This window comes from Onychostoma macrolepis, chromosome 10 (assembly GCF_012432095.1).
Source record: "Onychostoma macrolepis isolate SWU-2019 chromosome 10, ASM1243209v1, whole genome shotgun sequence".
NCBI lineage: Eukaryota > Metazoa > Chordata > Actinopteri > Cypriniformes > Cyprinidae > Onychostoma > Onychostoma macrolepis.
The window spans coordinates 128798-272976 of NC_081164.1; the positions used below are offsets into that span (position 1 = coordinate 128798).

General features: G+C 40.0%; 4 protein-coding genes across 6 annotated transcripts in view; 2 read left to right on the top strand and 2 right to left on the bottom strand.

Moving 5' to 3' along the window:
• Positions 1 to 58040: 58040 nt before the first annotated feature.
• On the top strand, positions 58041 to 64358 carry LOC131547801 (uncharacterized). Of its 3 annotated transcripts, none has more exons than XM_058788477.1 (2): positions 58041 to 59389; positions 61761 to 64358. In XM_058788477.1, the coding sequence occupies exon 2, from the start codon at positions 62180 to 62182 to the stop codon at positions 62819 to 62821; it is 642 nt and encodes a 213-aa protein (XP_058644460.1). In that variant the 5' UTR covers positions 58041 to 59389; positions 61761 to 62179; the 3' UTR covers positions 62822 to 64358. The 3 variants fall into 2 exon arrangements, with proteins under 3 accessions (XP_058644459.1, XP_058644460.1, XP_058644461.1); XM_058788476.1 differs by having other exon boundaries at positions 58041 to 59401.
• A 781-nt stretch (positions 64359 to 65139) lies between these two features.
• Positions 65140 to 84738, bottom strand: LOC131547799 (uncharacterized). The gene is made up of 2 exons (XM_058788475.1): positions 74500 to 84738; positions 65140 to 68026 (listed from the first exon to the last, which is right to left on the bottom strand). Exon 1 carries the CDS (start codon positions 78260 to 78262, stop codon positions 77291 to 77293), a length of 972 nt encoding a protein of 323 aa, XP_058644458.1. The 5' UTR covers positions 78263 to 84738; the 3' UTR covers positions 65140 to 68026; positions 74500 to 77290.
• A 133-nt stretch (positions 84739 to 84871) lies between these two features.
• On the bottom strand, positions 84872 to 112108 carry LOC131547798 (gastrula zinc finger protein XlCGF8.2DB-like). Its single transcript, XM_058788474.1, has 3 exons — positions 112072 to 112108; positions 108732 to 108877; positions 84872 to 87979 (listed from the first exon to the last, which is right to left on the bottom strand). Exons 2-3 carry the CDS (start codon positions 108814 to 108816, stop codon positions 87054 to 87056), a joined length of 1011 nt encoding a protein of 336 aa, XP_058644457.1. The 5' UTR covers positions 108817 to 108877; positions 112072 to 112108; the 3' UTR covers positions 84872 to 87053.
• Positions 112109 to 121131: 9023 nt separating this feature from the next.
• The window catches only part of LOC131548100 (uncharacterized), a 60960-nt gene continuing 37912 nt past the window's right edge, over positions 121132 to 144179 (top strand). The window contains exons 1-2 of the mRNA XM_058789075.1: positions 121132 to 121292; positions 132783 to 132874. Of these exons, the coding sequence (XP_058645058.1) occupies positions 121251 to 121292; positions 132783 to 132874 (134 nt within the window). The 5' untranslated portion in view covers positions 121132 to 121250. The remainder of the gene's footprint in view (positions 121293 to 132782; positions 132875 to 144179) is intronic.

Genomic DNA, 144179 nt, shown 5'->3' on the forward strand with positions numbered 1-144179 from the left:
GTGTAGAAGCAGTCAGCTGCCACTGCTATTTAAGTTTAGAGGTGACAGCAAGACTGAGACAATGTGATGACTAAAAGTTTTTACTTTTGATAAAAGGTAATATACAACTTATGTTTTGGCCAACTATCTATTACATAACGATTGATATTGCTAAATCACATGATTTCATTTACCATTCTTACCTTTGTTTTACCAGATAAATTCCTGTGTTCAGGAAGTTCTAACATTTGTTTTTGGACATTTAGCATCCGTATTATTTCCTCTTCAATTGCAAATACAGTCAAGTAACAGTGTTTGCATATAATGTCAACTTTTGGACATATATTTAAATCTTTTACAAAATCACAAAGACCTTACTGTATGTAATTTCTAGTTCGATCACAGGAATGTGAGAAAAGATTTTCCTCTTGACCAATTTGAGAAGTTTGGCAAGCAGGGCATTAAAACCTAGATGAATTACCAGAGATGGACCGTAACAGTCCTTCCAAATGAAAAAAATAATATCTCTGGCAGATTTTTATTGGGCAATTAAGCCTCAGTGGTCACTGCACATACGAATCTTATTTCATGGTGTTATAATGTCAAAGTTATAAACAGCATGTTCATATATGGACAAATCATAAATATAGCACAGTGAGAGCTCATGCTTGTATTATGAAGTTTAGGTTACTCATCCAGGCCACGGTGAACCTATCATGACATTACTGTAAGATTTCTCAGTAAGTACACTGCTTTTTTCCAATTTACTGTACCTTTGAAATAAATGAATAAAAAAAAGTAATAAACAATGTTTATAACTTGCTCTAGAGTCTAGACTATCTAGATTTATGTTATGTTAACATTTATTAGCTGCTGCAGTATACTATTGTTGTAGATTGTTACCAGCTATTAACTGATTTTGTGTTAGTCACAAGCCTAAGAATTGTTCTTGATTTAAATATAAATTTGCAGACAACAGTCAACATGTGGTGTAGTACTTATTCATCTTTGGGCCAAATGGTTCTGAGCATGGTGAGTTACATTTCCAGATACATTTCTACATGAATACGGTACGGTTTGTAATCATACCACATCTGTTTTAAGTGCATGAAGTCAAATATGAAGCATCAATCCACAAAATCATTTACTTGTCTTGAATGTAGTTTTTGCATTGTTGATCCAGTATGTAGGAATACAATTTAGAATACAATTGTGAAAGACTGTCTTCATGCAAGTAAAACAGTCAAGTCAGAATACAAGCAACTAAAAAAATGTTTTGGTAGGCTGTGAAATTTGCAGAGAGGACAATAGTCTGGAGGGATTTCAGAAAATAGTGTCAAAACATCCAGTCAGCAGTCTGAACCGACCACCGGTACCAACCAGGTATACACAGATTCCAAGGAACGGTGAGAAACAAAGCAGTAACCCGCATCATATTCCGCCAGTAGACCACGGAGATCAGCATAGGGGAATCGTACTAGATGAGCCTTAATTTTTACCAGCAGGCCACCACGTTTACCCCGTCGTCTCTGTCGCTTTCTCCGAAGAGATGGATACGGCGTTCGACAGAGGTAAGCAGGTAATCCATGTAGAAGTGGAGGAGGGGGCAAAGTTTTCTATCTACCTAAATCGTGGATTACATTATTTTCCATGGCAGATCTAATGTTGAGAAGCGCTTGGCGATCATACACCAGTAGAGAGTCTTTTTAAAAACAGTCGATAAAAACAACACAAACACAAATAAAACTGAAAGCAGCAGATGGCCGGCCAAACATACTGACGCAATCTTTCAATGATGGTGGATGTGTGGAATGAGTGGATGAGTGGAAAGTGGCAGTAAATGATTTTATTTGTTATTGCAGTGTAGTTCACTCAGTGAACCTTGATGGTTGTGGGCTACACCAGCTGGAGAGCACAGCAGGTTCAGTCCCATCAGCTCAGAGCAGGGGTCTCATTTATAAAACTCTGTAGATTCCATCCTAAAAGTTTACGTAGGCACAAAAGCTCGATTTTGCATACGCACAAAAGTTTTCAGATTCATAAAACCATGCGTACGCCGGAACCTGCGCCCTTTATAAATCCCAGTCAGGGGAAGATTGTGCGTGCGTGCATCTCCACCCCGACTCCTCCCAGAAAACACCATATATGGAGCTTACACCACCTAGTTTTACTATGCATAACCTCATCTGCATAACATTTCAATGCACTGTTCCCATCCACGTGACGCCGTGTTTAACACTGTCAAAGGTACAAGACATTAAGGAAAAATGAGATACGGACTATAAATGCCATATTGCTAAAAGTCATCCAATATATTCTTGTTATGTTTTAGAATAAATATATCAAAATATTCATAAAAAACAAAAAACAAAACTGTTTAAATTAGTTATCAAATAAATATTTTAGAATAAAGTTTTAAAATTATAAAGAATAAAGTCAATCTCATTCTTTTACACTGGCTATTTTTAGTGGAAACAGATAGGCCTATATTTATTGCAGTGTAAATACAATTGTCTGACTGACGTATTTTTAAAATTAAATGTGCAAATCTCCCTGATGGAAAAAACAATAGAGCCCTGCCCAAAACACAATAGAAAATGTAATGCATTTAATGGTTATATTGGGAATTGTATTGGTTTTAATGGAAACTATAATGGTGTCTATTGGTATGTGATGGATTCTATTGGTGGGATATTAAATCCTATTGGAAAAATGCCCAAAACACACTACAAAAAGGAATTTTGTAATGGTTTTACTGGAAAAAGCTAATGGTTTATAATGGTATTTTAATGGAAACCATTGGAATTTCTGTGATGGTTTCTATTGGGCTTCTATTGTTTTTTTGTTTTTAGCGGGGCTTACCGTTTACTTCCAGTTGTATTCAAATACAGTGGCATTTTTCATAATGTTTTGGAGATGCCTTCACATGACATTAACACCTCCGTGCAGCTGTGGTTGTACAGCAGGGGCGGATTGTGCCACAGACGCAGAGGTAAGAAGAAAACAGAAAATACAGCTAACACAAGTCATTTTCACACTACTTCTGCCAGTCCTGTGTTTTTGTGTGTGTGTGTGTGTGTGTGTGTGTTTGACAGTAGCCTACATTGTATTAAATAGTTGTAAGCTTAGTGTAGAATCCCAGTATATTTTAAAGTGTCATTGCTTCGTGGTAATTGGTTACAAGTGTTAGCTAGCATGTTACTGAATTGCATAATTGAAATATAAGCAGATAAGGTGGGATTTAGGATAACCACTGATATAGGCTACTTGCAGTAACACATCAAAAACTATAGCAATAGCCATAGTACTACTGTAGACATTTGTAGTGAACTTTACTTTGAATATGTAGATGGTCATATATTAAAATAAAACATTGAATACATGCATATAGTACATATGTTTACATTATGCATTTAATCCTTAGGTAGGGTGGAACATAGGCTTCTATTACAGGCACTCATGTGCAATAGTTAGATGAGATATTATAAGCCATTGGCTTACTTATGTTCTCCCTTGTCTGAATCGTGTTCATCTATTCAAAACTAGAATGTTGCTGGACCCAGTACAGCTCAGCTGCTGCAGCAGAGTCAAGTGTCATGGAGGTAGGAAGACGCACCCTGGTACAGATGCTGCCAGTTTCTTAATAATGTGGCTCTAATTAACTATTAATTAACTCTTAGGATAGGAGGAACCTGTGCATGTATGTCACACACACACACACACACACACACACACACACAAATGCACATACTAGCAACACTTCAGCATACTTTAATTCACAAATAATTGTATATCAAAAAGGATTTAAAAATGCAAAAAATCTGTTGGTACACACACACACACAACTATTACTGCTGTTACTATTTATTGTTTTTGCTATATATTCTATTCCCTTTTGTGCAATTATTACTTGTTTGCATTCATGTGTATTCCAACGTCAGATTTTTTCTTTTGTTTTTACTGTGTAAATTTGTTATAAATGTGTGCTCTTTAAAAAGTAGCAAGCATTGTTTGCCAGACACATACATTAAATGTTTAAATATCTGTTACTTATACGGTACTGCTTATGTTATTTCACCATCTGTACACAAATGTAAGTAGTGAATGCACGTGTCCGTGGGTGGGGCTGTGTCGGTGTGGTAATGTGGGCCAGTGTGGCTACAGTGCCAGGGCTGAATTTTTGTCCCAGTCCGCCCCTGTTGTACAGTAAGTTATTATCATTGGAGCTATTCAAACCAGACAATGGAGCGTTCGACCACAGAGTATCCAGCAGTGTCCGCCATAATATCGAAGTAAGTGCGCATCATTGATCATTGTTCTAGCTAAAAATATTTTCTCATAACATGAGATCTGCAGTTTAAAGATAAATAGTGTGCACCTATAGCACTCCTCGCTGTCATTAAAACATAGTATGCCACAGGAAAAGTGATCAAACGCATCCACTACAAATATGTCTAAATTCATATAACCTAAATTTTGTTCAACTTCTGCATAATGACTTTATGTAATTTCAGTGCTTATTTACATTGTTTTCATGTCGATTTACACATTTACATTAAATATTCCACTCTCAAAGAGTTTAAAAGAGTTGTTTACTTAATTAATTTTCTCACTCCTGGAAAAAAGTTTGTACGCATGGGTCAGAGTTTGCGTGCAGGTGCGTAAATTTTCCCGTCAAGTTTGTTTTTATAAATCCCACCTTTTGTGTAGGAAGCGGCGTATGCCTCTTTCAGGGTAGGTTTTGTGTGTACGCAACGGTTATAAATGAGGCCCCAGGAGACTGATACTACAGACTCACCAAAACTGTACAGTGGATTTCTGCGAGCAGCGATATGGTTCAGTGGCACAATGTGCAGCCAATACTTCTGCAGCAATTGCATTGGGGGTCTTTAACATTGGGGGATTTAAGTATTGTTGCCAAACTTTGCTGACATGCCTCAAATAATTCAGGCTGTTATTGAGATAAGTGTGAGAGGGGGAGGGATCATGTGATGTGTTTAAAGACACACCTCTTCTGCAAGCTCTAATCCACGACCATCCAAACACCAGAAAATCAATAAAATCTCAATAAATTAGAATGTCGTGGAAAAGTTTTTATTTCATTTATTTCAGTAATTCAACTCAAATTGTGAATGTGATGCAGGGTCGGAAACGTCTGGATCCATTTGTGATAACACTTTAATAGTGTTAAACAGGCAGGGTCAATACAACAGCGTAGAGAACCACAAACAGAATCCAAAATCAGAAACAGATACCGGGCAATGGTCGGGGCAGGCAGCAGAGAATCAAAGATGGTGAAGCAGGCTCAAAAGGCAACAGGCAGGCAATCAGAGATCAGAAAACAGTCCTAGGTCAATACACGGGGAATCAAAGAATCAGTAGAAACGCTCAGAAATTGTTGCCGGGGCTAACAATACTTCGTGATAGCTGAGGAGAAGAGCACAGATTAAATAGGGATAGGAAATGACAAACACCTGGGGCAGGTAATCAGGCCAAGGCACGGGGCATGTGGGTAATGTAGTCCAAATGAGATTAGTACTCTGGTGAAGGTGCCCTCCGGTGGCGATCGGAGAGAGCCACAGAGGTGCGATTTGTGACAATGAAACTTGTGTATTAAATAAATTCAAAGTCTTTGGTTGGCTCACATTTAACAAAAAAACACTAATTCACTATCTCAACAAATTAGAATACTTCATAAGACCAATAAAAAAAACATTTTTAATGAATTGTTGGCCTTCTGGAAAGTATGTTCATTTACTGTATATGTACTCAATACTTGGTAGGGGCTCCTTTTGCTTTAATTACTGCCTCAATTCGGCATGGCATGGAGGTGATCAGTTTGTGGCACTGCTGAGGTGTTATGGAAGCCGAGGTTTCTTTGACAGTGGCTTTCAGCTCATCTGCATTTTTTGGTCTCTTGTTTCTCATTTTCCTCTTGACAATACCCCATAGATTCATATGCATACATACATACATACATACATGCAGATAGATAGATATATAGATAGATAGATCTATAGATAGATCGCGCCCACACACACACACACCCCTATTCAGATCGACGAATCCGTTACAACTACAGATGTTTCTGTGTCTGTAAATGTCTGTAAATCTCTCTCACGGACTACTTCATCCCGATCAGATTCAAAATGGTCAAAACATGATCTACATATGCTATATGATCTATATATGATCTACATTTTTTCTGATCCTTCTTTTTATGCCGATCGTCTTCTATTCGCACCCTAAAGACCCGGAAGTCCCGTAACTCATTCAGGACATGCATTAGGGCTTTCCTTACCATAATACACCTAGAACACGGATTGCCGTAAAAACTCGTCAATGGCGGGGAAGCGTTGTCTCTTAATTGACGAGATATCTCGTCAATGGCGGGGAAAGAGTTAACTAACTTTTGGTGCTTTTGGCAGTGCGGGCAGGTGCCAAATCCTGCTGGAAAATGAAATCAGCATCTTCAAAAAGCTGGTCAGCAGAAGGAAGCATGAAGTGCTCCAAAATTTCTTGGTAAACAGGTGCAGTGACTTTGGTTTTCAAAAAACACAATGGACCAACACCAGCAGATGACATTGCACCCCAAATCATCACAGACTGTGGAAACACTGGACATCAAGCAACTTGGGCTATGAGCTTCTCCACCCTTCCTCCAGACTCTAGGACCTTGGTTTCCAAATGAAATACAAAACTTGCTCTCATCTGAAAAGAGGACTTTGGACCACTGGGCAACAGTCCAGTTCTTCTTCTCCTTAGCCCAGGTAAGACGCCTCTGACACTGTCTGTGGTTCAGGAGTGGCTTAACAAGAGGAATACGACAACTGTAGCCAAATTCCTTGACATTGTTGTTATTCATCCTGCTATTGTTGTTTGCACTGTTTGCCACATGTATAGTTTATCTGTCTCTGTCAGCAGCGAGGGATTCACATGTGATAAATGCAGGGAAATAGTTAGGCTGACAGAGAAGGTTTTAGAACTAGAGACACGCATCCAAACTTTAGTTGAGGACAGTAAGAATGTGAGGGCTGTAGATACTGCTTTGGATGCGACTAGCTCAGGGAGTCCTGTACATTGTTCGGTTTCGGTTGAGCCCGTGCAGCAGGGCAACCGGGTGACAGTGAGGCGGCATAGTCGCGGGGCAAAACACCACTCTTCCGTTCCGATCAGAACATCAAACAGGTTCTCCCCACTCAGTGAAGCACCCACTGAGAAACCTGACGAAAGTGCTCTAGTTATTGGCGATTCTATTGTACGGAACGTGAAAATAGAGACACCAGCCACCATAGTCCATTGTTTACCCGGAGCCAGAGCGCCTGACATCTTGGCAAATTTAAAAGTGCTGACTAATGCTAAACGTAAATTCAGTAAGATTGTTATCCACGTCGGCGCTAATGATGTTCGACTTCGCCAGTCGGAGATCACCAAAAATAATGTTAAAGAGGTGTGTGAACTTGCAAGTACGATGTCAGACACTGTAATATGCTCTGGTCCGCTCCCTGCTTACCGGGGTGATGAGATTCATAGAAGACTGTCGTCACTTAATGGCTGGATGTCTAAGTGGTGCCCGCAAAATAACATAGGCTTTATAGACAATTGGAAGAATTTTTGGGGCAGACCTGACCTGTTGAAAAGAGATGGTGTTCATCCCTCCTGGGGTGGTGCCGCTCTTCTCTCTAGAAATATGGCACATAGTCTTAGAGTTCGTACTTGACTAACTGGAGCCCAGGTCAGGAAGCAGACAGACTGGCTAAACCGATCGTCTGCTAGCCACCTCACGTCACCAAAGTCAGTTAACCCTCTGGGGTACGAGGTCATTTTGGGGCCCTTGAGATGTTTTGACATGCCCTGATATTTGTGCTTATTTCAGCTACTTAAAACATACTATTGACCAACATGTAATTTTTTTTGTATTCAGCACAAACTGTGCTACAATAATATGTGACCAAGATGGATGTACATGTTTGCATTTTTTAGAAAAAAAATATTATGCGTGGTTAGTAAGTTTTGGGAAAAAAATGTAGCTGAAATAAAGCCTTAAAACCCATACTAAATAGTCCTGACCAAGACTTTTGAGTAATCAGTCTTGTAGCCTAGAATATTTACTTCAAAATTATGTGAAAATCATTCTGCTTACTCATTCACAGAAAACAATATATTGATTTAAAATTTTCAAGACATGTTTTGTGATCGAGGGTCTATATGCGAGGGAGTGGCAATGGCCATGAATATTAAGTGATTTTCACCTGAGAGACAAAGGGCCCGCCCCTATGGGCCCCTAATGGCCCATCAGTGTGACTGTGACTTTGAGGCAGGTAAGAGAGAATGTGAGGAGATTGAAAAAAAGGTTTTTTTTAAATTATTTGTATTTTATTTACAACACAGTATAATCAAAACATACATAATGAAGGTCAAAGACACATTATTGTGCACACTGATCTAACCACAGAGATGTGAACAGACTTTGAGTCATTCCTGCAACAGATTCTGTTCAACAAGTGAAACAAGTAAATCATACCTGATATTTACGTGTGTTATTTAAGTGTTTCTACTTCTTTCCATGGATTCAAGAAGAACAAAACATAATCAGTAGAGAAGGAGCTTGTTTTGACATAGAATATCAGTGTAGTTGAACATCTGATGTTGGTACAGCGCTCTCAGAGGAAAACAGTTTGAAGAGACATCAGGATACATCTGGTGCTGGTATCTGATTCAATAAAATACAAACAAAAAAACATTTGTGAGCATGTTAATATCAGGAACATCTGTATATATATCATAAATATCATATATATCACTATCATAAAAAAGAGAAAGAAATCTTATATCTGAGAAACTAATTATTATTGTTTAGCACGTTATTAAAATCTATTTCTGAACAGAGTAGGCTATTAATAATAAACATGTACTAAACATACTTAGACTCGTAGCATTCATCATGTTGCAGTGTACACTCATATTACTTTTATTGTTTTATATAGAGCATGAAAACATCATAGCGCTGTAAGAAATTTAAATACAATGAATTGCCTATCATATTCAAAATGTTTTACACGATTTCAAACATTGTAGTCAGGAATTATAGTTTGGGAAAAACCCAACTATGATTTTGTAGTCATATAGTCTAGTATGTATGATTTTATAGTAGCCTATGATATGATTCTGTAGCCACAGACTCAAGCATGCTTTGTACAATAAAAGGATGTACTTTGTACTACAAAAAAATGATATTTTATATCTGAGAAACTAATTATTATTGTTTAGCACGCTATTAAAATCTATTTGTGAACAGAGTATTAATAATAAACATGGTCTAAACATTCTTAGACGCGTAGCATTCATCATGTTGTCGTTTGGGGGAAAACCCAGCTAACTGTTAGTAAATCTGTTCAGGTTTATGTCACAATAAAACGTTAACTAATGTAAAAAAGAAACATTACTTACTCATCTCCTCTGCTGGGTGAAATCGTGTTCTTCTTTCGAAGGAAATCCTGCCTTTACTCAGCGCGTCTTCCAGAAACGAACAGTAGCCGCGATGAAGGACCTCCTCTTTGTTTGTGTTGTTGGGCGTTTGCACGCGCGCACTTACCACGTGGCTATTTACATATGAACAGCGCGAGCCGCGCGGGGGCGGGGTCACATTAGCGATGAGGACACAGACTGGAACATGTTTAAAGAGGCGGCCACCTACAACAACCACACAGACCTGCAGGAGTACACTGAAACTGTGACTGCTTACATCCAAAAGTGCACTGATGATGTGACAGTCACCAAGACCATCACCACACGCGCCAACCAGAAGCCATGGATGACAGCAGAGGTTCGTGGGCTGCTAAAGACCAGAGATGAAGCATTCAGATCAGGAGATAAAGCAGCCCTCAAAACAGCAAGAGCCAATCTGTCCCGCAGCATCAAAAATGCAAAACGGTCATATGCTCAAAAAATCAACAATCACTTCACAGACAGCAGTGACACACGGAGCCTGTGGCAAGCTATTCAGACCATCACAGACTACAAGCCCCCGCCACAGGCCTGTGATGACGACACATCCCTCCCAGATACACTCAACCACTTTTACTCACGGTTTGAAATGCAGAATGACACACCTGCACAAAACTGCCCACACCTCCCAACGACCAGGCGCTCTGTCTGTCTCCAGCCGACGTAAGGAAGTCCCTATCTAGGATCAACCCACGCAAGGCTGCGGGTCCCGACAACATACCTGGCCGTGTACTGAAAGACTGTGCTGCACAGCTGACAGATGTCCTAACAGATATCTTCAACACCTCGCTGAGCCAGGCAGTCGTCCCCACATGTCTCAAATCCACAACAATCATACCGGTACCAAAGAAATCACCTGTGTCCTGTCTAAATGACTACCGTCCCATAGCACTGACTCAATCATAATGAAGTGCTTTGAGAGGTTAGTCATGCACAACATCAAAACCAGCCTCCCAACACACTCGATCTGCTCCAGTTTGCATACCGTCCGAACCGCTCTACGGACGATGCAATTTCCTCCACTCTCCACCTGGCTCTTACCCACCTAGAAAATAAAGACTCCTACGTTAGAATGCTGTTCATTGACTTCAGCTCAGCATTCAACACAATAATCCCACAACAGCTCATAAATAAACTCAACCTGCTGGGCCTTAACAATTCCTCTGCAATTGGATCCTGGACTTTCTAACCGGAAGACCTCAGTCAGTCCGTGTCGGCCACAACACCTCGAGCACTACCACACTGAACACAGGTGCCCCACAAGGCTGTGTGCTCAGCCCACTGCTCTTCACGCTGCTGACCCACGACTGCACTGCCAAGTCCAGCTCCAACCACATCATCAAGTTCGCTGATGACACAACAGTGGTAGGCCTCATCAGCAACAACGATGAAACGCACTACAGAGAGGAAGTGGCACAGCTGGCTGAATGGTGTGGCACTAACAACCTGTCCCTCAATGTGAGTAAGACAAAGGAGGTTGTGATGGACTTCAGGAGAAACTCCGGTGATCACCCCCCACTGACCATCGACAGCTCGCCTGTGGAGAGAGTCAGCAGCACTAAATTCCTGGGGTGCACATCACAGAGGATCTCACCTGGTCCACCAACACCATGTCACTCTCCAAGAAGGCACAACAGCGCCTACACTTCCTCCGCCGGCTGAAAAGAGCAAGTCTCCTCCACCCATCCTCACCACTTTCTACAGGGGCACCATTGAGAGTGTGCTGACCAGCTGCATCACTGTCTGGTACGGGAACTGTACTGCAGCAGACCGCAAGACCCTACAACGGACAGTGAACACCGCTGCAAGGATCATCGGTGCCCCTCTCCCCTCCATCCTGGATATTTTCCTCACACGATGCTCCAGCAAAGCCAATAGTATCGTGAAGGACTCCACACACCCCTCCCACAGTCTCTTCCAGCTCCTACCATCAGGAAGACAGTACCGGAGCATCAGAGCCCGCTCTGCCAGACTGCTCAACAGCTTTTTCCCCCAGGCTGTGAGAGCCCTGAACTCAAATCACCCCGCCCCTCTCTGAACCCCCATACAAACCCCCTACCTCCTGTAACATGTAACGTGCAATTCGAAGTGTGCTACACACAGGTGAGTGGGCCTGTACAAACCACCTGTAGTAGCACACTCTCCTCTATGCGCACTAGTCACTTTTCACACACACTGCTGTGTGTACACAAATCCCACAAAAAGAACTCCGTAATATACGTATGTTTACATGCTCATGCACTACAAATCATCCTGCACTGTTCCCCAGCCAGCTGCTTGAACTCAATGTTTCTCCTTGCACATGTACAGTACTTATCTGAAGCCTTCGTATAGTTTATTCGGGAGAAGCCGAATATTCACCAGAAGAGACGGACAGCAGCTCGTAAGTGTTGCGATACTTAGTCATAGATCTGTTGTTTAAATTATTTACTTGCTGTTGGGAAGGAATACTTTCGTTTCCCTTCTATTTCTATTCTGCATTTTCGTTGAGGTTTCGTTGTTTGATTGCACTTTCTGTTAATTATAATAATTTGCACCTCGGCTAAGAAGGAACCTGGATCATTTTCAGTGCTCCTTGCTAGCGAAGTGTTAGTTTCGTCTTGAGTTATTTGCACAAGGCTATTGGCTGGGCCAATCAGAAGCCGGCCACAGCTGTTTTCACGGTAGTGTGTTAGGCTGTATTTATCAGAGGTCCGAGCGCTGACGCGGAAGCATCAGCGGAAGCGTTCAGCCTCCTCGTGTGAAGACAGACGAGGGTAAAGACCATCGACTTTTCCTGCGCGACTTTAACCGAGCAACGACACCGAGCGACACACTTAAGTATCTTTTCTTTTTTTCCCCCTTCTCTTACACACTTTCCGTTTCCATCCTCTTTCCTGCCACCTCTATCATGTGTTTCCAAACTATTCCGGTTCTCTCTCAACCACGCTCTAACGTCCCACGCAGACGGCAACGTAATCCTGCTAACCTGCGCCTTATCTCTACCTCCTTCACTACACCTCTTTCCTTCTCTGTGGGTCTCTGGAATTGTCAGTCAGCTGTCAACAAAGCTGACTTCATTTCTGCTTTTTCTTTAAAATCCACGCTCAGCATCTTGGGCTTGACTGAGACCTGGATTCGTCCAGAAGACTCAGCAACCCCAGCTGCTCTCTCTACTAATCTCTCTTTCTCTCACACCCCGGCAAGTTGGCGGGGTGGAGGCACTGGTCTGCTCATTTCTAACAATTGGAAATACTCAACCCGCTCTTCCCTATGCAATTACAACTCATTTGAATCTCATGCCATTACTGTATCAGCTCGATAAAACTCCAGATCGTGGTCATTTACCGTCCCCTAGCCAAATTCTAGCCACCTTCCTAGAGGAGCTGGACGGGCTGCTGTCCTCTTTCGTGGAGGATGGCACTCCACTCCTAGTCTTTGGTGATTTCAACATTCACCCAGACAAGCCTTATGCTACAGACTTCCATGCACTCCTAGCTTCGTTTGATCTCAAACGCCTTACCACTACTAGCACGCACAAATCAGGCAACCAACTTGACTTAATTTACACGCAATTGTACTGCAGATAACATTCTGGTACAACCGCTACATACTTCGGACCATTTCTTCATTACATTTACATTACACTTTGCTTCTCCTGTGCCACCAACCCCTACCAGTTACTTTTAGACGAAACCTGCGCTCCCTTTCTCCTTCCCATCTTTCCTCTGTGGTATCCTCCTCTTCCTTCACCCACCCATTTCTCATCTCTGGATGTAAACGCAGCTACTGAGACTTTATGCTCTACCTTAACCTCTTGTCTAGACGACATTTGTCCTCTCTCCTCTAGGCCCGCACGGGCTGCTCCTTCCAACCCCTGGTTATCCGAGGTTCTTCGTGAACATCGGACTACACTCAGAGCGGCAGAGAGAAAATGGCGAAATCAAACGATCTGTCGGACCTCAGTAGGTACCAGTCTATGCTCACATCCTTCTCTGCTAAAGTCCACACTGCCAAATCCTCACATTTCCATAACAAGATCGACAGCGCTCCAGACATGCGTAATCTCTTCAGAACATTTAATTCCCTCCTCTGTCCCCTCCACCTCCTCCCTCCACCTCTATTACAGCTGATGACTTTGCCACTTTCTTTACAGACAAAACTAGATCAATCAGTGGTCAGTTTTCACCTCCACGCACACAGGACCCTCACCCTACCACATCCACTGCTAAAACTCCCATCTTTCTTTCTGTCCACTCACTGAAGCTGAAGTATCCAAGCTTCTCCTCTCCAACCATCCTACAACATGTCCTCTTGACCCAATCCCCTCACACCTTCTCCAAGCAATCTCACCCACACTCTTACCTGCACTCACACACATCATCAACACATCCCTACTCACAGGTAACTTCCCATTGCGTTCAAGCAGGCTCGGGTAACCCCACTGCTCAAAAACCTACATTAAACACTTCTCTTATAGAAAACTACAGACCTGTCTCTCTCCTTCCGTTCATAGCGAAAACACTTGAACGAGTTGTCTTCAACCAAGTCTCACTGTTTCTTTCACAGAACGACAAACTGGATGCTAAACAGTCAGGTTTCAGGAGGCCATTCAACTGAGACTGCGCTTCTCTCGGTCACTGAAGCCCTGCGAATTGCAAAAGCCCATTCAAATCATCAGTCCTCATTCTGCTGGACCTATCTGCCGCTTTTGACACTGTCAATCATCAGATACTCCTGTCCACCCTCTCATCACTGGGCATCTCTGGCATTCCACTTCGCTGGTTTGAATCCTATCTCACTGGTAGGTCTTTCAGGGTGGCCTGGGAGGTGAGGTATCCAAAGCATTATTGTTTAGCACGCTATTAAAATCTATTTGTGAACAGAGTATTAATAATAAACATGGTCTAAACATTCTTAGACGCCGTAGCATTCATCATGTTGCAGTGTACACTCATATTACTTTTATTGTTTTATATAGAGCATGAAAACATCATAGCGCTGTAAGAAATTTAAATACAATGAATTGCCTATCATATTCAAAATGTTTTACACGATTTCAAACATTGTAGTCAGGAATTATAGTTTGGGAAAAACCCAACTATGATTTTGTAGTCATATAGTCTAGTATGTATGATTTTATAGTAGCCTATGATATGATTCTGTAGCCACAGACTCAAGCATGCTTTGTACAATAAAAGGATGTACTTTGTACTACAAAAAAATGATATTTTATATCTGAGAAACTAATTATTATTGTTTAGCACGCTATTAAAATCTATTTGTGAACAGAGTATTAATAATAAACATGGTCTAAACATTCTTAGACGCGTAGCATTCATCATGTTGTCGTTTGGGGAAAACCCAGCTAACTGTTAGTAAATCTGTTCAGGTTTATGTCACAATAAAACGTTAACTAATGTAAAAAGAAACATTACTTACTCATCTCCTCTGCTGGGTGAAATCGTGTTCTTCTTTAGGAAATCCTGCCTTTACTCAGCGCGTCTTCCAGAAACGAACAGTAGCCGCGATGAAGGACCTCCTCTTTGTTTGTGTTGTTGGGCGTTTGCACGCGCACTTACCACGTGGCTATTTACATATGAACAGCGCGAGCGCTGGGGCGGGTCACATTAGCGATGAGGACACAGACTGGAACATGTTTAAAGAGGCGGCCACCTACAACAACCACACAGACCTGCAGGAGTACACTGAAACTGTGACTGCTTACATCCAAAAGTGCACTGATGATGTGACAGTCACCAAGACCATCACCACACGCGCCAACCAGAAGCCATGGATGACAGCAGAGGTTCGTGGGCTGCTAAAGACCAGAGATGAAGCATTCAGATCAGGAGATAAAGCAGCCCTCAAAACAGCAAGAGCTAATCTGTCCCGCAGCATCAAAAATGCAAAACGGTCATATGCTCAAAAATCAACAATCACTTCACAGACAGCAGTGACACACGGAGCCTGTGGCAAGCTATTCAGACCATCACAGACTACAAGCCCCGCCACAGGCCTGTGATGACGACACATCCCTCCCAGATACACTCAACCACTTTTACTCACGGTTTGAAATGCAGAATGACACACCTGCACAAAACTGCCCACACCTCCCAACGACCAGGCGCTCTGTCTGTCTCCAGCCGGCGTAAGGAAGTCCCTATCTAGGATCAACCCACGCAAGGCTGCGGGTCCCGACAACATACCTGGCCGTGTACTGAAAGACTGTGCTGCACAGCTGACAGATGTCCTAACAGATATCTTCAACACCTCGCTGAGCCAGGCAGTCGTCCCCACATGTCTCAAATCCACAACAATCATACCGGTACCAAAGAAATCACCTGTGTCCTGTCTAAATGACTACCGTCCCATAGCACTGACTCAATCATAATGAAGTGCTTTGAGAGGTTAGTCATGCACAACATCAAAACCAGCCTCCCAACACACTCGATCTGCTCCAGTTTGCATACCGTCCGAACCGCTCTCGGACGATGCAATTTCCTCCACTCTCCACCTGGCTCTTACCCACCTAGAAAATAAAGACTCCTACGTTAGAATGCTGTTCATTGACTTCAGCTCAGCATTCAACACAATAATCCCACAACAGCTCATAAATAAACTCAACCTGCTGGGCCTTAACAATTCCTCTGCAATTGGATCCTGGACTTTCTAACCGGAAGACCTCAGTCAGTCCGTGTCGGCCACAACACCTCGAGCACTACCACACTGAACACAGGTGCCCCACAAGGCTGTGTGCTCAGCCCACTGCTCTTCACGCTGCTGACCCACGACTGCACTGCCAAGTCCAGCTCCAACCACATCATCAAGTTCGCTGATGACACAACAGTGGTAGGCCTCATCAGCAACAACGATGAAACGCACTACAGAGAGGAAGTGGCACAGCTGGCTGAATGGTGTGGCACTAACAACCTGTCCCTCAATGTGAGTAAGACAAAGGAGGTTGTGATGGACTTCAGGAGAAACTCGGTGATCACCCCCACTGACCATCGACAGCTCGCCTGTGGAGAGAGTCAGCAGCACTAAATTCCTGGGGTGCACATCACAGAGGATCTCACCTGGTCCACCAACACCATGTCACTCTCCAAGAAGGCACAACAGCGCCTACACTTCCTCCGCCGGCTGAAAAGAGCAAGTCTCCTCCACCCATCCTCACCACTTTCTACAGGGGCACCATTGAGAGTGTGCTGACCAGCTGCATCACTGTCTGGTACGGGAACTGTACTGCAGCAGACCGCAAGACCCTACAACGGACAGTGAACACCGCTGCAAGGATCATCGGTGCCCCTCCCTCCATCCTGGATATTTTCCTCACACGATGCTCCAGCAAAGCCAATAGTATCGTGAAGGACTCCACACCCCTCCCACAGTCTCTTCCAGCTCCTACCATCAGGAAGACAGTGGAGCATCAGAGCCCGCTCTGCCAGACTGCTCAACAGCTTTTTCCCCAGGCTGTGAGAGCCCTGAACTCAAATCACCCCGCCCCTCTCTGAACCCCATACAAACCCCTACCTCCTGTAACATGTAACGTGCAATTCTGAAGTGTGCTACACACAGGTGAGTGGGCCTGTACAAACCACCTGTAGTAGCACACTCTCCTCTATGCGCACTAGTCACTTTTCACACACACTGCTGTGTGTACACAAATCCCACAAAAAGAACTCCGTAATATACGTATGTTTACATGCTCATGCACTACAAATCATCCTGCACTGTTCCCCAGCCAGCTGCTTGAACTCAGTGTTTCTCCTTGCACATGTACAGTACTTATCTGAAGCCTTCGTATAGTTTGTATAGTTTGTATTTTTTAGTTTGTATAGGTACTTTTTTATAGATAGTATATTTATATTTATAGTCAAAATCTATCAGTAGGATAGTTGTGTATAGGTTTATTTACATTACATTACATTTACATTTAGTCATTTAGCAGACGCTTTTATCCAAAGCGACTTACAATTGGGGAATACATAGAGCGATTAATCTTGAAGAGGCAATCAGACATACGAAGTGCTTGCAACACCAAGTCTCAGGCATTGTTCAAATAAATACAAACTACCAAAGGAAGGAATAAGTAAAGATAATTTTTTTTTTTTTTTTTTAAGTTTAGGATGAAGTCAAGTGCTGTCGAAAGAGATGAGTTTTCAGTTGTTGCTTGAAGATTGACAGGGATCCAGCATTCCGGATAGAGGTGGGAAGATCGTTCCACCAGCCAGGAATGGTGAATGAGAATGATCTAGAGAGTGATTTTGCGCCTCTCTGTGATGGTATCACGAGGCGTCGCTCACTAGCAGATCTCAGATTTCTGGAGGGGATGTAGTTTGTTAATAGAGAGTGCAAGTAAACGGGTGCTGAGCCAGTGGTTGTTCTATATGCAAGCATCAGTGTCTTGAACTTGATGCGAGCCGTGATTGGTAGCCAGTGCAGGGAGATAAAGAGAGGTGTAACATGGGCTCTTTTGGGCTCGTTGAAGACCAGTCGTGCCGCTGCATTCTGAATCATTTGTAGAGGTTTGACTGTATTAGACGGAAGTCCAGCCAGAAGAGCATTGCAATAGTCCAGCCTAGAAATGACAAGGGCCTGGACAAGAAGTTGTGCAGCATGCTCTGTCAGAAAGGGCCTGATCTTTCTGATGTTATATAGTGCAAACCTGCAAGATCGAGCAGTTTTGTAATGTGGTCTTTGAAGGTCAGCTGATCATCAAAGATTACACCAAGATTTCTGACCGAAGTTGATGGGGTTATTGTTGATGAACCTAACTGGATCGTGAAGTCATGCTGTAGAGTCGGAGTGGCAGGGAGGACAAGAAGCTCAGTCTTTGCCAGGTTGAGCTGCAGGTGATGTTCTTTCATCCATGCCGAGATGTCCGCCAGGCAACCTGAGATCCTTGCAGTTACCGTTGGATCATCTGGTTGAAAGAGAGGTAGAGCTGTGTGTCATCAGCGTAGCAATGGTATGAGAATCCATGTGCCTGTATGATGGGACCCAGTGATGTAGTGTATGTGGAGAAGAGGAGGGTCAAGAACTGATCCCTGAGGAACCCCAGTGACCAGTGTATGTGCTTTGGATACCTCACCTCCCAGGCCACCCTGAAAGACCTACCAGTGAGATAGGATTCAAACCAGCGAAGTGGAATGCCAGAGATGCCCAGTGATGAGAGGGTGGACAGGAGTATCTGATGATTGACAGTGTCAAAAGCGGCAGATAGGTCCAGTAGAATGAGGACTGATGATTTGGAATGGGCTTTTGCAATTCGCAGGGCTTCAGTGACCGAGAGAAGCGCAGTCTCAGTTGAATGGCCCTCCTGAAACCTGACTGTTTAGCATCCAGTTTGTCGTTCTGTGAAAGAAACAGTGAGACTTGGTTGAAGACAACTCGTTCAAGTGTTTTCGCTATGAACGGAAGGAGAGAGACAGGTCTGTAGTTTTCTATAAGAGAAGTGTTTAATTTAGGTTTTTTGAGCAGTGGGGTTACCCGAGCCTGCTTGAACGCAATGGGGAAGTTACCTGTGAGTAGGGATGTGTTGATGATGTGTGTGAGTGCAGGTAAGAGTGTGGGTGAGATTGCTTGGAGAAGGTGTGAGGATTGGGTCAAGAGGACATGTTGTAGGATGGTTGGAGAGGAGAAGCTTGGATACTTCAGCTTCAGTGAGTGGACAGAAAGAAAAGATGGGAGTTTTAGCAGTGGATGTGGTAGGGTGAGGGTCCTGTGTGCGTGGAGGTGAAAACTGACCACTGATTGATCTAGTTTTGTCTGTAAAGAAAGTGGCAAAGTCATCAGCTGTAATAGAGGTGGAGGGAGGAGGTGGAGGGGGACAGAGGAGGGAATTAAATGTTCTGAAGAGATTACGCATGTCTGGAGCGCTGTCGATCTTGTTGCGGAAATGTGAGGATTTGGCAGTGTGGACTTTAGCAGAGAAGGATGTGAGCATAGACTGGTACCTACTGAGGTCCGACAGATCGTTTGATTTGCGCCATTTTCTCTCTGCCGCTCTGAGTGTAGTCCGATGTTCACGAAGAACCTCGGATAACCAGGGGTTGGAAGGAGCAGCCCGTGCGGGCCTAGAGGAGAGAGGACAAATGTCGTCTAGACAAGAGGTTAAGGTAGAGCATAAAGTCTCAGTAGCTGCGTTTACATCCAGAGATGAGAAATGGGTGGGTGAAGGAAGAGAGGAGGATACTACAGAGGAGAGATGGGAAGGAGAAAGGGAGCGCAGGTTTCGTCTAAAAGTAACTGGTAGGGGGGTTGGTGGCACAGGAGAAGCAAAGTGTAATGTAAATGTAATGAAGAAATGGTCCGAAGTATGTAGCGGTTGTACCAGAATGTTATCTGCAGTACAATTGCGTGTGTAAATTAAGTCAAGTTGGTTGCCTGATTTGTGCGTGCTAGTAGTGGTAAGGCGTTTGAGATCAAACGAAGCTAGGAGTGCATGGAAGTCTGTAGCATAAGGCTTGTCTAGGTGAATGTTGAAATCACCAAAGACTAGGAGTGGAGTGCCATCCTCCACGAAGAGGACAGCAGCCCGTCCAGCTCCTCTAGGAAGGTGGCTAGAATTTGGCTAGGGGGACGGTAAATGACCACGATCTGGAGTTTTATCGGAGCTGATACAGTAATGGCATGAGATTCAAATGAGTTGTAATTGCATAGGGAAGAGCGGGTTGAGTATTTCCAATTGTTAGAAATGAGCAGACCAGTGCCTCCACCCGCCAACTTGCCGGGGGTGTGAGAGAAAGAGAGATTAGTAGAGAGAGCAGCTGGGGTTGCTGAGTCTTCTGGACGAATCCAGGTCTCAGTCAAGCCCAAGATGCTGAGCGTGGATTTTAAAGAAAAGCAGAAATGAAGTCAGCTTTGTTGACAGCTGACTGACAATTCAGAGACCCACAGAGAAGGAAAGAGGTGTAGTGAAGGAGGTAGAGATAAGGCGCAGGTTAGCAGGATTACGTTGCCGTCTCGTGGGACGTTAGAGCGTGGTTGAGAGAGAACCGGAATAGTTTGGAAACACATGATAGAGGTGGCAGGAAAGAGGATGGAAACGGAGAGTGTGTAAGGAAGGGGAAAAAGAAAAGATACTTAAGTGTGTCGCTCGGTGTCGTTGCTCGGTTAAAGTCGCGCAGGAAAAGTCGATGGTCTTTACCCTCGTCTGTCTTCACACGAGGAGGCTGAACGCTTCCGCTGATGCTTCAGCGTCAGCGCTCGGACCTCTGATAAATACAGCCTAACACACTACCGTGAAAACAGCTGTGGCGGCTTCTGATTGGCCCAGCCAATAGCCTTGTGCAAATAACTCAAGACGAAACTAACACTTCGCTAGCAAGGAGCACTGAAAATGATCCAGGTTCCTTCTTAGCCGAGGTGCAAATTATTATAATTAACAGAAAGTGCAATCAAACAACGAAACCTCAACGAAAATGCAGAATAGAAATAGAAGGAAACGAAAGTATTCCTTCCCAACAGCAAGTAAATAATTTAAACAACAGATCTATGACTAAGTATCGCAACACTTACGAGCTGCTGTCCGTCTCTTCTGGTGAATATTCGGCTTCTCCCGACTTGTAATAGCGAACAGGCAGTTTAAATACTTTTACAGTCGCTGTGGCCGGCTTCTGATTGGCCCAGCCAATAGCCTTGTGCAAATAACTCAAGACGAAACTAACACTTCGCTTGCAAGGAGCACTGAAAATGATCCAGGTTCCTTCTTAGCCGAGGTGCAAATTATTATAATTAACAGAAAGTGCAATCAAACAACGAAACCTCAACGAAAATGCAGAATAGAAATAGAAGGGAAACGAAAGTATTCCTTCCCAACAGCAAGTAAATAATTTAAACAACAGATCTATGACTAAGTATCGCAACACTTACGACTTTATATTGTCTTACTCCATTGTTGTATGCCTGTATTTATGTAGCACCGTGGTCCTGTGAGGCACAACATTTCATTCCACTGTATGCCCCCCCATGTAGCGGAATGACAATAAAGCTCAACTCAACTTGACTTGATAATGAGTCAGACGGGAAAGATTGAACATCGTGTTGGTTTCATACGGATTACTTCATCACAGAATGTTTGTTTTCGATAAGACTAGCTTCATTTCAAAGTAGACACTCCAAGCTTTCTATAGATATAACTCCCATGTCTCTGTGTTGAGTATTTGCTGAGTTACAGTTCATTTTAGTGACGCGTTTCTAAAAACAGTTCGCGGAGACGGAGAAGACAGAGAGCACACCCTGTTTGTTTCCTTTGTTCTTCAGAAGCACAAAGTTTAGTTGTTATTATGAGTGCATACAAATAAAAGTAGACCCTTTACAGATTCGAATGGTGTATTGCTCTTATCTGTACGATAAAAAATGGCAGAGTAATTCAAGCTCGTTTCGGCCTTATCAGGAAAATCTGCCTCAAAACGCGTATACGCGTTTGTCGACCCCAGAGGGTTAACTCTCAGCACATAGAAACTTTTTCACCTAGATATCACTCTATAGAGACTGTGTCTGTTCCCCGAACTAGAAAATACAGAAAACATCCAAACCAAAGTAATAGTAACAATTTAATTGATGTTCAACAAATAAAAAAACGATATAATACAGATAAACACACGATAAAGCTTGGCTTATTAAATATTAGATCCCTTTCTTCAAAAGCACTTTTTGTAAATGATATGTTCACTGACCATAAACTAGATGTGCTTTGTCTGACAGAAACCTGGCTAAAACAAGATGATTACATTACTTTAAACGAGTCTACACCCCAAGATTACTGTTACAAACATGAACCACGTCCAAAAGGTAAAGGGGAGGTGTTGCTACAATTTCTAGAAATATTTTCAGTATCTCTCAGAGGTTGGGTTTCAAGTATAATTCGTTCGAAGTAATGGTGCTTCATATAACGTTATCCAAAGAAACAAGTGTTAATGATAAATCCTGTGATGTTTGTACTGGCTACTGTATACAGGCCACCAGGGCACCATACAGACTTTATTAAAGAATTTTCTGATCTTCTATCGGAGTTAGTGCTGACTGCAGATAAAGTCCTAATCGTTGGTGATTTTAATATCCATGTTGATAATGACAGAGATTCGTTGGGATCAGCATTTATAGACATTCTAAACTCAATTGGTGTTAAACAACACGTGTCAGGACCTACTCATTGTCGAAATCATACTCTAGATTTAATACTGTCACATGGAATTGATGTCAGTGGCGTTGAAATTTTGCAGCAGAGCGATGATATCTCAGATCATTATCTAGTCTCCTGTATATTCCATATAGCTAAAGCTGTAAAGCCAACTTCTTGTTACAAATATGGTAGAACCATTACCTCTATCACAAAAGACTGCTTTATAAATAATCTTCCTGACTTATCTCAGTTCCTCAGCATATCCAATAGCTCAGAACAACTTGATGATGTAACAGGAACTATGGACTCTCTCTTTTCTAGCACTTTAGATGCGGTTGCTCCTTTACGCTTAAGGAAGATTAAGGATAAGAGTCCAACACCGTGGTATAATGAGCACACTCGCACCCTAAAGAGAGCAGCCCGGAAAATGGAGCGCAGCTGGAGGAAAACTAAATTAGAGGTATTTCGTTTAGCTTGGCGGGAAAGTACCCTATCCTACAGAAAAGCATTAAAAACTGCTAGATCTGATTACTTTTCGTCTCTTCTAGAAGAAAACAAACATAACCCCTGGTATTTATTCAATACAGTAACTAAATTAACGAAAAATCAAGCATCAACAGGTGTTGGCATTTCCCAACAGCACAGCAGTAATGACTTTATTTCACTTCCAAGATCGATACTATCAGAGATAAAATTGTATCCCTGCAGCCGTCAGCTACAGTATCGCATCAGATAGCGCACTATAGACCCCCTGAGGAACAATTCCACTCACTCTCTACTGTGGGAGAGGAAGAATTGTATAAACTTGTTAAATCATCTAAACCAACCACATGTATGTTAGACCCGATTCCATCTAAACTACTAAAAGAGCTGCTTCCAGAAGTCATAGATCCTCTTTTGGCTATTATTAATTCATCATTGTCATTAGGATATGTCCCCAAAACCTTCAAATTGGCTGTTATTAAGCCTCTCATTAAAAAACCACAACTTGACCCCAAAGATCTAGTTAATTACAGACCGATCTCAAATCTCCCTTTTCTGTCAAAGATACTAGAAAAGGTAGTATCCTCACAATTATATTCCTTCCTAGAGAAAAATGATATCTGTGAGGAATTCCAGTCAGGATTTAGATCGTATCATAGTACTGAGACTGCTCTCATTAGAGTTACAAATGACCTGCTTCTATCATCTGATCGTGGTTGTATCTCTTTATTAGTTCTACTGGATCTTAGCGCTGCGTTCGACACTATCGACCACAACATTCTTTTGAATAGACTACAAAACTTTGTTGGCATTAGTGGAAGTGCCTTAGCATGGTTCAAATCGTACTTATCTGACCGCCATCAGTTCGTAGCAGTGAATGAAGAGGTATCATATCGATCACAAGTGCAGTATGGAGTACCTCAAGGCTCAGTACTAGGGCCGTTACTTTTCACGCTCTACATGTTACCCTTTGGAGATATTATCAGGAGACATGGTGTTAGCTTTCACTGTTATGCTGATGATACTCAGCTCTATATTTCTTCGCGGCCCGGTGAAACACACCAAATTGAGAAACTAACGGAATGCATAGTCGATATAAAAACTGGATGACGAGTAATTTTTACTGCTAAATTCTGAAAAACAGAGGTGTTAATTATCAGACCTAAAACCCCACATGTAATAACCTAGAACATTATCTAACACTTGACGGCTGCTCTGTCAATTCTTCTTCATCAGTCAGGAACCTAGGTGTGCTGTTCGATAGCAATCTGTCATTTGAAAGCCATGTTTCTAGCATCTGTAAAACTGCATTTTTCATCTCAAAAGCATATCTAAATTGCGACCAATGCTCTCAACGTCAAATGCAGAAATGTTAATTCATGCGTTTATGACCTCAAGGTTAGACTATTGTAATGCTTTATTGGGTGGTTGTTCTGCACGCTTGATCAACAAACTACAGTTAGTCCAAAATGCAGCAGCTAGAGTCCTTACTAGAACCAGGAAATATGACCATATTAGCCCGGTTCTGTCAACACTGCACTGGCTCCCTATCAAGCATCGGATAGATTTTAAAATCTTGTTAATTACTTATAAAGCCCTGAATGGTTTAGCTCCTCAGTACTTGAGCGAGCTCTTATCGCATTATAGTCCTCCACGTCCGCTGCGTTCTCAAAACTCCGGCCATTTGATAATACCTAGAATATCAAAATCGACTGCGGGCGGCAGATCCTATTCCTATTTAGCACCCAAACTCTGGAACAGTCTACCTAACACTGTTCTGGACGAGCAGCTGTGACGTGCTGCTGTGACTCTGGACGAGCAGCTGTGACGTGCTGCTGTGACTCTGGACGAGCAGCTGAGACGTGCTGCTGTGACTCTGGACGAGCAGCTGAGGCGTGCTGCTGTGACTCTGGGCGAGCAGCTGAGGCGTGCTGCTGTGACTCTGGACGAGCAGCTGAGACGTGCTGCTGTGACTCTGGACGAGCAGCTGAGACGTGCTGCTGTGACTCTGGACGAGCAGCTGAGACGTGCTGCTGTGACTCTGGACGAGCAGCTGAGACGTGCTGCTGTGACTGCTGTGACTCTGGACGAGCAGCTGTGACGTGCTGCTGTGACTCGTTAAGATCAACTGTGGCTTGACTTGACTCTTGAATGGCAGCAATGACATGACGCGGTGTTGTTGTGGCCGCCATTTTGTGAACGGGCTCCGGTGTCGCTGCCATTTCGTGAGTGTACGCTGGTACGTCTGCCATTTCAGTCACAGACGCGGCATCGCATTCCTCTTCCACGACACCCACAGTAAACAAAGAGCCAGCACACCGCAAAGCATAGTCCATGAAATCCCTTAAACTCACATTAAATTTTCCTTCAGGTAACCATGACTTGACAGGTTCATTTAGTCCAAAACGAAAAATGTCTTTTAAAACAACTTCATCAAAAAGTACCTTATCCGAGATCACACAAAATTGAGTGACGTACTCCTCAATGGAAAGACTCCCCTGTCGTAGATCGAGCAGCTGATTGAAGGGGTCCATACCTGACAAGGGTCCGTTACTGGAAAAGCTGCTGGATCCTCATGTGGCCGAGTATTCTGTAACAGGGCTGACGAGACATGAGACGTGCGGATCCATCTGCAAGCTTTTATTTATAGGCATGGTCAAATACAGGCAGGGTAGAGCAATGGCAAACAGGTATGGCAGAGACAAGACGAAGAGTAATCCTAGGGCAAGCAAAGGTCGACGATAGGCGAACAGAATCCGGTGGGCAAGGCAGAGAGATAATCCAGGGAACACGGGCTAGAATCAAACACGGGAAAACAATCCAAGACAGGCAGGGGAACAATAGGAAAACTAACAGGGGCTCTGAGAGTTGCTACAGCTAGGGGAGCAGTAAACGCAAACAATACTCGGCAGTGTGGCAGAGAAAGTCCAGGGTTTAAATAAGGTGTGTGATCAGTGTGTGCGTGGGATCAGTTGTGCGTGTGATTAGTGCCTACAGCTGTGTGCTCAATTAGTGCAATGGATGATGGGAAATTGAGTCCAGTGTGCTGTGTGCTGTGAGAGTCCATGTGGTGAGTGGGTGACCTCTAGTGGTGAATGAATGGGAGTGCAGACCAGATTCGTGACAACATGACAGATTTGTAAATCGTTAGCATATTACTTAATAATAATTTGTGAATGTATAGTCATGTTTTGTAAATGATTAGCTCATCATTATCTAATCACTTGTAAATGATTTATAACTTAATCTACAAAACATAGATAAAAATATTAACATATCACTTATTAATTATTTATGAAAATATAGTTATGTTTTGTAATGGATTAGTTCATCATTAACTAATCATTTATAAATGCCTTACAACTGAATGTTATTATACAGTGTTACCGATATATTTCTCTCGTCTCTTGGATGATGGCATTACTGAATCATCAATGAACTGACTTTAGCTGGAAAATGACTGTTATTGTCTTGTTGCATTATTGACAAACTATTTTCCTGTTTTACACTGTAAAACTGCCTTGACAATCTGTATTGTAGAAAGCGCTATACAAATACAGTTGACGTGACTTGACTTAACTTGACTTGACTTGACTTGCCCATGAACTCCACCAGAGGGCACTCTATCCCTGAGTCTTGCTACTCTACCCCAGAGTACATTTCCCATAACTCCTGCCTAGGAACTCATTATCACGGACTCACCTGCAGCCATTTACACACACACTAAAAAAAACTCACTCAAACCATCATTCGGGGCAGAGCATTGTTTAGCATCAGCAGCTCTACAAAGCCATTTCCTTGTTTAGTTTCCAGTCCTAGTTCCTAGTCATAGTCGAGCCTTGTTTCAGTCTGATTACCCTTGTCTTAAAAAAGATCTGAGATGACCAAACACCTGAGAAGAGATGATGGCAACCCCCCAGAGGACCACGGAGGATACCAACCCTCAGACAACATACAGAATTACCAAGTTAAGTTTGTCATAACTTAAATATATTGGGTTTCTGCTGTATGTATGTGTGTGTATGTGTATATGTAAATGTGTATGTGTGCGTATGTGTATGTATGTACGTATGTGTATATATATATATATATATTAGTAGAAACTTAATTTCCTGTAAATCTGCTTTGCAACGATTGTATAATAATAATAATAATAATTCATTTTATTTGTGGGTGCCTTTCAAGACACTCAAGGACACCTTACAATAATAAAATACACAATTAAACAAAGGGAAGAAACAACAACACAAACAATAATACAAAAAATCAATACACAATAACCTAAATAAAATCACTCAGGATAGGCTAATCTAAAAAGAGAAGGCGATTAGTCACCAGAAGAGACAGACGGCAGTGCGTAAGTGTTTTAATACTCATTCTTAGCTCTGTTGTTTAAATTAATTCCTTGTTGCTAGGAAAGAATAGTTCGTTTCCTACCTATTTCTATTCTGCTTTTTCGTTGTGGTTTATATTTTTGATTGCACTTATTGATCATTATAATAACTGCCCTTTAGCTTAAACTCCTTTCCTGCACTTAAGTGCGAAGTGTTAGTTTCGATTTGAGCCATTGCCCTGCGATTGGCTGGTGGTTGTGCTAATTAAAAGCGACCACAGCGACTGTAAAAACTATTTAAACTGCTCGGGCACTGTTAGACCCGGAGAAGGCGATTAGTCACCAGAAGAGACAGGCGGCAGTGCGTAAGTGTTTTAATACTCATTCTTAGCTCTGTTGTTTAAATTAATTCCTTGTTGCTAGGAAAGAATAGTTCGTTTCCTACCTATTTCTATTCTGCTTTTTCGTTGTGGTTTATATTTTTGATTGCACTTATTGATCATTATAATAACTGCCCTTTAGCTTAAACTCCTTTCCTGCACTTAAGTGCGAAGTGTTAGTTTCGATTTGAGCCATTGCCCTGCGATTGGCTGGTGGTTGTGCTAATTAAAAGCGACCACAGCTTTTTTTCACTGTAGACTGTGTATTTGTTTGAGGTGTGTGCGCTGACGCGGACGCGTCTGCGGAAGCGTTCAGCCGTCGTGTTCAGCCTCCTCGTGTGAAGACCGAGGAGTGTAAAGACCTGCGACTTTTTCCTGCGCGACTTGAACCGAGCAACGACACCGAGCTACACACTTAAGCATCTTTTTCCTTCCTCACTCTGCTCTCCTATCCTCTTTCCTTCTACCTCTATCATGTGTCTCCAAAACATTCCGGTTCTCTCTCAGCCACGCTCTAACATCACTCGCAGACGGCAACGTAATACTGCTAACCTACGCCCTATCTCTACATCTTCCACTACACCTCTGGCTTTCTCTGTGGGTCTCTGGAATTGTCAGTCAGCCGTCAACAAAGCTGACTTAATTTCTGCCTTTTCTTTAAAATCCACTCTCAGCATCTTGGGCTTGACTGAGACCTGGATTCGTCCAGAAGACTCAGCAACCCCAGCTGCTCTCTCTACTAATTTCTCTTTCTCTCATACTTCGCGTCAAGTTGGTCGGGGTGGGGGTACTGGTCTGCTCGTTTCACACAATTGGAAATACTCAACCCACTCTACCCTTTGCAATTACAACTCATTTGAATGTCATGCCATTACTGTATAAGCTCCGATAAAACTCCAGATTGTGGTAATCTACCGTCCCCTGGACAAATTCTAGCCACCTTCCTAGAGGAGCTGGACGGGTTGTTGTCCTCTTTGTGGAGGATGGCATTCCACTCTTAGTCTTTGGTGATTTCAACATTCACCTAGACAAGCCTTATGCTACAGACTTCCACTCGCTACTAGCTTCATTTGATCTCAATCGCCTTACCACTACTAGCACGCACAAATCAGGCAACCAACTTGACTTAATTTACACGCAATTGTACTGCAGATAACATTCTGGTACAACCGCTACATATCTCGGACCATTTCTTCATTACATTTACACTACATTTTGCTACCCGTGTGCCACCAACCCCCCTACCGGTTACTTTTAGACGAAACCTGCGCTCCCTTTCTCCTTCCCATCTTTCCTCTGTAGTATCCTCCTCTCTTCCCTCACCTACCCATTTCTCATCTCTGGATGTAAACGCAGCTACTGAAACTTTATGCTCTACCTTAACTTCTTGTCTAGACGACATTTGTCCTCTCTCCTCTAGGTCAGCACGGACTGCCCCTTCTAACCCCTGGTTATCTGATGTTCTTCGTGAACATCGGACTAAACTCAGAGCGGCAGAGAAAATGGCACAAATCAAACAACCCGTCGGACCTGAGTAGGTATCAGTCTCTGCTCTCATCTTTCTCTGCTGATGTCCACACTGCCAAATCCTCACATTTCCACAACAAGATCAACAGCGCTCCAGACATGCGTAATCTCTTCAGAACATTTAATTCTCTCCTCTGTCCCCCTCCACCACCTCCCACCACTTCTATTACAGCTGATGACTTTGCTACTTTTTTTACAGACAAAACTAGATCGATCAGTGATCAGTTCTCATCTCCACGCACACAGGACCCCCAACCAACCACTTCCACTGCTAAACCTCCCATTTTCTCCTTCTGTCCCCTGACGGAGGCTGAAGTATCCAAACTTCTCCTCTCCAACCATCCTACAACATGTCCTCTTGACCCAATCCCCTCGCACCTTCTGCAAGCAATCTCTCCCACGCTCTTACCGACACTCACACACATCATCAACACATCCCTCCTCACAGGCATCTTCCCCACTGCGTTCAAGCAGGCTCGGGTAACCCCACTGCTCAAAAAACCTACATTAAACACTTCTCTTATAGAAAACTATAGACCTGTCTCTCTCCTTCCATTCATAGCGAAAACACTTGAACGTGTTGTCTTCAACCAGGTCTCATTGTTTCTTTCACAGAACAACAAACTGGACGCTAAACAGTCAGGTTTCAGGAGTGGCCATTCAACTGAGACTGCGCTTCTCTTGGTCACTGAAGCCCTGCAGTGCAAAAGCCCATTCCAAATCATCAGTCCTCATTCTGCTGGATCTATCTGCCGCGTTTGACACTGTCAATCATCAGATACTCCTCTCCACTCTCTCATCACTGGGCATCGCTGGAATTCCACTTCGCTGGTTTGAATCCTATCTCACTGGTAGGTCTTTCAGGGTGGCCTGGGGAGGGGAGGTATCCAAAGCACATACACTGGTCACTGGGGTTCCTCAGGGATCGGTTCTTGGACCCCTCCTCTTCTCCACATACACTACATCACTGGGTCCCATCATACAGGCACATGGATTATCCTACCACTGCTATGCTGATGACATACAGCTCTATCTCTCTTTTCAACCAGATGATCCAACGGTAGCTGCAAGGATCTCAGGTTGCCTGTCAGACATCTCGGCATGGATGAAAGAACATCACCTCCAGCTCAACCTGGCAAAGACTGAGCTTCTTGTCTTTCCTGCCGCTCCAACTCTACAGCATGACATCACGATCCAGTTAGGTTCATCAACAATTACCCCATCAACTTCGGTCAGAAATCTTGGTGTAATCTTTGATGACCAGCTGACCTTCAAAGACCACATTGCAAAGACTGCTCGATCTTGCAGGTTTGCACTACACAACATCAGAAAGATCAGGCCCTTTCTGACGGAGCATGCTGCACAACTTCTTGTCCAGGCCCTTGTCATTTCTAGGCTGGACTACTGCAATGCTCTTCTGGCTGGACTTCCATCAAACACAGTCAAACCTCTACAAATGATTCAGAATGCGGCACGACTGGTCTTCAAGGAACCCAAAAGAGCCCATGTTACACCTCTCTTTATCTCATTGCATTGGCTACCAATCGCAGCTCGCATCAAGTTCAAGACACTGATGCTTGCTCATAGAACAACCACAGGCTCAGCACCCGCCTACATGCACTCACTATTAAGAATCTACATCCCCTCCAGAAATCTGAGATCTGCTAGTGAGCGACGCCTCGTGGTACCATCACAAAGAGGCTCAAAATCACTCTCCAGAACATTCTCGTTCACCATTCCTGGCTGGTGGAATGATCTTCCCACCCATATTCGGAGTACTGGATCCCTGTCAATCTTCAAGCAACAGCTGAAAACTCATCTCTTTCGACACTACTTGACTTCAACCTACACATTAAAAAAAAAAAAAAAAAAAAAAAATCTTTCTCCTTACTTATTCCTTCCCTTGCTAGCTTGTACTTATTTAAACATTGCCTGAGACTTGGTGTTACAAGCACTTCCTTTGTCTAATTGCCTCTTCAAGATGAATCGCTTCATGTGTTCCCCAAATTGTAAGTCGCTTTGGATAAAAGCGTCTGCAAAATGACTAAATGTAAATGTAAATGTAAAAAAAATGAGTTTTAAGGCGCGATTTAAAAATTGAAAGACTAAGACTATTACATATATCTTGAGGTAATGTATTCCAAAGTGTCAGAGCAATACAACTAAAGGCTCTACTTCCCATGGTAGTTAAACGTACAGATGGTACAACAAGAGTCACAGAAGCAGAAGACCTGAGGGATCGAGTAGGTACATACACACGAAGAAGTTCACTAAGATAAGAATGTGCTAGATTATAAAGGGCCTTATAAGTAAAAAGTAAAATCTTGAATTGAATACGATTTCTGATTGGAAGCCAATGAAGGTGCCCTAAAACTGGAGTAATATGCTCATTCAACGGTGTTCGTGTAATGATCCAAGCTGCAGAATACTGAACCATCTGAAGTTTATGAATAAGTTTCTGTGAAACACCACTGAGCAGAGAGTTACAGTAGTCAATTCGAGAGGTAACCAATGCATGCACGAGAACAGCAGTACCATTAACAGAAAGAGATGTTCGAAGACGATTAATATTTCGCAGATAGTAATATGCGGACCGTGTAATATTATTTACATGTGCCTCGAAAGACAGAGTACTGTCAAGGATGACACCCAAACTCTTGACCTGAGAAGAAGGACAGATAACAGAGTTGTCGATAGTAAGTGTAAAACTTCCACAATTACACAGTTTTGATTTAGTACCTACTAATAAAATTTCAGTTTTCGCACTATTAACTTTGAGAAAATTACATGCAAACCATGATTTAATTTCAGAAAGACAGAGCAAAAGAGAGGAAGACGGCAATACTGAACTGGGCTTCGAAGATATATAGAGCTGGGTGTCATCTGCGTAACAGTGAAAATTTATATTAAATTTACGAAAAATCTGTCCTAGAGGTAGTAAATACACTATAAACAGAAGAGGACCCAGGACTGAACCTTGAGGCACACCACTGGTTATCTGAGATATCCGCGATTTAAAAATTTTTATTTGAACGAACTGAGTCCGACCAGATAAATATGATTTAAACCAATCAAGGGATATACCAGTGATCCCAATAGAAATCAACCTCTCCGATAAAATGCTATGTGAGATAGTGTCGAAAGCTGCAGTTAAATCAAGAAGAATGAGTATTGATAAGTCCCGAATCTGCAGCCATTAACAAATCATTTGTGACTTTAATAAGTGCTGTCTCCGTGCTATGATAGGGACGATAAGCAGACTGAAATGGCTCAAACAAGTTATTCTCCATTAAATGAGTATGTACCTGCTGAGCAACAATTTTTTCCAGTAATTTAGAAAGAAAAGGTAAATTAGATATGGGTCGAAAATTTTCAGGGTTATTACAATCCGCACCAGGTTTCTTAAGTATGGGAGTTATGGCCGCTACTTTAAAGGATGAAGGAATAGTACCAGTGAGTTCTCTCTCTGCGTTCGATTGCTTCAGTCTGTTGTGCTGCTGAGAGGTTTGTGTTTGTAGCTCTGTGTACCTTCGCTTTTTATTGAATCTCTACCTTACTTTCAATCCCTTTTGTCTAAAGTGATAATATATAACTTAATTTCCACCATATTTCTGGTGTTATCTTTCAAACTAATCTAACTAATTTGATCGTTCGCCTTTAAAAACCGCGAGTGCAGCTTGTTAGCCCGTTAGCTTGTCACTCGCGGTTCCATTTGCATTTCTATTCGCGCCTATTATTATTTTATTTTTTCCTCGCTCCGTTTTTCACGAGCTCATCAAACAACAGTGGTAAGTGGTAAGTTAAGTTGGTATCATTCATCAATCACGGTAAGTAATGGCTTCTTCTCCTGCTATTGTTGTTTGCACTGTCTGCCACATGTATAGTTTATCTGTCTCTGTCAGCAGCGAGGGATTCACATGTGATAAATGCAGGGAAATAGTTAGGCTGACAGAGAAGGTTTTAGAACTAGAGACACGCATCCAAACTTTAGTTGAGGACAGTAAGAATGTGAGGGCTGTAGATACTGCTTTGGTTGCGACTAGTTCAGGGAGTCATGTACATTGTTCGGTTTCGGTTGAGCCCGTGCAGCAGGGCAACTGGGTGACAGTGAGGCGGCATAGTCGCGGGTCAAAACACCACTCTTCCGTTCCGATCAGAACATCAAACAGGTTCTCCCCACTCAGAGAAGCACCCACTGAGAAACCTGATGAAAGTGCTCTAGTTATTGGCGATTCTATTGTACGGAACGTGAAAATAGAGACACCAGCCACCATATTCCATTGTTTACCAGGAGCCAGAGCGCCTGACATCTTGGTAAATTTAAAAGTGCTGACTAATGCTAAACGGAAATTCAGTAAGATTGTTATCCACGTCGGCGCAAATGATGTTCGACTTCGCCAGTCGGAGATCACCAAAAATAATGTTAAAGAGGTGTGTGAACTTGCAAGTACGATGTCAGACACTGTAATATGCTCTGGTCCGCTCCCTGCTTACCGGGGTGATGAGATTCATAGCAGACTGTCGTCACTTAATGGCTGGATGTCTAAGTGGTGCCCGCAAAATAACATAGGCTTTATAGACAATTGGAAGAATTTTTGGGGCAGACCTGACCTGTTGAAAAGAGATGGTGTTCATCCCTCCTGGGGTGGTGCCGCTCTTCTCTCTAGAAATATGGCACATAGTCTTAGAGTTTGTACTTGACTAACTGGAGGCCAGGTCAGGAAGCAGACAGACTGGCTAAACCGACCGTCTGCTAGCCGCCTCACGTCACAGAAGTCAGTTAACTCTCAGCACATAGAATCTTTTTCATCTAGATATCACGCTATAGAGACTGTGTCTGTTCCCCGAACTAGAAAATACAGAAAACATCCAAACCAAAGTAATAGTAACAATTTAATTGATGTTCAACATATAAAAAAACGATATAATACAGATAAACACATGATAAAGCTTGGCTTATTGAATATTAGATCCCTTTCTTCAAAAGCACTTTTTGTAAATGATATGTTCACTGACCATAAACTAGATGTGCTTTGTCTGACAGAAACCTGGCTAAAACAAGATGATTACATTACTTTAAACGAGTCTACACCCCAAGATTACTGTTACAAACATGAACCGCGTCCAAAAGGTAAAGGGGGAGGTGTTGCTACAATTTATAGAAATATTTTCAGTATCTCTCAGAGGTCGGGTTTCAAGTATAATTCGTTCGAAAGTAATGGTGCTTCATATAACGTTATCCAAAGAAACAAGTGTTAATGATAAATCCCCTGTGATGTTTGTACTGGCTACTGTATACAGGCCACCAGGGCACCATACAGACTTTATTAAAGAATTTTCTAATCTTCTATCGGAGTTAGTACTGACTGCAGATAAGGTCCTAATCGTTGGTGATTTTAATATCCATGTTGATAATGAAAGAGATTAGTTGGGATCAGCATTTATAGACATTCTAAACTCAATTGGTGTTAAACAACACGTGTCAGGACCTACTCATTGTCGAAATCATACTCTAGATTTAATACTGTCACATGGAATTGATGTCAGTGGCGTTGAAATTTTACAGCAGAGCGATGATATCTCAGATCATTATCTAGTCTCCTGTATATTCCATATAGCTAAAGCTGTAAAGCCAACTTCTTGTTACAAATATGGTAGAACCATCACTTCTACCACAAAAGACTGCTTTATAAATAATCTTCCTGACTTATCTCAGTTCCTCAGTATATCCAATAGCTCAGAACAACTTGATGATGTAACAGGAACTATGGACTCTCTCTTTTCTAGCACTCTAGATGCGGTTGCTCCTTTACGCTTAAGGAAGATTAAGGATAAGAGTCCAACACCGTGGTATAATGAGCACACCGCGCCTAAAGAGAGCAGCCCGGAAAATGGAGCGCAGCTGGAGGAAAACTAAATTAGAGGTATTTCGTTTAGCTTGGCGGGAAAGTACCTATCCTACAGAAAAGCATTAAAAACTGCTAGATCTGATTACTTTTCGTCTCTTCTAGAATAAAACAAACATAACCCTCTGTATTTATTCAATACATTAACTAAATTAACGAAAAATCAAGCATCAACAGGTGTTGGCATTTCCCAAGAGCATAGCAGTAATGACTTTATGAACTACTTCACTTCCAAGATCGATACTATCAGAGATAAAATTGTATCCTTGCAGCCGTCAGCTACAGTATCGCATCAGATAGCGCACTATAGATCCCCTGAGGAACAATTTCATTCATTCTCTACTGTGGGAGAGGAAGAATTGTATAAACTTGTTAAATCATCTAAACCAACAACATGTATGTTAGACCCGATTCTATCTAAACTACTAAAAGAGCTGCTTCCAGAAGTCATAGATCCTCTTTTGGCTATTATTAATTCATCATTGTCATTAGGATATGTCCCCAAAACCTTCAAAATGGCTGTTATTAAGCCTCTCATTAAAAAAACACAACTTGACCCCAAAGATCTAGTTAATTACAGACCGATCTCAAATCTCCCTTTTCTGTCAAAGATACTAGAAAAGGTAGTATCCTCACAATTATATTCCTTCCTAGAGAAAAATGATATCTGTGAGGAATTCCAGTCAGGATTTAGATTGTATCATAGTATTGAGACTGCTCTCATTAGAGTTACAAATGACCTGCTTCTATCATCTGATCGTGGTTGTATCTCCTTATTAGTTCTACTGGATCTTAGCGATGCGTTCGACACTATCGACCACAACATTCTTTTGAATAGACTAGAAAACTTTGTTGGCATTAGTGGAAGTGTCTTAGCATGGTTCAAAACTTACTTATCTGACCGCCATCAGTTCGTAGCAGTGAATGAAGAGGTATCATATCGATCACAAGTGCAGTATGGAGTACCTCAAGGCTCAGTACTAGGGCCGTTACTTTTCACGCTTTATATGTTACCCTTGGGAGATATTATCAGGAGACATGGTGTTATCTTTCACTGTTATGCTGATGATACTCAGCTCTATATTTTTTCGCGGCCCGGTGAAACACACCAAATTGAGAAACTAACGGAATGCATAGTCGATATAAAAAACTGGATGACGAATAATTTTTTACTGCTAAATTCTGAAAAAACAGAGGTGTTAATTATCGGACCTAAAAACCCCACATGTAATAACCTAGAACATTATCTAACACTTGACGGCTGCTCTGTCAATTCTTCTTCATCTGTCAGGAACCTAGGTGTGCTGTTCGATAGCAATCTGTCATTTGAAAGCCATGTTTCTAGCATCTGTAAAACTGCATTTTTTCATCTCAAAAGCATATCTAAATTGCGACCAATGCTCTCAACGTCAAATGCAGAAATGTTAATTCATGCGTTTATGACCTCAAGGTTAGACTATTGTAATGCTTTATTAGGTGGTTGTTCTGCACGCTTGATCAACAAACTACAGTTAGTCCAAAATGCAGCAGTTAGAGTCCTTACTAGAACCAGGAAATATGACCATATTAGCCCGGTTCTGTCAACACTGCACTGGCTCCCTATCAAGCATCGGATAGATTTTAAAATCTTGTTAATTACTTATAAAGCCCTGAATGGTTTAGCTCCTCAGTACTTGAGCGAGCTCTTATCGCATTATAGTCCTCCACGTCTGCTGCGTTCTCAAAACTCCGGCCGTTTGATAATACCTAGAATATCAAAATCGACTGCGGGCGGCAGATCCTATTCCTATTTAGCACCCAAACTCTGGAACAGTCTACCTAACACTGTTCGGGAGGCAGACACACTCTGTCAGTTTAAATCTAGATTAAAGACCCATCTCTTTAGCCTGGCTTACACATAACACATTAATACGCTTCTATTATTCAAATCCGTTAAAGGATTTTTAGGCTTCATTAATTATATCAACCGGAACCGGGAACACTCCCCATAACACACGATGTACTCGTTACATCGTAAGTTGAATGGCATCTATGCTAATATTTGTCTGTTTCTTTCCTAGTCTGTTTCTCAGTCCGTATCCGGTCAGATGGTGGATCAGCACCAAGAGATGATGTCTACAGCCCTGATCGTCAGCGGAGACCAGGACACCCAGATGACCCCCAGAGATATATCCCCAGATATATCAACCAAAAATAACAAAATAACTCAAATATAATAAAATACCTAACTACATAATACTACTATTGTTAGAAATTGCAACAAAATTAAAATAGAAATATAAACTTTTGAACTGCGGGTTTCGTCTGGTCAGAGGAGAACTGGCCCCCCGACTGAGCCTGGTTTCTCCCAAGGTTTTTTTTTTCTCCATTCTGTCTCAGAGGGAGTTTTGGTTCCTTGCCGCTGTCGCCTCTGGCTTGCTCAGTTGGGGACACTTAATTTCTAGCGATTATCGCCGATTTGATTGCACAGATACTATTTAAACTAAACTGAGCTAGACAATGACATCTCTGAATTCAATAATGAAATGCCTTTAACTGAAAATTGAAAATTGAGTGTTTAATCTTATCATTATACATTACTGACACTCTATCCTCCAATTTGATACTGTTAAGTGCTTTGACACAATCTGTATTGTAAAAGCGCTATATAAATAAAGGTGACTTGACTTGACATGACATTGGGTGTTATGGGAAGTGTTCCTGGTTCTGGTTGACCTAATTAATGCAGCCTAACAATCATTTAACGGATTTGAATATTAGAAGCATATTAGTGTGTTATGTGTACCCCAGGTTAAAGAGATGGGTCTTTAATCTAGATTTAAACTGACAGAGTGTGTCTGCCTCCCAAACAGTGTTAGGTAGATTGTTCCAGAGTTTGGGTGCTAAATTGGAAAAGGATCTGCCGCCCACAGTTGATTTTGATATTCTAGGTATTATCAATTAGTAGCATGTTTTGTGACATTCAGAGTTGCTCTGTTGATTTTCACCGTTGTTGAGATTCATATGCTGATTCTTGATGTCTGTGTGTCTTAATTACATAGTAGTTTATAGTAATTATATAGAACTTATTTTTTTGTGAGTGATGAGTTAAATAATCCTTCATAACTGATTGCTCAGCACTGCTAGATCTTTTGCTCTAGTATCACGGTGGTGGTTACATAAAATTATTACTGATATGCCCTGCACTCGGGAATAATAGGAATAAACTCTAAACAGGGCATAACCGAACTGGGTTGTGGTAATGGAATCCCAAATATTCTAACCACTCCGGTCGATAATCAAAAGACTGTACAGTATTAGTCAAATAAGGTGATTAGGTTTATTTAAAAAATAAACATCAAGTAAAAATAGAGAGCATCTCTTTGGGTTGTCCAAAGGCCAAAATAACAAACAAAACCAATCTAGAAAGAAAAGAGAGGATGTATTAAGTATTATTATTAACCTAATTGAGTTAAAAATAAAAATACATTTTATTTCCCTAACTACCTAACGAAAAACAAAACCCAAACAAACCAATCAAAATAAATAGGCAGGACACCCCTACGCTCCACGTTCTTAAAACAAAATGTTTTAGAGCAGATGGTCGTGGTCAACAGTCTTCACAGTTCACTTAAGTTTAACAAGTTTGATCATCGGCCGGAGGAGGGATCCTGGAGCTCTCAACCCGAACCAACAATGAGCTCCCCGTTGAATGCCGGCAGTGTCCTTATAAAGGTCCTGCCTCGTCTGAACCGCCAATGACGAACATACACCCCATCATTGGACAACCACCAAAGCAAATACCAAAGACACAAACCGTAACAATTACAACACAATTTTGGTAAGAGATTAAACACTGGATGAAATCAATGAAACAATCATTACATGATCATTATGTCATTACCAAAACAACCAATAACACGATAGCATTTTTTCTTGTTGCTCTTTTTTTTCTTTCTTTATTTATTTTTTTTGCCACAACAAATGTGTTTTAAAAACATTTATATCAGTTAAAGAAAAGTTAATGTTCAAAAGTAAATGGTCAGGAGCCCAGCTAAACCAAACACTGGTCTCCATCATGGTAGTGTCAAACAAAACAATAAAACCAACATCTAAACCTCTTTTAATACTCAATAAGAGATTCTGTAGACATCTGACAGAAATAAAGTCAATCTGGTTAGTAATAATTAAAGCTGTTAATGCTGTTTTAGGAGTTGTTTAATCAGATCTTGAGAGATTTAATGATTTCTTTTATCATCAGTAGATTTCATCAAAGGCTGTGGCTGGAAGTTAGTTGTGTTTCTCTTTTCTTCAGTGATTCTGCTTTTTAACAGCAGATCAGAGCTGCACGATTCTGGATAAATTGGGAATCACAATTTTATTTCATTTTTTTGTCTCAAATAGAGATCACAATTCTCCTACGATTTTGAACTAAAGAAAAGAAAACAGCCTTACCTAGAGGCTGTGACAAAATAATAATTGCTGCAGTCTATTTAAAAATATTTAATTAATATGAATCATTATTATTATTATTATTATTTTTAAATGGGTTAAATGAATTAATCAATGACTCACTCATAAATGCTTCACTTGTTTTTACTGGATGAATCAACATTTTTAACAAATCTCTCGAATGAATTATTCAGTGACAAATATATTTTTAACAGTCACTTTTCGCCACCTAGAGAAAAACAATGTAATTGACACAAATGTTAACCCTAAGTGCCAAGTACTTTCAAAAGATGTTAATTTGCTCTATTTTGATCACTACCATACAAAGTGTTTATATCCGAGCTACAAACTTTTATTCAAGTATTTCTGTGGTATGATTGTAAGACAGAAATAATACCGTGTGGTTGAAAAGACTGTTTGTGAAGCTGTTTCATATCTAAACATGATAACAGCTCTCTCTCTCTCTGTCAGCGGAATCTTTCAATGTTCTGGATTGACTTTTCAAAGGTTTACTGGACACAGGAGAATCATTTATTTAGAAATAAGATTGTGTAGCTGTTTTAATCGAGATTGCGATCTTTTAACAATTAATTGTGCAGCTCTACAGCAGATGTTCATCACTAATGCATAATCATTTTTTAATTAATCATAGAATTATCTCATTAATTTCCAGACTGCTTTAAGGCCGGTTTCACACCACAAGCCTGAGCAGCATGTGAGGAGCTGATTGTGTTTTGGTTGTGTTTGTTGTTTAACATTTACATGCGAATCCCCATGTTAACAAACTTTCAGGAAGTTTATAAATGACCAACTTCCAAAATACAAATTTATAGTTGTCTTTGTAAAGAAATATGTAGCTTTGGAGCCACTGCTGACACTGTACAAACGCTTACCCTAGACTTCATAAAAAGGTAAGCAACACATTTTTATGAAACTGTGTATAAAGCATTTAGTTGTGTTGATGTTTATTTAGTTGAAATTAATGAAGTATATTGTAAAAATGTAGTTGAGCTGACTGATGCAAATGTAGACCATTGTAAACATAATTTTATTATTATTTTTTTGTAAGGCTGTATATTTAGTATTCCTTATCACACCACAAATCATCTTCATTAATATGACTTTGACCTTTTTATAAATACGCTCAACTTGCAGATGTCTTGAAACTGTATACCAGAGCCATTTGACAGCTCCTCCACAGCCGTGCCCGCATTGGTAGAGTGCCAGCTGGAATATCTGACAGCATGAAGGAGCACTGAAAACCTGTGGAACTTCTCTTTCTTTCTTTTTTTTAGATTAGCCACAAATGAGGATTTTTCACTAAGATCAGATAAAGCAATATGTGAATTTCAGCAAACAATCTTTCTTTTGTCTTTCTGTTGTGTTTATTCCCCCAATGAAAAATATGTTCAAGTGAAAAATGTTTTATATATATATATATATTAGATTAGATTAGATTCAACTTTATTGTCATTACACAAGTACAGGTACAGGGCAACGAAATGCAGTTTAGGTCTAACCAGAAGTGCAATAGCAGCAAGTGCAGTATATACAATGGTTGAATAAGTGCAGGACAAGGATATGTACTGAATATATGTATAAATATATATAGAAAGATGGTTATTAATATAAACAGAATTTACAGGTGAGTATGTATAGTGAATAAATATACAGATGGCTATTACTATAAACAGAATTTACAGGTGATATGTACTATCAATATAATATATATACAGATGACTATTACTATAAACAAGGTGTAAAAGTGCAGTGGAAGTGATTGCATATTACAATTAGACATATGGTGCAAAATGTTAATGTAAACATTGATAATGTAAACATTGATAATGTAAACAACAGTCGGCAGTGCAAATGAGCATAGTCCAATTTAGGTATGGTAGTGCAAGATACAAAAGTAAACAGTTGTTACTGTAATAAAAATTTACATTCAGTAGTGCAAATAAGGCCGATGTGAGGTAGGAGAGAAGAGTTAATAATATATGAGGAAGTGGATCAACGGGGGTTAGAGTTCAGTAAAGAGACAGCTCTGGGGAAGAAACTGTTCTTTAGTCTGCTGGTCCTGGTCCGGAGGCACCTGAAACGCCTACCGGAGGGCAGGAGAGAAAACAGTCTGTGGGCTGGGTGAGAGGAGTCCTTAAGGATGCTGCGAGCTCGATGCAGACAACGTTTCCTCTGGATGTGTTCGATGGCAGGTAGTGGAGTCCCTGTGATGCGCTGGGCAGTTTTCACCACCCGCTGCAGTGCCTTGCGCTCCGCAACAGAGCAGCTCCCATACCATACTGTGACACAGTTGGTCAGGATGCTTTCTATAGCGCAGCGATAGAAGTTCACCAGGATAGCAGAGGAGAGCTGATTCTTCCTCAGTGTCCTCAGAAAGAAGAGGCGCTGGTGAGCCTTCTTGACCAGGCTGGAGGTGTTGGTTTTCCACAGCATGTCTGCCGAGATGTGGATCCCCAGGAACTTGAAACTGGAGACACGCTCAACAGCCATTCCATTGATGTGGATGGTGTCGTGTGTGCCTCTTGACTCCTTCCTGAAGTCCACGATGAGCTCCTTCGTTTTGGTGGTGTTGAGGAGCAGGTTATTTTCAGTGCACCATGTGGCCAGGTGCTGGATCTCCTCCCTATAGGCAGTCTCATCGTTGCTACTGATGAGGCCAATCACCGTGGTGTCGTCTGCAAACTTGACGATGGAATTAGATCCATACACAGGCTTGCAGTCGGAGGTGAAGAGGGAGTAGAGAAACGGGCTTAGCACACAGCCCTGTGGTACACCAGTGTTAAGTGTGATGGATGTGGAGCAGGTGAATCCTGATCGAACATTCTGGGGTCTGTTGGTCAGGAAGTCCAAAATCCAGTTACACATTGAGGTATTGATGCCCAGGTCTCCAAGTTTGGCTATTAACTTGGTTGGGATGACAGTGTTGAATGCTGAGCTGAAGTCAACAAACAGCATACGTGCATAAGTGTTCTTGTTGTCCAGGTGAGTGAGCACAGAGTGCAGTGCCATGGAAACTGCATCCTCTGTGCTCCTATTGCTACGGTAGGCAAACTGGTGTGAGTCCAGTGTGGATGGTAGAGAGTCTTTTAGGTGTTCCAGGACCAGCCGCTCAAAGCACTTCATGACGATGGGTGTGAGTGCTACAGGGCAGTAGTCATTGGGGCACCTCGGACTAGAGTGTTTTGGCACTGGCACAATGGAAGTGCATTTAAAGCATGTTGGTACGGCTGCTTGGGCAAGAGACAAGTTGAAAATGTCTGTAAAAACCCCAGCGAGCTGCTCCGCACATGCCCTGAGAACACGACCAGGGATGTTGTCTGGTCCAGCAGCCTTGTGCGCTGATCCGCTCAGTGCCTTGCAGACATCTGTGGAGGAGAGTATGATTGGTGGGTGGTCAGCTGAGGGATTGAGCTTGGTGGCAGTTTCTCTGTTGTCTCTTTCAAAGCGAGCATAAAAGTAATTTAGCTCGTTCAGGAAGTTGACATCAGTGGCTGCGGGGGTGGAGTGGGTGGGTTTGTAGTCACTGATGGCCTGAATGCCCTGCCACATGCGTCGAGGGTCAGAGTTGGAAAAGTGTCCCTCTATCTTTAGCTTGTAGCAGTGCTTGGCCTTTTTGATGCCCCTCTTCAGGTTTGCTCTGGATGTGCTGTAGGCTTGTGCATCTCCTGATCTGAAGGCAGTGTTGCGTGACTTCAACAGGAGTCGCACTTCCTTGTTCATCCAAGGCTTCTGATTTGGATATGTGGTGATCTGTTTCTGGGTTGTAACACTGTCAATGGTGATATTGATATGATCCAATACAGAGGAGGTGTAAGAGTCAATGTCTGTGTGAGCGCCACTGGTGGCTTGAGAAGCAAACATACTCCAGTCTGTGTGTAGAAACCTTTCCTGGAGTGTGGAATCTGCCCCGCAGGCCACACCTTGATGGTCTTCACTGATGGCTTCACACGGTCGATGAGGGGTGCATATTTGGGGTGAGGAACAAAGAAAGGTGATCTGACTGTCCCAGGTGGGGAGGGGTGTCGCAACGTAAGCTCCAGCCATGTTTGTGTAAACATGGTCTAAGGTTTTGTTTCCTCTGGTGTGACAGGAAACATGCTGGTGAAACTTGGGTAGCACTGACTTTAAGTTTGAGTGATTAAAGTCACCTGCAACAATAAAAGCCGCTTCGGGTGATCAGTCTGTTGTTTACTGATGGCTGCGTGAAGTTCTTTCATAGCAAGCTTGGCATCAGCATCCGGGGAATATAGGCTGCAGTTATAATGGTGGAAGTGAACTCCGCGGTAGATAAAGCGGTCTACATTTAACCATGAGAAACTCAAGGTTAGCTGAACAATGACTCCCAACAATAGCAGAGTTTGTGCACCAAGCTTTGTTAATGTAAATGCACAATCCACCACCTCTGGTCTTACCAGAGCCATCTAATGTTCTATCCGCCCGAGTGTGTGGCGTCCGCTAGCTCAATACCGGTGTCCGGTATTCCGCTGTTTAACCAGGTTTCCGTGAAGATTAGGACGTTACAGTTCAAAAGTTTCTTGCTGTGTGTGATGCTGAGTCGAATCTCCTCCATTTTGTTCACTAGCGACCGTACATTGGCAAGGAAAATGCTGGGTAAAGAGAGCCGGTGTGGTGTTAGCCTTAGCTTAGCTCTTAGTCCTCTGCGCTTCCCCCGCCTTTGTTTACGATCTCGACGCCGCCTGCGAGCACTTCCGCCCGGCCGGGTAGGGTGCATAGCCTCGGGTGTCCTAGCGATCTCAGGAAGGAGTCAAGATTGTCCATAAAGGTGTCGGAAATTGCAAACCGATATCCAAAAGCTCACAACGGGTGTACGATGTAAAGGCACAACTGTTCTGCACGAACAGGCCCGAGATGAGTAAGAAAAATACCGCAAAATTGCAAAATCTGGAGAGACCCAGAGCCTCGCGATGTACTCGCGCCGCCATCTTGGGTTTATAAATATATATATATATATATATATATATATATATATATATATATATATAGCCTATATATAGAGTAGAAAAGGGGGGGGGGATAAAACATTAAAGAAATATAGAAACCTTGTCCTTGATTTTACACCAAAGAAATCGTCTTAAGAGTTCTTATCTGAGAAACGATGATCCATTCCATAGCAAAAATGAGTTATTCATTCTGAAGAAAAACACTGAGTGCATTGAAATACGTTGCTCCGCTTTAGAGTTCAGAATGATGAGCCTCCACAAAGGAATCCAAATCAAAGGCGTTTTCACTCCAAACAATATTCGATTGAACACAGTCCCAATCAGACATGTATCCAAAACACACATTAGGAAGTTAAATTAGAGGAAAAAGAAAAAAATCCTTCTGTAAAATAGAAAATACCAAAAATAAACATAAATATTCCTCCCACATTCTAAATAAAAAAAGAAGACAATATTCAAACACACTCACATGTTGAGCTTAAAACCAAGGTTTCCCATCTATGACTTTGTAAACCAACAGATCAGCCACAAAGCCACAAGAAACATGCTTTCCCTCTACCCAAAATGAACTAATTCTTCAGGCAACTACTAGGGACGGGAGGATCGATCCTAAAGTATCGATACTGATGTTGTATCGAAAGGATCGATCCTCATATAAAAATTTTAACTTTTTAAAAATTTTTAACCACTAATTTTATTTATCAAGAAACTTGGTGCATAAAATAAGCTTCTAAGTGGAAAAATAGATTATATTAGCGAATAATTGTGTTGGATAGAGCTATTTCTCCTGCTCATCGGAACACACGCAAATGCTGAAAGACAGAACCAATCAATCACAGACAGCATTCACTGCTGACGCATGGCTCAGGGCTTGTTCAAATAGGGCTGCATTTCCCAAAAGCGTCAGAAGCATAAGGAGATCTTAAGAAACCATTGCCACGTTATTACATTACTGCATATCATCGTTATATATAAAATTAATTCTGAAAAATGCATCACGGTTTCCACACAAATATGAAGCAGCAATAATCAGAAATGTTTCAGCAAATAAAATATCAGGCAGCCTTGGTGAGCATAAGACTTATTTAAAAAATATTACAAAATCTTAATAACCCCAAACTTTTGTGTAGCCTACATGTAATATTTATTTTAAATAGGCTGGTTTGTGCAAGTAAATTTATTTAAACTGGTTGTTGAAAGTTCAAATAGATTGTGTTATGTTCTGTAATTACTGTTAATAAATCTGACAGAAAAAAAAAATATGTTAAAGTTTCACCTTTTGTTACGGATCAACCAGGCTCTGTCACCAGCCAGTCACAACGCACTCTCTCACCCGAGTTCTAATCAGCCACACCTGCACATCATTTGGTCACCAATCAACACTGGCATAAAAGCACACAACTCACAACTTCTCTCCAGCATTGTGTCTCCGGCATCCCCCAGTCTGTCTACTCCAGTGATCTGTTCCCGAAGTCTGTTACTCTGCCTTCGTGAGGTGTGTGCTCTGACTCATATTCCTAGTATCCCTGTCAAGACGAAGATCTCCAATCAACTTCTCATCAGTAGTCAACTGGTCTACTGGACATCATACTCACCACTTTCAGTCCCTATTGCTCTGCTCAATCTAAATAAACATCTGTTATCAATCTGATTCCCGGCCTAAGTCTGCTTCTGTAACAGAAGACCAGACCAACACCGAAGGATTGCAGCATGAGCAACACCGATCCATTTCAAGAACTGGTGGATTCCCTCAGACGGGTACTCACACCCGCTCGCTCAACCCCACTACCCGCTCCTTCCAACACTTCTATCACCAGTACCACCAGTTCTTCTCCGACTGTCATCGCCAGTCCCATGGCCCAACCAGCGCTCTTCTCTGGTGTGGCGGAGGAATGCAATGGGTTTTTACTTCAATGTTCTCCAGCTCTTGAAAGGCAACCATATCTGTATCCCGATGACAGGGAGAGGATCGCCTTCATTATCTCACTGCTGAAGGGAAGAGCGTTGCAATGGGCAGAAACCATCCGGGCCCAAGACGGTACTGTTACTCAATCATTCACTAATTTTGTTAATCACTTCAAAGAAGTTTTTGACAAGTCGGTTGGAGACACTTCTATCAGTGACAAATTGTACCATTTACGCCAAGGATCGATGTCTATTCATGACTATGCCTTCCAGTTTCGTACCCTTGCAGCAGCCAGTGGATGGAATGAGAGAGCTCTCTTAACTACCTATCGACAAGGGTTGGAACCCCGACTACGTTTGCAATTAGCGGCTTGCGACGACTCGTGCGGATTAGAGAGCTTCATTCAGCTGTCCATACGATGTTCCACCCGGATGCTATCCTGTATAGAGGAACAAGATCTGCCATCCCGTTGCACCCCATTCCTCTGTCACCCAGAGATTTATTACCCTCCAGAACCAGTGAATGAACCCATGCAGATGGAAAACACTCGGCTTTCCTACAATGAAAGACAGAAGATTTCGCCTTGGGCTATGTATGTATTGTGGAGCCGATGGACACCTGCGGGCTACTTGTCCAGTTCGTCCACAACGACTTTGGGTGAGTGCGATTCAACCGACAATTCAAAACCTGAAACCACTGTCGATCGAAGCTATGCTCATTACTTCAAAATCCTCCCTTCCAGTCCATGCCCTCCTCGATTTCGGATCCGCGGGTAACTTCATTTCAGGGAACCTCAGTCGTCAGCTCAACCTCAAGACCACCGCCACCAAGGCAATTTACCAAGTCCAGTCGATAACCAGCAAACCCCTCAGCCGTAAAAATGTCCGACACACTGTCGGTCCTGTTCAGCTCAAAATCAGGTTGCTGCATGAAGAGGAAATCCATCTACTGGTTCTAGAGGGATCCACTGCGGACATCATTCTAGGGCGCCCCTGGTTTGCTCAACACGAACCATCCATTTCCTGGCGAACTGGGGAAGTCCTGAAGTGGGGTAACCAATGTTTTCCTGGCTGTTTTCCGCACATCCCTCAACCCTCTCCTCGCCGTGTCAAGACAGTAACCCTCAATTCCACGTCCATTGAAGTGGGAGTAACAGCCTGGGATGGTAACAGATTGCTTCTCTAGAGGACTTTCAGTGACGTTTTCTGCCCGAAGAAGGCTTCCCAATTACCTCCCCACCGGCCATGGGACTGCGCGATAGATCTAGTACCGGGTGAGCCAGTGCCCCGTGGAAAGGTTTATCCACTTTCACTTCCCGAACAGAAGGCCATGGAAGAGTATATTGAGGAGGCTTTACAACAAGGTTACATCCGGCCCTCGACTTCCCCTGCTGCTTCGAGTTTCTTTGTCGCCAAGAAGGACGGGGGCCTACGACCTTGCATTGATTACCGGGCACTCAACAAGATAACGGTAAAGTTCCATTACCCCTTCCTCTCGTCCCAGCGGCCCTAGAACATCTTCGCAGAGCCACCGTGTTTACCAAGTTGGACCTCCGCAGCGCTTATAACCTCATCCGAATACGTGAGGGGGACGAGTGGAAGACAGCTTTCGTGACCCCTACTGGCCACTATGAATATCTCGTCATGCTGTATGGTCTTGTCAACGCCCCCTCCGTATTTCAGGATTTTATGCACGAGGTACTCTGAGAGTTTCTTCATAGATTTGTGCTGGTCTATATTGATGATATCCTCATCTACTCCCGGAGCATGGCCGAACATCGCCACCACGTTACGGAGGTCCTGCAACACCTGAGAGACTTCCAGTTGTTCCTCAAGGCCCGAAAAGTGCTCCTTCCACCAGTCCTCAGTGCAGTTCCTTGGATATAACATCGACAGCGGTGGCATCCAGATGGACGAGGGGAAGGTGGAGGCTATCAGGACCTGGCCCACTCCTGCTACCATTAAGGAACTCCAACGCTTTCTGGGATTCTCGAACTTTGTACTCGGATATTGTCTCAGATCGAGGACCTCAATTCATATCGAGGGTATGGAAATCCTTTTTCAATCTCCTAGGTGTGACCATCAGCTTGTCATGGGGATATCACCCCCAAACGAATGGGAAGACCGAAAGGAAGATTCAAGAAATTGGGCGATTCCTACGAACCTTCTGCCACAGCCACCAGGACTCTTGGAACCAGTTCATTGGCTGGGCCGGGTATGCCCAGAATTCCCTGCGCCAACCCTCTACCGGAATGACTCCGTTCCAGTGTGTGCTCGGCTACCAGCCACCCCTGTTCCCCTGGTCCGGGGAACCATCAAATGTACCATCAGTGGATTACTGGTTCCAAGAGAGCGAGAGGGTCTGGGACGTCGCTCACCACCAGCTTCAGCGTGCAGTGCGTAGGCGCAAGATGACGGCTGACCTCCGTAGATCCGAAGCCCCACAGTATCAACCCGGACAGAAGGTCTGGCTGTCAACCAGGGACATCAGGATGCGCCTACCCTGCTAAAAGCTCAGTCCCAGATTTGTTGGCCCCTTCCCCATCACGAGACAGATCAACCCGGTTACCTACCAGCTTCAGCTCCCCCCTCAGTATAAGATTCACCCCACGTTCCACGTTTCACTGCTTAAACCTTACCACTCTCCTGTCTCTCCCTCCACAGAGCCTGGCCCAGCAGAAGAACCCCCTCTCCCATTGATTCTGGAAGACGGCGCCATCTATGAGGTCAAGGAAATCTTGGACTCCCGGCGCTGTGGTGGTCAGCTGGAGTACCTAGTCGACTGGGAGGGGTATGGCCCAGAAGAAAGATCTGGGTTCCCAGACACGACATCCTAGATCCCATACTGCTCGATGATTTCCATTCAAGTCACCCGGATCGTCCAACGCCCAGGGGTAGAGGTAGACCACCACGACGTCGGGGTCCTCAGCCCTCGGGAGCGGGCCGTGGAGAGGGGGGTAATGTTACGGATCAACAAGGCTCTGTCACCAGCCAGTCACAACGCACTCTCTCACCCGAGCTCTAATCAGCCACACCTGCACATCATTTGGTCACCAATCAACACTGGCATAAAAGCACACACCTCATGACACCTCAATGTCTGGTCTCATTTTTACGAAGTAGACTCCTTATGCTATCACAGTGACTTCCCTGCTACTTACCTCCAGTGTTCTCTCCAGCATTGTGTCTCCGGCGTACCCCAGTCTGTCTGCTCCAGTGATCTGTTCCCGAAGTCTGTTACTCCGCCTGTGTGAGGTGTGTGCTCTGGCTCGTATTCCTAGTATCCCTGTCAAGACGAAAATCTCCAATCAACTTCTCATCAGTAGTCAACTGGTCTACTGGACATCATACTCACCACTTTCAGTCCCTATTGCTCTGCTCAATCTAAATAAACATCTGTTATCAATCTGATTCCCGGCCTAAGTCTGCTTCTGTAACACCTTTAGGGGTACAACAGCCTGGCAACCTTTTACAAAAATTAACCATGGTTTTATTACAGTAACCACAGTTTACCACAGTGTTTGTAATAAAACTGCAGTAACCACAAATTTACCATGGTAATAATAATAATACATTTTAGTACTTATGTAACACCATGTTTATTTTTACCTTAAAGCATGCATACTTTTATGGTACTAATATGCTCCCTTTTAGGGGTATAGGTGCACCTTTGAGATTACAATTTTAGTATATTTTATTTCTGACAGTGTAATCAAAAGGTCTATGAAATGTAAAAAAAAAAAAAGTGAGTATAATTACTGATTATATTCTTTTAATAATTTAAAAGATCAGTTTAGTTTAGAGGTATCGGTATCGACGATACTGGGCTTGAAAATATCAGTATCGGATCGAAAATAAAATAAGAGGTATCGCCCATCCCTAGCAACTACTCGCCTGATATACAATCCAGGAGTGTCTTACGAGCGCCCCTCTAGTGCTTCGTAGTATTACAACACATAGAATTTTTTATTTCATTACCGTAAGGAGATGGAAAAACTGTGACAGACATTTCACTTTGTTACACCTGAGTGTCTGATTCCCATTCCCACTCAGCCAAATGTCAAGGACATTCACTCTTGCCAAAACAAATATACTAATCATTACAGAACTTTTCATCTGTGTGGACAGAGTAGAAGCATTTATTTAGACAGCTGCATTATGCTTGTCTTGAATACTTAATTTATTGCCCTTTAGAAAAGGGGAATCAGCTTGGATATATTTGTCTAATTTTATTTATTTATTTATTGAGGTAAGACCTCTCTGAGATTAAAAATAACTTTTACATGAGAGTCCTGGCCAAGATAGGCAGCCAAGTGTAATTTATACACATATACACAAACATTTACAAATTATTGACTCATCCTCCAATTATCAAATTATATATTTTTTAAAATATGATATTGTTTTCAAAGACACAAATTATAGCTTTAATTTAATTTATAGAGAATTCCAATCCATAGGGTACAGCATACTTGAAAGCTTTTTTGCCTAGTTCAGTTCAGACAATAGGTGCAGAAAGAAAAATTTTGGGAACAACAAAATAAACTACCAACAATTTTCTGTTGAACAAAACAAAAACAGGAGGGCAAATGAAATTTGTTGTATCGTTATTGATCATTGGGCCTTTTTAATCTACTCTTTCCTACTTTTTATTGCGGAATGTATTTTACACTCCATGGTTTAGGTTGTGGGGAAAAAAACAAAAAAAACATCGTCCTGTTTAAATAAAAATTAAATAAAAAAAAATGTTCTGTTTAAGTAAAGTGAGGTTTACAGTATAGACATTTTCATCTCGTGTGAATCTCCAGTCAGTGGAGCATCTGCCACAGGAAAGACATTCAGCTTAAAATGGGTATAGAGGGAATAAACCATTTACAGGTGCTGGTCATATAATTAGAATATCATCAAAAAGTTGATTTATTTCACTAATTCCATTTAAAAAGTGAAATTTGTATATCATATTCATTCATTACACACAGACTGATATATTTCAAATGTTTATTTCTTTGAATTTTGATGATTATAACTGACAACTAAGGAAAATCCCAAAATCAGTATCTCAGAAAATTTGAATATTTCTTAAGACCAATACAAAGAAAGGATTTTTAGAAATCTTGGCCAACTGAAAAGTATGAAAATGAAAAGTATGAGCATGTACAGCACTCAATACTTAGTTGGGGCTCCTTTTGCCTGAATTACTGCAGCAATGCGGTCGATCAGTCTGTGGCACTGCTCAGGTGTTATGAGAGCCCAGGTTGCTCTGATAGTGGCCTTCAGCTCTTCTGCATTGTTGTGTCTGGCATATCGCATCTTCCTCTTCACAATACCCCATAGATTTTCTATGGGGTTAAGGTCAGGCGAGTTTGCTGGCCAGTTAAGAACAGGGATACCATGGTCCTTAAACCAGATACTGGTTGCTTTGGCACTGTGTGCAGGTGCCAAGTCCTGCTGGAAAATGAAATCAGCATCTCCATAAAGCTTGTCAGCAGAAGGAAGCATGAAGTGCTCTAAAATTTCCTGGTAGATGGCTGCGTTGACTGTGGACTTCAGAAAACACAGTGGACCAAAACCAGAAGATGACATGGCAGCCCAAATCATCACAGACTATGGAAACTTCACACTGGACTTCAAGCAACTTGGATTCTGTGCCTCTCCACTCTTCCTTCAGACTCTAGGACCTTGATTTCCAAATGAAATGCAAAATTTACTTTCATCTGAAAAGTGGACTTTGGACCACTGAGCCACAGCCCAGGTAAGATGCTTCTGACGTTGTCTCTGGTTCAGAAGTGGCTTGGTAGCCCTTTTCCTGAAGACGTCTGAGCGTGGTGACTCTTGATGCACTGACTCCAGCTTCAGTTGAAGTGTCGTCCTCCGCAGTTCAAAGAACAAAACGCAGTGCCAGAGTTTGATTCCAGAGTAGGTTTTATTTTTTAATGGGATAAAACCGAAAACTCGTTTGCAAAGGAGTTCTCCCGAATGCTCTTTGTCTCTCGTATATATACTCAAAAATTACAAAGGGAGGGGGTTTCTATACATTGAACCCCACGTGTACCATTCTATATTTTGCTAGTGTACGTAATTCTATCTGTCCCATAGGAGAGAAGACCATCCTCACTTTGTTATGTTAAAGGGGGAAAAAGCCCCCTCCTCATTTCTTCCAGATGTGCTTTGCCACGTACACATTTTGACACAAAGGCCTTCAGAATATATTGGCAGATTCAACAGATACATTTTTGGCAAAATTCACCTTGATTACGTCCAAGTAATTCTAATTAATATCAATAAAAATCTTCTACACAGTCCACTCTTTGTGAAGCTCTCACAAGTGTTTGAATCAGCTTTGCTTGACAGTATTCTCAAGCTTGCAGTCATCTCTGTTGCTTGTGCACCTTTTCCTACCCAAATTATTCCTTCCAGTCAATTTTGCATTTAATATGCTTTGATACAGCACTCTGTAAACAGCCACACCTTTCAGTAATGACCCTCTGTGACTTACCCTCTTTGTGGAGGGCATCAATGTTCGTCTTCTGGACCATTGTCAAGTCAGCAGTCTTCTCCATTATTATGGTTTCAAATAACAAGAGATACCCGGAATTTGTACTGTAGGGATGGTCATTTATTGAAACTCAAATGTAAATATTCTAATATTTTGAGATACTGATTTTTGACTTTCATGAGCTGTAAGCTCTAATCATCAAAATGAAAAGAAATAAACATTTGAAATATATCAGTCTGTGTGTAATGAATGAATATAATATACAAGTTTCACTTTTTGAATGGAATTAGTGAAATAAATCAACTTTTTGATGATATTCTAATTATATGACCAGCACCTGTATATGCTGTATGACTGTCACGGTCACTGCCGGAAGGAACACGGAGCCGTGGATAAACGGAGTAGACTTTTGCTTGCCACTAACTTGGTCTCTGCTCTCTGAGTTCGATTGCTTCAGTCTGTTGTGCTGCTGAGAGGTTTGTGTTTGTAGCTCCGTGTACCTTCGCTTTTTATTGAATCTCTACCTTACTTTCAATCCCTTTTGTCTAAAGTGATAATATATAACTTAATTCCCACCATATTTCTGATGTTATCTTTCAAACTAATCTAACTAATTTGATCGTTCGCCTTTAAAAACCGCGAGTGCAGCTTGTTAGCCCGTTAGCTTGTCACTCGCGGTTCCATTTGCATTTCTATTCGCGCCTATTATTATTTTATTTTTTCCTCGCTCCGTTTTTCACGAGCTCATCAAACAACAGTGGTAAGTGGTAAGTTAAGTTGGTATCATTCATCAATCACGGTGAGTAATGGCTTCTTCTCCTGCTATTGTTGTTTGCACTGTCTGCCACATGTATAGTTTATCTGTCTCTGTCAGCAGCGAGGGATTCACATGTGATAAATGCAGGGAAATAGTTAGGCTGACAGAGAAGGTTTTAGAACTAGAGACACGCATCCAAACTTTAGTTGAGGACAGTAAGAATGTGAGGACTGTAGATACTGCTTTGGATGCGACTAGCTCAGGGAGTCCTGTACATTGTTCGGTTTCGGTTGAGCCCGTGCAGCAGGGCAACCGGGTGACAGTGAGGCGGCATAGTCGTGGGTCAAAACACCACTCTTCCGTTCCGATCAGAACATCAAACAGGTTCTCCCCACTCGGTGATGCACTCACTGAGAAACCTGATGAAAGTGCTCTAGTTATTGGCGATTCTATTGTACGGAACGTGAAAATAGAGACACCAGCCACCATAGTCCATTGTTTACCAGGAGCCAGAGCGCCTGACATCTTGGCAAATTTAAAAGTGCTGACTAATGCTAAAAGTAAATTCAGTAAGATTGTTATCCACGTCGGCGCTAATGATGTTCGACTTCACCAGTCGGAGATCACCAAAAATAATGTTAAAGAGGTGTGTGAACTTGCAAGTACGATGTCAGACACTGTAATATGCTCTGGACCGGTCCCTGCTTACCGTGGCGATGAGATTCATAGCAGACTGTCGTCACTTAATGGCTGGATGTCTAAGTGGTGCCCGCAAAATAACATAGGCTTTATAGACAATTGGAAGAATTTTTGGGACAGACCTGACCTGTTGAAAAGAGATGGTGTTCATCCCTCCTGTGGTGGTGCCGCTCTTCTCTCTAGAAATATGGCACATAGTCTTAGAGTTTGTACTTGACTAACTGGAGCCCAGGTCAGGAAGCAGACAGACTGGCTAAACCGATCGTCTGCTAGCTGCCTCACGTCACCAAAGTCAGTTAACTCTCAGCACATAGAATCTTTTTCATCTAGATATCACGCTATAGAGACTGTGTCTGTTCCCCGAACTAGAAAATACAGAAAACATCCAAACCAAAGTAATAGTAACAATTTAATTGATGTTCAACAAATAAAAAAACTATATAATACAGATAAACACATGATAAAGCTTGGCTTATTGAATATTAGATCCCTTTCTTCAAAAGCACTTTTTGTAAATGATATGTTCACTGACCATAAACTAGATGTGCTTTGTCTGACAGAAACCTGGCTAAAACAAGATGATTACATTACTTTAAACGAGTGTACACCCCAAGATTACGGTTACAAACATGAACCGCGTCCAAAAGGTAAAGGGGGAGGTGTTGCTACAATTTATAGAAATATTTTCAGTATCTCTCAGAGGTCGGGTTTCAAGTATAATTCGTTCGAAGAAATGGTGCTTCATATAACGTTATCCAAAGAAACAAGTGTTAACGATAAATCCCCTGTGATGTTTGTACTGGCTACTGTATACAGGCCACCAGGGCACCATACAGACTTTATTAAAGAATTTTCTGATCTTCTATCGGAGTTAGTACTGACTGCAGATAAAGTCCTAATCGTTGGTGATTTTAATATCCATGATGATAATGAAAGAGATTCGTTGGGATCAGCATTTATAGACATTCTAAACTCAATTGGTGTTAAACAACACGTGTCAGGACCTACTCATTGTCGAAATCATACTCTAGATTTAATACTGTCACATGGAATTGATATCAGTGGCGTTGAAATTTTACAGCAGAGCGATGACATCTCAGATCATTATCTAGTCTCCTGTATATTCCATATAGCTAAAGCTGTAAAGCCAACTTCTTGTTACAAATATGGTAGAACCATCACTTCTACCACAAAAGGCTGCTTTATAAATAATCTTCCTGACTTATCTCAGTTCCTCAGTATATCCAATAGCTCAGAACAACTTGATGATGTAATAGGAACTATGGACTCTCTCTTTTCTAGCACTCTAGATGCGGTTGCTCCTTTACGCTTAAGGAAGATTAAGGATAAGAGTCCAACACCGTGGTATAATGAGCACACCCGCGCCCTAAAGAGAGCAGCCCGGAAAATGGAGTGCAGCTGGAGGAAAACTAAATTAGAGGTATTTCGTTTAGCTTGGCGGGAAAGTACCCTATCCTACAGAAAAGCATTAAAAACGGCTAGATCTGATTACTTTTCATATCTTCTAGAAGAAAACAAACATAACCCTCTGTATTTATTCAATACAGTAACTAAATTAACGAAAAATCAAGCATCAACAGGTGTTGGCATTTCCCAAGAGCATAGCAGTAATGACTTTATGAACTACTTCACTTCCAAGATCGATACTATCAGAGATAAAATTGTATCCTTGCAGCCGTCAGCTACAGTATCGCATCAGATAGCGCACTATAGATCCCCTGAGGAATAATTTCATTCATTCTCTACTGTGGGAGAGGAAGAATTGTATAAACTTGTTAAATCATCTAAACCAACAACATGTTAGACCCGATTCCATCTAAACTACTAAAAGAGCTGCTTCCAGAAGTCATAGATCCTCTTTTGGCTATTATTAATTCATCATTGTCTTTAGGATATGTCCCCAAAACCTTCAAATTGGCTGTTATTAAGACTCTCATTAAAAAACCACAACTTGACCCCAAAGATCTAGTTAATTACAGACCGATCTCAAATCTACCTTTTCTGTCAAAGATACTAGAAAAGGTAGTATCCTCACAATTATATTCCTTCCTAGAGAAAAATGATATCTGTGAGGAATTCCAGTCAGGATTTAGATCGTATCATAGTACTGAGACTGTTCTCATTAGAGTTACAAATGACCTGCTTCTATCATCTGATCGTGGTTGTATCTCTTTATTAGTTCTACTGGATCTTAGCGCTGCGTTCGACACTATCGACCACAACATTCTTTTGAATAGACTACAAAACTTTGTTGGCATTAGTGGAAGTGCCTTAGCATGGTTCAAATCGTACTTATCTGACCGCCATCAGTTCGTAGCAGTGAATGAAGAGGTATCATATCGATCACAAGTGCAGTATGGAGTACCTCAAGGCTCAGTACTAGGGCCGTTACTTTTCACGCTTTATATGTTACCCTTGGGAGATATTATCAGGAGACATGGTGTTAGCTTTCACTGTTATGCTGATGATACTCAGCTCTATATTTCTTCGGCCCGGTGAAACACACCAAATTGAGAAACTAACGGAATGCATAGTCGATATAAAAACTGGATGACGAATAATTTTTACTGCTAAATTCAGAAAAAACAGAGGTGTTAATTATCGGACCTAAAAACCCCACATGTAATAACCTAGAACATTATCTAACACTTGATGGCTGCTCTGTCAATTCTTCTTCATCAGTCAGGAACCTAGGTGTGCTGTTCGATAGCAATCTGTCATTTGAAAGCCATGTTTCTAGCATCTGTAAAACTGCATTTTTTCATCTCAAAAGCATATCTAAATTGCGACCAATGCTCTCAACGTCAAATACAGAAATGTTAATTCATGCGTTTATGACTTCAAGGTTAGACTATTGTAATGCTTTATTAGGTGGTTGTTCTGCACGCTTGATCAACAAACTACAGTTAGTCCAAAATGCAGCAGCTAGAGTCCTTACTAGAACCAGGAAATATGACCATATTAGCCTGGTTCTGTCAACACTGCACTGGCTCCCTATGAAGCAACGGATAGATTTTAAAATCTTGTTAATTACTTATAAAGCCCTGAATGGTTTAGCTCCTCAGTACTTGAGCGAGCTCTTATCGCATTATAGTCCTCCACGTCCGCTGCGTTCTCAAAACTCTGGCCGTTTGATAATATTCCTATTTAGCACCCAAACTCTGGAACAATCTACCTAACACTGTTCAGGAGGCAGACACACTCTGTCAGTTTAAATCTAGATTAAAGACCCATCTCTTTAGCCTGGCTTACACATAACACACTAATACACTTCTATTATTCAAATCCGTTAAAGGATTGTTAGGCTGCATTAATTAGATAGATATATCCCCAGATATATCAACCAAAAATAACAAAATAACTCAAATATAATAAAATACCTAACTACATAATACTACTATTGTTAGAAATTGCAACAAAATTAAAATAGAAATATAAACTTTTGAACTGCGGGTTTCGTCTGGTCAGAGGAGAACTGGCCCCCCGACTGAGCCTGGTTTCTCACAAGGTTTTTTTTTCTCCATTCTGTCTCGGAGGGGGTTTTGGTTCCTTGCCGCTGTCGCCTCTGGCTTGCTCAGTCAGGGACACTTAATTTCTAGCGATTATCACCGATTTGATTGCACAGATACTATTTAAACTAAACTGAGCTAGACAATGACATCTCTGAATTCAATAATGAAATGCCTTTAACTGAAAATTGAGTGTTTAATCTTATCATTATACATTACTGACACTCTATCCTCCAATTTGATACTGTTAAGTGCTTTGACACAATCTGTATTGTAAAAGCGCTATATAAATAAAGGTGACTTGACTTGACTTTTATTTCCAACACACAGGGTATATCCACACATGGAACAAGGGATGACACACGAACGTAACTGGTAGACCCGATGAACACAAACTGAACAGACTAGGGCTTATAAAGACAGGACAATCAAGGAACTAAGGAGACACACCTGGAATCAAATTAACACAATCAGACAGGGGAAAAAAACTGGGTCACAGGGGACACATGGGGAGCAAAAACGCAACAAAACAGTCCAGGGGTGTGACAATGACCTTCATAAAAGGGGGGAAAAAAATAGCTTTTAGACTTTTTTGGCCCACTGATGCTATGCATATCAAGTGCTTGAAGGTACAAGTGAAATGATTTAAATGCAAAGACATTACATTGACTTCTCTTATCAATCACTTTATGGAGGCGTGTAACTGTATCCTAGGATAAAAACAGAACAGAACACATTTATCATAAATAGAAAGTAAAACCCAGCCCATTATAACCAAATACAGCGGCTGCACTGCTGAGACAACATTGTCTATATAAAAGGAGACATCTTGGACCTCAGGGACTGCCAACCACTGGAAGGTGAGTCAAGACTCTGCTGTGCCAAAATTATTAATTTAATTAATAATATAAAATTACTTATAATATTAATAGGAATGTTTGATATTGTTAAAAGAAAAAGGGCATACATTAAATTATATATTAACAGAAAACAATATCTATTAAATAGTCTGTGTCCATGCACTTAACAGAACCTAGCAGAAACCTTTCTGGCCTTGAAAACAAAAAGGTGGGCAGCTTGGATGTACACATAATGAAATACCACATCTTTAATGAAAGTACTATGTTAATGCAAAAGAATAATTAATAGTGGAACATTGTTTTCATAACTTAAGTAAGTTTGACACCTACATTGTTTTACATATTAACCTTTTAACAGAAAAGTACTACCATGGGAGATGGTGAAATGGAGTGTTTCGGGCCCGCGGCCGTTTACCTTCGGAAGCCAGAAAGAGAGCGAATCGAGGTTCAGAACACCCCCTTAGATGCCAAATCAGCAATCTTCATGACAGACGCAGATGAGGAAGGTACAGTGAAAGGTACTCTTTTTAGTGTATCTGATGGATTCAGTACCTCAGAGAGTGATATTTCTGCAGGACTGTAAACATCAATCAATGTGAGAATTGTGAGAGTTTAAATGTTAAACAAAGATTTCATAAAACAGGAAAACATAAAATATAGTTTAGCCTTTCTTTTCATTCAACACCTGGAGAACACTGTTAAGTCTTTATCACACTTAAAATCAGAAAAACAGAGGTGAATAAAACAGCAAGACATGGGATGTAGTATGTTCTCCAACTTGCTTTGGAGCAGTTCACACATGCTTTCAAAACTTATTGAAATAAATCATATGTCATTGTTAAAACCAACACACCAACACAATTCTTGTTAATTTTGAGGCAAATGAATAAATTAAAAAAAGTTGTTTTAACTATGCCATTAACTATGTTCAGGAGATTACACGTGATTTTCCACTTGTCTGGATTGTTACCAAATTACAGTTCATGTACATGTTCATTCTTTTTAATTTCCTAAACATCTTTTCAAACACCATCATTATAATGCAATTTTTATTGTTGCTAAAGGAAAATCTATAACATTAGAAGACATAATGTGAGTGATATTTGCCAGTACATCTGTAGTTGGTTAAAACGTAGTTGTCTGTTTGCACACAATGAAAAACAATTAGAACTTTTTAGATGGTCCCTAACGAATTTCCCGCACTACATTAGACATTCGGTGGACATTCGCAAGTAAATATGCTATCAAAACAATATTTCGCCATATTGATCAATTGTGAAAAAAAAAATGAATTTGCACATATAATTAGAAAGTTATTGAACGTGGAATTGTGTGAATGTGCGAATATAAAACCAACTTTACCCTGGTCTAATACGGGACAGTTGGCAATCCTAGGTTGACGATTATTAGCTACCACGTAGCTAGGGTTAGCTATATCATCTATTAGGTAGTAAACATAAAATCCTTACTCTGTTTCGCAGTCTTTTTGAACATATGTTCAATATTCTGTGCAAGGGCGTAGGTTTGCTTTTGACATTGGTGGGGACATCTCTTCCGTTTCTCCTGCTCTTTTCGCCCCATTCTCACTAACGTATCCAGCTGGATGTCGCCTCAGATTTAAAACGTTAGTTTCTGCGCAATGTTACATGTCGCGCACTGCTAGTAACACATTAATGTAAGGAGAATCACAGAAGTGGTGATTATGGCTTCAGTTTGGTTTAGATACTTTTTTTATTTGAGGGATTTGAGTTTAAAATTACACTTTATTGCAAAACAATTCACAAAAAAAAAAAAAATTAATTATATGCAGGGATATTTTTTTTTTCCAGAATATTCTGTAATATTAATTTTGTCATATAATTGAATAATTTTTTTCCTGAAATGTGTGTTTATTAGAACTGAACATTTTTACAGACTTTATTAGAACTTAACTGTGGTATTTGTGGATAAGATCATGGACAGGTAAAACTCATCATCACCATGGTCATATCCTTCTAATAAAAAAAGAAATAAAAAGAAAAAGAAAAAAGAAAAGAAAAAACTATTAAGTTTGTAAAGGAACATCCATAAAAGTGACTTATATCCCTCTAATTTAGCCTAGAATATTGAATGTGAAATAGTAGCACTCATAAAAAAATATTTAGCCAAATATCTTGCCAAGACCATATTTCAACAGTGCAAAGTAATTTCAGGGTGGTATTGTGTTGATTGATTAATAATGACACGATCATGCCAGAATTCTGTGTCAAATAAAATGGGTCAAGGGCCACATGCTATGTTTATCACTGGATAGAGTGCAAGTATGCATGTGTCGCATATCAGTTCTCATTCTTACAGTCGTGGTCAGAATTATTGGCACCCTTAATAAATAAGATCAAAGCCGCCTGTAAAAAATAAAAATCTGTATTGTTTATACTTTGATCTTTCATTAAAAAAATAAATAAAATAATCACAAAAATCTAACCTTTCAATAAGAAAAAAAAAAAAGGAAACAGGCATGTGATCAGCTAGAGACAAAAAAAGCAGGAAAATATGACCACGCCCCAAGCCACGCCCCCAGCACTTATTAAAAAAAAATACATTTTAGCACATTAAAAGATATATCTTATATTGTAATACATGCTATTGTCCTGTAAAAATAAAAAGCAGCATTTAATAATCATGATAATGATATAATATAATTATAAAATATTAATAGAATTGTTATTATTAAAGTACCTGCCAAAAGTTTGGAAACATTACAATTATTAATGATTTTGAAATAAATATCTTCTGCTCATCAAGGCTGCATTGTGAATGTGTTAATAATAATAAAAATAATAATAATATATATATATATATAATAAAATGTAATGTTATTCCTGTGATGCAAAGCAGAATGATGCAAAAGCAGAAGGTCCCTGTGGAAGCGGAGTGACCGGGGACCAAGGCAGAGCCGGCAGAGCAGGAAGCCAGGGCAGAGTGGACGGGACTGGAGCCCACCAGGGCGGAGCCGACGGGACTGGAGCCCACCAGGGCGGAGCAGAAGACTGCCAGAGCCAGACAGCAGACCACCACGGCAGCGCAGATAGAGCAGGAGCCCACCAGGGCGGAGCAGAAGACCACCAGAGCCAGATAGTGGACCACCACAGCGGAGCAGATGGAACAGGTGGAGCAGAAGACCACCAGAGCGGAGCAGACGGACCCGCAGACCACCACGGTGGAGCAGATAGAGCAGGAGCCCACTACGACGGATTAGGAACCCACAGCAGAGCCTGGGACCTAGGGAGAACAGAGACATAAAAAGGAGAGAGAACATGCACGCACCCAAGGACCGAGGCAGGGAACACAGAAAGTTCATTGACGGCCTCCATAGCTGTCACAGGACAGAACGAGAGTTCATTGACGGCCTCCATAGCCATGACAGGACAGAACGAAAGTTCATTGACGGCCTCCATAGCCATGACAGGACAGAACGAGAGTTCATTGACGGCCTCCATAGCTGTGACAGGACAGAACGAGAGTTCACCGACGATACCGCTGACACCTCTGGAGGTTCTGCAGCAGCTGCCGCCACCTCTGGAGGTTCTACAGCAGTAAACTCAGGACACAGGGAGAGTTTAGTAACGGTCTCTTCGACCGCAACACAACTGGTTGAGAGTACATTACTGGGTGCCACCACCATACAAGGGGCCGACGCGAGCCCCGCCGCTTCTGGAGGTTCTGCAGCGTGGACCGCCACCTCTGGAGAAGCTACAGCGGGCGCCACCACCTCGGGCAGTTCTGCGGTGGTGTACGCAGCCCAAACGCAACACAAAGCGATTCCCATCCGGGGAAGTGCCTCAGACAGGGGAATATGCATAAGAACAGGAGGGTTAGAGGGAGTTGGTTTGGGGATACCAGCCATGCGTGCAGACACCAGCGGTACATCCCTCAAACTAGACATCAAACTGGGATAGTGGAAGACTGACCTTGATGATCTGGGTGTGTCTGCCCGGACGTGACGTGACTCTGGACGGTCAGCGGAGACGTGACGTGACTCTGGACGAGCAGCGGAGACGTGACGTGACTCTGGACGAGCAGCGGAGACGTGACGTGACTCTGGACGAGCAGCGGAGCGTGGCGTGACTCTGGACGAGCAGCGGAGACGTGACGTGACTCTGGACGAGCAGCGGAGACGTGACGTGACTCTGGACGAGCAGCGGAGACGTGACGTGACTCTGGACGAGCAGCGGAGACGTGACGTGACTCTGGACGAGCAGCGGAGACGTGACGTGACTCTGGACGAGCAGCGGAGACGGGGCAAGATTCTGGGAGATCAGTTGAGACGTGACTCGGTTGATGACGACCAATTGTGACTTGATTTGACTCTCTGACATCAACTGTGACTTGATTGGACTCTTTGACATTAACTATGACTTGACTTAGCTCATGAAAATCAGCTTTGACTTGACTTGATTCATGGCGATCAGCGGTGACTTGACTTAGCTCATGAAGATCAGCTTTGACTTGGCTTGACTTGTGAAGATCGGCTGTGTCTTGGCTTGACTCGTGAAGATCGGCTGTGTCTTGGCTTGACGGTTGCGATCATACAATTGAGTGCGGTGTCGCGTTCCTCTGCGACACCCACAGTGAACGATGAACCAACAGTCAATAGAGCATAGTCCATAAAATCACTTAAAGACGAACGGGGACCCTCACGAATGAGTCGTGATTTGAGCGGCTGGTTAATGCCCTCGCAAAAGAAGTCTATGAGTACACAGTCCGGCAGATCAGAAAAATAGGCCACATCTAAATACTCTTGTATATAATCCTCGAGCGATCGCACTCCCTGCTCGAGGGTTAATAACAGTCTTGCAGTGTCCATACCTGGCCAATATCCGCATGAAAAGCTGCTGGATCCTTGTGTGGCCGAGTATTCTGTTACGGGGCTGACGAGACGTGAGACGTGCGGATCCATCTGCAGACTTTTATTGAAGAGAGACGTGGTCATAACAGGCAGGGTCAAACAGTGGCAAACAGGTATAACATGGGTGAGACAAAGAGTAAACTGAGACAAGCGTGGGTCAACGATCGGCGAACAGTATCCAAAGGGGCGAGACAGGAGAGGTAATCCAAAACGTCAGCGATAGTCCAGGCAGGGGAAAACACAATCCGACAAAGGCAAGGCAAGACTAGGGAAACTAACGGGGCTCTGTAAGGCAGCGATAATGCATACAATACTCGGCCGTGACGGAAGGAAAGTCCAGGGTTGAAATAGAGTGTGTGATTAGTGAGAGCTGTGTGTGCAATCAGTGCAATTGTAATATGTGGCAGCTGTGTGATCTGTGCGATGGATGATGGTGAGTGAGTGACCTCTGGTGGTGAGTGAATGGAAGTACAGACCAGATTCGTGACAACTTTAATGCAGGGTTCCTGAATTAGTTTTCGCAGAGGGCCGAATTCTGCCAACAATACCAAGCCAAGGGCCACTGACCTATATATATATATATTAGTGCTGGGCAACAATTAATCTAGATTAATCTCATCCAAAATAAAAGTTTTTGTTTATATAATATATCTGTGTGTACTGTGAATATTTATTATGTGTATATAAAGACACACACATACAGTATATATTTTGAAAATATTTACATGTATTTACATGTATATATTTATATTAATATAATTTATATGATATATAAATATATTTAATATATTAACATAACACATTTTTCTTAAATATATACATACATGGGTGTGTATTCATATATACATAATAAATATACACAATACACACACATATATTATGTACACATAAACTTTTATTTTGGATGAGATTAATCTAGATTAATCGTTGCCCAGCACTAATATATATATATATATATATATATATATATATATATATATATATATATATATATATATAGTCTATATAGTAGTCTGTTTTATTCAAACAATTATGAACATTTTTGCATTTAGATACTGAAGAACTTGTTGAATATTAAAAACAAATGAACAAACAAAAAATCTGGATCTCCATGTCTGCCCTGCAAATCAACTCTTCCTGCTCATCTCCAGACTGGATCTCTTCTCTCCACTTTCTCTAATTGCAGATTCAATTATTAGGTCTGTCAGCATTAATATTTTAATACTTAGATTTTTTTTGGGGTCAAACTGTAACACTGTGTGTCCCAACCAGACACGACGCGATGCGATGCGATAAAAAGTATCTTTTTCATGTAGTTTTTGTCCTTACCACAGCGACACGTGACAATAAGCGACACAGGATTCTATTTTAGAAATGTTTTTTATTTTCTGCGATGTCACGGAAGGAACAACATACAAAATATGACAGCGATAATCTCAGGTAATGATTATATGCTTTATTCAATGTTAAAAATGTCTAATGTGACTTTGAATATTATTTTGCGTGATCTTTATAGTCATAGTGAAAGCAACAATAGATATTTTACCTCAGAACCTAAAGCAAACTTGTACGTTAAAACTGTGAACTTACTGCGAACCAACACGTGTATTCCATAACAAAGATGGTTTCACTCACTCACTCAAAAATGTTCAGTCCATTCACATTTGAATCATCTATTTTCCGTATCCACTTTTCTTTTCTACACACTCGCCATGTTTTTGCTGTCACATCCTATCTACACTGGACGCGATAAAGCATTGCATATCATTTGAACTTTGTGTCAGTACGTTATAAACAGAACGAGTCAGCAGTTTACTGTCGGGATTTGTCATGCCGCACCGCATCCAGTGTAGACAGCATCACTGATTATAATGGGTTCCATTGTACTTTGTTGCATCGCGCAGCCGATGTAGACAGTCTCTGGTGTAGACACGATGTAAGTTAATGTCGTTTTCTGAAGCTGCGTTTGAACTTTCATGCCACATTATTTGAAATTAGCACGGGCCAAACATATTTCTCTTACGGGCCGAATGTGGCCTGCGGGCTGCCTATTGAGGAACCCTGCTTTAATGTATGATGAATAAAATTATTAATTTCTTTTTTAAATCTTACCACAAATGTTTGAGTGGTATCATTGCTTCCACAAAAAAGTTAAAGGGATAGTTCACCCAAAAATGAAAAGTTGACGTTTATCTGCATACACACTGTAAAGTTAGGTCCCAACCTATGTGATATGCAATTTCCTGATCGATCCTCTAACGACAAGAAAAGGTCAGATAAGACAGAAATTGATTTTGACGATTTTTTAGTTCAAGGGATACAACGAAACTGGAGTAGGGAGGTCAAGAAGCAGGAGAAGAAGAGGCGTCGCAGACGGGCTCAAGAGAGAGCAGGAGGATCAAAGGATCATCTTCAAAATGAAGGCAATTCTGAGATTGATGAGGAAGCAAGAATCAACAAATAAGAGAATAATGAAACTGATAAAAGAAATGATTGAATTGCATGATTTTTCAGCTGAGTTACAAAGATTGACAAATGATTTAGAAACAATGAAACTTCAGAATCCTGTTATAAGTGTCAGAAGCTGTATAAAAGTGTATCTTATGTTGAGATCACAGATAGTGATTGCTTTATGGTTTTAACTGCTATATAGTTGCTTTGCTTACTTTGTAATGGAACGGTTAAAAACAAGATGCATTTTGCAACGCGAGTGCAAAATGGAACTTCTAGTTAACCGTGGCATAAAGTGCTCTTAACACCTGCTAGAAGTGTTATATTGTGGTTTGGGCATAGGTGCTCATGTATCGCTTATGTTTTGAAAGGTGTTACAATTTTTCCTATAGTTTAAAATAGAAGTAGACACACTTGCTATCTAGAGGTGTCATAATTCTTCCTTTGAACTTTTGACACTGTCTTGTACAGCCTCTGTGACAAAGGTCATGTTTCCTGTCTTCGAGGCAGTCACAGACATTGACAGAAGATGGAAGAATTATGGGAGGTTTTTATAAGATTAATGCAAATAATATGCAAGAATATATAAATGCTTGTTAAACTAATTTGAGACGCCGACATTTCGTGGTGAAGACTACTCGCTGTAACTTTTGATATTTTGCTTAGGAGTTATTGTTTTTTAATAAAATGAAACCATTTCAATGGTGATTTGTTCAACTTTTAAAACAAGTCTCTGAGTGGTTAATTCATAGTAACTAGTTATCTGAACCTGAAATCCTTCATCGAGCTCCAAGTAGTTCGAATCCGGACTGAGTGAGCACTGACACCGGGAGAAAGAGATCCTGAAACTTCTGACAAGAGATAATTGCAAATATGTTGATTATGAATTATGTATGTATGGTAAGGATGTAAGACATTTTTTGGCTCTTTAAACCGGTATAGAAACACATCAACACATGCACAGACAAAACCAAATTAAACCCTGCGGCTCGTGACGATACATTGAGGTCTTTAGACAGCAGCTGGTGAGAGGGAGCCGCGGACGGCAGGCTAGTTCTGGCTCGGGCCCAGACACTTCCCAGACACCGGTAAATAGCTTCTCTCCAACACAGTCCCGTGGTGTCTGGGAGCTCCATGGGATGGTGGAGATTGGCTCCGAGCCGGAAAAGGTGGATGATGCCCGCGTCTTCCAGCGGCATTCCCCTCGCGAGCTGACAGAACTCGGCCGTATACTCGTAGAACGGGAGATCCAGGCGGGCAAGGGCGAAGATCTGCGCGGCGACTTCCATCCTTTGTTTAGGTCAGCTGTTCTGTCACGATCCTCTCTGGAGCCAGGGAAACGAGGAGACGAGGAACTCAGGAACAAGGACTTTATTGACAAACACACAGGAGTCACAGGTACACTCAAAATGACGTTTAACAGCTGACGTGGAGACAGGGAAACACAGGGCTTATGAACAGAAGGAAATCAAACGAGGAGAACTGAAACAGGTGGGGAACAATCAAACACGGAAGGGGACTAATCAACTCATAATGACAGGAACAGGAACAAACCAAATATGGGCCAAATATTAAGATTAGTGAAGTCCAAAATATTTTGGCATAATACTGGCATTTTGTGAGAAGTCCAGTGACCTTGTCATGTTTTTTTTTTCATACAATTTTCATACAAGATTAATGATGCAAAAAATAAAACCCCATACATTTACAAACCTGGTAAATACAAGAGTGGAAAACCGTGTTTGTTACATAGGAAAGCCTTTCACTGATGCGCTGTGAAGTGAATTTGTTGAGAAGTTCCTCCCTAAAATAGAGAAAAAGACATCGATAACACAGTAAAACTGTATTGGTCATTAAATAAAGTCACTATATTACTTTTTAAAAGATCTCATTAATAACGAAAGGCATATAACAGCATTTTAGGTTCATTTACAGTCATTTACATTTGCATCATAAACACATACTGAGTCCCAAAGTGCTCTTTAGTAAAAAGATGTCCAAACTGGTTAATAATTTAATAGTAGTAGTATATAAAAAAAATACAAAAATGTCATCATGAGATGTTTGAGTGTAAACTAACAGTGAGAATACAGAGGGAGAAAACACAGCTAAACCCTCCATCTAAATGTTCTCAAACAAGGAGTACTAGCAGAGTTTTGCCTACAAATAAATGGTGATATCTCGGTACATGTAATTTAGAGAACAGGTAAACATTGTTCATTTACATATATTACCAACACTGTAACAATACAAAGTAAGGCTGTGCGATATGACGATATACTGTATATTGGATGGACGAAATAAAAAGTCTATCGTTTCATATTATGCTCTATCGTTTATTTCATGGTGTCGCAAAATGCATTGTTTATGGTAATACTTTTTCATCATTTGGATGAGTGTGATCTTTACACGCCACCCACGGGATGTGAAGGGGAGACAGAACCAGGTGGAGAACGACCAGCCAGGACAAAACGAGGAGCTCGTTCTTAAACGAGGGACTATATCTGTAGCATGGACACGCGTTTTTAAGCACTGCAGTTTTAAAACCGATTTTAAGCCATTGAAACACAAACAACAGTGCTATATGCATTTTTTTTTTGTAATCTTTGACGATTTCATTAACACACTTATATGCATCAGAATCCCCGTCTTTGCAAGTATCCTCATAAACACAGTGATTTATGTCTTAAGAGAGAGTAAACAGCTGAAAAAGAAAAGGCATATGTAACAGTATATTCGGTCTTAAAGGGGAAGCTGTCCAGTATTTGTCCTGTCTGCCATTCATATGCTCTTGACTAAATCACTTTTGTAACTTTAATAAGAAATAAAAAAAATTATAATAATGATATATTTAATTCAATTCAATTCAATATTGCTTTATTGGCATGACTGTAAAAAATACAACATTGCCAAAGCTTGAAGTATATGTGTAGAAATATAATAACAATGAGATCAAAATAATAGAATAAAAACATTATGACAATATAAACTTAAATAAACAGTGTAACAAATAAGACCTTACCACATACCAGGTAGACAGCAGGGAAACACATTGAGGTCAGACATAATACACATATTACACACATTATACACATTCACCTGCTGTCTCTCAGGCTGTGGCACGTCCACATGTATCTCGCAGCCAGTGCTGCTGTCTGTCCCTCTCCTAGTATTATCTTTATTTGTTCCTCTTCAGTCATGGCTGTAAAGTTCTTTATAATGTTTGTGAATTTGTTGATGTATGTGTCTCTGATTGATTTAAATTGGTAACAGTGAAGGAGGAAGTGAGTCTCTGTCACGATCTCTCCTGTCTCACAGTGAGCACACACTCTTTGCTCTCTGGGTAACCAGCTCTTTCTGTGTCTGCCGGTCTCGATGGCTAGTCTGTGCTCAATGAGCCTGTACTTGCTCAGGATCCGTCTCTGTTTTGTGTCTCTGACACTCTGGAGATATTCTTCTAATTCATAATTAGATTTTATAGTTCGATAGAGTTGTAATTTACTTTGTGTTTTAGTCTCTTGATCCCAATTTTTCATATACAGTGAGGAAAATAAGTATTTGAACACCCTGCTATTTTGCAAGTTCTCCCACTTAGAAATCATGGAGGGGTCTGAAATTGTCATCGTAGGTGCATGTCCACTGTGAGAGACATAATCTAAAAAAATCCAGAAATCACAATGTATGATTTTTTTAACTATTTATTTGTATGATACAGCTGCAAATAAGTATTTGAACACCTGTCTATCAGCTAGAATTCTGACCCTCAAAGACCTGTTAGTCTGCCTTTAAAATGTCCACCTCCACTCCATTTATTATCCTAAATTAGATGCACCTGTTTGAGGTCGTTAGCTGCATAAAGACACCTGTCCACCCCATACAATAGAATCCAACTACTAACATGGCCAAGACCAAAGAGCTGTCCAAAGACACTAGAGACAAAATTGTACACCTCCACAAGGCTGGAAAGGGCTACGGGGAAATTGCCAAGCAGCTTGGTGAAAAAAGGTCCACTGTTGGAGCAATCATTAGAAAATGGAAGAAGCTAAACATGACTGTCAATCTCCCTCGGACTGGGGCTCCATGCAAGATCTCACCTCGTGGGGTCTCAATGATCCTAAGAAAGGTGAGAAATCAGCCCAGAACTACACGGGAGGAGCTGGTCAATGACCTGAAAAGAGCTGGGACCACCGTTTCCAAGGTTACTGTTGGTAATACACTAAGACGTCGTGGTTTGAAATCATGCATGGCACGGAAGGTTCCCCTGCTTAAACCAGCACATGTCCAGGCCCGACTTAAGTTTGCTAATGACCATTTGGATGATCCAGAGGAGTCATGGGAGAAAGTCATGTGGTCAGATGAGACCAAAATAGAACTTTTTGGAAGAAGAATGATGAGTACCATCCCAAGAACACCATCCCTACTGTGAAGCATGGGGGTGGTAGCATCATGCTTTGGGGGTGTTTTTCTGCACATGGGACAGGGCGACTGCACTGTATTAAGGAGAGAATGACCGGGGCCATGTATTGCGAGATTTTGGGGAACAACCTCCTTCCCTCAGTTAGAGCATTGAAGATGGGTCGAGGCTGGGTCTTCCAACATGACAATGACCCGAAGCACACAGCCAGGATAACCAAGGAGTGGCTCTGTAAGAAGCATATGAAGGTTCTGGCGTGGCCTAGCCAGTCTCCAGACCTAAACCCAATAGAGAATCTTTGGAGGGAGCTCAAACTCCGTGTTTCTCAGCGACAGGCCAGAAACCTGACTGATCTAGAGAAGATCTGTGTGGAGGAGTGGGCCAAAATCCCTCCTGCAGTGTGTGCAAACCTGGTGAAAAACTACAGGAAACGTTTGACCTCTGTAATTGCAAACAAAGGCTACTGTACCAAATATTAACATTGATTTTCTCAGGTGTTCAAATACTTATTTGCAACTGTATCATACAAATAAATAGTTAAAAAATCATACATTGTGATTTCTGGATTTTTTTTTTTTAGATTATGTCTCTCACACTGGACATGCACCTACGATGACAATTTCAGACCCCTCCATGATTTCTAAGTGGGAGAACTTGCAAAATAGCAGGGTGTTCAAATACTTATTTTCCTCACTGTATGTATTTTTAGATTGTTTGGGTGAGAAGCAGTGCTGGTCTGAGACTGGTTAGTGTTAGTAGAGTTAGTCAGGTTAGTAAGTCTCAGAACCAGCTGACTTAGGGGACTTTTTTTGGGGTTCAGTTCTTGGGTTTGTAGTGCTTTAAAATGTAGCGATTCTGTGGGACTTGATTTTAGATGCATCCAAAATTTGAGGGATCTTTTTTGTATATTTATAGTCAATGGGAATCGGCCTAATTCTGCCCTACATGCATTATTGGGTGTTTTCCTTTGTAATTTTAGAATCATTTTGCAGAATTCTGTGTGTAGGGCTTCTGTTGGATGTCTGTCCCATCTAGTGTAGCTCTGATCACTGAGTGGACCCTCATTTGACCGAAATTAGCCTTTTTTGATGCAGATTAACAAAGTTATTGAACGCGGAAGTCTGAATGTGCGAATATAAAACCAACTTTACCCAAGTATATGAATGTTGCATCGTGTATTTGTTCGTGTTTATTATAAACGTGTCTTCTGAACAGCACGTCTTCCGAGGTTTCACACTGGGAGTGGGAGCAGAACGAATGTCACATTTCAAACTCAACAAAAATGTAAAATACATCTATCAGGAGCATGCTCACAGATTAAAACAACAGAGAACAAAACAGCGTTGGATAGACCCAGCCCGGCCCGTGTCCAACAGTTTACAGAATTACCGGCCCAAGTCAGACCCAAGTCTTCCCCCCCCCCTTCTCCCAAAACAGTTTATACTACCGTTTCAGCTGTTAAAATAGTTCAGTTTTGTATGTAATGGAATTATAAAGTTAATTTAGAAAAACGTTTTTTTTTTTTATAAAGTAACCACCAAACGGCCAGCAACAGACACACTGAAAAAAAAAAAATGATACAAAATTTATAAGGTAAGAGGCTAAATGTAGCTAAATTGTTTGCAACCAAAGTAATAATAAAAAAAATTAAAACAATGTTGAAAGTTAGTCAACCTAATTTGTTTATTTAAATATAGCTAAAATACATTGATTTACACTTATTTACATTTTTTTTTTTTTTTAATTTAGTAAATTCAATGAATCATTTTTTCTTTCACTGCAGTTGATCATAGCCTATGTTTGATCAACTTAGCCTTCTCAAATCATCACGACTTGCCTATAAAATAGATATAAAACAGTTTAAGCATATCACAATGTTAGTTTAAATGTTTAACCTATATAAGTGCGCGCTGTGCATATCCAATCGTTTGTGCGGAGACTGAAGAGTGGAAGGCAGCTGAGGCACCCTTTGCAGGACATGGAGGCGCCAGTGCCATCACTTGCATTTTTTTTTAACAGTGGAAACAACTTAAAATACACCGTATTTTTGCTCATAAAGGTAAGAGTAATACTTCATTCGGAACTGTAAAGGGTCTACTTTTATTTGTGTGCACTCACAATATCAACAAAACGTTGTGCTTTTATAAAATAATTAGGAAAACAGGATGGCTTTCTGCCATCTCTTGAACAGGAGCACTTCACAATGATGAACTGAAACTCCGCGAACTGCTTCACAGACATGATAAAAATATATATCTATAGAAAGCTTTAAATTACTATTTTAAAACGAAATAATTCAAATCGAAAATATAAACTTTTTCAGTAATCCATAAAGATGCATTTCTCTCTAAAGGCAAGTCCAATCAGGAGATGGCGAGTCATTTTTCTCATCACCATAATTGATGGATGTCTAAAATAAAAAAATAAGGAAAAGCCGAAAACAGGCCCGAATATAATTTGCGTTTTGTTTTATAATTCTATATAATTTAAAAATAAAACAAAATTATAATGGCATAGGCTACATGTAAAACTTTTGCCTGTTTGCCTATAATTGTATAGCTGCTTTTCTGATTTTTATGTTACTCTGTTCTGAATACCTTAAAATTATTGAATGTATTGAATGCTTGAATGTAAAACATTGTCATGAATTCGTTGTATTCCCATTTGTAAAATAGCCTAATTAATTGTTGTAGGCTAACCCGGTCTCACGATAAAGGTGCGTATAGCACGATTTTCTGTTTCTATTCGGCATAATATTTATATGCAGAAATTGACTTTGGCGTCCAAAAGACTGATAAATTCATAATTAATGGCATGGCTGGTTCAGTCGACAGAATTACGGGACACATATAGCTACTAACTGCTGAAATGTTTGCGAGGCAAATCTCAGTCGGAGCGCTCCTGGTACACACCTGCAGGTGCCACTGTTTCAGAGGACTCGAGTGGATATAATGCCTCATTGCATGCACGAATATCGGGCTGCTTTCTCTTACAGATGGAGATTTGACGTTTGTTTATATGCGAGTTGTTTCACTAATAAACACTGATAGCATGTTTACATTCTCAAAACACAAATCCTACTGAATGTTTTATTTTTATTCACAGCTTGTTATATATAGTATGCATACGTTTTGTTTCTGATGCTTTATTTCTTATCGTCAGTGGTGAATAACATTAATGAAAATGCTATAATACAAAGATTTTATTACAGTTTTTTTACAATAATTTTTGCACTTTCATTATGGTTCTCCACATTCATACATCATTGTAATAGACTAGAGAGAAAAGTAATAATAATAATAAACTTTATTTTATAAAGCGCCTTTAAAAGCAGCTTCTCAAAGTGCTGAACAATGTAATCAAATACAATAAAGAGCAAAACAAAATCAATAAGCAAATGCAAGTTTAAAAAAATATGTCTTAAGTTGAACTTTAAAACCATCATAATTCTGAACTTCCCTAAATTCAAGAGGCAGAGAATTCCAAAGGACAGGAGCATAGGAAGAGAAAGCCTCGTCACCCATAGATCTTAGACGTGTTTGAGGAACAACCAAAAAGTTTGACTGAGAGGAACACAATCTACGACTAGGAGTGTATGGATACAAAAATTCTGTGAGGTAATGAGGTGCCAGGCCATGTAATTCTTTAAAAGGAAGCATCATAATTTTAAAATTCACTCTAAACCTGACCGGGAGTCAGTGAAAAGATTCTAACACTGGAGTAATATGACTGTCAATCCTAGTCCCAGTTAAAATCCTGGCAGCTGAATTTTGTACATATTGCAATTTATTAAGTGTAGATTTAGAAGCATCAGCTAAAAGAGTGTTGCAATAGTCTAACCATGAGAAGACAAAGGAATTTACCAGCATTTCCGCGACTGTGATATTTCTGAGGTGGATAAAAAGAGGTTTTAACAGTGCTCTGGAAGAAAGAATCAAAAGACAGATTAGCATCAAAAATAACTCCAAGGTTCCTCACTCGACTCTGGACTTCCAAAACAGACAAAGTACAGACACTGGAATCATTAAACATTTGAAAATTATTGATAAAATAACCAACTCACAACAGGTGAAAAAAAAAACTTTAAATAAGAAAAAAATAGATTAGAAAAGTCACAGTTCCTCACTGCTCTTCTATGTTTTGTTTTTTTTCAACCCTGTCTTGTGGGTTTGGCCACATGCAGGTTCTCATCCACATCATAATGGATGTTTTCATTAGTTAAACATCTTGTAAAAAAATTCTGGTATGGCAAATCCAGGCCTGCCATTGGTCTCCTGTGATGTCATTGCATGCATCATCTATGGCCTGGAGAAGAATGATTGTTTGTGAGGAATCTATTGTGAACCTTCCACCTCCATGTGGAGAAAAACTCCTCAGTCGGGTTACAGTAAGGAAAGGAGAGTATGGGGTAAATACAAGCTGATAAACTGTGGATGAAAACCTGAAAACCACGATTGCACTCAGGGCCGTTGCTAGGAATTCTGGGCCCTTTGCACTGATTTTGTTATGAGCTCCCCTCAAAATCACATTCAGTGGGGGGTGGTCAGAGTGAATATCATTCTGGGCCGCTCTCAACCGCTGGAATGTCAAACTCTCCTCCATGTCATGGCCAGAGTAAAGCCTGCCTCGTCAAAAAATATGAATGGTTTTCATCAGCTTCCAGCTCTATCATCCTCTAAAAACACATTTACTGTAGGAAAAACAAATACTGATAACAATGATATAGATATATATGATATATGATTTTTTTCTCTCCCAACAACAGGCATCTTGAAACTAATTATATTTGAACATACTCAGTCCTCAGTTGCTTCACTTTCATAATCTAAACACGTAATATCGTTCATAATTTTCCATAAAACTATGCTTCAAGAGTAATGTAACAGTTACGTAGCATTTCGAGCAGTTGTATCAGTTGATTGTTTATTCATTTCATTACAATGATCTAACTCTCACTTCAGATGTAATGTGGGAGTTGTATTTTGAAATAGTAATACTTTGAAAGTTGTGTCATTTTGAACAGGTGATTTTAGTTCAATGAACAAAATATCTTTGACTCATGTGTATTGTATCCAAGCATTTGGAAAAAGTGTTGTGTTTTGAAAAATGACATGAAGATTCTGTTATTAGTGCAAAAATGATTGTAAAAAACTGTAAATAATTTGATTATGCACAAAATTATTGCTTTGTTGTTCTTTGCATTACAGTAATGAGAAATATGTGAATTTTCTGAAGAATTCAGTAAAAGTACTGGTGCCAAAACAGTACTTAATAAAAGTACAAAGTACTCTTCTCAAAAACTACTGAGAGTACTAGTCAGGGCTGGATTGTGTTAGATTTCGCTGTATTTGGTTGAGCAGTAGTTTGGGTGGCTCGCCAATGTACTAGATTTCTCTAATGCATAAAATAAGTAAGCTTGACCAAAGTTCTTGTGGGGAGAAGAATTTATTGAAGGTAGCAGTGTAGCAGTTCTTCAGCAGTGATGTTAGCATGTCATCCTTCAAACAATCTTAACCCAAGGTACTGTCTGTGAGACCAGACCTTTATACCTGGTAACAAATGTGCTACAAACAACACAATAACACCCCATGGAGAGCCAATAATAGTGTAACCTTATGATGTCCTGACAGGATGGGCCATTTGGTTCACACTTTAGAACAGTTCATACAGCTGGCTATAGTTGATTCAAATACATTTGACTAAAGTCAATTAAAAACAAATAATCTTTCAATTGGTAATCGGGCATACCGGACATTTTCCTGGTGGGCCGACGCACTTAAGGGGCCGACAGAATGTTGTAGTTTTTTTTGTTAAGGACCATCATGCAGGGACAACGAGCAGCCAGTAAACCACCCGAGACCGGGCTCCCCAATCACAATGCATTAGACGGAGCAATGAAGTATTAAGGAGTTCCTTAAGATATGATGGGGCGTCGCCATGGATGCACTGATGGGTAAGGAGAGAGACCTTGTAAACAATCCTGAATGAAACAGGAAGCCAATGTAGTGATTTTAAAATGTGTGTGATATGTATTTGTATTTGTGCGCCCTCATCAGGATCCTAGCAGCACTATTCTGAATGTACTGCAATTTCTGTAGGCTTTTGCCAGGGATCCTAATGAGGAGCGCATTACAGTAGTCCAGCCTGGAGGAAACAAAAGCATGGACAAGCTTTTCCGCATCTGCTAGAGTGAGCATTGGACGAAGTCTAGCAATATTCCTAAGATGGAAAAAGGAAGTCTTGCACAGTTGATTAACATGAGCCTCAAAGGTGAGATGAGAGTCCATTTTAACACCCAAATTAATAACTGATGTTGAGAGTGGAATATTTTTGCCAGAAAAGTTAATACTTGAAATTACAGATGTCTGGATCTGGTGTGGGGTGCCTACTAGAATGGCTTCAGTCTTTGAGCTGTTTAACTTCAGGAAATTTTGGCTCATCCAGACTTCTGCATCCTCCAAACAGGTAGTCATGGTGGAAGATGATAGGGCGACAGAAGTGGATGAGTTGATCTTAAGGTAAAGTTGAGTGTCATCAGCATAACAGTGAAAAGATATTCCATGCCGGCTGATGACACGAGAGGGAGCATATATAGTATAAACCGAAGAGGGCCAAGCACTGAGCCTTGAGGGACACCACAGGTGACATTGTGTGTCACGGATTTAGCCTCTCCCAAAGCAACATATTCCATTCTCCCAGTAAGGTAGGATGAAAACCAGTTATAGACGGAGTCAGAGAGACTGATGGGGTGACGTAAACGATACAAAAGAATATTATGGTCCACAGTGTCCACAGTGCTGCAGTCAAATCCAGGAGGATGAGAAGAGATGGAGAACCAGCGTCTGCTGCCATCAGCAGGTCATTTGTGACCCTCACCAGAGCGGTTTCGGTGCTGTGGCCAGAGCGGAAACCAGACTGGAATTTCTCAAACAAATTGTTTTGTTTTAAGTGGGTCTGAAGTTGTGCACCAACTATTTTTTCCAACATTTTAGAAAGGAATGGAAGGTTAGAGATGGCCCTGTAGTTGGCAAAGACTTCTGGATCTAAAGTTGGTTTTTTGAGGTGTGGTCTGATGACAGCAGTTTTCAGTTCAAGTGGTACATGACCAGTCTGAAGGGAATGATTTATAACCTTAGTAATCAGGGGACTTATGGCACAAAGATTAGATTTCACCAGGGCTGTAGGAAAAGGGTCCAAGGCGCAAGTTGATGGTTTCATCTTTCTGATTCTGTCCTCAACCTCTCGCTGTGAGATGTCAAAAAAACAGCAGAAAGGCTGGGTAGTTTCAGGCTGAAAATCGGCATTCAAAGCAGGCAGAGCAGAGGAACTAGACAGAGGAGAGCGGATTGTATCTACCTTTGTTCTGAAAAAAGTAATAAAACTGTCGCATCTCTCCTTTGTAGCTTCTAAGAGAGGATGAGTTTGCGGTTTAAGTATTTGATCTATAGTAGAGAATAGCTGCTTTGAGTTTCCAGGGCTATTATTAATAATACCAGAATAGAATCGTGACCTAGCATCTCTCAAAGATTTTGCATAAGCCTTCTGATGCTCTCTGTAGGCCTGCCTGTGAACATTGAGTCCTGTAACTTTAAGTCGCCGCTCAAGGACTCGTCCGGCTGCCTTCATCTTTCGCAGCTCACAGGTAAACCATGGGGCTGAACAGGAGAAGGTGACAGTTCTAGTTCTGACCGGTGCATGGAGATCTAAGAGACTGCATATATGTATATGTGTGTGTGTATAGTAGAAACTTAATTTCCTGTAACTCGGACACGTTTTATTTATTAATTTATTTTAAAAAGATGTTTATGGCAACTATTATTTATTTGTTTTTCTCTTTATATTTCTTTTTTGTTATTGCTATTATCGAGGTATTTACTGTTTTGTATTCTGGTTGTGTATGTGTTTTATTGCTTTGACTGTATCCCCTGTGAATGTTATATGTTTAATAAAAAAATTAAAATAAAATAAAAAACTCAGACACTTTTCTAACCGGCATGCATCTCGCGGTGATCACTGGTGATCGGGTCTGCGCAGATTTTGCTCATCTCAGACAAGTCTATTAAAAAACCAAACTCAGATCTCACTGATGATGCAAACAGATGCAGATATGAACACAAGTTACGGAACGCGCGAAACTGCAAGTTAAACATTTCCCATAAAGAAAACACTTAACACGGTTTGCCTCAGTGATAATAAATGATTAAATTCAGCATCTAATTAATAAAATATATTACTGTATATTATGTACATTTAAGCAGATGAGCCCACAACCAACAAGTTTCACCAAACCATTTTTTCCTCCCATAGAAAACCAAGCGCGATATTATAGGTTTTAGGTTTGATATTCGCTGCATATTCGCCTAGGCTGCATTAGGGACCGTCTGCAAATTTACCTCACAGTTCAAAACAAAGTAATAATTTATTAAATTATTTAAATGTAATTATTAAATTCAAGTAATTTATTCAAATTAATGTTTACAGTAAATTAATAATTTACTCAAACTGACTACATATATATTTTGAATAACTCACCTTAGACAATAATTTCCCTAAGTATGTACACTACACAAATATTTTTAATTCACCAAAATGGGATTTTTCGTGTTCCAAAAGTTGTAGTACATTCCTAGAGACTAGACTCACTTACTATAGGTGAAATTTTGCTAATACCTTCCTTAATGTACATAAAGTACATCAATATGTTATACTAAAACCTTTGGAAAATGAACAATTCCTTTTGAGGTCTTGCAGATTTTTTTGTTTTTGTTTTAAAAATGAAAAAAGTGAATTGTACATACAGTAAGGGATATTTTATATGTAAATAATTGTGTACTGTACATACAGTATATATATTGGCAAAATCTCATCTGTAGTAAATCACTAAAAGCAATACAAGCTTTACAATTTGACTGTGCGATTTTAAATGTAAATGTCATTTTAATTTAAATACATTGGACGTTTTAACCCAGTCGGTGGAACTGTCAGACGGCCCCTTGGGTGTTATAGCACGTCAATGCTTTCTGGACAAAGTTTCTCCGGTTTACATTTGCAGCAACATTACACCTAGACGGTTTTGAACTCCTTTTTATGTTGATATAAAGTGGTTGCTTACTGTTAAAACTAATCGTGGTATATTGATATCTTTGTAGGACTGTCGACTATAGATCAGTGGTAAGGGAAAGCAACGAAAATGAAGCGTGTTGCTTTCTTCTGACCTCATTTGCATGCCTGTATATAGTTTGCATAATCATCAATAAAGTGTATTCTGAGATCTGAGGTCTTATATCACTGTATTAGTTCACTGAGGCGCAAGTTAAGCATTGTTGGGGAATCCTGGAGTGTGACGTATGAGGGGAACCCCAGTATTACAGCACAGCGTCACACAAGCCATGATACAAAGTTACAGAAACTAAGCAACCGAAAGCAATATATGTCTTCCTCAGATGTAATGTTAGTTCTGTACTTCAGCGTTGGGTAAAAGAGCATTATAATCTCCTTTGTGGTAGAGAAAGCTGCTTATATGTAGGCTACGGGAAACAGCGAAAATGTTGAATTAAACATACACACAATCAGCGTTTCCACACATTTATACTGGCCCTGATAATCAAAACGCTAGCTCCATTTCTGCAAATCAGTTTTTGTAAATGAGTGACTTGATCCACATATGGCCTTCATCAACAGCCACTTGCACCACCTGCTGGTGAGCGGCTGACATCAGCTGGAGATCATGCATCGGTGCTCTACTGCTATTCCTGCGGTTCCCGGATGTGCAACGCTGAATTTTCTGCCGAATTTTAACCACTAAATTTGTGGCACCGAATTTGGAAAGTGAAATAAAATGACTGAAATTTGCCTGTCGAATATTATACATCGTATTTTTAAACAGATTGAATATTTTGGAAGTGAATTCTGGAAGGTGAATATGAATTATTGAATTTTTAATTATGAAAATGTGTGTGAAATATTTTGAATTGAAATATTCACAGCTTAAATAAACAACTATGTTAAATTTCAGGACCTAAAAATGCAAGCCCTGGAAATGCAAGGCATTAAAATGCAAGCACTGTTAATTGCAACGCATCTTTTTTTCGATTTGTGGAATTCAGCATGCTTTATGTTTCAAAAACTATTGTTATTATTCTGCTTCCATACAAACCTGCCAATCTAAAGGAAATGCCGTGCATGCAGGCCCGGATTAACACAGTGTAGTGCCCTAGGGTGACCACATTTGAAATGCCTTCCCATTACAAGGTAATATTTGATTCCTTAAAGTGATTTACAGGGGCATTTTTTGTAATGCCATTTGTTTCCCTTAATTTTATTAAAGGGAGGCTATGTGATTGTCAAATTCAAAAATGTATATTTTCCCAAAATTTCTAATAAAAAAAAATAGAATAAGAACAGGTAGAATAATAAGAATGTTATTTAATCAAAAGAAATCAATATTAACAAAATTAGTTTCCACTACAAAGCTGGCACAGAAGAACATAAAAGTGGCATGTAGGTAAATTTACAGACATTTTTGGTCGCCGTGATTTTGCCAAGACATGTTCCTGGATCAACATCTTTTGTTGATCCTGTATCAACATTATTGTTCAAAAATATAAACTTAACCCAATCTCTACCCCTAAACCTAACCCTACCCATAATTTATTCCTGAAATCAGTGAGAAATGATAGCTGATTAACAAGGGTGTCGAAGCACCTAACCCTGATCATAAGCCTAAAACTAATATTTCCTGAAAAGTTATCCCTCAATTCTGATTGGTTGATTGGAATGACGTTCCAGGATCAACAAGGATGTTGATCCAGGAACATGTTGTACTTGGTGAAATCACGCTCACCCATTTACAGAGGCTCAGAGGTGACATGGATGTTTTAAATTCATAACAATGTTGTGAGATTAATGTTTTAAATATAACATTTTGAATATAGAACTATTATTTGATTGAAATTATTTAAATAACTGAAATGACACTTTAAACATAAAAATAAAACTGCCAGTAGGTGGCGGTAAGTGACTGATTTTTTTTTTTTCACTGAATCATTCATTCAACTGATTCGTTTGAATGGCTGATTCATTCAGGAACGAAGCAAGTGACCGTCTTTATGAATGGGTAATTGAATCACTGACTCACTAGATTCATTTAAAAACGCAGGTCCATTCATAAATGAAACACCACTGTGTTTGAATGGAGATGCGCAGCAGCTCAGCTGTGACTGTTTGAAACTATTTTCCTTGACTAAATAGAGCAAAATCAGGCAATATTGTTAAAATCATACAATGTACATCACTTTATATTAACTTATTGTTCATTGAACTGTTGTATTAATTTAATATCACATTTACAAACTCCCTTAATAATCTTTAAAAGCTGTTACTCACTTCAGTTCATCGCAATCTCACAAAGCTCCATTATAATCAATGAAGCTCTCTACACTGCACAACGAATCTCTTGTTTACACCGTCTACACTTTGTTTGTTATGGAGAGGATTTGTGAGCTTGCATAACTCAGCAATGAACAAAAGTATTTTGAGCACTGAGTGGATTCTGATTAACATTGCATTCAAGGAATCAACAAATGTCTGCGAAACATTACTCACCGCTGCACAAACACGCAAGTAGAAATCTTTGAAGCTCCTCTCAGCGCAAACACAAATAGCCTATGCTGATCGGGTTAGACGCACAGGTGCTCCTAAATAATTTTTTGATAGTCGCACGCAGTACTTTTCAGTCGCACTGTATAGCCCTGGCTATGTGTCGTGATATTTTCTCTTTTTTTAATTTACGTTTCGCACAACCGCCAAGTTTGATGCTGCCTATCCATTTTGTGAATAAATATGCTCGACTCCGACTTTGGGGGAGGGGCCAAATACATTGTGACCTGACCCAATCGCAATTCTTTATATGCGTGCATATATTTGATATTCTCTCTGTATCATCAACTGTTCATTTTCTATGCATCTGTATCTCTTCCAGCAAAATAATATAAACAAAACATGAAAAATATTTTAAAGGTCTTGTCATTATCGTAAGCACCTGGTGCCCCCCTATTGGCTGGTGCCCCAATCCCGTCTATGGATAATCTGGCCCTGCGTGCATGGAGACCTAACGTGCACCCTGTTTGCTTTAAAGCGCAACGCTTCGTTACTTTTCACGCTTTATATGTTACCCTTGGGAGATATTATCAGGAGACATGGTGTTAGCTTTCACTGTTATGCTGATGATACTCAGCTCTATATTTCTTCGCGGCCCGGTGAAACACACCAAATTGAGAAACTAACGGAATGCATAGTCGATATAAAAAACTGGATGACGAATAATTTTTTACTGCTAAATTCTGAAAAAACAGAGGTGTTAATTATCGGACCTAAAAACCCCACATGTAATAACCTAGAACATTATCTAACACTTGACGGCTGCTCTGTCAATTCTTCTTCATCAGTCAGGAACCTAGGTGTGCTGTTCGATAGCAATCTGTCATTTGAAAGCCATGTTTCTAGCATCTGTAAAACTGCATTTTTTCATCTCAAAAGCATATCTAAATTGCGACCAATGCTCTCAACGTCAAATGCAGAAATGTTAATTCATGCGTTTATGACCTCAAGGTTAGACTATTGTAATGCTTTATTGGGTGGTTGTTCTGCACGCTTGATCAACAAACTACAGTTAGTCCAAAATGCAGCAGCTAGAGTCCTTACTAGAACCAGGAAATATGACCATATTAGCCCGGTTCTGTCAACACTGCACTGGCTCCCTATCAAGCATCGGATAGATTTTAAAATCTTGTTAATTACTTATAAAGCCCTGAATGGTTTAGCTCAGTACTTGAGCGAGCTCTTATCGCATTATAGTCCTCCACGTCCGCTGCGTTCTCAAAACTCTGGCCGTTTGATAATACCTAGAATATCAAAATCAACTGCGGGCGGCAGATCCTTTTCCTATTTAGCACCCAAACTCTGGAACAATCTACCTAACACTGTTCGGGAGGCAGACACACTCGGTCAGTTTAAATCTAGATTAAAGACCCATCTCTTTAGCCTGGCTTACACATAACACATTAATACGCTTCTATTATTCAAATCCGTTAAAGGATTGTTAGGCTGCATTAATTAGATCAACCGGAACCGGGAACACTCCGCATAGCACACGATGTACTCGTTACATCGTAAGTTGAATGGCATCTACGCTAATATTTGTCTGTTTCTTTCCTAGTCTGTTTCTCAGTCCGTATCCGATCAGATGGTGGATCAGCACCAAGAGATGATGTCTACAGCCCTGATCGTCAGCGGAGACCAGGACACCCAGATGACCCCCAGAGATATATTCCCAGATATATCAACCAAAAATAACAAAATAACTAAAATATAATAAAATACCTAACTACATAATACTACTATTGTTAGAAATTGCAACAAAATTAAAATAGAAATATAAACTTTTGAACTGCGGGTTTCGTCTGGTCAGAGGAGAACTGACCCCCGACTGAGCCTGGTTTCTCCCAAGGTTTTTTTTTCTCCATTCTGTCACAGAGGGAGTTTTGGTTCCTTGCCGCTGTCGCCTCTGGCTTGCTCAGTTGGGGACACTTAATTTCTATCGATTATCGCCGATTTGATTGCACAGATACTATTTAAACTAAACTGAGCTAGACAATGACATCTCTGAATTCAATAATGAAATGCCTTTAACTGAAAATTGAGTGTTTAATCTTATCATTATACATTACTGACACTCTATCCTCCAATTTGATACTGTTAAGTGCTTTGACACAATCTGTATTGTAAAAGCGCTATATAAATAAAGGTGACTTGACTTGACTTGTTATTCTGAGTGTACACAAATAAACGAGTCTTTACAGATTCGAAAGATGTATTAGGCTACTTTCATCTGTATGACCAAAAATTATGGCGATTTTAAGAGCAAGTGAGCGCACCGGCGCCTGTCCTGCAGCAAGCGCGCTATTCAGCTTCCACTCTCCACACAAACACTTCAATAGCGCACATTTCTCTAGGTTAACATCATATTGAGTGGCCATGTAAAGTTGTTGCTACTACATACAACTTTCAGATGAAAAGCCATATTTGAGGTCAATGAATGATAGTGTGTATTACCACATAGACCAGCCGTTAACGATCTGTCCGTCACGGACTGCATCATTCACTTAACCAGCCACACCAAAGCAAACAGGAGGAGAGCGAGACAAGGCAACTAGAATTGAGTTCAGAATTAAAATATACAGTTTATAGTTTATTTATATAAAAGGTATATTTATGTATAAAGTTGGGTAACATTACTATTCCCAGTCCTGCCCACTCCCTATGACATTTTTTCCTGTCCCGTCCCAATCACGTGATTCGTAGCGATTTTGTTTCCCATCCCGCGGGATTCCCGTGACCCATGGGATTCCCGAAAAAATGTCAGCCTCTACAACCAACCACAGCGGTGATGCGGTTGTCACAGCGACCGTCACAGCCCTATTTCTCTCTTTCTCCATGCTGTTTTCAGGTGCTGTCATCTTGTTCAGTTGGTTCAGCAGCACCTTGGTTACAAAGATCGTTGCCAAGAAGTACAAAGGCTTGGTGTATATGCCGTTAAACCAGTGCTTCACAATCTGCAGCAGAGTAGCTTTTGTTATCTTCAACCTGCTATCTGTACTAAGACTTTTGTTCAGTAAACGTTTCAGAGCCTCAACAAAGGCAATCACGTCTGAAGCAGTCGCTATGTGTGAACTTATTTGTCTCGTCAGTTCTTCAAAAGGCGCAAGCAGTGTTACTGCATTTTCAATAAGGCCCCACTAGTATGTGCTGAAAAAAAAAAAAAGGTGGGAAGCTCATATTCTGCCCCATATGCAACAAGTGCTCGCACTAACAAACTTGACATCATATAAAACATACTGTTCCAACGTGTCTGAGTGTCTTGTTGTAGAATCTTTTTTGACAGTCCTAGCTGTGTCTGTATCTCTCCAAGTCGGGACATGGCAAGGTGAGAATGTTTGAAGTGCCCGACTATCTTTCTCCCTATCGCCATACAGTTGAAAATGCTGCGCTGGCTCAGGACTCCTTCGTGCATGGCTAACTGGAGGGTATGAGCCATTCAGCTAAGATTGTGGCTTTAACCATATTTCGGCAATTATCTTGCAGCACAACGTACCATATTTTTTGTTATGTTCCACTGAGCTAACATGCTCTCGAGTGCCCACGCTATAGCAGCGTGTGAGAGCCTGGGCATTCTTGTGCTTGAAGCATTACTCTCCTCATCTCAAAGTTTTCTTCAATCCACTGAGCAGTAAGGCTCAACATACTCACTGGACTTAAGTCGGAGCTCCGTATGTCAGTAGTAAAACTTATATCAGTCACATTTTTGCCCAAAAGCATGAGTTGCCACTTCATTGTATAGAGCGGGGAACGAAATGTCAGCAAAGTGCCACTGGCTAGGGAGGGAGTAGTGCAGTTCAATAAATCGATAAGATGACGAAATCCCAAATCCTCAACAATGCTGAACGGTTGGTCATCAATTGCAATCATTTCAATAACTTTGCATGTGATGGCTTTTGCTTTGGCATGGTCCTTGTCAAATTTTATTGTATTGTCAAGTGTTTGTTGCACCGGCTCTTTGGTAGTGGGTGACACTGTTTGTTTGGCAATGACTTTCGTCTGATAATCTTTATAATTTCAGGATGGTGAAACTTTAGATGGCTTATTAGATTAGTTGTATTGAAGTTTTTTGCTCTACTGCCCCTCGCATTACCTCATTTTTGCAGCTGTTGCAAATTGCAGGTCTGAGGTCTTCTTTTTTCATGATGAAAAACTTCCACACCGCAGACATCTTGTCTTCTCTCTAGCAATAAAGCTTCTAACTGCGCTTTTGCTTCATGCAACGTCACAGAAAGCATCAATCAAAACTTTAGTAGCCAGCAGCAAGCACATGAAGTGGCTCAAACTGCGGAAATAATCCATAATTTATTGGCTTTAAGATATCAACCTAATTTTGTTATCGGACCGATAATGATAATATTAAAAACAACATTTATGCCGATAAATGTTGTTTTTAATATTATCATTATCGGTACCGATATGGCTGCCGATATATCGTACATCCCTAAATAAAATTTAAGTAAAAAATTTTGTTCCTGTTTTATGTCAAGTGTGTCAGCTTACGGACAATCGCTATGCAGAAGCTTCATGTGCTTGTGACTCTTTAGCTCCGCCCACGGCACGTCTCCAGGAACCTGACTGTTTTAAGAGAGAAGCGTAAAGCTATATCTGTCTTCTGTAAATCTAATAAAACTGAAGACACTTTGGAAATACGAAGGATGCATTACTACTCTACAGGTACTTAAAATTAACATGAGATTGGCAGAAACTGTGTGTTATATCCGCTTTAAGGTGATTCCTGTCTGTGAACTTCATTTAACATTCAACAGTTCTTTCCTGAGTGAATACATATGTGGTTTTTAAAGGTTACTTTATGTCTGAAACTCTTTCCACATTTAGGGCATGTGAAAGGCTTCTCTCCAGTGTGAATTTTCATGTGAGTCTTAAGATTTCCTTCTTGTGAGAAGCTCTTCCTACACACTTTGCAGGTGAAAGGGGTCTCTCCAGTGTGAACTCTCCTGTGGTTTTTAAGGGATGCTTTATGTCTAAAGCTCTTCCCACACTGATCACAGGTGAAAGGCTTCTCTTCAGTGTGAATTCTCATGTGATATTTAAGACCACCTTTTAGTGAGAAGCTCTTCCCACACAGTTTGCAGGTGAAAGGGCTCTCTCCAGTGTGACTTCTCATATGGGCATTAAAGGTTACTTTATGTCTGAAACACTTTCCACACTGAGGGCATATGAAAGGCTTCTCTCCCGTGTGAATTTTCACATGAGTCTTAAGATTTCCTTCTAGTGAAAAGCTCTTCCCACACAGTTTGCAGGTGAAAGGGGTCTCTCCAGTGTGAACCCTCCTGTGGTTTTTAAGGGATACTTTATGTCTAAAGCTCTTTCCACACTGAGGGCATGTGAAAGGCTTCTCTCCAGTGTGAATTTTCATGTGAGTCTTACGATTTCCTTCTTGTGAGAAGCTCTTCCCACACAGTTTGCAGGTAAAAGGGGTCTCTCCATTGTGAATTCTCATGTGCACTTGAAGGCTTCCCTTTTCAGTGAAACTTCTTCCACACTGTTGGCAGATTAAATAACTTCTAGTTCCTGTCTTTTGAATTCTTTTTCTTGAGGAAGTTTTTTTAGTCTGTGGGCATTTAACAGATTTTTCTCCAGTTTTGAAATCATGATATGTCTCACACTGATCTTCCTCTTCCATTTCAATCAGTATTTCACTCTCCTCTTTCAGCGCCTTCAGATCTAAGGTGAGAACAACAAATAAAATAACAGACATCAGAAAATTTTAAATATTTTAAGCATTAAAAACAAACATCATATAAACTAGATGCACTAAGTTAGGTGCTATCTGTAATCTCAAAACCTTTTTGCAACCTTAAAATGTTTTCCAAACCCACATACATACATACACTGAATGTATTAGTGCTCTCAATCAATTAAAAAAATAATAATTTGCTAATTTTTTCTGAAATTAATCAAATCCCACCAAACATTAAAGGGATAGTTCACCCAAAAATTTAAATTAGCCAAAGATTTACTCACCCTCAGGGCATACTAGGCGTGTCTGACATTCCTCTTTCAGATGAACCGTTATATTCCACATTGTCCTGTCTGCTCCAATCTGCATAATTGCAGTGAATGGTTCCCCTGTTTCTGAATCCCCACAAAAAAAGTATCCATCCATCATAAAACTACTCCACACGGCTCCGGGGTGTTAATAAAGGCCTTCTGAAGCGAAACGATGCGTTAGTTTAAGAAAAATGTAGATTCTTAAAACTTTATAAACTGTAATGTGCAGCTTCCGGTCTCTCAAGCAGGCGCGTTCACGACGAGGCGTTGAGCGTAGTGATGGCCGCTTTAGAAACACTGCTTCATGAAGCTTCGAAACTTTTAGGAATCTTTTGTTTCGAATCAGTGGTTCGGAGCGCGTATCAAATTGGACAAGTCACGTGATTTCAGCAAACGAGGCTTCGTTACATCATAACTTTCAAAACATTTCGAAAATTTCAATGGTTTGCCGTTGGGGGGCGATCTCTGTAAACTTGTGAATCATGCGAGTTCATTGAGATTGCCCCCCAGCGGTGAAACATTGAACCAGTGTCTATAGTTTTTACCTTATCTCAGATCAGTTTCATCAATTGGTAGACATTTTTAACGAGACACGTGTAATTAAAAGAATGACAAGTAGGTAATAGTCTCTTACTGGCCTCTATATAGAAGCTGTCCATAAAACAAACAAAGCAAGCCAGCAAATTAATATAAAATATTTTAAAAACCATCTCAAAAATTAATGGTATTTTATTATTTTTATTGCATTTAACGTAGTATACTTTCAATAAAACATTTGTAATGGGCTTTAAAAGTTGTTTTTCTGTATGTTTTAGCCTGAGTTTTTGTTGCATTTACACACTTTTGACCAGCAGGCGTCACCAGCGTGTGGTGTTTTGAGCGCTTTCGAAACAATGAATAATTTTGCGAAGCAATTGGTTCAGTTGATTTGAAGCTTTGAAAAGCTTTGTTTCTCCCATCACTAGTCGAGCGTATGACGTAGGCGTAACGAAAGGCGAACATAAGATCCGGGGAGAGAGTGACGAACGCGGATGCACAGGGGAGAAAGCAAAACAAAACACCTGTCACAAACTTATTTAAACATCCCGGTTATCGACACGAACGCACCATTTTAATCAAAACAGATACAGTTTACTTGTTCACATGGTTTTCCTGTTCACTTTGTTTTTCTGTGCTGTACACACAACTTGGTTCTCGAGAAATTCATGCTTCTCCCCGGAGCTTACTCTCGCGAGACTAGTCTTCTTTCCGGATCTTACGTTACACCTATGTCATACGATCGACCGCCTCGTAGTGAACGCGCCTGCTTGAGAGACCGGAAGCTGCACATTACAGTTTATAAAGTTTTAAGAATCTACATTTTTCTTAAACTAACGCATCGTTTCGCTTCAGAAGGCCTTTATTAACACCTCAGAGCCGTGTGGAGTAATTTTATGATGGATGGATACTTTTTTTCGGATTCAGAAACAGGGGCACCATTCACTGCAATTATACAGATTGGAGCAGACAGGACAATGTGGAATATAACTCCGAATGTGTTCGTCTGAAAGAGGAAAGTCAGACATGCCCAGGATGCCCTGAGGGTGAGTAAAACTTAGGCTAATTTTCATTTTTGGGTGAACTATCCCTTTAAAGTTTTTAAATACACTTTTGTATTACAATAATTTCTTATTCAATCTTCAAATTAATGTACAAACAACAAAGACAGTATATTTTTAATATTTGTTTAAATGGCATCTTTTTTTTTTTTTTTTAAATGACTGAAGGCCAGTATCACTGATACCAATTGTACTAATGTCTCTATTAACAGACATCACAGCAGCACGTGTAAAGTTTTGCATGTGTGTTGATTCAGGAAGTATGCTACCAGGATGGCGTGTCCATTAAAACACATAAGCCAGTAATCAATCCATGATCTTTATTTTCTGGTTGCAGCATTGGAACCAACTATAGAGTTGTATGGTTTTAAATCAGGAACACATCAACTCTACAGAAACATTAAATGCACCTGAGGAGACTTAGCTCCGCCCATGGATAACCATGTCATATGTCCTCATTTGAATTCTCAACAGCCGCCCCCAAATATGGGAACATATTTGTCCCCTAGAGAATTCTGTGAATCAATTCAATCATCTGAAAACTGATCAAGCACCACCAGACAACTAACTGGACGCATATAGTATTTTCCTTCAATGAGGACTTCCACAACCCTTATTCTGCCATCTGGACTTGGCATGATCTTTGTGACAGTTCCTATTGGCCAAAGTCCCTGTGGAAGGTGAGGGTCAACTACCATAACTACAGAGTCACATAAAATCAAATTACCATCCTGTCTCCACTTCTGACGACCTTGAAGAGATGGAAGATAATCTTTAATAAAACTTGACCAAAAGCTATCAGCCATTGCCTCCATTTCCTACGTGAAAGAAGTTCCGAATTAGCATACAATACTTGAGGAAGGGAAGCATCTCGCCGCCCCCATTAACAGTATATTAGGAGTCATGGGATCAGAATCAGAGATGTTAGATGACACATATCCCAGAGGTTTCGAGTTCAACATCTCTTCCACTTCGACCAGAACCGTATATAGAACTTCCTCTGAAAGCACTTATGTACCCAATGTTATTCGCAAGGCTGCCTTAATGGATCTGACTTCTCTCTCCCAACAACCTCCAAAATGCGGAGAACAGGGAGGATTAAAGTTGAATCGAATCTGCTGCTTGGAAAGTAATTCCTGAAGGGCAGGGCTAAGTTGATCAAAGGACTCTCTGAGCTCTCTCTCTCCTCCTCGGAAATTAGTTCCTTGATCTGAAATGAGTTCATAAGGCTGACCTCTACGAGCTATAAAACGTCGTAGAGCTAAGAGGAAATGATTGGTATCCAAGCTGGAGAGAAGCTCAAGATGAACACATCGTGTCGTTTGACATTTGAAAAGAAGACCCCACCGTTTCTCATGTCTTCGACCTACACTAACATTGAAAGGGCCAAAGCAGTCCATTCCTGTTGACCAAAATGGAGGCTTACAGAGGTGTAATCTAGAGGGAGGAAGGTCAGCCATCCTAGGAGCTGAAGGGGAACCTTTCCATCCAGGGCCGTAACCACCATAGACAAGTCCCCCCCAATATTTGAAATTCTTGTACTGATCTGCTGTCCTCCATTACGCAGCGCTCTTGTTAAGATGACAAAAAAGCTTTAAAAGTAACATTTGCAATCTGCTCTGCCTCAGCGGGTTAACAGCGCTCGTCAATGTCAAAATAATTGAACTGGCCAATCAAATCAAAGTAGGCGGGGTTTAGTGTTCACAGATGCTGAGCGCGTCGCGAAGATTGAAAACATTGAAAGAGCGAGGTAAGATGGAAGCTGCAAATCATTTAATGTCAACTGTTTTACGATAGAAATGACAGACACAGTTATATTCAGTGAAGCAAACTGCTCGACTTTTTTTTCTCAAATATGCCCATTTTAAGCGAGAGAGGGGGAGGGGTGTGTGTGTGCGTGTTAATTATCTGCATCTGTTTGTCTGTCCCTACAAATGATGAAACTGTGAATTTAGTCATAATTCAAAAACACGTCGTTGCTGAGAAATATAATGCAGCGATTCAGTATGAAACTATTTTCTTACAATAAAAGTCGCGGGGGTAGTGTTGACAAGTTTCTGTGTGAGTAATAATCAGAGGCGCGGGAAGTGAGGGTGCTGCAGCACCCCCTGTTTTTTTTCTGTGGGCAACTGTTTAACTTTTTTTAAAAATCGGAGTGTCTATTTAAGTGCAAATAGTCCGGTTGTTGGCAGAGACTATTTGCAGTAACTCCACCCACAAACTTATTATTGGGATTGTTAGAAATTGCAACAAAATTTCTCCATTCTGTCACAGAGGGAGTTTTGGTTCCTTGCCGCTGTCGCCTCTGGCTTGCTCAGTTTGGGGACACTTAATTTCTAGCGATTATCGCCGATTTGATTGCACAGATACTATTTAAACTAAACTGAGCTAGACAATGACATCTCTGAATTCAATAATGAAATGCCTTTAACTGAAAATTGAAAATTGAGTGTTTAATCTTATCATTATACATTACTGATACTCTATCCTCCAATTTGATACTGTTAAGTGCTTTGACACAATCTGTATTGTAAAAGCGCTATATAAATAAAGGTAACTTGACTTGACTTGATAGTCAAATTTGCAAAAGACGATAATCAGTCGTCAGATGCAGTGGCACAGATGGTAAAGCCTATGTCACACTCCTTTTGACACGATCGACCTGGGTTCGAATCTGTCTTTTGGCGAACTTTTTTCTCCCTTTTCGAATTTCAAATCACATCAGAAAAGCATTTATTTTTTAATAAAAATGAAGGAAATGATTAAAAAGTTGTAAATAAAGTATCGGGTAGGGTTAGGGTAGGTGTAGGGAGGGATTTTGTCCCAATCCATTTAATAATTTGAAATAAAATTTAAAAAATTACACTCAATAAGTTATTGCATACTGTTTTATAATGTTTTACAATGCTGAGGTGCAGATAATTGCCACTATTTGCAATAAGTAATTAGCAGAATATCCTGCTATTTTAACATAGAATAAATAGAATCTAAAGCTATTTTGCACTGTGTAAATAGCATATCACTAAAAAATAATGCTATTTTCACTTAATGTAAATTGCCTCTATCGCAACCCCCCCAATTATATATGTATATATACATACAAAATTGGTCCCCCCCCAATGTTCAAGACATGGTTACGGCCTTGTTTCCATCTCCGACATCCACGACATAATCGTTGAACTGACTTTAACGCTTGCCGTCCATGTAGGACCCAGTACTTCCTTCGTAATTGGGCAAAAACTCTTTGTGGCCCTGGATGACACAAAGTTGAATCAAAATCTGCAATCAAAAGCTTAGTAATTGGGCCCTTAGGGTCCGAAACAATTGGATGGATTGTGTCATATTCCAAGTCCTCACTATAACGAAGACGACCGCCCACTCTTATTAGATCTGCTACAGGGTCATACTCTGGTGCGAATTCAACAAGTCGACTCTGTGTACAGACATTCCGACCCAGTTTGAGTAACTCATACTCCTCAAGAAAATCCTCCTCTTGTGCATAACGAAGGAGTAATAGTTCTGCTTGATTCTGACTAAGTCTATTCTCTGGTGTTGAATCAGGAGAGAAGTTCTCAATAGTATATGCCACCAACTCTGACCAAGTATTGAATTTTTTCGCTTCCGGCTTCGCTACTGTTCGGACGCTCCTGCTTATTGCTCTGCGCTTACGCTATTTATGTACTTTTCTCAGATTTCTCTAAGTTTTTAACTTCAGCATATCAGCACAGTGCTCAAACAACACAGTTTTTAGAAAAAGAAGACTCTTTGCCTCCCACTGCCAGCAGTTTACATTCCGGAGACGGGAAAACACAGCTGTCTACATTCAAACAGACGGGAAAGAAAATGCCCCTTGTGGAATCTACCTGCTCCATGAACTGCCACAGACTTCTACAAAGGATTGTGGTTCTTGAAACAAAGTTACTTGCTGGACCTCCAAAACAGGTGGAACACACAGCAGGTTGTCATCACGGACGCCCTCAGCATACAGCCGGTGAGTCCTGTGAATCTAGTGAATCTCAACAGTTTATACAAAGTGTAGAGGAACAAGCTGATCGACAGACTAATCGATGGCACAAACAGGGAGCGAGACCCAAAAGCACTCGAGACATCAGATTGTCACGAGTATCTCGTATTGCTGCGGTAGCATCCTCTACCCCAGATACGGCTATGACAAGACTTGTAAACACTGGCATTCTACAACCCCCTATACATCTTGAGAACCGATTTGAGGCATTAATGAATGTGGGTGAGGAATCCCCAAATGTGACAAAACATGGATCGAATCAGCCAGCAGCTAACATCGCTACTAACCGAAGCGAGGCCCAGGACTCTGATAGTGGGCGACTCTATTATCAGAAACATCAGTAGCAGGACTACAACTACATGCTGCTTTCCTCAAGCAACCGTCTCTGAAGCACAAGACTGCAAATCGAATCATCATCCATGTGGGGAAGAACGATATTCGGAAAGAGCAGTCAGAACTGCTTAAGAAGGATTTCAGTGAACTCTTTGAAACACTTCAAAGACTTGAAGTTCAGTCGTTCATCAGTGGACCACTCCCAGCAAGGGGAACTAACTTGTTTTCACGGCTGCTTGGGCTGAATACATGGCTACAAAGAACCTGCAGTACAAAAGGAGTCAACTTCATCGACAACTTCAATATTTTCTGGGGCCACAGACAACTGTTTAAACTGGACGGCTTCCACCCAAACAAACTTGGTGCGAGAGTGCTAAAGGACAATATCTATTTCTCCCTCAGTCATCCTTCAGTGGTGTGTGCCAATCCACTCGGCCTCACCTGGACAGAGTATGAGTGACCACAGGACTTCATGTCAGCCTCAGAGTCATCTTGTGGTTGACATCCCACAAGGACACTGATAACACCACGCAGCCAAAACAAGCTCTCCTCACAGAGACTATCCCGGCTGAGCCCTGCCCACACAGCTCATCACAAACAGACTGTGACGTACTACATCAGCTCCAAGACTCAGCACCCAAGGACAACTATCTGGAAAACAGCCAGGGAAGCCAGGACAACATATCACAGCCACCGGAAACACCAGAGCCAGAGCCCCGCTCGCCAGACACACTATCCCTCTCTCCAGAATCTCCACTTCTAAGCTTCTCACAGAAAATGGAGGAACTGGTGTATGCTGGGACCAAACTCTTCCACTCGTTTGCTGCAAGCCCCCAGATATCAACTAAAAAACGGCGGGCCCCACAACCACCAAAGACAGCTGGCCCAGATCTCCCTCCTCCTCCTGTGAGAGCTCTCCGACCGCTGCCACAACGACAGGGCCCAAACCCTCCTCCATCGGCTGTAGGTGAACCAAAAACAACTGATAACAGCTCTCAGTGATATGTGTCGGGTCCCCGCTATATTAGCAGCAACACTCACAAATGCTCACAGAACAAGCGGGAACCCAGTGTGCCTGTAGCCTTCTATATTGCTGTTTTATCACGTGATAGAAAGTCTAAGGCCTTCTCAAGCCGTACGACTGACCCATCTAATCTGTGGCCTGTAATGCACCAATCTAAGATTGCTGTAGAGACAACATGTAATTCCATCAAGTTAGCATTTTTAAACATTCGCTCACTAAAAAATAAATCATTTCTGATCAATGATTTTATAACCACAAACAACCTGGATTTTATGTTTCTAAATGAAACATGGCTTGAAGACAGCTGCAGTGCAACAGTCCTCAATGAAACAGCCCCTCCTAACTTTAACTTTACAAGTGTCTGCAGGACTGTTAGGAGAGGTGGAGGTGTAGCTGCTCTATTTAAAGATGTTTATCAATGCAAGTGTCATTTGGTCAGTATTTGTCCTTTGAATATCTAGGTATTGTGCTGAAAGGTGCTCCACGCATTCTGTTTATCATTATTTACAGGCCTCCAAAATACTCTCCAGCCTTTGTTAAAGAGTTCACAGAACTGTTATCAATGATTTCCTCAGAGTTTGACTGTTTTACTATTGCAGGGGATTTTAATATTCACATAGATAATGCAGAAATCAAAACTGCAAAAGAAATTATAACTGTTTTAAACACTTTTGATCTGATCCAGCATGTGCATGGACCCACACACAATCGTGGACACACTCTAGATTTACTCATCAGTAGAGGTCTAAACATTTCATCCATTGTTATTAAGGATGTAGCACTATCTGATCACTTCTGTATTTTCTTTGATATGTTGATCTCTGTTACCACTGAATCTAGATCTGTCTCTGTCAGAAAGAGATGCATTAATGAGAACACTAGTGTGCTATTTATGAAGGCTATCTCTTCAACACCAAGCATTTCTGCAGACTCTGTTGATCTTCTCCTGGATTCTTTTAACTCAAAAGTTAAGAATGTTATTGATGATATTGCTCCGACAAGGGTCTGCAAGAAGAATGGCAGACAAAAATCACCATGGAGAAGATCAACAGCAGTTCAGAGTATGAAAAGACAATGCAGAAAAGCTGAGCGGATGTGGCGGAAGACAAAACTTGAAATTCACTATAGCATCTATAAAGACAGCCTTCATGCTTTCAATGTGGAACTAGCCACAGCTAGACAGACCTTCTTCTCAAACCTTATAAACAGTAACTTAAACAACTCTCGCACTCTTTTTGCTACTGTGGAGAGACCGACAAACCCCCCCAAGTCAGATTCCCAGTGAAATGCTCTCCGACAGTAAATGCAATGAGTTTGCTTCCTTCTTTTCTGAGAAGATCAATAATATCAGAAAGGAGATTGGCATATCTACTTTTGCAGAGGTCACACAGATTCGACCGCAATTTCAAAAAGAAGTGACTGTGTCTGTTTTTGAAGCAATTGATAGCAAAATTTTGAAAGAAATAGTACAGCACCTTAACCCCCTGGGGTCGACAAACGCATATATGCGTTTTGAGGCAGATTTTCCTGATAAGGCCGAAATGAGCTTGAATTACTCTGTCGTTTTTGATCGTACAGATAAGAGCAATACACCATTCGAATCTGTAAGGGGTCTACTTTTATTTGTATACACTCATAATAACAACTAAACTTTGTGCTTCTGAAGAATAAAGAAAACAAACAGGGTGCGCTCTCTGTCTTCTCCGTCTCCGCGAACTGTTTTTAGAAACGCGTCACTAAAATGAACTGTAACTCAGCAAATACTTCACACAGAGACATGAGAAATATATCTATAGAAAGCTTGAAGTGTTTACTTAGAAATGAAGCAAGTCTTATCGAAAACAAACATTCTGTGATGAAGTAATCCGTATAAAACCAACACGATGTTCAGTCTGTCCCGTTTGACTCATTATCTCTAATGCGACTCGCGCTGTTCATATGTAAATAGCCACGTGGTAAGTGCGCGCGTGCAAACGCCCAACAACACAAACAAAGAGGAGGTCCTTCATCGCGGCTACTGTTTGTTTCTGGAAGAAGATGCGCTGAGTAAAGGCAGGATTTCCCTCGAAAGAAGAACACGATTTCATCCAGCAGAGGAGATGAGTAAGTAATGTTTCTTTTTTACATTAGTTACAGTGTTATTGTGACATAAACTTGAACAGATTTACTAACATTTAGCTGGGTTTTCCCCCAAACGACAACATGATGAATGCTACGCCTCTAAGAATGTTTAGACCATGTTTATTATTAATACTCTGTTCACAAATAGATTTTAATAGCGTGCTAAACAATAATAATTAGTTTCTCAGATATAAAATATCATTTTTTATAGTACAAAGTACATCCTTTTATTGTACAAAGCATGCTTGAGTCTGTGGCTACATAATCATATCATAGGCTACTATAAAATCATACATACTAGACTGTATGACTACAAAATCATAGTTGGGTTTTTCCCAAACTATAATTCCTGACTACAATGTTTGAAATCGTGTAAAACATTTTGAATATGATAGGCAGTTCATTGTAATTAAATTTCTTACAGCGCGATGATGTTTTCATGCTCTATATAAACCAATAAAAGTAATATGAGTGTACACTGTAACATGATGAATGCTACGAGTCTAAGTATGTTTAGTACATGTTTATTATTAATAGCCTACTCTGTTCAGAAATAGATTTGAATAACGTGCTAAACAATAATAATTAGTTTCTCAGATATAAGATTTCTTTCTCTTTTTTATGATAGTGATATATATGATATTTATGATATATATACAGATGTTCCTGATATTAACATGCTCACAAATGTTTTTTTTGTTTGTATTTTATTGAATCAGATACCAGCACCAGATGTATCCTGATGTCTCTTCAAACTGTTTTCCTCTGAGAGCGCTGCACCAACATCAGATGTTCAACTACACTGATATTCTATGTCAAAACAAGCTCCTTTTCTACTGATTGTTTTTTTTTCTTCTTGAATCCATGGAAAGAAGTAGAAACACTTAAATAACACACGTAAATATCAGGTATGATTTACTTGTTTCACTTGTTGAACAGAATCTGCTGCAGGAATGACTCAAAGTCTGTTCACATCTCTGTGGTTAGATCAGTGTGCACAATAATGTGTCTTTGACCTTCATTATGTATGTGTTGAATAAAATACAAATAATTTAAAAAACCCTTTTTTTCAATCTCCTCACATTCTCTCTTACCTGCCTCACAGTCACACTGATGGGCCGTTAGGGGCCATTAGGGGAGGGCCCTTTGTCTCTCAGGTGAGACTCACTTAATATTCATGACCATTGCCACTCCCTCGCATATAGACCCTCGATCACAAAACATGTCTTGAAAATTTTAAATCAATATATTGTTTTCTGTGAATGAGTAAGCAGAATGATTTTCACATAATTTTGAAGTAAATATTCTAGCCTACAAGACTGATTACTCAAAAGTCTTGTTCAGGACTATTTAGTGTGGGTTTTATGGCCTTATTTCAGCTACATTTTTCCCCCCAAAACTTACAAACCACGCATAATATTTTTTTTCTAAAAAATGCAAACATGTACATCCATCTTGGTCACATATTATTGTAGCACAGTTTGTGCTGAATACAAAAAAAATTACATGTTGGTCAATAGTATGTTTTAAGTAGCTGAAATAAGCACAAATATCAGGGCATGTCAAAACATCTCAAGGGCCCCAAAATGACCTCAGACCCCAGAGGGTTAAATCATCAATCTGCTATCTTGACACACTTCCCACATCTTTTTCAAAAGTGTGCTTAACTGTTTAGAAGCAGATCTCTTAGAAGTGGTGAACGCCTCACTTCTTTCTGGGACTTTTCCAAACTCCCTGAAAACTGCAGTTGTTAAGCCCCTTCTGAAAAAGCGCAATCTTGATAACACAATGTTGAACAACTATAGACCAATATCAAATCTTCCTTTCATAGGTAAGATTATTGAAAAGGTAGTTTTTAATCAGCTGAACAACTACTTAAACTCAAATGGATACCTGGACAATTTTCAATCTGGTTTCCGAGCGTATCACAGCACAGAGACAGCACTCATTAAGATAATAAATGATATTCGCTTCAATTCTGATTCTGTCAAAATATCAGTTCTGGTACTACTAGATCTTAGTGCTGCGTTTGATACGGTTGATCATAACATACTTCTAGAGAGACTGGACAGCTGCAGCTCATTAGACTAATTCATTAGACAGCTGCAGCTCATCCAGAACGCTGCTGCCAGGATTCTGACTAGAACCAGAAAATCTGAGCATATCACACCAGTCCTCAGGTCCTTACACTGGCTTCCAGTTACATTTAGGATTGATTTTAAAGTACTTTTACTCGTTTATAAATCTCTAAATGGCCTAGGACCTAAATACATTGGAGATATGCTCACTAAATATAAACCTAACAGACCACTCAGATCATTAGGATCGAGTCAGTTAGAAATAACAAGGGTTTACACAAAACAAGGGGAGTCTGCTTTTAGCTATTATGCCGCCTGCAGTTGGAACCAGCTTCCAGAAGAGATCAGATGTGCTAAAACATTAGCCACTTTTAAATCCAGACTCAAAACTCATCTGTTTAGCTGTGCATTTGTTGAATGAGCACTGTGCTACGTCCGAACTGATTGCACTATGTATAATAATTTTCTATTCTTAAATGTTTTAAATTATTTTTAAATAAATTTTTAAATCACTTTGTTTTTATTGTTGTGATTATTATTCCTTATTATTATTTTTAATGACTATTTCACTTCCTTTTATGTAAAGCACTTTGAATTACCATTGTGTATGAAATGTGCTATATAAATAAACTTGCCTTGCCTTGCCTTGCCTTGCCTTGGGAAAGGTCTAATTTGGAAGGAATTTTAAAAACTTGTGTCTGGCCACAAAACAAAGGTTTCCTCAAATCTATTGTCATGTCATCAGGAACACTACTTGGATACTTAGGCCATTGATGAGGAGGAAATATCAGAAAAGGAGGTCCTCGAAACCACTGACTAGTGGGAGAAAACTCGGCCAGTCTCTTCCCTCTAGTGATATCATCTGCCACATTGTTTCCTGTATCGACATATCTCCATTGCTCTGCAGTAGTGTGATATGGTACGCACGAGGTGATAAAGCGTTGCAGTTGAAATATTATAACTACACAAAAGTACTTTCTGATGTTTAAATCTGTAAACTTTTCATATAAATTGTTGCAGTATGTTTGTGGGTTTCAAAAGGAATTCATATTAATGTCGATTGAGAAGTTATTTCTACGAGCTCTGGTGAGTTTCTGTGTTAACAAATGTTAAATTGATGTGTTTTAACTGATTAGTGATCGGAAAAAAGTTAAAAGATGTTTATTGAATGTTTTTTGAACACTTTTTGCAAACGAAGATTTATACATGAAAGTGAGTATTTTGAGACGCAGATAATCAGCCTGTGTGTTAAACAGAGTTATTTGTGCGTTTAGTGTGCTCACGTGTATTGCTGTTAGATTGCTAAGCTAACACGTGTGAGTAAAGCTTGAGTGATGCTTCTGATAATTGATTTACTCGTATGGAGTTTAATTGTAACAAGCTAATGTGAATCTTAAGAGATTTACAATATTACTGTATTTCTGACAAGCAAAATGCCGCTTCTAATATAAAACAGGATAATCGGAGTGCCGTAAACGGTCAAATGACATCAAATTACCTCATCTTTTGTGGTCAGAACTGACTGCATCCGCACAAGCAGCGTGCGTATTATAGGATGCCCACAGAGTATGCTGCTTTAGCAAATCACGCTCCTGTTCATTGTATCTTCAAAGTAGATTTGTAGCTCTTATAACATGAAGAACAAATATTGACAAGGACTATAGAGATCAATTTAAGAAACTTTTCGATACAGAAACATACCCCTGTGCGAGTTATTGTTTTTCATCTTTAAAATACGACCAAGAATGCAATTTTCCCTGAATATTCAAACGATTGCAACTGTGACATTTATTTTATATAACAGTTCAACAAAAAAGGTAATATTTAGTGAAAAATTTACATTTTAAATGTAGCCTACATTTTAAACACAATATTGTCAATTATTGTTTGTTATATTTTAAAACGAAATAATATTTCCAACAAAATCCGTGACAGAACTGGTGTGCGTCTCCAAACAGCGGTGTTTCGTTAGTGAAGGAATCTGCAGCTTTGAACGATTCGAAGAGTCTGTGATTAATAGCCCATTCATAACTACAGCCATTTGCTTCGTTACTGCACGAATGAATGAATGAATGAATGAATGACGTGATGCTTCGCTCATTAAGACAGTGACTTGCCGCCACCTACTGGCGATTCTAGTTTCACTTCATTTTGGCATGATTTAGTGCTTTATTTATTATATTAATAATACACTTAATGGCATGTTAAGAATATGACATTAAACATGATATACAATTAATAATAAGGCTAGAAAAACTTTGCCTCCCTAAAGGTAAAAAAAAAAAAAAATGCACCTGTAAATCAATTTAAGGGTGCAAATATTGTCCCTTAATGGAAAAGATATGACTGCGGTCTAAGTTGGGGTACTCAGGAGAATGTTAAATGCCCCGGGGGTACACCACAGTAAAAGGTTTGAGAAGCACTGTACTAGGGCTATGGCTACGTCTACGGCACTCTTCAGGGGCATTTCTAGCCAAGAGATTTGTGGCAGGTGAGTTGGTCTGCAACGCACACTTTCGTGAGATTCTACTGAGAGTGCTACTAAGGGTGCTCCAATCAGGATTTTTGGAGCCAATCACAGGAAGCAGTATCTTCAATGAGTCACCAACACCAATCTATTTGAAGCCTTCTTTTTTTATCATGTAGAACTATTAATAGTGATGCCCCAATCAGGACTTTTACAGACATTCACTCAGGGCCTGACTTAAATTTTTGAAAATGGTGGGAATTCCCTCTTAAAGGTAGGGTAGGCGATTTCGGAAAGGCTAGCAATTGCAAGCTAGCTTTGAAAGCAAGATACCCACCCTCCCTGCATAATCACTCTGCAAAGCCACGCCTCCTCCAAAACACATGAACACGCTCGGGCAGACCAGAGACTACCCTGCGACACGATGAGAGACGCCGTTGGTGGAGGGTTGAATGCAACGCTGATTGCCTCACGTCTCATTCACTGCTGAGAGAACATTACAGTAAAGCGCATATTACAATAATTGAGCCTTTCATTCTTGCTGGAACGTACTGATGACGTATTATGTCTGTGCAAACAGGGTGCGCAGAGGTATGCAAATACATATTTGACAGGCAGGCAGGACAGCCTATCGTAACGTTCTGACTGAACATTTTGATTGGACGAGCATTTTATGGTCCTACGCCTTCCACAGACGACATAAATAAATGTAGACCACTTAACTTAGTAATAGCTATTGGGCTGTGAAGAGACTTTCAACCAGCATAACCAAAAATGTTTTTGAACCAAATCACCTACCCTGCCATTAAGGGACTTGTGTGTGTGTGTGTGTGTGTTGGAGGGGGGGGGGAGAGATTTTTGACATTCAAAAATACATAATTATCTCCCCTAAATTTGATCACACAGTGCATTTTTGTTTTTACAACAGGGTTAGAGAAATGTAAATAGTAAATCAACTCCATGGTTATCCCAAGTGATCAAGGGCTTAGGACGGGGGTGTCAAACTCATTTTCACTGAGGGCCACTTCAACATTATGGCTGCCATCAAAGGGCCGGTTGTCAAAGTAAATAATAAAGACAAGTATCAAACACATGTCATTACATTAACTTTTAAAAACATTTGTTACATTTATGGTACAACAAATAATTGTGAGCTGCTAAGAACATGTGACATATGACATTTTAAAAATCAAATGAGCCCGGTCTCATGAAAATGCAATTCAATTTCACATTTATTTGTATAGCACTTTTCATGATACACTGTTGTGAAGCAGCTTCATAGAAAATGAACATTTCTACATTAGAACACTTAATAAAAAGATTGTAGAAGTCAATCTGCGATACCAAACAGGAACACAGGGGGACGCCAAACGACCACTAAACGAGCTCCCTTGACCTGACTGATCCAGATGTACCAACTAAACCACCGACTGCTGCGTAATCTAAAACACCTTCAGCCAGCGCCCAGTATAAAACACTCCTGCTTTTAAGCCAAACAGCTTGCAGATTTTTTTTTTCTTTTCTACACTGACATCCGTACGCGAGTACTAGGCTATTATCTCCGCCATCTCTGATGAAACGGCCGTGTTTTCTCTGCATTAGCGCTGTTTTGAACTTACTGTTGGAATGCATTCGCTTACTGGATCCTTAGACTTTCCAGGAGTTTACCGGTTGATCTGATCGAAAAAAAATGCTGCTTTCCATTTTTATAATGTATTGTTTTAGTTCAAATTTACTGATTCAAATTAGTAGGCTAATTATTATTTTACTACTCTGCACAAGGGTGACCACCTGGCTCTTGATTTATTTACCGCCGTCACGGCTATGCTTCTCCGACGAGCCGCTGCTTCTTCGGCTTTTGCCGTGGTACTGCGGGTTCACAAGCAACATACCCGTGGACACTACAGACATCTCGACTTCGTTTTTCATTTACATAACTCCTGGCATAAATTAAGAAATAAATTATTAGTTTATTAAGTGTTTTTGATACTCTGAAGTTTATGAGGTTCTGAATATCATTAGCTTCCATGTGCAACACAAAACGGTGAAAATGATAAAAACACCTTTCACTGCATTTCTTTCCATAAATAAGCACACATAGATGACTCTCCCACTGCCCATCCAAATGTTTTTTGAAAGCTGTAATGGATCAGAGTGCATTTTCAGTATTTTGTACATTATATATAGTGTCCACTGCAGCAAATCCTACATCTTTGAATTTATCATAATTTTATGTAATTTAGCACTAGTGGTCTCAGGTTCTTCTGTAAACCATCTTTCAGGGTATCAGCTGAACAATGACACGAAAGCTTCACTGAGTGAGAGCGCCAAAATATGAACGGGTAAAGCGAGAGTCACCTTTCCACGCCAGAAAAAAGCGAAAAATATCTGACTTTTTCCAAGCAATCCTCATCTCGATCAAGCAGCAGCGCGGATGACACACCTGCTAACAAAAAGGCAGGCTCCAGCAGCTGTGCCAGAAATAGCAGGGAAAACAGAGTGTATTACAGGAACTAACCATCTCAAAAAAAAGAGACTGTGAGAAAACACGGTGACAGTCACAAGCATAAAAATGCACGTGATCATGTAATCGCGAAGAACGCTGCACAGACTACACCGTTAACACGTGCAGTCCCTCGTGCATGCGAGCAGCAGGACGAACAGGAATGGAGGGAGTTAAAAATGAAATTTAACAGCCTATATGATCGCACGTGTGGTGCGGCTGACAGAACAGCGTACGCTGAGACGAATTGTTGAAAAAGTGTTTTCGTAGCTTCATAACGTTACGGTTGAACCCCTGATGGCAGATGGACTATTCTGACAATGTCTTTCATACTTTTCTGGGCCTTGACAATGTTAATTGTTAGGCAGTAAATGGGACAGTCACAAGTCAGTCCCTCCAGGATTTCACGATTTTTTTGTGTGATTTTTGCGATCATAATGACTGATTTTGTGGTGGTAATTTCCATAAATTTGTGACAAATTTGCGATTTTTTTTTTCTTTTAAATTATGATATCACATTTACCAAATTAACTCAAGTGAAGTCACCTTTATTTATATAGTGCTTTTAACAATACAGATTGTGTCAAAGCATCTTTACAGTATCAAATAGGAAAACAGTGTCAGTAGTGCAGAAGGACAAGAGTAAACACTCAATTTTCAGTTAAAGGTATTTCATTACTGAATTCAGTGACGTCATCATCCAGCTCAGTTCAGTTCTAATAGTATTTGTGCGATCATGTCGACGATATCACTGGAAATTAAGTGTCCCCAATAGGGCTGCACGATTAATCGCATGCGATTTTGAACCAGCTGGAGTTTATTAAACGTGCAGATTATGTATTATGTTAGATGCACAATATTCACAAATAACAAACAAAATGCATAAAGCTGGTTTATTTTGGTCTCTTCAGTTCTGGAACATTTGAACTTTTAAAACAACCTTAGGACCCTTTTTCCACCTTACCTATGTAAACATTAACAAAGAAGTATTGTAGCTGTACATACTGCTTGTAAATCCAATTCATACATTTGGTATTTTGGTCTCTTAATAAATTCTGATTTATTGATATATATATATATTATATATTGATATATAAAAAATAGAAGGGGAAAAAATTCAATAATTAAACAACACTGCGTAGTCAGCGTTGGTATTGTATCCTTTTACATTTATGCATTTAGCAGACGCTTTTATCCAAAGCGACTTACATTGCATTCAAGTTACAGTTTTTACATTTTTTATCAGCTCTTGCTTTCCCTGGGAATCGAACCCATGATCTTTGCGTTGCTAGCGCCATGCTCTACTATTTGAGCTACAGGAAAGCCTGTATCAGACTTTACTGATCAGTGTGCACTTAACATTATATAAATTCAAGTTCAAATGGAGTTAACAGTGTTTTTGACCAGCGAATGACGGAGATGGAGTGTCATTAGAACGGCTGTAGCTGTTATCTGAGGCAGCAAGTGCATCGCAACATATGCTTTCATCAACTTTTACAGGTTATATAACGTTTATTGTAGCTATATGGACGCTTAGTTTTTCTTGTTGTTTAATACACTTGGTAAAAATCTCAAATTAAGCGCTTATATGCACAGGATATTTAAAACGTACAAAAGTATATTGGATAGACGGCAAATAACCTACTTCTCCGCTCTTCAAGCACACAAAAACATTAGCCTTTACAGACATAGTGTTTGAGTAAAGAAAACGCTGTACTATTCCAACATCAATTATTTATTCACCCTTTCATTGCGAAAAAGCGGAGATCTGTCTCCAGGCTGCGCGCGGCGCGTCAATCTGAGGCCGGTGAAGTTACAAGGTTTCGCTGAGAGATGCATTACGAGGTTTTACTGACAAGCTCTTTTTAATGCTTATCATTGGTTAAACATTTTTAAAACCCTCTGATTTAAAATAATAATAACGAATTATAATAGAGATATGAAGTTTGGATAATTTTCCACGGCACACCTGACACGAGGGTATGGCTACTGCATACTCTGCCACACGGAAACGCCGCCTGCTCGTGCAGTATATCGGGGTATTGCTCAGCCCTGATGTGAGGAGGCAGGTGAGACAAATTTGCCGCCATTGTTTCTTGACAGACCGCTCACATACACAGACGTCATCACGTGAACAACATCTGAATCCACGTAATGTAAAATAATTCAGTTACATGATTATAATTTTATGTTATGTGAGGTCTTTTATTTATTTTTTTGTGATTATTTTGCGGTTAAATGACGAATTATGCAGGATCACAAAAAAATGCGACATTTTGTTTATTTTGCATTGCATTCAGCGATCGCGGAATCACGAAAAACTGGAGGGACTGACAAGACTCCCGGTTTTCATCCAAAATATCTTAAATTGTGTTCTGAAGACGAACGAAGCTTTTACGGGTTTGGAACAACATGGGGGTAAACAAAATGACAATTTTAATTTTGGGGTGGAGTAGCCCTTTAAGAGAAGAAATAGGACGGCACATTCTTTCCTTTCACTGTATGCCACAAAGACTGGAATTAGCCATGCTGGATGTTCAGAAGTCTGTTCCAGTGATTGAAAAAGTCTATGACTTGCTACAGCTAGTATGGAAAACATACCATTTTAGCCCCAAAAGCAAGTGCGAGTTGAAAGCATTGGTATGGAGTTAGGCTGTGCCATACGAACACCTTCTGCTGTGAAGACCCAGCGCTGGCTGCCTCACATTTACAGAGCCCTTTCTGTTTTTCTTGCATCTGATCAGACTACAGGCCAGGGCCAATATACTGCTGTGCACTTCCACATGCAACACCTCATGCAAAAACACTGAAATAAGAGGAAGAGCAAAACACATCTCACAACAAATGGAAAAGTTGCCTTTTGTGGCGTTGTGTCACTTTCTGCATGACCTGTTTGGAGAAATCTCAAAGTTGAGTCTTGTGCTTCAGAAGAACTTACTTATTCTATCTCAGGCTAAAGCAGCTATCGATTCCTGTGTTTGTACAATCAAGGGAATGAAAGACAAACCAGTGAGAAATGGAAAGTTGGAGGAATTTCTCAGTCACACAAACTTAAATTCAGTTTCTCAGCATGAAAATGTGCAGGACAAAGCCCAAAGAGAAAACCAGACCAGAAGGCAGAAGAAAGCAGCCGCATCTGACTACGTGGGCTTTTCCTTTCAAAACACACAGCTGAAAGGCTGAGATCCCTCAGGTTTCAGTGAAGAACTAAACCACCTCACTGATGAAACTGTAGACACAACAGTTAAGGAACTTGAAAGGAGGTTTGAAATAACGAGAGACAACACACAGCACAAAAAAACACAAGGGACAGAGATCATTCGAAGCTTCTCAATCTTTTGTCATGATTCTTGGCCAGGCGACATCTACACTTTTGGAGAAAATGAAATTGACACACAACTGAAATGGTATCAAGACATCTTGCTGAAAAATGGATGTGACATCAGTGCTGGACAGGCAGAATGGAGCTGAAAACCCTTGTAAAAGGACAGTTTTCAGATAAATCCTATTGCAGCTTGTGGGAAGTCCTACTAAGGAAAGAGCTCTACTGCACAGACTTCCAGAATGTTTTGCATCTAGTTGAGATAACGCTTGTACTAGCAATTTCGGCTGCTCAGTGTGAACATGGCTTTTCAGTTCAAAACAGGATAAAATCTCAAGTACGCAATTCACTCCATGTGTCAACCTTGATCAGGCCCATCACTTGAACAGTCTGATCCCGAACCATGTGTCAAACGCTGACGGCCAAACTACACCCAGTGGCCAAGCGATATGGACACAATCATGGTCAGTGGCAGTGACACTGGCTCAGACTCTGCGTAAAGAAAAATTATTTGACTGTATATAGTTCATAAGTTGAAAGTGACATTCAGTTCAGTTCCCAGAACATTCACAAGATGAAAATGCTGAAACTAAGAAGAGGAGAGACATACACAACAGGTTGACTAAAAGTAAAGTGATTTTTTTATTTTTTATTTTTTTTAAGTACATTATGTGGCTCGTAAAAAAAAAAAGAGCCAATGGCTCCTTAATTGATTTTTTTTGTCTGGAGCCCTGATAATGAAAGCCCAATTCTGAAGTAGGATCTTCTCAGCTGCATTTGAAGGCAGCATTACTATTTGTCTGGTCTTGTGATCTTAACATGTCTATATAAAATAAAACATCAGGGCACTCATATGACATTACTCAAAAATATCACTAATTTCTGTCGAGTTAGTCATTTGAACATTTGATAATTATAAAAATGTCAGAGTTCCGCTTTAAGAATGAAAACCAACCTGGTTTTTCCTCAGATTCTTCTTGTTTGACTCTGAAAGCATCTTCAATCTTCATGTCTTCACTCTCCACTTTAATAAACGCCATCTTTACAAGAGCCACGTGGATCTCAGTAGCTTGACCAGGAGATTTTGTGTGTCTGGACACTCTGTCACGATTAAGATGAAAATAATTAACAGAGAGAAAAATAAATCAAAACTAAATTATGGTTAATAAAGGGCCTGATTAACCAAGACATTAAAAAAAACAACACAAACAATGCAAAAACAAAAAACACTAAATACTAAAACTAGCGCTACAGATTAATGAAAGAAGACACCTTATACAGCCAATTCATATTCAGTTATGATATTTACAGGGCTTGACATTAACACCCGCCAAGCTGCGGAGGGCTGTATTTTGTATACAGTAACAGAGCTCAGCTCAACAGTAACGCTTGTCTGGGACAACTAGACTTTTAAAGAGGCAAGTGAAAGAGAATTTTACTTGCCCGACCGGACAGCAAACGTGATTAAAACATAATTAGAGAATCACCAAGATCTCAGCGAGAATGATTCTGATTTTATTACATTTGGTGCAAAGGGGAATGCCTCGCTTCTCAGAACGATGAGCTTTGTAAAAATCGGCACGTTTCAGAAATGCGGAGCAACAATAATGTACAGCATGAGGAAAATAATGTGTTTTTTGAACCTTAAATCACAAACATTGCATTACACCAAATAATGTTCTTTTTGCAACATGATCTCACAGAATTCCGTGTAATGTTCACGGATTTAATTAACCTCCGAATCTGTGGTGGTGGAATCGCCGAAAATTCCGTGCTGTGCTCACAGAAGTGATACCAATGTAAGTCAGTGACAGGCATCGGCCGTGCTCCACGCACGGATCCACTGGTTCAACACTTTCAATATGCCGACGCGATAATTTATCGTCATCATTATTGTTCAGAACTGGGTGGGTCGGGTACTCCAGTGAAAGTATAACTGCATCGGAGTCACTCTTTTCACGTGGTCCGATGCAGCGCTGGTGTTGCAGTGGATCCGTGAGTGGAGCACGGCTGATGCCTGTCACTGACTTACATTGGTATCACTTCTGTGAGCACAGCACGGAATTTTCGGCGATTCCACCTCCACAGATTCGGGGTTAATTAAGTCCGTGAACATTACACGGAATTCTGTGAGATCAGGTTGTCTTTTTAGCAACGTCATATGACCCTTTTAAATATATTTTACTCATACATTATTTAGCTGATGAGTCAAGAAAGAAATGGTACAAGATAAACATATTAACAGAAGAACTCAATGGAGATCATGTGGAGAGGAGTCATTTTATTTTTAAGAAAAGATTTAAAAGCAACACTAATCATTTTAAATGTAGTTTTACATTTAAAATGTTTATTTTCTAACAGAAAAGTAGCTATGTCAACGCAGAAAGTTTACACTGGGCCCTGTGGCTAGGGGGCAATTTTAACAGTAGGTGCGTTTACATGGAGCACTGTAATCGGTTTAAAAGTCCAATCCGAATGAAAATGCTCCATATAAACACCTCAATCGGAATAAAAATGCCCAAACCGAATGAAATTGTAATCGGGTTGAGAGGGGTGGGATAAACCTTTCTATAAACCGAACAAAATTAAAATCCTGCCATGTAAACACTTTAAACCGATTACTTTGCGTCTACATCACGTCCAGAGGTCGGGTCGTCAGAACGTGAACGTGATGATGTCGGCAACGGTACATTCTGTGATTTGGGGACACCGACACTACAGTAGAGACTGGGTAATAGTGGAGGTATAAAGTTAAAATTTCCATTATACAGTTAAAACACATTAGAAAGGAGAACGCTTGCTGTGTGACGGACTATCTGCTCTCATGTCCGGAGTGAAAAACAGATCTGAAATGAAGCGCAATTTTCTGCTTTTCAGCTTAGAAACAACACAGTGATGATAGTGAAAGTAGCTCAATGAAAATAAACAACTTGACCAAAAGTTGCCTTTGTCATTTGTATTTGTATAGATGACAGATTCACAATTTCCGATCTGCTTGAATTTATACGTGCTCACGCCATGAATGTTGTCTGAAACACGATTGTGATAAAGCAATGCTCCTTTGATTCACTGTTCAGCAACTCTTGGTAAGAAATCGTGTATTTGTTCCATTTAAGTACAGTACAACTTTGTAGTATCAGAGTACAATTAATCTCAGCTGCATTACAGAGGGGCATATGATTTCTATGATCGCGTTCTGGCCATATGACTGAGCGCTCGAATGAACGCAAGGATTCAAATATTAACCGTTTATTCTAAGCAAGTGCAAACAGATATTAAAAATATTAACGTAAATATGGGCGTTTTTCCTCTGGTGACTTGTTTTGTTGTCACTGTAGGCTATTAGCATATCCTAAAATCGAAAGCACAGGCACATGTAAACACCATATCGGATTAGATAACGTCTCATGTAAACAGTTCATCGAATCTTTCAATCGGAATGACAAAAAGTGTACATGTGTAAACACACCTAGTGTTACAGTGTACCCCTGATGTTGTAGCCATGATAAAATCTCATAAGCTAGCTAGCCACACCTATATTAGCATAGGTTTTCATGTTCATTTTCTATCAGTAACCTAGAGATAAAATGTATGTAGTTTAAATTCGCGATCATCTAAACATTAGACAGCAGCAGAAAAATACTGTACATCCAAAAATTAATTTTCATACCACAAAATCAGTGTTTTAAACAATTAAAAATGTCTGCTGAGGTGAAATGATTGTGCTCCTTTTCCACAGACAGAGAGATACTCTTCTGAGCATTTGCAGATTAAGTGTCATCGCTCTAGCTCGACTCTGATTGGAGGATCATCTCTTCAGCGCAGCGCGAGCAGGACAGACGACAATGCAGAATATTAATAACTATGACTGGGACTGTCATATACACAACATTATAATGAGAACACTATTATAATAAAACGCTGTGTTTCTACACGTTGTTGCTGAAGAACGCGTCCACAAAAGGAGTTCATTCAGAGCCGTGCAGACACTTCATGTTCATTCGGGGCGTTTTGTGCAGATGTCCTATAAGTCGTAATATTAACGGCATGTTGTATAAATAACGAAGCGTATTCTACATGAGATAAATGAGTTAAATCCATCGATTATAATCCTGCTATCATATGCTTCATTCTATGGTCATCTTCAGCGCGCAGCTCAAAACAGAAACATTAATAACTGTCATTTACATACCGCTATAATGAGAGCATTGTTGTAAAAAATGTTATGAATTCTTAGGGTTTCATTGAAGTTTAATGTTGAATATCTTTTAAACAAAACATAAAGCATTATTTACCCCGTCTGTATCTGCGAGGCGTCCGTTACATGTTCGTTACGTCAGTGATCTTCTGTGTCAGATGTCTGACTTGAATCTTGGTATGTATTTTGTAATGTAAAATGTGCATACATTTAATAAGTTTAGTAAAAAGAATACTAAATAGGCAAAATGACCTGGAAATCAATTTAAGTAAATTTTAGTATGCAGTCGTGAACTTTAATCATAAAATGTAATTTCCAGCAACAAAGTTATGGCCGGTGAAAATGCTGAGTGGCTAATAGTTTTGGAAAACCACTCGCCACAGTTAATGCTAATGTCAAGCCCTGGATATTTAGTACACTTCAATGAAAACTTTGGCCATCAGCCTGCTAAAAAAAACAACAGAAGCCCAATAGAAACCGTCACAGAAATGCCAGTCGTTTCCACTAAAATACCATTATGAACCATTAGCTTTTTCCAGTAAAACCATTACAAAATTCCTTTTTTTCCAACAGGATTTAACATCACACCAATAGAATCCATCACATACCAGTAGACACCATTATAGTTTCCATTAAAACCAGTACAATTCCCATTATAAGCATTAAATCCGTCACATGTTCCACAGTGTTCTGGGCAGCAGACGTCATCAGTGTGCGCTCTTCAGCAAAAGCGCCTCGAAACTGGGAAACATTTCGAGAAAACATTTGCTTCGATTCACTCAAAATTTCGAAAAGCTCAGTTTCTCCATCACTGCTTTCCAGTATTTTAATTCGTGTTTACGACAAACTAATTCAGGGCACAGGGAGCGAAATGAGACGCGCCTTTTCTGTTACTCACGTTAGGATGCGTTTTACTCACAGTAATAACTCTCATTAATGTTTCATAACGCATTGCAACGTTAAATTCAGTAATTATTATTATTATTTTTTTGATAGTTCTCAGTAAAACTATTTGAACGAGTTGTATCGATTTAAATACTTTAAGTGCTTAAAACACATACCTTTCTTCGGAAGCAGGAGCGCAGTGCGGCGCAGTCTTATGACGTCACAACGGCAAACCAAAATAAAAGTCCTTCTTCTTCTTGTTTTATCTCTCAATCACCCTTGATTCTGAGTTTCATCGCGCGTCCATCCTTAATCCTGCTATCATATGCTTCATTCTATGGTCATCTTCAGCGCGCAGCTCAAAACAGAAACATTAATAACTGTCATTTACATACCGCTATAATGAGAGCATTGTTGTAAAAAATGTTATGAATTCTTAGGGTTTCATTGAAGTTTAATGTTGAATATCTTTTAAACAAAACATAAAGCATTATTTACCCCGTCTGTATCTGCGAGGCGTCCGTTACATGTTCGTTACGTCAGTGATCTTCTGTGTCAGATGTCTGAGCGCTCGAATGAACGCAAGGATTCAAATATTAACCGTTTATTCTAAGCAAGTGCAAACAGATATTAAAAATATTAACGTAAATATGGGCGTTTTTCCTCTGGTGACTTGTTTTGTTGTCACTGTAGGCTATTAGCATATCCTAAAATCGAAAGCACAGGCACATGTAAACACCATATCGGATTAGATAACGTCTCATGTAAACAGTTCATCGAATCTTTCAATCGGAATGACAAAAAGTGTACATGTGTAAACACACCTAGTGTTACAGTGTACCCCTGATGTTGTAGCCATGATAAAATCTCATAAGCTAGCTAGCCACACCTATATTAGCATAGGTTTTTCATGTTCATTTTCTATCAATAACCTAGAGATAAAATGTATGTAGTTTAAATTCGCGATCATCTAAACATTAGACAGCAGCAGAAAAATACTGTACATCCAAAAATTAATTTTCATACCACAAAATCAGTGTTTTAAACAATTAAAAATGTCTGCTGAGGTGAAATGATTGTGCTCCTTTTCCACAGACAGAGAGATACTCTTCTGAGCATTTGCAGATTAAGTGTCATCGCTCTAGCTCGACTCTGATTGGAGGATCATCTCTTCAGCGCGCAGCGCGAGCAGGACAGACGACAATGCAGAATATTAATAACTATGACTGGGACTGTCATATACACAACATTATAATGAGAACACTATTATAATAAAACGCTGTGTTTCTACACGTTGTTGCTGAAGAACGCGTCCACAAAAGGAGTTCATTCAGAGCCGTGCAGACACTTCATGTTCATTCGGGGCGTTTTGTGCAGATGTCCTATAAGTCGTAATATTAACGGCATGTTGTATAAATAACGAAGCGTATTCTACATGAGATAAATGAGTTAAATCCCATCGATTATAATCCTGCTATCATATGCTTCATTCTATGGTCATCTTCAGCGCGCGCAGCTCAAAACAGAAACATTAATAACTGTCATTTACATACCGCTATAATGAGAGCATTGTTGTAAAAAAATGTTATGAATTCTTAGGGTTTCATTGAAGTTTAATGTTGAATATCTTTTAAACAAAACATAAAGCATTATTTACCCCGTCTGTATCTGCGAGGCGTCCGTTACATGTTCGTTACGTCAGTGATCTTCTGTGTCAGATGTCTGACTTGAATCTTGGTATGTATTTTGTAATGTAAAAATGTGCATACATTTAATAAGTTTAGTAAAAAGAATACTAAATAGGCAAAAATGACCTGGAAATCAATTTAAGTAAATTTTAGTATGCAGTCGTGAACTTTAATCATAAAATGTAATTTCCCAGCAACAAAGTTATGGCCGGTGAAAATGCTGAGTGGCTAATAGTTTTGGAAAACCACTCGCCACAGTTAATGCTAATGTCAAGCCCTGGATATTTAGTACACTTCAATGAAAACTTTGGCCATCAGCCTGCTAAAAAAAACAACAGAAGCCCAATAGAAACCGTCACAGAAATGCCAGTCGTTTCCACTAAAATACCATTATGAACCATTAGCTTTTTCCAGTAAAACCATTACAAAATTCCTTTTTTTCCAACAGGATTTAACATCACACCAATAGAATCCATCACATACCAGTAGACACCATTATAGTTTCCATTAAAACCAGTACAATTCCCATTATAAGCATTAAATCCGTCACATGTTCCACAGTGTTCTGGGCAGCAGACGTCATCAGTGTGCGCTCTTCAGCAAAAGCGCCTCGAAACTGGGAAACATTTCGAGAAAACATTTGCTTCGATTCACTCAAAATTTCGAAAAGCTCAGTTTCTCCATCACTGCTTTCCAGTATTTTAATTCGTGTTTACGACAAACTAATTCAGGGCACAGGGAGCGAAATGAGACGCGCCTTTTCTGTTACTCACGTTAGGATGCGTTTTACTCACAGTAATAACTCTCATTAATGTTTCATAACGCATTGCAACGTTAAATTCAGTAATTATTATTATTATTTTTTTGATAGTTCTCAGTAAAACTATTTGAACGAGTTGTATCGATTTAAATACTTTAAGTGCTTAAAACACATACCTTTCTTCGGAAGCAGGAGCGCAGTGCGGCGCAGTCTTATGACGTCACAACGGCAAACCAAAATAAAAGTCCTTCTTCTTCTTGTTTTATCTCTCAATCACCCTTGATTCTGAGTTTCATCCCGCGCTCCTCCGTCCATCCTCAGCCCTCCTGGCAGGATTTAAATTACAAACAAACAAACAAATAAAGATAAAATAAATAAATATACATACTTATATTCGTGCAAACCGGCAACGTTACTTCCCTAATATTGTAACATTAATGGTATTATGTTTCTACCTGGATTTAATAAATTCTTAATTGTAAACTGCTCACACTTATTCTCTATTTCGTCCTTGAACTCATTTCTTTCAACAGTATATTTCCTACAGTACATTATAACATGTTTGACTGTTTCATTAACAGCACATAACCTACCTCACATAGACCTGATGGGCTTTTTTTTAATTCGCTTTGGTACTACAGGTGCTGGTCATATAATTAGAATATCATCAAAAAGTTGATTTATTTCACTAATTCCATTCAAAAAGTGAAACTTGTATATTATATTCATTCATTACACACAGACTGATATATTTCAAATGTTTATTTCTTTTAATTTTGATGATTAGAGCTTACAGCTCATGAAAGTCAAAAATCAGTATACAAGGGAGAGAAACTGATCAGAGTTTGATCAGAGATGTATCAGAAGAAGGAAGACAGATGGAATCAAAAACAGCATTTTACATTACACAATGCCACGTGATACTGTATAGTCTTTACTGCACATTACTATAACTCACCTTATATCTGAAAAGTGTAGTTACAGTATATATCAGGGGTCGGTCCTGGAGAGCCCTGCAGACACCTGAACAAGCTAATCGAGGTCTGAAGGGTTACTAGGAGTTTTAATCAGGGCTGGAGCTGAACTCTGCAGGGCTGCGGTCAGAGGTGGGTAGAGTACCCAAAAACTGTACTCAAGTAAAAGTACTTATAGAAATATTTACTCAAGTAAAAGTAAAAGTAAGTCTGAATAGTTACTTGAGTAAGAGTAAAAAAGTACCGGATAAAAACTACTCAAGTAGTTAGTTACTAGTTACTTTGGATATATATATATATATATACACATACACACACTGCCATTCAAAAGATTATAAATGTTTTTTAAATGCAATTTATTTATGATGCAAATCAGAATTTTCACCTTCAGTGTTACATAATCCTTCAGAAATCATTCCAATATGTTGATTTATTATCAATGCTGTTCTTTTTATCTTTATATTCATCAAAGAATAATGAACAAAATGTCACAAGTTCCAAAAAATATTAAACAGCAAAACTGTTTCCAACACTGGTAATAAATCAATATATTAGAATGACTTCTGAAGGATCTAGACTCTGAGTCACAGCTGATGAAAATTCTGATTTGCATCACTGAATTAAATTATATTTTAAAGTATATTAATTATATATTATATATGTATATATATAGGCTATATAACCTCTGACACGGAGAAGAGTGAAAACTCCTCACATGACTGCTGCAGAACATCTGAACATAACGAAACAAATGCACATTGATGGATCTTCTTCCGTCTGTTCTGCAAAATGTAAACAAATGTAGCCTATATTTCTGCAAGCGTAAATATTGTGAAAATATCAATATTAATTGTATCTAGGCAAAGGCATTCCTCCTGGAACGGGTCGCAGGTTTGGCGGGTGTTCATTTCACACTCTGTGACGCTTATTCAGGGCCACTGCTGGCCAAATGTGTGCCGAAGCAGGACTGTACTGTTGTGCCCCCTCCCCCAAATATTATGGAAGTAAAAACAACAACAACAACACCTAGTATAGGGGTCAAAATAGAACTTTAATGAAATATATAAATAAATGTAAATACTATAAAATATAGTAAATAAATTGTAATTAAATTGTATTATTTACAAATTACAATTGTAGCTCTAGACAGTTACCTATGGCTATTATTTTATTAATACAGTTGTCTGAGTGACCGCACCAGTTGCATCGCCCAAAGGACGAAATGTTTGGTCAATAGCCTATTAACCCTTGTGCGTTCTTCGGGGTCTTTTTGACCCGCAAATGAAGTTTGCTAAATTTAAAATTTAAAAATGTTCTCTTTTTCCAAATGGCATGAGACTTTGTACGGTCGTCAACACTTTCTAGATCTACAAAGAAAAAATAAAATTGGAATGATTTCTTGATTTTATGTTAGTGTGAAAAAAAAAGTTACACTTATGGTCTTTGGGGTCTCTAGAGCTAAAACAGCTTTTTATGTAAAAATAAAATATCATAAAAGACCCACATTTCTAACTTTCATTCATGGGGATAACATGGATCATTTCACATGGTTTAGTGTAAAATTTTTGCCCATATTTTGGAAATTACAGTTTCAAAAGTAAAAAATTATAATTTTTACCACTAGATGGCTGCAGAGCTCCACTATTTACTATTTGCTATTTGACCAACTGAAAGATATCTTTTCACAAGTTTTTTTCAGTTGGATTCATATCTACATATTGTGAAATCACAATTATAACAATAAAAATGATTTGTCAAAGTTTTGCATTTTTAGAACTGAAAAAAATCAAATTTTCAATAATGTTACATTATGATTTGAATCAAACCTCAACAAGATGTTACAAAGAGAAAGGTTGGAGTCTTTAGAGTTTATCATTTATTTCAATCATCTGTTTTTCATATAATTTTAAGTGTGTGTCTGTGTGCGTGCGTTCGTGTGCATTGTCGATGTGTCAGTGTCACCAATTTATTTTTGTGGTGGTTCTGCATTTTGGATTATTTTATTTGAAGAGACCCCGCATAGAAAATGGACAAAATTCATCCTCAAAATCAGAAACAACACAGAACACACATGGACAGAAATGAAGTGTCACACTTCCAATATTGCAAAATGATCATGCTGTGAACACACATACAGTCACACACACAAACACAGAGGAATAAATTTGTGAGACTAAAAAAAACTGCTCTTTTATAATTTGTCAAATAAAATAATCCGAAATGCAGAGCCACCACAAAAATAAATTGGTGATACTGACACATCGACAATGCACACACACACAAACACACACACACTTTTAAAATTATATGAAACACAGATGATTGAAATAAATGATAAACTCTAAAGACTCCAACCTTTCTCTTTGTAACATCTTGTTCAGGTTTCCTGCAATTTCCAAAATATGGACAAAAATTTTACACTAAACCATGTCAAATGATCCCTGTTATCCCCATGAATGAAAGTTAGAAATGTGGGTCTTTTATTAAGTGAAATTTACATAAAAAGCTGTTTTTTGTATAAAAACCTATATAAAAAATATTTTTAAATTTATTTATATAAATTTAAAAAAATATCATAAATCCCCCATAAACTACACAAATGTGGAGTAAAAACATTAATAAACAGAGTAAAATTACATTGGTTTAAAAAAACCCAACTATTTTGCTACAAAATTACATTTTGTTGCCTGGGGTCTCCAGAGACCCCAAAGACCATAAGTGCACAACCCAAAATGAAGACCGCACAAGGGTTAAACAAGGATATGGTCGTCCTGTAAGTGTAACAGCAGCAATGGCATTTTTTATAACATGTAATGTTGAAAAAAATAAATAAATACGCACCATGACAAAATTAGTAATGGTTTTACTGGTTATAATGGAACTTATATTGGTTTTAATGGAAACTGTAATGGACTCTGTTGGTCTCTGCTGGTAATTGGTCGCCTTCTATTAGTTGTTTGTTAAAACCAATAAATCCTAATGGAACACAACAAAGAAAACTATTTTTTATTGGTTTTAATGGTTAAGAGTTGATGGTTTGTAATGCTGGTAATGGTATTTGTGATTCATTTGTGATTCATTTGTGATGGTATTAGAATTTTCTGTGATGATTCTATTTTTATTCATAACCTCATTGTTTTTATGTAATGCATTTTAAGTCATTTTCAAAGGCTTTTGTTGGCTTAGTTTGTCTTTATAACCACAAAAAAAAATATTATCTTTTAATATACTTTGAATATTATTATTTGAAGTAACAAAACCATGGTTAATTTGCCGTGACCATGGCTACAAGAACCATGATTTTTGGTTTTATTCGTGTTAAAGCCATGGCTAACTTTCATAAGGGAACATGGAAACTCAGAGAAAATATTAGATGTGTTGGTGAATTTATTACCGACATTAAAACACGTTATTAACCTCAACACCCCAAAAGTTTCACAGAATTATAAATGTAGCCTACCTGAAAGTGACACACGGGCTTAGTTTTCATCCTTTTTCTTTTTTGTTTCTCATTAATCTCATTAATCTTCTTTAATCTTCAATTGGAAAGCATTGGAAAGCATATATAGACAGAGGACAATGCAAGAGTTACAAACTCTGACAGTGGATGAACATCCAGAAACCGATCAGGGTCAACAGCCGAGAGGAAGAAGAGGAGTAAAGATGCTTGGTGGAAGGATACAGAGGCAAAACAGAGGAAGAGGCCCCTCAGTGTCATGGACTTCCATCCGCGTGCCACCAGAGGTCGCCCTTCCATCATAATGACTCTCACACCACACAGACTGGCCCTGTCCCAAATGAAACACTTCATGTGCACTTGTGGTCTTACGGACTTACAATGGCCTCCGTGTGCGCGTGTCCGTTAAGTCCATGAGACTGTAGGGTGTCCCATTCCTCATTTTAGCATTCCTAAAGCACCTCCTATGCGCCCTCGATCTGCACTTCTGCCGAACCTTCACTGGTGGTGAAGGTTTGGCAGAAGATGCCAGGATCTCATATACATCATATCTCATATATGTAGCCTAATACTACACATGCTTTATCTTTAACAATTAATGTTTATTTAAGACACAAATGAATGTGTTGACGAGGAGGCAGGCATTTTGACACATACCTATGTGTGTTTGAACATTTAAGCTCGAGTTTAGGCAGGCACGAGCAGGTACGCGTATCAGGCTGAAGCCGTCTTAACCTCTGCATTTGCCAAAATGAATTCTGCCCTGATGCTTAACGTATCTGAATAGTTATATTGGTTTGTAATAGTCATTATAAAGAATAAGACATTGAGAGTGCACAGAGTGATCATGATCCAGCAAATCCAGGACTAATATTATTACATATGTAGCGGGCTTTTAAAAATATATATTTTTAAATGTGTGTTTTAGAAATAATACAATCAAGATCACATTGAAGTGCTTAGACACTTTACATAACACTGCCATCTAGTGACATATATGGGTTTAGGAATGAGAAAAATCCAGTTACATTATTAATGGATAATGCATTCTTTATACAAATAAAGTGCAGGGCCTTTCATGATAATAATAATTGAAATGAGTGCCTTGCAGATTTCATAACATGATAATTCTTTACATCATTCTTACAACGTGATCATTCTGGCAACGTGGCATATTATTAAAGTAGGTATACCATACCAAGTTAGAATAATAAAGGTCACCATAAAAAAAATTGTGATGAAGATATGTAAATTGGATTAAATGTTTTTAAATAACACAACGATTAGGCTATTTTAAAACACAAACGTCTTTCTCGATAGATGTAAGGAAAAGCTGGAGGAGAAACTAAGAGCATGTTGTGGGTTTGGCTTGAGACAGCAGCGACAACGAAAATAGAAAGTGAAAGTGAAAGCGAAAGTCTTGTTGGCAAACAAACCTTCAAATGTTCGCGGAGCTCGTGTTTATGTTAATATAACACAATCGATCAATTCACCGGGAGAACTTCAGACAGGATGGACACACGCGCAGAGGATCCCGTTCACGGCGGTAAAAAGGTATTGACCTCCGGTAGCACGGTCATAACAAGGTCTGTTGTAGTCATCTGGTCTGGGGATGTGACTGCATGTTCTCTGAATGGGCAATAGTGGATATCGTATCCCAGAAACGACACCTCACGGAAACAGATCGTTAGTTAATGTTTTAGAAGTTGTGTTACTTCAACCGTTTATTTACATTTGTGAGCGCTGCGCGTGGAGAGCATCAGATCACCTTCCGGTTTAAAATATCTTAGAACGCACAATAAATTTGACCAACAAAATTGTGCGTCATTTCACTGCTTTCTGGCTCTCTCATATATCAATCGCTCACACACAAAACGAAGCTGGTTGGCTCAGCCTCTAAACGTGCTTTGACACATGGCTCTGCAGCTGGTTATCAGCAGTGTTGCCAACTCTCCGAGACAACTAAGCAAGCACAGTTTCAAAAACAAGCCCGATTTTATTACATTATTTATTGTGATCAATATTCTTTATTATCAATAAATGAGCCTGCAACACGGTAATCTGAAACCACTCGGAGTTTGAAGAGCAAAAACAGAAGTTATTTTACAAAAATCAGCAAATTGCAACAAAGTGGGAGGGCACACACTATCCTCCGAACAGAATAGTAATAGAATTGTATTTAATATAGCCACATGTTAATAATAAAATAAACTCGGACCATATGTATCTACTATTAGTATTAGCAGGGGCGGTGTCTTCATTGGGGCGATGCGTCTTTCACATTCAGCCACAGCTGTCACTGTTATAGACCACCGATCTCAAAGCGTGGGACTCTAGTGGTGTGCAGACGAATTACTGGATTTAATATAAGTGGATGTTAAAACACCTTTACTGTAAAAAGTTTGCAAGGTGGCTAAATGATGCTTGTGTTCATTTTTTTGATCAAGTACTGTACATTTTTTACTTTACATTTAAGTACAGTTCAGTTTTTATTTAAATTTTAGGTACAGTACATTTTAATTTAATCATTTAAGTTGTTTTATTTACCTGTTTGTAAGCACAGTGCAGTGTTAATATTCAAACTGTGTATTTACAATGTTAAAGGAATACTCCACTTTTTTTGGAAATAGGCTCATTCTCCAACTCCCCCAGAGTTAATAAGTTGAGTTTTACCGTAGTGGAATGCATTCAGCCGATCTCCGGGTCTGGCGAGAGCACTTTTAGCATAGCTTAGCATAGATCATTGAATCCGATTAGACCAGTAGCATCGCGTTCAAAAATGACCAAAGAGTTTCGATAGTTTTCCTATTTAAAACTTGACGTAACATGGCCGCAGCAGGCACAGTGATATCACGCAGCGCATGTGGAAATAGATATGTATGTTTCCTGAAGAAAATGTGAGTGGTGCTTGCCGTGGCATATCACTGCGCCTGCTGCGGCAGCAAATATCCTTGATTATTACGCCGGACTGGGAGTATAGTTCCTAATCATATCGGCCTAGAAAATCGCAACTTTTCATTTTCTGCCGGTCTTAGTACACGATGTAACTACAGAAGAGTCAAGTTTTAAATAGGAAAAATATTGAAACTCTTTGGTCATTTTTGAACGCAATGCTACTAGGGGTGGGTGAAAAAATTTCATATCACGGTATTTTCCACTGTCCAGACGATATCGATATTATATCGCGATATGAGGAGGAAAAAAATTGCAATCACATTTTAGTAGACCTTAGTTAAATTACAGGCATAATATGTATTTTAACCTTATATATCTAGAAGAAGAAAAAAAAAACATGATTTCAAGATTTAAGGCAAAAATAGAGTGGTCTGACTTTAGATGTGTGAAATTATGCTACATAAGACACCTGCGCAAAAGAAAAACAGCAAATGGACTGAAAGAACCTGCAGATTCACTCTCTGACAGCAGATGGCGCTCATGGCCTCAGTTTAGCGCTCCTTTGTTACCGCTGTAAATAAAGCTGCTCTGCGCTTATGAACACGGAGGTAAGAGAAAGAGAAAATGCCTTCTAAAGTTTTCTGAAGAGAGTTCCCTTCAGATACTCATTCATATTAACCCCCTGCCCCCAATTCATTATTTATATTTTTCTTCCTATATTTCGAGCGTTGTGAACAGTGATCTTGCGCTGCTTGCTACAGTATTTTCTCTCTTTGTGTCCGAGTCCTGTGTTAACGGCCGTTTACAGACTTAGTAATATTACTACACAAATTACATTTTGGGAAATTATTGTAATCCAGTTTGTGTGCAGTTCCGAAGAGCCGATCGTGTGTTTGGAGCAAAAACTGTCCGGTTCTGAATTATGTCCGCTCAAGCGGGGCATCTCTCTGATGACGCAGTAACGACCGCGGGGGAGAAAATCTTTGTCTGTCCTTCCAATGAAATCCATGAATATGTAACGGTATCCACGGTATAGCAAAATCCATATCATGGCAGAACATAATACCGGTATAGCGCCCACCCCTAGATGTTACTGGTCTAATCGGATTCAATGATCTAGGCTAAGCTATGCTAAAAGTGCTATCGCCAGACCCGGAGATCAGCTGAATAGATTCCAAAACGGTAAAACTCAACTTATTAACTCTGGGGGAGTTGGAGAATGAGCCTATTTCCAAAAGAAAGTGGAGTGTTCCTTTAAAGTGGCCGAGAATTATAAATATTCTTATTAGGAATAAAAACTGCCTCGTCTTTTAACTGTGCAGAGCTGTAGCTGAATAGTTAGGCCTACTACGCTACTGTATTTTAATGTTGGTCATTATGATGGTATGGAAATCCAATCAGAGTCAAGTCACGTTTGGAGTACTGCCCCTTTTGAGCGATTTCACTCTGGCCAAGAGTCACCCTGACTGTTCTCGTAGACTTCCATTCAATTTTTATTTATTTTTTTCCTCGAGCTGCAGGCACTGCAAAAAAATCTCTATGAGTTCCGGGAGGGCTAGCACTAATGTGCTTTCGTCATCATGCGTAACGTAACTTGTGCAGCGATTGGTGGGAACAAACATACCTCTATTAATAAGAAATATGAAGTCAGGACTAGTCTGTATGGGTTGAATAAAGCAAACCAGTATCTTACCAGTAAAGTTTAGATGGATGACGATTGTAATGGAGGTAAAGACAATTACAGTGACACACAGCAATCATACAATATTATACGCACAAATCCATTATTATTAATGTGCAAACAAACTGTTTACAAAAGTATAACTGTTATGTGCGCTCTCTCATAGCTTTTCGCATGAGCACATTTCAGTCTGGTCACATGTCTGGCAAGTGTTTTATAACTCACTGAAGAAACGTGTTTTCATAGGAGTTTGTGATGGTCAGTGGTGTTTATATACATATCAACACTCACTGGTCATTACCATCTCAAAATTATTTTCCTCTAGAAATGGCTTCTCATCGGTGATCCCTTTCTCTTTTCCGACCAATATCACAGACCAGCTCTATAATGTTGTTCTTAGTATGAAGTTCTCATTTTGTCACTCTGATGTTCTGCCTTCGCAGATTTTTAAAGAGGCTTTTCCAGCATGAAGTCAAGTTGTTATTAGTAGCTACTTAATGAATGAAATTGTACCAAATTGCTTCTTTTAAACATATATACACAGTCAGGGCCAAAAATATTGCACCCTTGCAATTCTGTCAGAAAATGCAAGCCTTCTCTCAGAAAATTGTTGCAGTTGCATGTGTTTTGGTACTCATTACTCATGCATTGGAACAACACAACAACAAAAAAAACTAAACAGAAGAAAAGTCAAATCTGATACAATTCCACACAGAACCCAAAAAATGCACTGGACAAAATTATTGGCACCCTAAACTTAATATTTGGTAGCACTCCCTTTGGAAAAAATAACTGAATCAATGGCTTCCTGTAACCATGAATGAGTTTCTTACACCTCTCTACTGGAGTTTCTGACCACTCTTCTTTTGCAAACTGCTGCAGGTCACTCAGATTTGAAGGATGTCTTCTCTCAACTGCTGTTTTGAGATCTCTCCACAGGTGTTCTCTGGGATTCAGATCTGGACTCATTGCTGGCCATTTCAGAACTCTCCAGCTCTTTGTTTGTAACCATTTCCGAGTCCTTTTTGAAGTGTGTTTCGGGTCATTGCCCTGCTGGAAGACCTCTGGTGGAGATACAGCTTTCTGACACTGGCCACTACGCTGCACCCCAAAAAAACTTTGGTAATCATCAGATTTCATGACACCGTTCACACAGTCAAGGCATCCAGTGCCAGAAGCAGCAAAGCGACCCCAAAACATCTTTGAACCTCCGCCATGTTTGACTGAAGGAACTGTGTTCTTTTCTTTGAAGGCCTCATTTCTTTTTCTGTAAACAGTGCCATGTTTAGTCCTTCCATAGCATCCCTTTTCATTCAGATGGTGACGGAGAGTGCGAGCTGACGCTGTTGAGCCCTGTGTCTGCAGATCAGCTTGAATTTGTTTGGAAGTTAATCGGGTTCTTTATCCACCATTCGAACAATCCTTGGTTGTAATTTTTCATTAATTTTGCTCTTCCGTCCACGTCCAGGGAGGTTAGCTACAGTGCCATGGGCTGTAAAGCTCTTGATGATATTGCTCACAGTGGACACAAGAACATTAAGATCTCTGGAGATGGACTTGTAGCCTTGAGATTGTCCATGTTTTTCCACAATTTTTTCTCGCAAATCCACAGACAACTCTGTACACTTCTTTCTTTTCTCCATGCTCAGTGTGACACACAACATAAAGGTTGAATCAACTTTTCTCCATTTTAACTGGTTGCGAGTGTGATTATTATATTGCCTGCACCTGTTACCTGCCACAGGTGTGTCTACATACAAATTACAGGAGCATCACATGCTTGAAAAGCAATTATTTCTTACAATTTTGAGAAGTTCCCAATAATTTTGTCCAGTCCATTTTTGAGTTCTGTGTGAAATTTTATCAAGTTTGACTTTTCTTCTCTGTTTTTTGTGTTGTTGCAGTGCAAACAAAAACAATAAGCACGTGAACACCAAAACATTTGCAATTGGAACAATTTTCAGAGAGAAGTGTTGCATTTCTGACAGAATTGCAAGGGTGCCGATATTTTTGGCCATGACTGTGTATATATATATATACATATATATACACACACACAGTCATGCTGTATGTTGTAGTCTCAGGCTGTATGTTGAGTGTAGGGTTGCAACCTTCAGCAAGGCAAAATAAGGGAAACCCATTCACCCAAAACAATAGGCCTATACTGTCATAATTTTCAGAGGTTGTTCTAAACCTGCATAAAGTTCTTTCTTCTGTTGAACATAAAAGAAGATACTTTGAAGAATGTGGGCAACTAAACTAAACAGCTGCTGGTCCTCAGTAACTTCCATAGAGGAGGAAAAATACTATCAGAGTCATTGGGGACCAGAAACTGTTGGGTTTAGTTCTTCATGGTTCCACATTCTTCAAAGTATCTTCTTTTATGTTCAACAGAAGAAAGAAATGATTAGAGGCTTGGAACAACTTGTGGGTTTGTAAACGATGACCAAATTTTCATTTTTGGGTGAACTATCCCTTTAAGTCAGACAGTCCACCGTGAGCAACTGAAACGCTTCTCTGCAGACTGCGCGTCCATCACTGGACAGAGCCATTGATAACTGTCCCATCCAGCCCTGCATCTGGAGAGCCTTGTGTTTAAAGGGCGGATGTGAGCTCTAGTTTCGATGTTTTAACCGCGCAGGTTTAGCGCATGCTGCGGTGAATGGCTGTCCCTTATTTTGCCTTGCTAAAGGTGGCAACCCTAGTTGAGTGTGAACGCCTGAATGAGTGAGCTGAGTGGTATGTGTCCCTAAAGACATCCTGTACTTTTCTCCCGCAGCATTGTGAATAGACGGTGTCTGCCAATACAGAAGTCACATAGATTGAAATATATTTTTAATAAATATATTGATATTTGATATATTTGGTTATATTTAAATATCTTAAATTCAAATAGAAGAAAATATATGTTATACAATATATATATATATATATATATATATATATATAAATATATTTAGAAATATATATTAAAAATATATTTAAATATTTGATTTTGGCCGCTTTTTAATATTTTTCACATATATTAAATATATGTAAATATATTTTTATCAGAAATATTTACATATATTTATTTCCTTTATATATAAATACATTAAGACATCAGACTATGTAAATATATTAATTTGCAATATTTGTCCATATATTAATTTCTAATATTTGTTAACATATTACATTTCTGTACATGTAAATAATTTGTCAATGTCAATCATTTCTTTTTGAACCTTGCCTTATACACAGAGACACTGACATGTTAGAATAGAATAGAAAAGGGTCCTGTCCAAACTGTTGCTTTAAAATTAGAAGCACACAAGTCCCTAGAATATCATTATATGCTTAAACATTAAGATTTGTACTCATGGAAATTACTATAGTAGTCAAACCTGTTCATTAGAAGGGGGTGACCCAATACTTTTGGCAATATAGTGTATATATATATATATATATATATATATATATATATATATATGATATAGTTTTCATTATATCTAAAAATCAGGTAATATCTGCATGCACCTAACTCTGAAGAGAGTATAATATGCTAGCAGACAGCAGTTCTTGTGAGTGAGAGGTGGTCTGGTGTGGAGGCTGGATCTGGAGCTGAATTCTGTCCAGGTTGTCACAACATCTCTTGATTTTCTGTCTTCATGAACAGCCCTGAAATACAATTCAAACATTAACAATGATAGTTATAAATGTAATGTGAAGCTTTTACATTCACAACGCTCATTTTGATCTTGGTGGTGAAGGGTGCAGAAAATTCTGCCGGACTGAAATTTAGTCTTTGGTGAACAGTTTTCAAGAGTGCAAATAAGATTTTAAGTTTTAACACTAGAACCGGGGTAAATTTTACCCGTGGCTAAAATGTACATAACAGATTTTCAACAAAACATTTAAGTCTCCCAGTCATTGGATTTTACTAAAATTATGTAATTTACAATCCAATGTTGTTAAAAATTATTTAGATAAAACCAGATAAAAAAACGGAGCATTTATAGCTATAAGCGCTGCGCAGGTCAAATTTACCCGCTATACAATGCATGTATTTTCACGCTGTCATTTTCTTGCCGCTTGTGTTTTAACATTGTACATTTCTAGGCAATGCCTTTCACTCACCGATTTAGCGGTTATCAGTTTCAAAAATAATGTCAAAATGACTAAAAAGGCAATTTATGGAAGGTCGGTATTAGAAACACTAAATGCCGTGATGGAGAGTCTGATGGTAAGTTATGCGTGCTGGGTCGGCTCAGCATCTGACAGTGATCCAGGCATCATATTTAGATGTTTTAGCCTAACGTTACTCATAATTGGTCAAACTTTGGTTTTATTATTTCATTTTTGTTTATTGTCCGCTACTGTGTTGCTATAATTCTAGTCTGGCCGTTTCCTGAAGAAAAAAAAAAAATTTGATCTATGATGTAATGAATAAAAATTTTTTTGATTACCCGAAGTTTATTGGCGTGGTTCTGTTATTCAAATTATAAATGATATAACCAAACAAATTAATTGGGCCTAGGTGAAGCTGTGCGCTTGAATTTGTCATAGCATCATCCTATGCAGTGTGGTGAATTATTATTGCTCATTATTGTCTATTGGTTATTTAAGTCATTTAAATAACATGGGTTATCCTAATATATTGATTAATGACATTGTATTATAATATTACACCACCCAAATATTTACTACCTTCTAATTTTCGATGTCAGTGCAGGCTTTTTTTTTTTTTTAGCTTACTGACCATTATGGATTAGTGTAGGCTGCATTAAAAAGTCTTGAACATAAAACAACAGGGTAAAAATATAGCTGACGACGAGACAATCATTTCATGACTCTAGACACTTCTTTGTGAAGACAGTGGCATAATACAGTGAAATAATATGTTCTTTAGCCATATAAAAACAGTTGCCACAAGCAACAAAGTCTACCTGAACAAACACTTTTGTACTTTTAAAGTTTAGAAAATCAAACTTATAATTCCCACCTTCACCATAGATCTGGCAGATGACCATTACAGACTGTTTCACTTTGAAGTGAGGCACAGTCACGGTACTCGGTTCTGTCTTACCATTATTAATTTAAATTTCAAAGCACTTTTTTTATTATCATCTGTGTCTCATTTTGAATTATGTTGTACCTCTCTGGTTGTAGTGTCCTCATGCAGTGTTAAACGAGATGGCTTTGTAAGACATACAGGACTCCAAAAATATTTTATATTTATTTGATATATATTTTTTAATATCTGATAAACTTTTGAATGTTTGAGGTTTTACTTACTAGTCAGATGGTTCACAGTGCCTGGAGATGTTCTTCAACAAGAGGTCCCCTCCAACTCTGCTGCACGGCCATCAGCATGGAAGAATATAGGAACATAAACAATCTGTCACAGAGCCAACAATATGTAATATACAATGTCAGGTTTATTAAGAATAAACTACAGCAGAGGTGAAATGCAGGAATGAGAAAAAATTATGTACAGAACATACAAGAAATCTTAAGAAACGAGGATTTATGTTTTTAGGTTTTAAAGATGCATGATGATATAGGTCAAATATATTGTGAAAAATACATATGAAGTTATTTAATAAGCTTTCTCAGATCACCTGTGTTTCCTATATCTCTATCAGCAGCATTAGAGGGTTTTTTCTGACACTCCTAAAATCACAGTACAATTTTTATCAATATTTGTCTACAATGAAAGATAAAAACGTGTTTGAAATAATGTTAGCTTCAGCCCATTTTAGTTCATGCAAGTGGATTAACAGTACAGTGCATACTTTTAGGTTAAATTAATTAGCTTATTTCAATTCATCCATTAACAAATTGTCAGCAAAACATTTACAAAGCTATAAAAATCCCAAACTTTCATAAATAAGAGCTCAAATCTATAGCTAGCTTACCTCTTACAGTTAGCCTCTATAGTTAGCTCACGGTTGTGATGCTAACGGACTTTTTCCGATGACACTGAACCATTTCTGTAAAGTAAATATTTAACAGAAGCGTGTCAATTACATGTAAGAAAGTGTCAGGAACAGTTGTATGTATTATTTGTGTAATTTTAGGGACTAAACTTACCTGAAAGCAGTAAAAACAACAGTGAGAGACAGAGTTTTTTTGCTACTTGTCAGCTGAGTTGCCGCCCCGTTTCCATGGAAACTCCCTCCACTCCAGTTTAAATGAGCCTCAAATGTTCAACGCGCGCGCCCATCAAACACATGAAAGTTACGCAGCGTTTACATAAATAGTACCGGTACATAAAATTAGAAACTTGTCCTGGAACTTGATGACATAGTGTTTAAGTGGATAGTAGGCCTAAATTGAATGAGAATATAGGATCTATAAGCGCTTGCAGGGTAAAAGTTTCTCCGGTGACAACAGCGGCCGTACTGAACAAGAATGAATTTGAGAATCTAAGTCTTTTTTTTTTACAAATTAGATCCTATGAAAATGCTTGAGCTGCTGGTACTGTACTGTACAAAACGCAAACATTTCACAATTAACTGTGTGGTCAGCTCGGGTCATCACAAATACAAGTTTGTTTAATTCTAAATGGTGGCAGTTCAGTTAGCTTTGCCATTCTGTCCGTTTGTGCTGGCTGTGCATTATGACTCTCCACATGATTTTTTCGCTATTATTTTTAAAGTATTGTTGAATTTTCTACTTTCTAAATGTAAATTGTATAATGTGCCCTGGGAAATACATATTAAACAAGAGATGACTCGGTTGCTTAAGCTATTCTATCGGGATTAAGTTGTTGTGTTGAGTTTAATATGCGTCAACCGGACTGAGAATTGTTTAATGTATTCTTGGAAAAATGTGCATCTGGACATAAATGTTCACATCATGATGAATTAAAGTAAACTGAGATAATACGCTCAAATGTACCGGAGATCAAAGACTATTTAAAAAGGGACTTTGCTGGAGACGGAGAATAGATCCATCCAGTGCTATGTTAGCGCATTATCTCACGAGTCAGCGGTCTGAGTGGAACATATAAGTTTCAAACAAGTAAAATTATATGTTCTTTAGCCATATAAAAACAGTTGCCACAAGCAACAAAGTCTACCTGAACAAACACTTTTGTACTTTTAAAGTTTAGAAAATCAAACTTATAATTCCCACCTTCACCATAGATCTGGCAGATGACCATTACAGACTGTTTCACTTTGAAGTGAGGCACAGTCACGGTACTCGGTTCTGTCTTACCATTATTAATTTAAATTTCAAAGCACTTTTTTTATTATCATCTGTGTCTCATTTTGAATTATGTTGTACCTCTCTGGTTGTAGTGTCCTCATGCAGTGTTAAACGAGATGGCTTTGTAAGACATACAGGACTCCAAAAATATTTTATATTTATTTGATATATATTTTTTAATATCTGATAAACTTTTGAATGTTTGAGGTTTTACTTACTAGTCAGATGGTTCACAGTGCCTGGAGATGTTCTTCAACAAGAGGTCCCCTCCAACTCTGCTGCACGGCCATCAGCATGGAAGAATATAGGAACATAAACAATCTGTCACAGAGCCAACAATATGTAATATACAATGTCAGGTTTATTAAGAATAAACTACAGCAGCTATAGATTTGAGCTCTTATTTATGAAAGTTTGGGATTTTTATAGCTTTGTAAATGTTTTGCTGACAATTTGTTAATGGATGAATTGAAATAAGCTAATTAATTTAACCTAAAAGTATGCACTGTACTGTTAATCCACTTGCATGAACTAAAATGGGCTGAAGCTAACGTTATTTCAAACACGTTTTTATCTTTCATTGTAGACAAATATTGATAAAAATTGTACTGTGATTTTAGGAGTGTCAGAAAAAACCCTCTAATGCTGCTGATAGAGATATAGGAAACACAGGTGATCTGAGAAAGCTTATTAAATAACTTCATATGTATTTTTCACAATATATTTGACCTATATCATCATGCATCTTTAAAACCTAAAAACATAAATCCTCGTTTCTTAAGATTTCTTGTATGTTCTGTACATTATTTTTTCTCATTCCTGCATTTCACCTCTGCTGTAGTTTATTCTTAATAAACCTGACATTGTATATTACATATTGTTGGCTCTGTGACAGATTGTTTATGTTCCTATATTCTTCCATGCTGATGGCCGTGCAGCAGAGTTGGAGGGGACCTCTTGTTGAAGAACATCTCCAGGCACTGTGAACCATCTGACTAGTAAGTAAAACCTCAAACATTCAAAAGTTTATCAGATATTAAAAAATATATATCAAATAAATATAAAATATTTTTGGAGTCCTGTATGTCTTACAAAGCCATCTCGTTTAACACTGCATGAGGACACTACAACCAGAGAGGTAATTCAAATAACATAATTCAAAACGAGACACAGATATGACCTAAGGCTACATTTTTACTAGCATACTTAAGTTCATGATCATCAGTTGCATTTCTGAATGTCATTTAAAACAGTATTTTTTAATATTTTTTCAGAATAAGAAAAGACATATCCAAAGAATAAGGAGTCCCTTACGGTACACCCGCCCCTATCGGCCAAGGTTTGAAGGAAAAAACCTGCGTTCACGGTAAGGTTATGTTTAAAAATAAAAAAATTAAAAAGATAAAGGATGAATGCAGATCTGGGAATGTGCAAACCAAACCTGTTTCTGGAGTGCCACTGTCTTGCAGAGTTTAGATCCAACCCTAATTAAACACACCTGAACCAGTTAATCAAAGTCTTCAGACTCGCTAGAAACCTCCAGGCAAGTGTGTTGGAACTGTTGCAGGACATTGGCCCTCCAGGAGTAGGATTGGTCACCTCTGATGCAAATAAATAATAAATAAATAAATAAAGGGAGAAGATACAGACATGAAGCTGCCTCTATACACTATAAAAAATGCATATTTTCCAGTTTATGAATCCTTTTGAGTCTCAAATACTAAGAAATTCACTTTTCTTGAAACTACATAAAAACACTTGTCAGACCAACAGAATTAGCCCAAATGTTGTCCCAATTAGTCAAACACAGTTGTCTGAACAAAGAATTTCATATTGCTGAAATGTTAAGGCTTTGTGAGTTCACAGCATGCATTGCAGCATGACTAAATAATGCAGTTACTGTTATAGAGTTATTGTTTTGCTTTTTGTTGGCTTCATTTAAAACTTTTGTTGTTGTTGTTTTGTCATTATTGTTAGTTAGATTCGCTCAGTGCATCGGCAAAAAAAGTTAACGATGCGATGCATCAGTTTAAAAAGTGTGCATCGGATACAAGTTGGCATTTGTATCGCGATGCATCATTTCTAACATATTTGCATCGGTAAAAAAACGATTTATTTATGTATAATTACTAGTGGATGCGCTGTGACCAATATTTTATATGTAGATTGATTTCTCCTCTCAAAATTGTTTCTCAAGCGCGTTCTCTCATCACCACTGCTCGTGAATAAACAACAACACTATGGAGACCTGAGGAAAAGCGGGGATTAAAGTCCAAAACTTTAAGATTTTCAAGTTGAAATAACCTAACAATTCAAACGGGGCTAAAGCGGTTATAAAAGACCATGTAAGTTCACGCAATCTAACTAATTTGTGCACACTTATTTTTAAGCAGCCCTTAATGTCGATCATGGATCAAATCAATCCACCATGGAAAACAGCGAATATATTTGTGCTGTTTAATGCATTTGAGACGTTGTGTTTTCCTCAGTGCATAACTGACATGTCACGAGTATATTTTTCATCTGTAAATGTTAGAAAGTCATGCAAATATATCCATTTTTCTGTCAGGAGTGGGCTTATGCGAGTGGACGAGCGCTGCTTCGTGCATGCACACTAAACAGACGGAGCGCAATAATTCTGAGTCAAATATGCATTTTATGATAGCAGTAACTGTAAAGGGACTATTGTAATGGGTAAATAAAATGTAAGCTAATACAATCCTAATTACTAAGCTCAGATTAGTTAATGTGTGTTTCTTATAGCAGTTAAAATGTAGTTTAAATTTAGTGATTTTAACTTTTAGTTTAGTGATGGTTAATGCTTTAAAGAGCAATGTTAGATTGTAATGTTCTAATGCTATCTGTTCTAACTATAAAAGGTACAGTTATAAAACCAGAGAGAAAGGCTGCATGGCTATGATAGTAGCCTATGTGAGAGAGTCAGTGGTAATATCATTGCATTCCTATTGGTCAGTGTTAGAGGAGCTCAGCTAGGCCTGACAGTTTGCCTGCCCTGAACCAGGTTAGCTTTCCAGCATAAGTAGCCACAGTGACTGAGGTTAATCTTTGTTCAATTTGCTTTATCGAACCAAATCATTTATCAGTGAGTCAAGTCAAGTCACCTTTATTTATATAGCGCTTTTAACAATACAGATTGTGTCAAAGCACTTAACAGTATCAAATTAGAGGATAGTGTCAGTGATGTATAATGATAAGATTAAACACTCAATTTTCAGTTAAAGGCATTTCATTATTGAATTCAGAGATGTCATTGTCTAGCTCAGTTTAGTTTAAATAGTATCTGTGCAATCAAATCGGTGATAATCGCTAGAAATTAAGTGTCCCCAACTGAGCAAGCCAGAGGCGACAGCGGCAAGGAACCAAAACTCCCTCCGAGACAGAATGGAGAAAAAAAAAACCTTGGGAGAAACCAGGCTCAGTCGGGGGCAGTGTTGGGCACGTTACTTTAAAAAAGTAATTAGTTATAGTTACTAGTTACTTCTCACAAATAGTAATTGAGTTAGTAACTGAGTTACATCATTATAAAAGTAACTAATTACCAGGAAAGTAACTATTATGCTACTTTTAAAAAAATTTCAAATGTCAAATAACTTTGGATGCCCCCAATATTAAATATGTTAAATTAATGAAATGGACACTAAAAAGAATAAATTATTATTATAAAACATTGTACATTAATCTACACTATTTATCTACTGACACTTAGTATCAGTCAGTCAAGCATTATAATATAATATTATGATAATTTAATATTATATGATGATAGAAGTTTAGTAATTCGAATAACCAAGTATGAATGTGTAACAGAGTTCAATATGATGAAGGACGAGGAAGGCAGGGGTGGCGAGTAAGACAGTTTATTTACTCCAAAATAACTCAAAGAAACAAAAACAAAAGTCTGTCGGGCTCTCTGCCTCGACAGTCAATCCGTCAGTCCGTCACACAACACGCAGGGCTCCGTCTCCCAAAGACAATCAGACCCTCTCTCTCCCTCTCCCAGGTCTGTGAGCCGCTTTTCAGCCATCTCTCCCCCAGTCACTGTAATCAAACACAGGTGTTAGTCATCATTCACTTGACCTCCTTAACACCGCTCGTCTCCACACCCGCTCTCCCGTTGCAGGCTTTCGCCTTCCCACGCCCCCCTCGCCACAGAATGCATGTTTGTCATCAATATAAAACGCACTAAGGATTAATGAGCTGCTGGGTTCATGAATATTAATCACGTTGTCTGCGTTCGCTCGAATTGATTTGCTGAAATCAAAACAGGGATGATAATAGGTGAGCGCCAGCCAATGAGATTGTCGTTTGCGCATTAGTTCCGCCCACTACCAGAGAACCCGGCAGTTCTTAAAAGCTAAAGAATTCCAAAGGAACTTTGTTATTTTGACAGGAAAATACAACAAAGAATATCGTTTACATGTAGCGCGTCACTTCTGCATGTTATGAAAGACTCTCGTGCTCTGTATCTTTCTTTGCGTGCGTGTATGTGAGAGAAAGCGACGGCGAGTTTATGACACTAGAGTTTATGGTACATCAAATACAGCTACACTGCGCATCCATTCAGATGAACTGAAAAATTTAATTCTAATAATATAATATAGTAACACCACATTTTATTGTCAGTAACGGTAACGGCGTTGTAACGGGGGAAACAGTAATTCGTTTGATTACCCCTTACTGAAAAAAATAACGCCGTTAGTAACGCCGTTTATTTATAACGCCGTTATTCCCATCACTGGTCGGGGGTCAGTTCTCCTCTGACCAGACGAAACCCACAGTTCAATTCCAACTGCAGCCATGTCAGACTAACTGAAATAAGCCTGGTCTATTTGGTGAACTTGTTTTATGAAACAGGCATCGAGGCGTTAGAAGTCAGAAGACACAAGTTAATTTATGATTTGCTGTCTGTCTGAAACAAAGAAATAAAAGCGATCATATTTTTTCCATTGCATCGTATTACATCGAATCACATTGCGTTGAATCGAATGGAATCGAAATAGAATCTCACTGCATCGTAATAGGGGTGAATCGCATCGCATCGCTAGCTGCTTCATATGTATCTTCAATGTATCGTATCGTTGGCTATGCATCGAGATGCGTATCGCATCGGCCTCAGTTATGGAGATGCACATCCCTATTGTTAGTCATTTGTTGTGCTGGGATGTAAAGAGCTCATCTTTTTTTATATATATATTTGTTGATTGAGGTTTGTGTGTCAAATATTGGGGCCTAGAGCAGTGGTTTTCACACTTTTTTCAGAGCGACCCTATTTTTTTCTTTTTAAATTGACGTGACCCATATATATATATATATATATATAAAGAAAGCAATAAAGAAGGAAGGAAAGACAACTGCGCTACAGACCGATCCCGAGTCCCACCGTAGAGCTCCGGAACACACAGTGTTTAGCCAAACTGTTACATTATAAAGCCAACAACAATAAAATCAGAGAAGGGCTTTAACTGTAAGCTGAATGAGCATACGCAGAACAAAGGGAACAATAACATCTTAATGTTCAAAATTTTCAGATTTGTTTATTTCTTTTCCTGATGTTTATTATTTTTGAAATTTTATATAGCCCACAACATTTTTTTTTTTTAATTTACCAGTTAGGCATGTTGACAATAACGTATATCATCAACATACGTTGTCTATGACCAAAAATGTAGGAAGATATGTTTTCAGTGGACTTTTAAAATTTGCTTTGCTTGAGAAAATGCGCTACAATCCTGACAAGTCACAGCAATAGAGCGGAGGCAAGAAAGCTGTGGAGAATCCGCTGGCCTGGAAGCTGCCACAACTGGTAGATTTAAGGAAAATTACTGTCGTTTGAAAAAATGAATCATTTCACGTACTTATTCCTAACTTTTTAAGCTTTAAGTAACATTTCAAATGACAAAGGATCAACTTACAATATAATCATGTTTATATTAATTATCCTGTAACTTATTCTCTCAAATGACTTGGCCATGTGGAACATTCGCATCTTATATGGACGGAACGCCACTGCTTTTTAGATGAAAGAAAACGCTTTACTTTATTATTATTATTATTATTATTAATAAATAAATGTAAAAAGAAAATTCTAATTAAACCAGTTTCGGAACGTTAATACAGAAGGAACGGAGGAACAGAAACGTTAAAATACAGATTCTGCTCAGTGTTCACCAGACTAAAATTTCAATAATCCTATGAACTTAATAACACAATATAACCACTACAGTAATGTTTAAATGGCCATGACAAGCATGTAAAAACCATTAATAACTGAATCATTAGTATTTTATTTCTATTTGAGCTGTACACTGTAAAAAACATCTCAGGTTAGGCATGTAACCACGGTTCCCTTTCAGTCAGTCACGTTCGACTTTATTTGTATAGCGCTTTTAACAATACAGATTGTGTTAAAGCACTTAACAGTATCAAATCGGAGGATAGAGTGTCAGTAATGTATAATGATAAGATTAAACACTCAATTTTCAGTTAAAGGCATTTCATTATTGAATTCAGAGATGTCATAGTCTAGCTCAGTTTAGTTTAAATAGTATCTGTGCAATCAAATCGGCGATAATCGCTAGGAATTAAGTGTCCCCAACTGAGCAAGCCAGAGGCGACAGCGGCAAGGAACCAAAACTCCCTCTGTGACAGAATGGAGAAAAAACCTTGGGAGAAACCAGGCTCAGTCGGGGGTCAGTTGTCCTCTGACCAGACGAAACCCGCAGTTCAAAAGTTTATATTTCTATTTTTATTTTGTTGCAATTTATAACAATAATAGTATTATGTATTTAGGTATTTTATTATATTTTTAGTTATTTTAGCTATCAGCACGCTGAAGCAGCACTCGTGGATGAGTTGCGGTCCAGATACCTCCTCGTCAAACGGGGGGGTATCCCCCTTGCCATGCTCCGTTCTAGCTCCCCTGTCTCTCGGAGGGGTACTTCGGATCATGGTCAGGGTGATCTGAGGATCACAGTGAGAGCTTCCCCGTCGAGTGCGTCTCTGGGGGCTTCTCATTCCTCCAGCACATCGCACCATCTGGTGTTCCTGTACAAGCTCGCTGGATCCTCAGACAGGGCGGGGCCCAGCATCTCGTTCGGAGCGCCAGTGGATGACAGGATGTCGATCGCTGCATTGGAGGGCGAGCTAGGCTCTGGAGATGACGATTCGGCTGCGCTGCCTCCGTCAAGAAGAGTGGCATTGCCCAAGTCAGATCCAGAGCTAACTGTTATGCTTTCCCGGGCCACTGAGAGCGCCAGGCTGCACTGGAGGCCTCCTCCTTCTCCAGAATGCTCGAGGCTGGACGATTGGTTCCTGGGGGCGCAGGCCGATTGTCGGCAGCTGCCTTCAGTTCCATTTTTCCTGGAGGTGCATGAGGAGGTGACTAAGTCTTGGAGGGCACCTTTTTCTGCCCAAAACAGGCCTGGTGCCTCCTCCGTCCTCACCACCCTCGACAGTGGGGCGGCCCAAGGATATGTGGAGATCCCCCCAGTCGAGCGTGCTATTGCCATGCAGCTCTGCCCGCAAGGCATCGCCACCTGGAGGGGTAATCCATGGCTTCCGTCCAGGGCCTGTAAGTTCTCGTCCGCTCTAATGGCTAAGGCTTACAGTGCTGCTGGACAAGCCGCTTCTGCCCTGCACGCCATGGTCCTCCTGCAAGTCCACCAGGCCAAGGCGTTGATGCAGTTGCACGAGGGTGGTGCTGACCCAGGTGTGATGCAGGAACTGCGTACGGCGACGGACCTAGCCCTAAGGGCAACGAAAGTCACAGCACGGGCCCTGGGTCAGACGATGTCCACACTAGTGGTCCAGGAGCGCCACCTATGGCTGACCATGGCGGATATGAGAGAGGCCGACAAGCATCGCTTCTTGGACTCCCCGATCTCCCAGGCCGGCCTATTCGGTGAAGCGGTGGAGGGCTTTTCCCAAAAAGTTCTCCGCCGCACAGAAGCAGACGGAGGCGTTTCGACACATTCTGCCCTGGCGGTCTGCTGCTGTCTCCACCCCACCGCCGGCTGCAGCCCCTCCGTTTGTTCGTTGCCGAGGGCGCCCTCCTGCTGCCTCCACCTCTGCTCCAGCTCAGGCACAGCAGCAGCCTTCACAACGGCTGCAGCGTGGAGCTGCCCGCAGGAAAGCGGCGCAGCCTGCCTCTGCCCCTGCCAAGCTCGTGAAGCGCCAGGGCAGGCGGCGTCCCTGAGACGGGCGACCCGGAGTCTTTGGATCCTGCTCTTCAGGAGATGGTGACTGCACCACTCCTTCCCCCGGAGGAGGGCCGGGTGGAGAATCTTTTGTTTCCTTTTTGTTCTGGAAACTGAGTTCGCGCTGAGTTTTGGCTCCCCAGCCAGTGGTACTCAAAACCTCAAAAAAAGAGCAGTTTCCTTTCTCTCCGGCTCCCAAGAGGGCGACGATGGCAGTGCGCGAGACTCCACACTCCCGTCCCCCTCTCCTTTCGCCAGTGGGCAGCAGGGTCCGGTTCCAGGACGCGAAGCCTCCTCACGCGCCCCCCTGCCCAGCCGTGGAGCCAGGTAAGTGTCGCACCGCGCACTCAGACCCCACTCTGGGACGCACTGCCTTCCGTGTCGGGTACGTCGGTGGTTCCCCTAGTCCCACTTGCTCGGTCGCTGGGGGCCTGGCTGACCACATATCATATATATTGTAAACCTGTTGTTTTTCCCCTTCATGTTTGGTATCATTTTAAAGGTCTCTGTGCGATTGGTAAATTGGTCTCAATTTCACAGTGGTCACTTGTATTATGAGCAATATTGAAAACTTTTGTAGAATTGTTTTTTGCTGAGGAGAGGGTGTGTCCCCGTTTAGGGGTCTGCGGGAATGTTTATCCATCTTCATCCAGGTGCGACCCTGGAGCACTAGAACCAAAAACACCAAAAGGTCTTTTATGTTTTTACAACTGATCTGAATATTTTTTTTGTTTTTCTTATTTGGGTATATAAGGGAAGTGAGAAAACACTACTTTGGAATTTTTGTAGTCAGAAAACCCCATGCAGTGTGTGAGGGTCTCTGGAGCTCCCCAGTGAACGGATAATTGAAAGTATGGGATGTCTAGAATAATCAAATATCTAAATGAATATATAAGCAATATTTGTGATCACTTTTTAATTAGAAGTACAGTCTAAATTTAATGATCACTTGGAATTGGAGTCAGATTGAGCACAGAGCTAGACCAAAATTTAAACTAAATCCTGATAAATTCAGAACCACAAGTAAAAGACTGAATGCGCATTAAACTATCGACCAGGCTGCTGGATTCCGTTGTTTGGACTAGTGGGTGGATCCTTACAGTACCACCGCTGTACGGCCAGGGCACACAGTCTCGGCTCCTCAGTGAAAAACTGATGATCCTATTTACGTCAGTCACTATGACGTAACGTCTCTGTTCCCTCCTTCAGGGAACGAGGGTTACATACGTAACTGAGACGTTCCTTGAGAATAGGGAACGAGACGCTGTGTCCTCTAGAGGGCGCTTGGGGAACACCTTCAGCATGACCGGTGTCTGAAGCATGATTGAAAAAATGACAATGAACTTGACATTGGCAGGCGGCAGCCTATGAAGTAAACAATAAAGCGACTGTGGGTATAAAAGAGCACCTGTGGGATATGTCATCCACTTCTTTGTCTGAAGGAGATGCAGGAATGCCCGAAGCATGGCAAAGAGACGCAGCATCTCGTTCCCTATTCTCAGGGAACCATGGTTACATGCGTAACCTAAGACATTTCCTACCGAAAGTCCAACACTCAGTCCTAACTGAGGAGATCTTAAGAATGGAGGTCTCAGCATAAAGACTCTCTAGAACGAGAGGAGACCTGACTACACTCAACGCCAGAGGCAGTAATGAGGCTCAAAAAGAAAGAGCCTACATACTCATATTATTGCCAAAGATGGAGCTCTGAAGAGCGTAGGCTTCAGCAGAATGACTCTCTTAAATGAGAGGAAGCCTAACAGCACTTAGTCCTGGTAGGGGAACTCTTAAGAGTGGAGGTCTCAGCCTAACTCTCTAGAATGAAAGGAGAGCTAGCTACACTCAACACCAGAGGCAGTTAGTGAGGCTTAAAAAGAAAGAGCCTACATACTCCTATTACTGCCAAAGATGGAGCTCTGAAGAGTGGAGGTCTCAGCATAACAACACTCTAAACGAGAGGAGACCTGACTACACTCAACGCTAAAGACAGTTATTGAGGCTCAAGAAAGAATCTACACATAATACTACCTAAGCGGAGCTCTGTAAAGTGGAGGCTTCAGCAGAATCACTCTCTTAAATGAGAGGAAGCCTAACAACACTCAACCCTAGTTGATGAGCTCTTAAAAGTGGAGGTCTCAGCATAACTACTCTCAAACGAGAGGAGACCTAGCCACACTCAAAGCCCGAGACAGTAGTGAGGCTCATGATAGAGCCTACATACTAATAGCACTGCCTAAGCGGAGCTCTAGAGTTTAGCGGCTTCCAAAAGTTAGAGTACTAAACATAGTTCTCCTACATGCCTAATAGAGCTCTAGGCAGCAAGCGCTCAGCATAACAACCCTCTAAAGCTAGGGGAGTACTCCGCTTGACCTGAAGAGCGGCTTATCAGGGAGGCCCACCAGAGCCTAACAACCTAATACAGCCACAGAACAGCTTTGTTGAGAGAACGCTAGGGAACTGTGTTCTCAGCATAGCGACCCTCAAAGGAGGGGAGTGCTACCAGGCTCAAGAACAGCTGATCAGGGAGGCTCGCAAAGAGCCTCACAACCCATTTTCACAGAGAATCAAGCATATGAGGCATTCATAATGCGATCGTGTCTTGCAGCATCATTTAGCTCCCTCGAGAGGCAAACATACTCTGTTCAAACACTAAATTCCCTCAAGAATGAGGCGAGAACAGAACTGCCGTGAATACATCGCATTAAGCTTGTTCAACTCCCTCGAGAGGTGAATGTGCTCATGCAACCGCTGACTAAAACTAGAATAAAGACAGGCTTTACCTCTGGTAGTCCCGCAAATGCAAACAATGAGTGCATCCTTTTCTCTCGTGAGTCAAACGTGTGTGCTTCCGTACACAAGGGCTTGAAGACAAAGAAGAGGATGACATATTCCACAGGTACTCTTTTATACCCACAGTCGCTTTATTGTTTACGTTATAGGCTGGCGCCTGCCAATGTCAAGTTCATTAGCTGTGTCCCAAAGCTAAGTGTACACACTTCGGAGAGCACATTTTAAGTGCGAATGCGTCACACCGACACTACTGAGACTGTCCAATGTGAAGTGTACACACTCCGAAGTCCGTATTTGAAGTGCGATTGCATCACAGCGTCACGACGTAAGCTGTCCCAATTCAGAATGCACACTCCAAAGAACGCATTCCAAGGCCGGTTGCGTCACCGCGGTGTGACGAAAGCTCCCATAATTTGAAAGCGACTTCAAATGCGCCCTCCGTTTCCCAGGAAAATGAAGTGTACATCTATGGACACTTCGCACCCTACCGTATCCCAGAATCACTTGCGCGCTGATGACGACGGTGTTCATATTCAAAGAACATGGCGGATTTTATTTGTTTTGCAAAAGCTTTACAGTTTTGAATGATATCTTGCATCTTTATAACCAACCAGCGTTGGTATAGCCATATCGCGCTGGCGCCTCACGCGCACAAAGTCACAACATATTTTTGTGACATTGCAGCCAGTTCATTATCAAAATAAAATACAGTTAAAGGAATGTATAAAAGGTTACAGTGTTCCGTTGTCCATTCTGTTGCGTTCAGCGTGACCACCACCTCACTGTGCTGATATAGCCGATGTGAAGGATTATGTTTTACGTCGATGAAAGTACAAAGTCTATAATAAATAATATTTTAGCATCCAGATAAATCGAGAATATGGAAACATTTGGATTCGTGCCAAGGGTAGGCATCAGTTTTACCTTTAATTTGTTTTTATAGTATAGGCTATATCCTTAAGTTTAGAGGATTTGTTGTGGAGAGAAATTAATAACTGTGTTTATAATGTTTGTAAACATTTTGATTTATTGCCATTTTAGCCTACATAATTTCTGAATGTAATAGTAAAATGCGACGCGACTATATGTTTGTTTGTTTTTTCCTCAAAACGCAATTTTATACAAGTAGCGTTTTTTTTTTTTTTTAACAATGCAGCAAACGTTTTTAAATATCTTTTAAAAAAATACTTTAATGTCTTTAAAGCATTAATAGATTTTTTTTCTTTTGTTTAGTAGCCTACATTTAGGCAAATCTAGAAAAGATGATGCTGGCTGTGATTAAGCACAGCGGGTATTATGTCTATGGTTAAGATACCATCTCTTCTTGTTGTTTTTTTTTGTTGTTTTTTTTTCTTTTTCTTTTTGTGTAAAGAAAACACTGTACTTTATTATTATAGGCAAAGACAATTAAAAATAAATAAATAACGATATTAACCGTTATTTTTTCTATTCGAACCGGTTTCGGAACGGTAATAATAGAAGAACGCAGGAACAGAAACGTTAAAATATGATTCTGCTCGGAGTGAACCGATTTTTTTTTTTTCGTTTTCAGGCCCTGCTGTCAGGGCTTCCCCGCTCAGCCCAAAACCATTTAAAAACCTGTCCAGCGCTGGCACATTCAGCTTTATCCTGCAGTACAGGGTCTGGTCTGATTTAGCGAAAGAA

Bases quoted from the DNA above. Each gene is read 5' to 3' on its own strand.
- LOC131547801 (XM_058788476.1), top strand. From the start codon at position 62,180: ATGCACGCACCCAAGGACCGAGGCAGGGAACACAGAAAGTTCATTGAC.
- LOC131547799 (XM_058788475.1), bottom strand. From the start codon at position 78,262: ATGAAGGCAGCCGGACGAGTCCTTGAGCGGCGACTTAAAGTTACAGGA.
- LOC131547798 (XM_058788474.1), bottom strand. From the start codon at position 108,816: ATGGCGTTTATTAAAGTGGAGAGTGAAGACATGAAGATTGAAGATGCT. The intron at 87,980-108,731 runs GTTGGTTTTCAT...TTCTCACCTTAG, and splicing joins AGAATCTGAGGAAAAACCAG to ATCTGAAGGCGCTGAAAGAG.